Source organism: Protopterus annectens, chromosome 14.part0 (assembly GCF_019279795.1).
Source record: "Protopterus annectens isolate FY-2018-M chromosome 14.part0, PAN1.0, whole genome shotgun sequence".
In the NCBI taxonomy this organism is placed as follows: domain Eukaryota; kingdom Metazoa; phylum Chordata; order Ceratodontiformes; family Protopteridae; genus Protopterus; species Protopterus annectens.
The window spans coordinates 756,293,510-756,437,688 of NC_056748.1; positions in this window are offsets into that span (position 1 = coordinate 756,293,510).

Genomic DNA, 144,179 nt, shown 5'->3' on the forward strand with positions numbered 1-144,179 from the left:
CAATATAGAAGGATTTTCTTACAACAGTAAACACTTTACTCAAAGGTTTAGTCAAAAGTTAGATCACTGTCATAGGTTCATAGGTTCATAGGTTGGTACTAGGCTATCAGCCCTAGGGCCTATACAAGCCTAGACATAACAAATGTATTGCCATGGTGGACTAAAATGTGATCCTTGAAGGCGAACAGCCGAGGTACCAGATCATTGGAGTAATAAAGGAATTACTGGTGAAGTACTGGCTGTTTGGTGTGTATTTCATAGCCATAACAATTCCCTGGCTATTTCTTCCCACATTATTTACTTTCCTGGACCCCTGTCTAGCAGGGCAACTGATGTGATCCCTGAGGTGAGTTTCCTTTCTCCCATCCAATTGTCAAGGTTCCTCTTGAAGAGGTCCAAAGAGGCACTCTGCTTGACATGTATGGGCAATCTATTCCAGAGTCTGGGGAGTCTCTGGGTCAGGAACCTATCCCTCCAGCATGTTTTGTTTATTGTGATGACAAGGTTTAGATCCCTGGAGCGTGTAGCTCTGAGGGATTGAGATTTCTTTAAGTGTAGCATGTCCAACAGCTCTGGGTTTGACATGGCCTTGTATGTTAAGCAGAGATCGCCTCTGAGTAGACGATATGCGACAGAGTATAGCTGGAGTTTTTTAAGGTGGTCAGCATAGGGCAACTGCTTTAGGCCTGTGATTCTTTTAGTGAGGTATTTCTGAGGCCTTTCCAGTTGTTGCAGATGTCTTGAGAGGTACATACCAAATGGGGCATTGCATTCTATAATGGGTCTAATGAGGGATGAGTACAGTGGGACAATGACCTCCTTTTTTCTGGATGAAAAGCCCTTCGTGATGAGGTGTGTCACATAGAAGGATTTCCTGACTGTTGTGGCAATGTGGTTATCGAAGGTGAGACCACTGTCCACCTGTGTCCCTAAGTCTCTTATTACACTTTCTGTGTTTAGTGTACTGCCACCTATATGGTAATTCATGGATACATGTTTTTTCCCAAAGGGGATAACAATACATTTCTTGGCATTGAGCTTGAGCCCATGGCTCTGGCACCAAGCATCTGTTTCTGTAAGGCCCTTTTGTAGAGTATACACATCATTTGGGGATTCAATAATGGCTCCCAGTTTGCAGTCATCTGCAAACTTTGTTAGTCAGAGTCCCTTAGTGTTGACCTGTACTTCAGAGAAGTAGATGCCAAACAAGAGCAGCCCCAGGACTGAACCCTGAGGTACTCCACTTGTCACTTGTCTGGAGCTGGATATAAGTTCCCAAATCTGGGTCAGCTGTTGGGGAGTATTGTCAGTGTGATTGTTTCCTGGGGTAGATGATTTCCCAAAGGATACAATAATGCATTTTTTGGCATTTAGTTTCAGACCATGATTTTGACACCAGTTATTTATTTGAGAGAACCATTCCTGCAGGATGACTAAGTTATTTGAGGATTCAATGACTGCTCCTAGCTTACAGTTATCTGCAAACCTAGTCAGCCACAGCCCTCTGGTATTGACTTTTACTTCAGAAAAGTAGATGCCAAACAGGAGAGGTCCCAGTACAGAACTCTGGGGGATTCTACTGGTGACTGGTCTCTTTATGGCAGTAATTTCCCCTGTTTTGATTATCTATGTCCTATTTGTGAGACAGTAAGCAATCAAGCAGGTAACATAGCAGTTTATTCAAAGTTTATTTAGCTTTTTTATTATACCTAAGTGGAGAATTGTGTCATAAGCTTTGGACAGGTTGAGGTATGTGGTGTGTATGGTTTTGCCTTCATCCACTGCTTTGGTGACATTTTCAAAAAATTCCACCAGGTTGAGTAACCATGACCTGCCCTTGATGAATCCAAACTGAGGCATATCCAGTGCTTGGAGGTTCCCTATGTTCTGACTGATTAATTCCATGAAAAGTCTTTCCATGGCTTTGCATATGAGGCTAGTCAGACTTATTGGTCTGTGGAAGGTCCTCTTTTATGTAAGAGAATGACTGTAGCTGTTCTCCATTCACTTGATATAAAACCTGTATGGAAGCTGAGAATAAACAGTGTTGTTAGGATCGTGGCTAAATTATGCTTCAAACTATTTAAGATGCAACCAGGGATATTGTTAGGACCCATCAGTACAGTAGTTTTAGCTTTTGATAGCACTTTTAGGACTTGGTCTTGTGTGATAGTTGGAGGTGTGCCAGTTATAGGTAGATCTTGAGGGACAGATGGAGGAGACATGGGTAAAGTTGGAGCTAAATTTACTGGTCAGTAGGTTTGCTATATCTTCAGACTTAGTGTAGGTAACACTGTTCACAATTAGCTCAGGCACATTTCTGCCTTGTGCTTTTGAGATTAAGAACATAACTAAAAATTTCTTGTGATTGTCTTTGGCTCAGGTAGCTATTTTAGCATCAAACTTGGCTTTGTTGGATTTTATTAACCTTTTGAGTTGTTTGCTTATTTCAGTGACAAGGGCACTAATATCTGGGAACTATTCTTACTTTTCATTAAAATTCTTTTCCTTTTTTATAAACCTTGTTGTTATTATGGTCCCACCATGTGGATTTGTTTCTTGGGTTTGTTACTGCATGGTACAGCTGCATCTATACAGATGTTTACATGCTGGCATTGCGTGTCTATATACATTTCTGCTTATTCAGTGGAGTTAACTAGGTATGGTGGGGATTTGAAGCTTGTTAATGTATTACTTAGGGGTAGGTCATTTATCTTTAAAGAAATTTCTAAAGGTACCTTGAGTGTAAGAGATCTCTGGTTTCAATTGTATTTCAAAGGAGACTGCTTCATGATTATACCTAACAATTGATGAAATGCAAGAGATGGTGCAAGATGCTCCCGTATTACCAAGGACTGGATCCAAAACATTATTCCCCTAATGGGTACTCTAATTGTTCCAGGGCATTTGTATTGACAAAGTTCAGGAATTTCTGTGCTTGTGCACCAGTAGGGGTAGTGGTGTAGTTTTCCCAGTCTACAGATGAATGGTTTAGTCATCTAGGAGAATCATATTGGGTTTCATACTGGCTGATTCTAGTTCCTGCAGAAAGGCTTTCTGACTTTTTTTTGTCATAGAGAGTTCTATGGCTAGCTAATATATCATATCGGACCTTTATGTTGGTTATGTGGACATGAAGAAGCTCTAGTGCATCATGTTGCTTTACCAGCCCTGATTGCATCTATTCTGGTTGTAGACTGATACACCTACACCTTTTTTCCACTCCTGTGCAGTAGCTGGGCTAAGCATGTAGAAGATGTTACAGGTGGATTGATCTCTGCTATTTTAAACCATGTCTCCGTCACTACACAGATGTCAGTATCTTCCAGGTGTGGAGGGCTTATAGGGAGAGGAGTTTCTTGCTCAGGCTCCTAGCATTGATAAGTAACTTCTTCAGATTTCTCTTTGCTTGTTTTGTTATGTCGGTAGGGTTATCAGGTTGATTTTGCTTAAAAAATAGCACTTTGGGGATGGACAAAGTCGTTGCTAATAACTGAAGCAGTAGAGGGGACAGATGCAGGCCATCCCTAGTGAAGCAGTGTGGTCAGTCAAGCATAACCTCTCAGGCTGACAAACACTGGACCCACTTTGAATGACACCAAAAACTAAACCTATCATTAAAGCCAATCATTCCTTCTTATAAACTGTAGCAAAGTTGATGCAATTTATACCATGTATAATCCTTCTTATAAACTGTAACAAAATGCTTCCCACAAGTATAGCAAACAGTTGTTACAATTGATACCCTGCCTACATACAATGCCGGTTTAAGTAAAAAAAAAATAAAATTTAATCTGTAGCAAGCAGCTTGTTTGTAGTTGCTACAGTTTAGACCACACACAGAGCACCACAGTGCTCAGGATTGACAGCAAATGCAATACCAGCTTTTAAAAGCAGGTATTGATCGGATGATTGCACCCCCAATACTTTGTGCCCGGGCAGTTGACCCTCTCACCCCATTCTAGCTGCACTACTGCACAGTGTTATGCTACTTGAGTAACAGATAATCATCAGACATTATGAGACATTTCTTAATCTGTCTCAAGATACCCATCTCAATTAGACTGGCTAGAGAAGTTGCATGGAAGTGCAGTTCCATGACACTGATAGGAATGACTCTAGGTGGCAGGGGAAACTATAACTGCTTAGTGTTCAGTTTTAGAACGATGTTTAGGTGGACTTGCTACTGACTATTTCAATTTTCACTACAAAGCAACTAGCCTGGAAACTTTCTACTGCCACCAGCAAGAACCATTAAACTAATTATAGTAGAAAAACTCACTAATAGTAAATCAGTGCAAGTCGTATCAGAGTATTTTAAGAGGGGAGACACTGCAAAATGATACTAATGTGCTTATTGTCAAAAGCCAACAAATGGATAGAGGGAGGGAGTCATATTGTCAAATTATCATAAAGAGCAGGCAACAACATATACTACGGGTTTAAGAAAACAAATACAAAAGGGTGGGTGAGAGAGAAGCACAAATAGACACTTTGCTTTGAGCTGACTAGCCTAGAACTCCCCCAGTGCAAAGAAAAGTCTAGTACTAGCCTGATATACACTCGAGAATGAAGTCAGGCTGTAATAACTGTTAGACTACTTAAAACAGGAAAAATGCAGTGTAGCTATGTACTGGAATCACTAATATAGGCTTAAAGACCATAGCCAAGCAGATACTAGCTGTTAAAATGAATTTAAAATCTGATAAACAAAAACACTTCTCTGTCTTTCTCTGTGTAGCAGAATTATTACAAGTGTGGTAAATTAGCTGTGTGGAACAAAAGTAAATGGACTTATAGAAAGGCTGCACTTAGAGCTGAAATTGATTATTATGTATTGTTGGAAGGCTTGGAGGGGGTATCAGATGGTGATACACATGTGACAGACTTTTCAGACCATTTTGCAATATGGGTGGAGGTGATTGAAAAAGTGTGCATATACATGAGAAATTATGGAATGAAACTGGAGAGTGTGAAGTATTGCAGTTATGGAAGGACCAGATAACTGTGAAGAACTTATATTAAAACTGATATGAATGATAGATTCAGTTTAAAAAGAAATATGAAAAGTGTTTATTTCAATGGCAGGATAATGTAAGAAAGGAAGACAACCTGAAGTATGGGAAATTTATAGAAATATATTACAGAATTTAGAGAATAATACAAGACAGTAATATGGAAAAAGAATTAATATAAAAGAAATAGCAAACAAAAAAAAAAGAAAGCATTGCTGATTAGGCAGAGCTATTATTTACAAGTTATAAGGGAGGAGGTATCTGGATATTTGGATAAAATAGTAAAGGAGGATATTTGTATAATGAGGGATATAAAAATGTCAAAGGAGAGGTAAAGAGAACACAAGAGCAAACTATGAGTATTGTAGTACAGCAAAGATAATTAATATTAGAGTAAAAAGAAGGAGAATAAGTGAGAGACAATAGAAAGTAAAAAAAAATCCAGAACCAGTTAAGGAGAATTTGAAAATAAATGATTATTAGTGACTTGTATGAAGCACTTAGGAAAGTAAATGTAGATGCAGTATCAGGCCTAGATAATATAAGGTACAGAAAGTACAATAAATTAATGGACTGGCAAAGGGAACCTTTTGAATGGTTGAAGGAAGGGTGTGTTTATGAAGAGTTATGGAGTGCGATATTAAAATGTGTATGCAAGAAAGAGGAGAAGAATGAAATAAAAAGGGGGACCCATCACAATAAATAACACAGATTATAATTTTTTATGAGAATAACATTGAGAAAAATGGAAGGAAGAATGAGAGATATTATGGAAGAAAGTATATACAGCATAAAAGGAAGGGAGATCAAGAATTGTTAATAGTTGTGAGAGAAAGTGTGGATGATGTTATAAGTAGAAGGAAGGATGTGTAACCTACAGTATGGTGGCAAGGATTTTGATACAGTAGGGCATGATGTTTTGTGGTATGTTACAGAGAAGTGTGGAATAGATAATAGAATTAAGAGAGTGTGTATGTCAGAATATCAAAATAATAGAGTTAGGTATTAGTGAATGGGTGGCTGAGTAGAGAAATATGCAAGAAATGTGGGGTAAGACAAGGATGCCCCATGAGTGAAATATTGTTTTTATTGGTAAAGAATATGATAGTGAGTGAAATAGCTTATCAAATGAATGATGCTAGATATGTAATGCAAAGCAGGTGGGTATTTAAGCAATAGCCCATGCCTCGGTGTGGGTAATGCTGGATTTACCCACGGTTGGTGTGGTTTGGTCATGAGGGTGAAGCCCAAGTGGCCAAACAAAGACAACTGTGGGTAAATCCAGCATTACCCACACTCAGACGTAGGTTATTGCTATTATACAATGACATTATTTAAGAAAAAAACACTTACTTTTCTTAAATAAATGCATTTTATAATGCCTCCGTGCTGCCTTTCCGCAACTGTCTGGCATTATGCGGCAGTTCTGATGTACTGCGCATGCGTACGCTTACGCAGTACATCAGAGCTGTGTGTGGAAGCAACGTTGAAAGCAAGATCTCCGTTGCTTTCTAAAAGGTGTCTCGCTATGAAGTTTAACATAGTGAGATAGCTTTAAAAAAAGCAATGGAGAAAGATCTCTGTTGCTTTTTTTTAAGCTATCTCACTATGTTAAACACGTTTAACATAGTGAGATTACAGCAATGAAGCTCTTCCGTTCTCCGATGCTGTAACAAGAAAAAAGACTTATACTAATGGAAAAAGTCCAGGCGACCGGACCTTTTTCCATTAGTATAAGTCTGATTTACAATGGGAATGCTGACCAATCAGCATGCATGTTTTGGAATATTAATGGGGGGGGGGGGTCATTGCATAATTTACCAGTTTTGACATACACAGATGATATAGCTGTAATTGCTAGGAACAAAATACAGATGAGGGAGGTGTTGGTGCGTTTGAATGGATATTTAAAGGAAATGGGAAAGACTTTGACTAAAGATAAAAGTAAAGGTTTGGGTGATGTGGTAAAAATGGGGGGGTGTATTTTTCAATGAATGAATAAAATATGGGAAAATGATGTAGTTAGGATTCAATGGGAGGGTTTGCAAAGAAACAAAAGATAGATGTCTCATGGCTAAGAATGTACAGATTAGCATTCAATAGAAAGATTTATCTGTTGAATTCTGTATTAATGTGAAAAATAGCATATATGTCAAATATGTATATGATCCCAGAAAATATGAAAAGGAAATTGTTCAACTGGTGTTTTCATGTGAGGCGGTCAAGATTAAACCCAATGAAAAGAGGTTTGTTGTATATGAGTTAAGGTAAAGGTGAAAGGAGATTGGGGTTGCCAAATCCAGCTGTTTATTCTGCTTCATTAAACTTGTATAGAGTACTGAAGTGAGTAAAGGTAGAGCAACTTCATTGGGAAAATGTTTAAATACAAGTACATAACATTTCTGGCAGATGATAAGAATAAGAAAAACAGAAAATGAATATGCAAATGAAGAAATTAATAATTGGGCACACCCTGTGCGAACAGTTATGCCAATTTCATTTTGGCCAGTTGGGAAGCTGATGTAGTATTTTCAGATCCTGTTTTTAGATATCATCTAATCTATTATAAGCATTTTGCCAATGATGTTTTTATTCTTTGGGATGGATCTCCTGAATTTCTGCATGAATTTGTTTTACATTTAGACAGTAATAGCCCGTTTTAGGTTTACTGTACAGCACTCTTTTTAAGAGCATTGACTTTCTTGACACAACTTTAACTATTGAAGAGAATGGCTTTTTTGAGTCATCTTTATTTATGAAGGCATGCAGGAAAAATAGTCTGTTGCATAGGACTAGCATGCATCATACTATGTTTACAATGATGTTGTGAAAAGACAGTTCCTGAGGATGTCAAGACTCCATACTCCATACTAATAAGAATGAATATTTATTGGCCTCTGAGAGATTAACTCATGATTTCATCAAGAGGGGATACCAGTAGATGTTAGGAGTATATCATTAGAGGCATGAGCTTTAAGGTCTTTCTGCTGGGAAGCCTTACCTCAGGAGAGGCATAGGGGCTGCTTTTAGACAGAGAGCATATAATCTTGGCTGTAGTGTGTCTTTAACTTACAGTAATAATATTAATATTGTCTGTGATGTTATAGGGATAAACTGGCCTATTCTTTTATCAGATGATAAAGTAAGAGCAGTAGTAGGTGGTAAGCCTTCTTTTACTTTCAGAAACAACCTGTCTCTGAAGAGACAGTTGTGTTATAGACCATTTAAGAAAAAGCTGCATATGTCTGATAGAATAGGTATGTTTCCCTGTAAATGATGCAAAGCTTATAGTTTGATGTCTTGTAATAATATTTTTGTACATCCTAAGACATTTAAAGAGTTTTACTTTTAATTTTTATTCAGACTGTAAATCCTGTAATCTTGTTTATTTGGCTACTTGTAAGGCTCGTCAGGCATTTTATGTGGGTAAAACCAATAAGCACTTGAAAGATCATGTGTTACAGCAAGTCAGTGATATCAGAAGGAAAAATCCAATCAATGCTTTATAAAAGAACATTAGTCAGAATGAGGGGCACTTTTTCACCTTTATGGTTTTAGAGATTGTGAAACATTAGACCAGGTAAGTAAATGCTCAGCCATCCTGTTGAACTTTGCCCCTTATCCCCATGGTAGTGCTATCTCAGAGTTGGTATATTTAGTTAGGGGGCTATGGGAGGTGCATCCCCTACATAGGGGGATGTGGAGGGCAAAGCCCCACACATGGGTGGGGTTGGTTTTCTTCTGTTTAGGTGTTTGTTTCTGAAGGCCAAGCAGTTACTTACTTGGAGTGAATAGTCGGTGTTCTGGGACATTGGTGTTGTGGTGCTGTCAGTCTTCTTGTCTGGGTGAAATGGGTTTCTGGTAAGTGGCATCCCATTCATCTAAAGTAGACAAATATATACATATATATATATATATATATATATATATATATATATAAATATATATATATATATATATATATATATATATCTATATATATATATATATATATATATATATATATATATATATATATATATAGAACCTATCAGAAGTGTGAAAATCAAAAAAAAACAAGAAACCAAAGCCTGAAAAAAAACCTCTGTGTGTGTGTGTGTGTGTGTGTGTGTGTGTGTGTGTGTGTGTGTGTGTATCTGTGTGTGTGTGTGTGTGTGTGTGTGTGTGTGTGTGTGTGTGTGTGTGTGTGTGTGTGTGTGCGTGTGTATAAATTTCATCTGTTGGACACTGTTCTCCTTCCAGTCTCACTATTGTCTAACCCTTCATCCCTATAGTATACTTTCCTAGAAGATAATATTTAATAAGACGTAAAACAATGTGGTCTTATATAATTTAGGACATTGATGGGATGAAGCCATATTTCTGGAAAACACAAACAAAAGCATAATTTTATGTAAAGATAAAGGCCCTATGCCTCCATACTCCTTACTGATTACTATTATGAGCTCTGAGATGACAGTCTCTCAAGAGAAACCATCATATCATCTGACATCACTGTAAGCTGAACTGAAGACCTGCCATTTTTAGCAGGATTTGATATGTTGCCTTTGGCCAGAGAGTGGACCAGATACTAGATGAACAGGATGCTCAGAAAGTATGTGGAAGAGATAAAAAAACTGGAAGGTAAGGATAGGGGTGGAGGATTGGTGGAGATGAGCTGTAGAGCTGAAGTCAGAGATGAGAAAAATGTTCTTCCTAGAGAGGATGACAAATAATGAGATGGCTGTATAAAGTAGGCAGCACAGTGGGGATAAAAGGGTAACAGAAAGACAATGGCTGCATGTCTAGAAACATGCTAATTAACATTTCTCAGATTATGTGTGTCTCGGAAAGTTTACAAACAACAAGTAAAATGATTTAACTATGTATGATCCTGACAACTTCAGTGCAGATTTAAAATCTAGTAGGCTAAACATTATGATTACATTCTTTGGAAGGCACTTTTACAGTCATTATAACAGAAATGTGTGTTTACCCAGTAGCAATTTACTGATAAATGTCATGGATCAGCAGTTTGCCTTGTCACAGCTGTTAAGATGTTTGTGAGTTCTATCCCACTCGCAGGCACTCAGTTTCACATTCTGATACAAGTAATGCAGTACAGCATCAGATGGGGTTATGAACACTGATTAAGAACCCTGAATTTATATCTAGTGAGATACAAACTAATTAGTATCAACATAATTGCTGTTTAAAGAGCTTTCTGGGATTTATTTTCAGAAATGTGCATTTGCTATAAAACAGTAAAGTATACCTTGAGGACTTCTCTAAATCTTATTTATTCTCAGTATAAGACCAGAAGAAAGAACCTGTACCATTTCTTTGAATGTTTGGTCAAATTATGGAAAACAACCACATTATGGATTCATGTGCCACAGTACTTACTGTTGTGAGTTATATTTGTATAATTACATGTCAGATGCTATATTTATATAATTACAATTGCAGTGGCCAGGCTAAGTAAGCATTAAACTCTAGTCTATACTTATTGCTGTCATTACGTACAGTTTGAGAGAGGAAAATATGTATTTTTGTACCATATTGTGTGGTTAGACAGAGCTCTAAAATGCCTTTTCCTTAAGAACTGAATGTGTTTTCATGCTCAGTTACAGAAAATAAGTCAGAAAGCATATGAAGTTGTAAAGAAATTAGTATTTACGCAAACATTCCCAAACCACATGCAGCTTAGCTCAGCTCTGTAAACAGCTTGTTTAATTAATTCATAAGAAAGAAAAAAGGATAGCACAGTACTGAACTAAATAAAGATAACTAAACAATTTGCATGTTTAGAAAACAAATAGTGTGAGTGGAATAAATTCTAAAGCATGGAGTGATACTGGTACAAATGACTGGCTAATGTGCCGCAGAATGCTCACATCTCTTTCCCTCCTGCCCAGTTTGATGAACATTCTGATCAGGTATTATTTTTTTAATTTATCACCACCTAGTGGTGACATGGAGCTACTTCAGGATCCATTATGTAGAAAATCAGGTCTATTTACAACTGATGAAAGAAGCAGATGTTAGGCTATAATGATAGCATAATACTGCAGTATGTTTTACAACCATTTATCACATAAGGGTTTGCTATTGTAATTCAAAACTAAGATGGAAAAAATTATAAAAAACACTGCAGCATAAAGCAGTGGGAAAGCAGCTTAAAACTTTATGGAAGAGAGTGTTTGTTCTGCTAGATGCACATAGTAGTACCTGAGTATAGTTGTAAACTGTTGTGAGTTATTAATGTATATATAAGAGAAGAGATCACCGAGGAACTAGCCCGACTTCCCTACTGCTCAGTCTGGTTTAGTGACTTGAGAAGGGTCACACTGTAGGCATTAGAGTCCGAGGGAGTAAAACCCTGGACTAAAAGAAAAATTCTTCAAAAAGCTGAAACCCGTAATACTCTACACTAGCTTCCAGACATATTATGCTTTAGATCATAACCCAGAAAATTAAAATACATCAGGTACCATGCCAGCTATGCAGAAACCAGTCATAACCAGCCCAACAGTAAGCAGAGCTGTGCTGGTAGTGAAATAACTTTACACCTACATACTAGAGTCATACAGAAACAGGTAAAGTATCCGTACATTGTTATATACAAGGCTATAACAAGGATATTGGCAGCTTCCAGACACTTGATCCCATATAGTTTTGTTTTGTCAAGGGGAGGTCATGCCTGTTAAATTTGGTCAACTTCTCTGAGACAGTCACTAAGGCCATAGACGAGGGGAAGATGGTGCGCACTGCCTACCTTGACCTGGCCAAAGCCTTCGATACTATTTTCCACTCAGGTATAGTAGATAAACTGTCTCAACTAAGCATCAATCCATATGTTACCAAATGGGTAGCAAACTGGCTAACTGATAGAACCCACCTAGTCAAAATAGGGGAAGCCACCTCAAGTAGTAGACCCATAACAAGTGGTGTAACCCAGGGATCGGTCTTGGGGCCCCAGCTGTTTGGGATATACTTCTCGGTGGTGCAGGCCAAATCTAGTGGGTGATGGCTGACCAAGTTTGCAGATGACTGCAAGCTGGGTGGTATCATGAATTCCCTAGTAATCTGGACATCCTGTTTATTAGCAGCAAAACCCCCCCAAAAAACATGAGTTATAGTAGACCAGCGGACCTATCTAGTGCGTGCTTTTGAAGCAAATTTGGATCTGTTTCGGAAGGTATTTAATGAAAAGGTAAGCATAGTACAGAGTGTGCAGACAGGCTGACTGCTATTCCAGCAAGAGATTAAAGAAATGAACTATTCTGGGGATGGGAGATGATAGGATACAAAGGACTATCTTCAAACAATTCATAATTAGGTTTATCATGGACTGAGATAATTACTTGGATGGGACTTGATGACTACATCTCCTGGAATAATGGATGGAGAGCATTACAGTCAATGGCAGCTATCTATGTATACTAGTCTTTTTGTTACATTTTCCAATAATTATAAAATTAGTAGCCACTTTGAAGATGTTTCGCGGTGATAAATAATTTGTTGGATTGTGTTCTTACATGTTATCATTTTGATTAGTGGTAGTACTTGGAAATGTCTGATTTTTTTCCTTAATAACAGCCAGGAGAAGGAATGTTAGACTTTGTTGAAATGTTTTATTTATTCCCCAGTGTCCTACTTTAAAATAACTTCACCTTGTTTCAACTTATGACATATTTTTTGTTTGGCTCTTGTTAAGCAGTTTTATTTTCAGGATAAGTATGACCATATATTTGTTTTGATTTTTTTTTTTGCATTTGTCAAATATGTTTTAACTGAAAATTAAAGAAGTTGTTGCCTGTGTTACGCATGACTCAATATTCAAACAATGGAGTAAAACTAGAAAAATTAGTAAATTAGTATCTGGGATTCATGCATGCCTCATCTATCATTGTGGTCAAGCCAGCACTGTTTATATTGCATGTGAGATGAGACTCAAGGATTACTTACATATACATGCTACTAGGCCAGCTGCAGCACAGACCCACAACTGAATCAGAGTAAACCACCTTATGACCAAATTGAATTATAAGCAGCTGAGGTAAACACTGACAGTGCATGAGTACCCCAAGTATGTGCACACAGGTGTATAATGTTGATGTACTCAACAAGACCAAATATTTACAGAAAGGGAAATGTACAATGGAAGGGAAAGTACCATCAATGGCTTGGGGTGGAGTAGAGGTTATAGTATAGCAACATAATCACTAGAGATAATGACCATAAAGTGCAAAGAGAGCTGTAGAATACAACACTTGTCTAACAAGCAGGTTGAAGAAGGTGCTATGACAATAGATTAATGTTGATGAATGTGAACTTTACATAGCAGAGGTGGGACACAATAAAGTAACATGATGCACCAACCTGCTCCAGTCCTGACAATATTAGATTGTTAGCACTGAACCTGTAGTATAGTGTGAATGTCATTAAAAAGTCAATATGCATTATCCAAAGAGGAGTCAATCCATCAATACAGTTAACACATGCCAGTATATACACAGTGTACTGGCAAGGTGAGCCACTGCACCAGTCAGAATAAAATGGGGTAGAAAACACATATATCAGGGAATTGTAGCAAATCTGCAAATGGATGGCAAAAAAAAAGAAAGAAAGACAGGCCTCAAGGAAACAGTGCATGAATTTCATACTGAATGTTTCCACAGCAGTGCATTGGCAATGGGAGCCATTGCAGCAGTCAGAGAAGAAGGGGTTAAAAACACATATAGCAGGGAAATGGCACACATCTGCAGACTGTAAATAAGTTCAGATCACATGCAGGACTGATTACTGTGTGCCAAGGATTTTTAATCATTATTGCCATAGGAAAAGGAATGCCATTTCTCTGTGGTCATATATGGCCATTTGTGTTGCTTTTAGCCAACTGTTGGCAATGTATTACCAAAGAAAAATGATTTTGAATTACATGACCATTCTCAGCATGTGTTTGGTATGTCTATTTTTTGACCATATCATGGATTGGAAATGGGAGTATAATACAGACAGGAAAAGGGAAAGCAAGCATTGAGTACAACATAAAGTGAGCAAATAAGGAATGAGTACGATGGAGGTGGGATAGGAGCTCATATCTCTCAACTTCCTACCTCAATAATGGCAGCTGAATCCAGAAATAAATTAGGTTAGAAAATGTCAAGCTCTCCTGCATAATGTATACATTGATGACAGGAATATTTACTTTAAGAGGAACTGAACACAGGATTAAAAAAAAAAGGGAAACATACATGTGGAAGTGAATCCCTGCCCTGCCTATGTCACTGATATTCTCAAGACTGGGGTATTACTAAGGCATGCTAGAGAAGCACTCGTTGAAAAGGTTACTGAGAAACAAACTTCAGAGGAATGGAACACCTGCTGGTAAGATAACAGCAACACAACTAAAAGAGTTTGAACCTCTGCCTATGCTACTGAAATTCTCTACACCGGTGTAGTAGCAAGATCAGACAAAGTCAAACTTATCTCAAAGGGTTCTGAAAATACACTTTACAAGAAAATATTAGAACAGTGCTGAAGACTGAAAACATTGGGAAACAACATGCCAACAATAAGACGATTAAAAGCCTTCTGCCACTGTAGACTGTGCCATGGGAGTTGTCACATACAAGTATTATATTCCAACCAAAAATAGCAAGGCAAGGCAAAACCAAGCTCTGTTCATAAAATCAAACTGCTTTTATTTAAAAACCAACCATAAACCCTTTTGCAGTAATAATAACTGTTTCTTCAGATGTGCAAAATCAATACCAATCAACTTATTTATATATAAAAAAAACACAAGTCACATGCTCCAAGTAATAATTACATTTAAAGAGACAGAAATCAATGTAACTGACTAAAAAATACCACAAAATAACATATAAAAAATATATGTAAAAAACATCCATACATTTTAAATGCACATGTAAAAATACCTTATGAATAAATACAGTAAACAATCACCTTATCTTAAAAGTGGATGTGCTTTTAACATGGGTTTAATTGGGACTGTATCCTTTAGATCTGATCCAGAATCAGCTCTAAGTCTAATTATCCATTTGATCTCTAAGCATTCAGTAGTATTGCGTACATCACCCCCTCTCAAACTAACCTCTACTTTACCTATAACTAAAAATTTAAATCTATGTATAGCAGAGGTTTCTATCATGTTTGGAAAGAGCATTATTCATAGAGCCAATTCTAATACTACATAAATGTTCACATATACGATCCTTTAAAAACCTACCCATTTTACCTACATAACATTTTTTGCATATGATACAATGTGCTAAATATACTATATGTGCACCATTACAAGTGGAGTAGCTGTAATATTAAAATGATATCTTCTATCCTGATCTGGATGCAAAAACTTTCCTGAACTATCAATATACTCACAATAATTAAAATTATAACATGGTCTAGTAACATATCACTATCTTTATTTTTATGACTAACAGATTTGGCTCCTGTAAGATTCTTGGGGTAACATAACATTTGTTTCAAGGATTTCTTCTTCTTATATACAAAATTAGGAACCTCCTCCACTATTTTCTTTAATTGTAAATTTGTGGTGACAATAGACCAATGATTTCTGATAATATAAAAAATACCTTCAGAGTTTTTAGAAAATGCCACTGGTACTCTACATTTAACATTATTCATCTGTTTACCTCTAAGTAAAGGAGGATTAGATAAAAATATGGTCTACCTTCATCTTTCCTACTTTTAACTATATGATCCAATGAATTATGTACTTTATATTTCCTATATCCCCTTGATACAAATCTTCCCTCCAAATTGTCTATTTCCTTCAAAAAGTTATTGTCACTGGCATTTATTCTAGGTACCTTTTAACCTTGGCGCTCTACTACATGTTTAAATATATAATTTGAATACATACTACTACAATGCAAAATTATTTATATATCAGGATTTCCTATATAACAAAGCATCAATATTGCCATCTTGTTCCACCTTAATCAGCATATCAAAAAAGCTAATTTCTTTATCAGAATAATTTGCACTAAACTTCAAAAATGTAGTACTATTATTTAAATAATTAATAAAACTTACTAGCTCTTCTTTAGCCCCATCTCAAATCATAAATAGGTCATCCACAAACCTCCTGTAAAATAAAACATGCGCACTAAAAGGACTTTTAAATAACTAATCTAATTCCCATGTGCCCATGGCTATGTCATCTTTTTGTAAATAATAATTCCTATTAAACAAAAAAAATATTATGAAATATTAATTCACCTAAAACACATATTAAATTTACTTTTTTCCATGCTAAAATGACTTGTATTACACAAAACATGCCTTGTTATTTTTGATTGGAATATATTATTTGTGGTGTTTGGTGAGGAGTGTCAAGGACTTTGGCTGATAAAATTGTTAATTGTTCTTTCAAAGAGAGGTTATGGTCATTGCTTCAGAAGAATGAGAATCCGCTGTTGGTTATGTCCTATGAACAAAATACAATAGAGTGACACAGATGTGCTAATTCTTAGAACTAGTATGTCTAAGGTTGAAAATACACTATACAAACTGAAAAGAATCCAGAATCAACGATATCACTTGGAAGTATGCGTAGAGCTAGGCATTGTACCGAGGGGTCTTCGTGTTTTAAAAATGCCTGCTCCTGGGATTGCATATTTAGCTTTGCAGAGTCAGTGGCAAAAGATGAACTTAGAACTTAGCTTTAACTACATGAAATTATTGATTGAGTTCACATTAAAGAAAGAGAAAGATCTCATTGTGTTAATTGAGCAGAGTGTAGCGGAACTATATCAGCAGTTTTCAAATGATATGATGTATAAGTTATTTCATTTGTTTTTTGGATGAACTAAGTCTATATGAACAAAAACTGGCCCATCTTAAGGTTAAAAAATTAATTAGAGATAATAATGATGTTTGCCTGGCTGAGAACTAACTTTTCTGCCAATGAGAGTGAAGTTGCAGAGGCAACATCTATGCTTGCTAAATGAACAGACATTGCTAAGATATCAGCAAGTAATGAGGAAGTGTCTGTACCTCCTAATGACATCATCAGAGAACCAGATGCATCAGCGAATGCCAAAGAACTTGGGAGAGGAGAAAAACAGTCACTGTTGTAGTGGAGGTACATACTTCTAATAATAATGTGAATGCTAGAAATTTGGGACTACAAAGAAAGAGGCTTTAAATTTTCTGTTACCAATAAAACGACATGTGAATCCAAGAAGGATGAGATGTACAAGCAGAACCAGGAACAAAAAGAAATTACAGCAGGACTTATTGAATGCTCTGAGCATCAAAAAGTTTTGGAAAATTACTTAATTTATAATTTATCTAATAGGAAGGTTTGTAGTGATGAAGTAGCGCTTTTACAAAAAGGACTCTTTTCTACCAACTCAGACAGATGACATCACAGAGGTAATTTTGAATTTAAAAACTTTTACCAGGAATGTAATGCTTAATCACATATATAGTGATACTGTTGATTTAACATGTAATAATGACATACAGAAGGCCTAGTTCATTTGTACTAACTATGCATCCATTAGTTGAAGCATTTGAGAAATTGTGTATTGATGATATTTATAGGCATTGTTATGATAATATGAATAAGAAAGGTTATAATAATGTGTCATTCGAGTAAAGAGAGGCCCTTTTTAATTTGATGCATGATGAAATGGTTGTAATTCACCCTGCTGATAAAAGCAAACCAGTTGTCATAATGGACTCAAATTGGTATGTATGTAGGATAGAAAGTATGTTGGCTGATGAACAATATTACAAACAAGTTAGGTTTTTTTGATGTTTTGAAGTCTGTAATATGATTGATGTAGTCAAGAACAGAATTAAACATCTGTTTTCAGCCAAACTGATAGATAAATATTTGTATGATTTTTTTTTGTATGTGGATAGGCTGACAATACCAGTTATACAGGGCTTACCCAAGATATATAAAGACCCTGTATACCCTCCCTTAAGACCAATAGTATCAGGGCAAAACTAGTGTACTGAAGCTCTGTCGTTTTTTGTTGAGTATAATTTAAGGCCTCTTATTAAACTTAGTAGTCACATTTTACATGATTATTGACAGTTTTTATAGGATCTTTATGATTTTACTCATGCTGGTTTTATTGTGAATGAGTGATATTTTGTTACCTTGGATGTACAGTCACTTTTTACAGTCATTCCAAATAGCAGTTTAGAATGGATGAAAAACTTTGTGTGCAATACAAGTCATTTTAGCATGGAAAAAGTAAATGTATTATGTGTTTTAGTTGAATTAATATTGTATAATAATGTTTTTTGTTTAATAGGAATTATTATTTACAAAAAGAAGGGGCACATCATGTGCCAGTAGCTACACCAATCTTATTATGTTAATTTGGGAATTAGATTATGTGTTTAAAAGTCTTTTTAGTGCACATGTTTTTTTAAGGAGGTTTTTGGATGACCTATGTATGATTTGGGATGGGACTAAAGAAAAGCTAGTAAGTTTTTTATTAATTATTTAAATAATAGTGTTACATTTTTTAAGTTTAGTGCAAATTATTCTGATAAAGAAATTAGCTTTCTTTATATATTGATTAAGGTTGAACAAGATGGTAATATTGATATTTTGTTATATAGGAAATCCTGATATAGAAATAATTTTTACATCGTAGTAGTGTGCATCCACATTATATATTTAAGAATGTAGTAGAGAGTCAAGGTTTAAACTGTGAGCTTTGGCCAGCTAAGACCTGCATGCAATCAACTGAATGCATAAGTGAAGTTAAGTAAAATTTTATCTGCACTTTTTTCAAATAATACACAATTTAAATTAATTTGTTTGTGTTGCATTGAGCAATATCTAGCTGGAAGTTGTGACTCTGTTTTTTCAGTTAAGGCTTGTTAAAAAACCTGCATAGCCAGTGATAAGTGGGGGTAGTTTACTTCATTGTTATTCAGTTTCTATCTTATACAAGTGGTACAGTGAATTATTTTCTGATTAAACTGTGAGTTTTGGCCAGCTAAGACCTGCATGCAATCAACTGAACGCATAAGTGAAGTTAAGTAAATTTTTATCTGCACTTTTTTCAAATAATACACAATTTAAATTAATTTGTTTGTGTTGCATTGAGCAATATCTAGCTGGAACTTGTGACTGTTTTTTCAGTAGGTCCCCACTCACCCTCCCTGTTTTTGTTTTGGTGTTAATCTTGGTAGCTTTGAAACTGCCCGCCCCTCTTGTAAATTTGCACTTGGATACTCCTCCTGTGCCCATCTCATTTGCTCACTCAAAAAAAAAAAAAATTCTATCTGCTTTTACTGTATTTGTGTTTCTTCCTACATTATTTTGCTTTTGCATTATCTTAAAAGTACTCAATTGTATTTATTACTGCTTGGTATAACTCATTCTAAGCCTATTAGTTGAAGCACTTGGGCTTCAGACCAGTTGTTTTACATTAAGAAGGTTTGTGGTCTGCACTGTAGTGGCAGAACAGGTAGCTTACATCCTTCTAAGTTGGGAACTGCTGATTGAGGGCTCAGTGTCTGTTATTCTAAAATTGTATTAATTCTGGTTTAAGCACTTGGGCTTCAGGCCAGTTATTTTACATTAAGAAGGTTTGTGGTCTGCACTCTTGTGGGAGGAGAAGCTGAACTCTGCCCTTCTGAGCTGGGAATTTCTGGTTAAAGGCTTATAGTGCCTGCATATTTGAACTGCTTCTTACTGAAATTGGAATACCTTGTTTGTTGTAGCATAGACTAGATCCAGGCCTACTGAATCTAGCTTTGTTCATATAACTTGAGCACTAATCCAGGCATTCTTTAAAGTATTCAATTGTATTTATTACTGCTTGGTAGTAACTTGATTAAAGTGTAGCTATCATTCTAAGTCTTTTGGATTAAGCACTTGGGCTTCAGACCAGTTGTTTTACATTAGGAAGGTCTGTGGCCTGCACTGTGGTGGCAGGACAGGTAGCTTACATCCTTCTAAGTTGGGAACTGCTGATTGAGGGCTCAGTGTCTGTTATTCTAAAAGTGTATTAGTTCTGGTTTAAGCACTTGGGCTTCAGGCCAGTTATTTTACATTAAGAAGGTTCGTGGTCTGCACTCTTGTGGGAGGAGAGGCTGGACTCTGCCCTTCTGAGCTGGGAATTTCTGGCTAAAGGCTTACAGTGCCTGCATATTTGAACTGTTTCTTATTGAAATTGGTACACCTTGTTTGCTGCAGCATAGACTAGATCCAGGCCTGCTGAATCTAGCTTTGTTTGTATGCTTGTTGTTTGTTTGCTTGTTATTTCCCTGAAACACTAATTCCACCTAAAACACAGCTTTTCAGTGCATCTGTAGATCCCTAGTGATATCTGCATTGCTTACTGTACTTATTTCCTTGTTTCACTTGAAAGAAGGTTACTGTTTGTCGTTTTTGCATTTAAGTTACCTGTAACACATTGCATTTAAGTTACCTGGCACTTGCTCACTAAAGCAATTATATAAGTCAGCACTAAAAAATTAAAAGAACTACACCCTCACAAATTCCCCTTGAGTACCTTGTTCCCCATTGGCCCTTTTTTTCAATTATAAAGGAATTCCCAATACTATTCTAGCATGTCCAAAGGTCAGTTGTCAATCTCCTCTCCGGTCCAGCTGGTGAATCTGGGAATCTTGAGGCAATGTTACAACTGCCTCATGTACACAGACAACCCTCTCCTCCTCCCAACAAATTCCAACGCATGTGAGAGATGCAACCATATAGCCAAACTGGAGGCTATGCTCTCTCAACTCATTAATGGCATAACCAGTCAGGAGGAGAAGGAAACCACACTCACTACAATTCCAGTCTCACATAGACCTACCACGACAGCAAACCAAACACATAAACACACAAAAACATACTCGGAGGCTCTAAATAAAAATCTGCCTAAGCAGCAGAGACCTCCAAAGCAGACACCCAAGCAACCGCTACCCCAAAACAAAACACATGCAACACATAGCTCACAAAGCCAGTGTGCCGAACAGTCACAGCCCTTAAGGCTAAACAACACACCTGATACATTTGTAATAGGTGACTCTATCATCAGGCACACTGATGTCCCACTCACTAGGCTGAACAAGGAGAAGGTCACGGTGAGCTGCCTGTTGGGTGCTAGGATCTGCCACATAACACAAGCACTCAGGTCACTCCAAGGCAAGTACAGATATGACTCAGACATTGTCCATGCTGGTGTGAATGACCTGAGACGAACCTCCCTGGACTACATGAAAAGAGACATAGAAGAGCTCTCTGAGCATGTAGCCCAGGCCGGTATGACCCTGACCTTGAGTAGCATCTTACCTTCACCAAGAATGATGCCACAATATGAAGATAAGATGATCAATTTCAACAATTGGCTTAAGTATTGGTGTCATTCAAAGGGGATCCAATGCCAGTCAGCCTGGGATGACATGCTCGACAAGCCACGATGCTTCGCTAGGGACGGCTTGCACCTGTCACCCCTGGGCTTTCGGATATTGGCAAAGGCTCTTGCCACCTCCATAGTGCCTTTTTAGGCAAGGCTCAAAAGACAAACCCACCTCCATAGGTATCACAAGGGATAAGAAACTAAGAGTAATGCTACTCAATGCCAGAAGTCTAAACCTCAAGATCCACGCACTCGAAACTCTCCTTAGCATGGAGAACATCGATATCTGTGCAGTAACAGAAACCTGGTTCAAGGGTCCTGAGAGCACCCCAGCACTACCAGGTTATACCTCATACCATGCTTTTCGGCCCCAAAACTTGGACCGATCCACAAAAGATGGGGGAGTATCAATATTCGTCAAAGATACCCACACCTCCAGGTTGGTGGCACAGCACGAAGCATCAGAGACTATCCATGTGCAACTAACAGTGAGTAAAACTGCCTTCCAGTTTATAGCCTGCTACAGACCACCCTCCCAAACCCAGGAACCCCACTCGGCCTTCCTGAGAACACTGGAAAATATGAAGGTCTCTCCAAACACCATTATATTGGGTGACTTCAACTACCCAAACATAGACTGGGAGTATTACTCTAGCTCCAGCACCCTAGCCCAAAGGTTCCTAGAATTTATAAACTCAAATGTTATGGAACAACTTGTTACCACTCCCACAAGAGGGGAAAACATACTGGACCTGATCATCACCAACATGGGGACTCTATGCTCCAGACCAGAAGTGTATCCCTCACTGGTAAGATCAGACCATAAACTAATCTCACTGGATATTCACATCCCGACCCCACCCCCTGCCCAGAAAACCACAGTGAAAAACTTCTCTAAAGGAAATTTTACACACCTCAAAACCGAGGTGAAATCCTTCAAAGCCCCCGGGCCTGTGGAAAATATGGCCCAGACCGCAGAATCCTTTATAAAAGCATTCTATGAACACCTTCAGGAATGCATGGATCATGCAATCCCAAATAAAACCAAGACCCAATCCTCCAAAGGCAGGCGTCCTGTCTGGTGGACCCCAGCCATAAACAAACTATACAATAGAAGGAGGAAGCTACTACATGATAGAGCAAAATCCCAAAAAGGGAAGGCATGTCTGATAAGTATTAGCAAAAAACTACGGGCACTCATAAAATCTCTAAGGCCAGCTTTGAGAGAAAAATTGCACAGGACACTAAGGATAATCACAAGGCTTTCTTTAGTTATGTTAGGAACCTGGGTGGGAATTCCCAGATATGCTCAGAATTAGTCCAAAATTACAAAATTAACACCAAACCCACAGACATTGCCAACATCCTAGCTGACAGGTTCAGCGCAAACCCCCCCCCTCCCCACCAAAAGGGAAAATATCTATCCCAGCAGAGTGCTGCCCCCCTGGCATCTCAGATGCTCAGGTAAGCGCCACCCTCTCCAAAGCAAAAAACACAGCATCAATGGGACCAGACGGTGTCTCGGGCTGCGTCCTACATGAACTCCAAGAAGAGCTAAACCCAAACATAAAACTACTGTTCAATCTCAGCCTTACTACAGGATATGTACCAAAAGAGTGGCGTACAGCAACAGTGGTCCCTCTCCACAAAGGCGGTGCCTCAACGGATCCTGGAAACTATCAAACCATAAGCCTGACTAGCTCGGTCTGCAAAGCTATGGAAAGGATCATCATGGACCTCATAAATAAAGATATTGGGGACCTACAGACACTGGATCCAACCCAGTTCGGCTTTGTTAAGGGCAGATCCTGCCTATTAAACCTGGTCAATTTCTTTGAAACAGTCACCAAGGCCATTGACGAGGGGAAGGTGGTCCACACAGCCTACCTGGACCTCGCAAAAGCCTTCGATACAATACCCCACTCTGGCATTATAGATAAGATCACCAGCTTAAATATAACCCCTATGTCACTAAATGGGTTGCAAACTGGCTCAAGGACAGAACCCACATGGTTAGAATTGCTGGAGCCATGTCAGACTCCAAACCAGTTACAAGTGGCATCCCACAAGGCTCAGTCCTGGGACCTCTCTTGTTCGGTATATATTTCTCGGAGGTACAGGCCAACATGGAAGGACTGTGGCTGACCAAGTTCACAGATGACTGCAAACTGGGTGCCATAATTCACTCTCCAGCCGACATAAGCATCCTCCAAAAGGGCCTCATAGAAACAGACAACTGGTGCAGAGCCATGGCCTCAAGCTAAACGCCAAAAGGTGTATAGTCATCCCCTTTGGCAAAAACAAAGTGCCCACAAATTACCACATAAGTGGTAATCCATTAATCTGAAGAACTAATTAGGGACCTGGGGACCCAAGTTGATAGCAATCTCTCATTTGACAACCATGTGGCCAAAGTGGTTAGAAAAACATTTTATATAGCCCATCTAATCATGAAGGGATTCACATCTAGATCAGGGGAGGTCATCGTGCCTCTTTACACATCCCTCATCAGGCCCATAATTGAGTACAATGCCCCTTTTGGGATGTACCTTACCAGACACCTGCAGCAACTGGAAAGACCCCAAAAGTACCTCTCCAAGAGGATCAAAAGGCTCAAACAGATGCCATATGCTGCCCGGTTAAAGAAACTCCAGCTCTACTCGGTGGCATACCACCTGCTCAGAGGCGATCTGTGCCTGACGTATAAAGCCATGTCCAACCTGGAATTAATGGACATGCTGCACCTCAGAAAATCCAAATCCCATCGAGCTACGTGCTCAAGAGACTTGAACCTCCGCACTGAAATAAATAGGACATGCTGGAGGGACAGATTCATAACCCAGAGGCTCCCTTCACTCTGGAATAAAATCCCAGTCCAGGTTAGGCAAAGTCCCTCATTGACTCTCTTCAAGAGGAATCTTGATGAGTGGATGGGAGATCGTAGGTTTACCCCGGGTATCACTTCTGTGTCACTGTTAGACAGAGGCACAGTATACTAACCTCAGAAAAGGGCATAGCAAAATTAATTTAAAATGAGTGGCGAAAGCCAAACACACTCTGGCTAGGCTTATAAATGCCCTAGGGCAGATAGCCTAGTATTTACCTATGAACCTATGAACCTATCTAGAATAAATGCCAGTGATGATAACTTTTTGAAGTAAATAGAAGATTTGGAGGGAAGATTTGTAGCATGGGGGATATAGGAAATCTAATGTACATAATTCATTGGATCGTATAGTTAAATGTAGGAAAAGATGAAGGTAGACTGTATTTTATATCTAATCCTTCTATGCTTAGAGGTAAACAGATTAATGATATTACATGTAGAGTACCAGTGACATTTTCTTAAAACTCTGAATGTATTGTTAATATTATCAGAAAACATTGGTCTATTATGACCACAAATTTAGAATTAAAGAAAATAGTGGTGGGGGTTTCTAATTTTGTATATAAGAAGAAGAAATTCTTGAAACAAATGTTATGTTACCCCAAGAATCTTACAGGAGCCAAATCTGTTAGTCATAAGAAGAAAGATAGTAGATCTGTTACGAGACCATGTTATAATTGTAATTATTATGAGTATATTGATAGTTCAGGAGAGCTTTTACATCCAGATCAGGATAGAATATATAATTTTAATATTACAGCTACTGTAATAGTGCACATATATTACATATAGTAGCGTTTATATCACGTTATCGAAAGATGAAAATAGCGAACGCTATTTCATCGGCTCCAAAACATCTAAACATGAAAATATCGAACATTCAGAACAGCAAATTTTTTCCCATGGAAAAAATTTGCTCCTCCGAAACACATACACACCACACAAGCACATCAAACAAGCAGCAACCACACACATACACTTAAATTCCTACATCTAACGCTACACTAAACTAAACATACACTACTATCTACCCACTTACCTTAACCCAAACCCTAAGGTCTATCACTATCACACATTCACCTAACCCGCGCCCTTACCCTAACTCACTTAAACCGCCCCTAACCCTAAAGTCTGTCACTATCGCATACACGCCTAACCGCGCCCTAACCCTAACTCAATTAACCCGCCCTTATGCATTCTTACAAACATACAAACAATCACACACTTACCTGAACCCAACCCGTAACTTTCCACCACAGTGCTAAGAATAGCGAAGCCACAGAAATATCCAACTGAATTCTTTCTCGAGGAAAGTGTTCGCTGTTTTGCAGCTTTGCTATTCGTAGCGTTCGCTGAATAGTGTTTGATATCAGAACATTCGAAGTTTTAATACTTCGATGTTCTGATATAGACCCCATATAGTATATTTAGCACATTGTATTATATGCAACAAATTTTATGTAGGTAAAATGGATAGGTTTTTAAAGGATCATATACGTAAACATTTATATAGTTTTATAAATAGCTCTATGAATAATGCTCTTTCCAAACATGACTGAAACCTCTGCTACACATAGATTTACATTTTTACTTATAGGTAAAGTAGAAGTTAGTTTGAGAGGGGGTGATGTACGTAATACTACTGAATGCTTAGAGAGCAAATGGATAATTAGGCTTACAGCTGATTCTGGCTCAGGTCTAAATGATAAAGTCGCAATTAAACCCATGTTAATAGCGCATCCACTTTTAAGATAAGGTAGTTTTTTATTTATTCATAAAGTATTTTTACATGTGCATTTAAGCTGTATGGATGTTTTTTTACATATATTTTTTATATGTTATTTTGTGGGGGGTTTTAGTCAGTTACATAGATTTATGTCTCTTTAAATGTAATTCTTAATTGAAGCATGTGACTTGTGTTTTATATATAAATGAGTTGATTAGTATTGATTTTACACATCTGAAGAAGCAGTTATTATTACTGCAAAAGCACTTATGGTTGGTTTTTACAATAAAAGCAGTTTGATTTCATGAACAGAGCCTGGTTTCACCTTGCCTTGCTATTTTTGGTTGGAATAGAGTATTTGTGGTGTTTGATGAGGCATTTATCCAGCATATAAAGGTCTTTTTGTTATTTTGTACAACATACAAGTACTATGTTTACCTTACTTCATATAAATACCGTATTTGCCCAGTTTTGCACGCCGGGTAGCCAGGGTATAACTATTCCCGGCTCCACAATGTCTCCTATTCAATTTTTCCCTTGGAACTAGACAAACTTTCAACTTAAGCACTGAAGCCATTCATTTCTCAGCCTAGCACTTGCTCAAAACTCAAAGCAAGCACTTATAAACCCTAGCACAAGACCCTCCTGTACTGCACAGAAGCACAAGGCTCTCTATTCGACCTTACCAGTCATTCAGTAAAACAGTTCACTGTACCTATCCAGGCATGTCCAAAGGGCAGTTTCAGGTGTACTCCCCATTCCAACTGGTGAATCTGGGCATTTTGAGGCAATGTTACAACTGCCTCATGTACACAGACAAGCCTCTCCTCCTTCCACCAAGCACTAATACATGCAAGAGATGCAATTATACAGCCAAACTGGAGGCTAAGCTATCTCAACCCAAGACTGGATCAGACAGTCAAGAGGAGAAGGGAAATACTAGCATCACACTACCAGTCTCACAAAGACCCATTAAACCAGCTCCAGCAAAAAACACACATAAATACATGAAAACATACTCGGAGGCTCTAAATAAAAATCTGCAAAAGCAACAGAGACCTCCAAAGCAAACATCCAAGCAGTTTCCACCCCCCAACACAAACCATGAAACACATACTTCACAAAACCAGTGTGCCATGCAATCACAGCCCTTAAGGCAAAATAACATACCCAACATACTAGTAATAGGTGACTCTAGAGTCAGGCACACTGACGTCCCACTCACTAGGATGAATAAGGAGAAAGTTACTGTTAGCTGCCTGTCAGGTGCCAGGATGCGCCACATAACACAAGCACTCAGGTCACTCCAGAATAAATACAAATATGACTCGGTCATTGTCCATGTTGGTGTGAATGACCTGAGCCATACCTCCCTGGACTACATGAAAAGAGACATGGAAGAGCTCTCTGATCACATAGCCCAGGCTGGTATGACTCTGACCCTGAGTAGCATCCTGCCCTCACTAAGAATGATACCATGGTATAAAGAAAAAATTCTCAATTTCAACAATTAGCTAAGTTTCTGGTGTCATTCAAAGGGGATCCAGTGTTTGTCCGCCTGGGATGACATGCTTGACAAGCCATGCTGCTTCGCTAGAGACGGCTTGCACATGTCACCCTTAGGCTTTTGAATACTGGTCAAGGCTCTTGCCACCCCCATAGTGCCTTTTTTTAGGCAAGGCTCAAAAGACAGACCCACCACCATAAATAGCACAAGTAACAAAAAACTGAGGGTAATGCTACTCAATGCCAGAAGTCTAAACCTCAAAATGCACACACTCAAGGCACTCCTCAGTATGGAGAAAAACGGTATATGTGCAGTAACAGAAACCTGGTTTAAGGCTCCAGAGAGCACCCCAGCACTACCAGGCTACAACTCATACCATACATTTCAGCCACAGAACCCGGACCGAAATACAAAAGGCAGGGGGCATATCCATATTCATCAAGGATACCCACACCACCAGGTTAGTGGCACAGCACAATGCTTCAGAGATCATCCACATGCAACTAACAATGGGCAAAACCGCTATTCAAATTGTAGCTTGCTACAGATCACCCACCATGTCCCAGGACACCGATTCCGCATTTCTGGAAACATTGGGAAACATGAAGGTACTACCAAGCACCCTGATATTGGGTGATTTCAATTACCCAAACATTAACTGGGAGAACTACTCAAGTACTAACTCCCTTGCCCAACATTTCCTAGAATTTATAAACTCAAACACCCTGGATCAATTGGTCAACACTCCCACAAGAGGTGACAACATTTTGGACCTGGTCATCACCAACATGGGCGACTGGTGTTCCACACCGGAGGTCAACCCCTTGCTGGTTAGATCTGACCATAAACAAATCACTTTGGATATCCACATTCTGCCCCCACCTCAGGATAAGGAAACCACTGTGAAAAACTTTTCAAAAGCAAACTTCATGTTACTTAAGACAGGGGGTGAAAAGTTTCAAAGCCCCCATGCTAAAAGATAATGCTGTCCAAACTGAAAAATCCTTTACTAATGCATTCTACGGGCACCTAAAAGAATGCATGAATCGTGCTATCCCAAGCAAAACCAAGTCTCATTCCTCCAAGAAAAGGAAACCAGTCTGGACTCCTGCCATAAACAAGCTATACAGTGGAAGGAGGAAACTGGTACAGAAAAGAGTAAAATCCCAAGAAGGGAAGAGATCCCTAATCAGTATCAGCAAGAAACTTCGATCCCTCATAAAATCATCTAAGGCGAGCTTCGAAAGAAAAATTGCCAAGGATTCCAAAGATAACTACAAGGCATTCTTTAGCTATGTCAAGAATCTAAGTGGCAATGTTCAGATCTGTTCAGAGTTAGCGCAGAATGGCACAAAATACACTGAACCGACCGATATCGCCAACATCCTGGCAGACAGGTTCAGTGCCAACTTCACCTCCCTCTCACCCACAAATGGGTCCATAACCATACCAGAAGAATGTAGAGCCCCTGAAATCACAGACACTCAGGTTAAAACATCCCCCTCCAAAGCCAAAAACACAGCATCAATGGGACCAGTCTGCATCCTACATAAGCTCAAAGATGAACTAACCCCTCACCTAAACACGCTGTTCAAACTCAGCCTCTCCACAGACTACATACCCATAGAGTGGCACACAGCAATGGTTATTCCACTCCACAAAGGTGGAGCCACAACAGACCCTGGGAACTATCACCTTATAAGCATGACTAGCTTGGTCTGCAAGGCTATGGAGTGCATCATCATGGAACTCATTAACAGAGACACTGGGAACCTCCAAACACTGGACCATACCCAGTTCAGCTTTGTTAAGGGCAGATCATGCCTCCTAAACCTGGTGGACTTCTTTGAGACAGTTACCAAGGCTATAGACGAGGGAAAGGTGGTACATGCAGCCTACCTAGACCTAGCAAAGGCCTTTGACACCATTCTCCATTCTGGTATTATAGACAAGCTCACCAGCCTGAACATAAACCCCTATGTCACAAGATGGGTTGCCAACTGGCTCACAGCAGAACTCACCTGGTGAGACTTGCAGGAGCTAGCTCCTACTCTAAACTGGTTACAAGTGGCATTCCCAAGGGCTCAGTCCTAGGACCCCCCCCCTGTTCGGCAAATACTTCTCATAGGTACAGGCAAGCACAGGAGGACTATGGCTGACCGAGTTTGCTGAAGACTGCAAACTAGGGGCTATAAATGACTCTCTAGCTGACACAGACATCCTCCAAAAGGGTCTCACTCAGAAGGATACCTGGTGTCAAAATCATGGCCTCAAGCTAAATGCCAAAAAGTTCATAGTCATCCCCTTTAGAAAAAAGAAAGTACCCACAAACTACCACATAGGTGGTAGTCCCCTAAATATGGAAGATGTAATAAGGGATCTGGGGACCTGAGTAGATAGTAATCTCTCCTTTGATAATCACATTGCCAAAGTGGTTAAAAAATCCTTCTATGTGGCCCACCTAATCACAAAAGGGTTTGCATCCAGCTCAAAAGAGGTCATTGTGCCCCTCTACTTATCACTCATCAGACCCATCATAGAGTACAACACCCCATTTGGGATGTACCTTACAAGACACCTGCAACAGAGGAAAGACCACAGAAGTACCTCACCAAGAGGATCACTGGCCTCAAACAGATGCCCTATGCAGCTCGACTGAAGAAACTCCAGCTGTACTTGGTTGCATACTGCCTACTCAGAGGTGATCTCTGCCTAATATACAAGGCCATGTCCAACCCAGAATTGATGGACATGCTCCACCTCGAGCCACATGCTCTGGGGATCTAAATCTCACCACAACAATAAAGAGGACGTGCTGGTGGAATAGATTCCTGTCCCAGAGACTTCCCATGCTTTGGAACAAGATTCCAATCTACATTAGGCAGAGCTCCTCGCTAACACTCTTCAAGAGAAACCTTGACGAGTGGATGGGAAACAGAAATATTACCCTGGGGATCACTTCAGTGGCTGTGCTGGACAGAGGCACAGGGAACTAATCTAAGGGGGTGGTGAAAGCCAACACATTCTGGCTAGGCTTATAAATGCCTTCGAGCAGATAGCCTAGTACCTACCTATGAATCTATGAACCTATATGCATGATTAGGTATTAGTGCATTATACAGATTGCTTGCCAAACTGATGAAAGGTAGACCTCCACTGATTTGAATATCTGCCTGCATAACTGATATCCTTCAGTGCAGTGCATTTTCAAGTGAAGCCACAGAAAAAAAATTCAAGAGAATGTTATAACAGTGTGAAATATTGAAAAAAGAACATTGCTAAAAAGCATACAAAGGTCAGGAGATTAATATTGTCCCTCTGGTGTATTGATACTATGCACATCATTGCCAAACTGCTACATATATGTACTGTGTTTAGCTTTATTTCACACATGCATTATAAATGATTTTTGCATGGTACAAGTTGTATGTCAGATTACTACAAAATAAAACCTCCACAGACTTGAACCTCTGCCTGCTTAACTGATATTCTCTAGGCCAGTACAATATCAAGTGAAGTCAATGAAGACACTAAAATGAAGGGGGTCAGGAAAACATGTTTCAAGTAAATGTTAGAACAGTGTTGAAGATTGAAAAATGAACATTTATAAACAGCATACAAAGATCAGGAATCAAAAGTCTCCTCCCCGAGTGTACTGACAATGAATGCTTCACTGCCAAACTCTTACATATATGCACTATAGATCCATAGGTACTTATTAGGCTATCAATCTGTGAGGATCATTTGAAGCCTAACCATGCATTCCCAAAATGTTTATAGCCCTTGTATTATAAGTATGAGTAACCCAGAGTATTTTAAGAATGAATAGCCATTATCCAAGAAATTTGCATCTTACCCTATCCATAAGTTACAAAATTGCTAAGCCATCTATACATCCAGATTATGCTTCACTAGACTAAGAGACATAAAATGATTTATGTGGAGAAAAATATTCCAGAGAAATGGTATTCTCAATGATATACAGCTATCCCTCCAACATGTTCTATTTATATTGCAGAAGAAATTAAGATCACTTGAACAGGTGTTTGTGTACCACTGTACTTCTATAATGATAGGGTCAGTTGAGGTTCTGAAAGCAAGGTAGATATCACCCCTCAGTAGCCTGCAAAATAGAGAAGAGGGTCAGAGGTCTGTGACAGTCAGTGTAGCTTTTATTACTTATTTTCTTGGTGAAAGAGCATTGTGGTCATTCAAGTTATGCAGGTGTTTGGACCACTACGTACCAATCTGGGAGTTATTCTCAACAATCATCATAACAAGCCCAAAATACAGTGGAATGATAACACCCCAAGACCTGGATGGATACCCTTATTAAAAAAGTGCTTAATAAAGAGGACTTTCTTACAATAGTGAATACTTGGCAATAGAGGGACAGTTCACTGTCTACATAGATTCTCATGCATGCACTAACTAGTGTATCAGTGTTCAGGCAGGTGAGTTGTCAAAGTGATAATTAAAGGAGTTATCATGCTTTCTGATGGACACTATTATATGCATTTTTTTATTTAGTTTTAGGCCACTGTTTGACAGCAGCTATTTGTTTGGTAAAGCCTCTTGAAGGTTCATGGTGTCTTCTGAAGAGCCTATGATGGCACCAAGTTTACAGTCATCTGCATACTTGGTCATTCATAAACCTATAACATTAATAACATTAATTTGACCTCTTAGTAGTAAATGCCAAAGTAGATTGGCTCAAGAACTGAACCATGGGGTACACTGCTATTGACAGGTCTTTTGGAGTAGATTAAGCTGATCACCCTAATTTCTTGGTTTCTGTTAGTGATTCAGTTTGCTATCCAATGAGTCATAAAGAGACTTACATTTAGCTGGGCAGGTTTATCAACAATATTCAAGTGTAGGATGGTGCTGAATGCTGTTGTGAGGTCTAAATATGCAATGTGTACCAATTTTACTCATCCACTGCTTCATAAACCTTTTCAAAGAAGTCAACAAGGTTAAGCAGGTAGGACCTGGCCTTGACAAAACTGAACGGACTAGGGTCAAGAGTTGGTAGGTTGTCTTTATTCTTATTTTTAATTCCATAATGATCTTTTCCATAGCTTTATGGATGGGGCCAGTCAGATGTATGGGTCTATAATTACCTGTGTCCATTGATGTCCCACCTTTGTGCAGTGGGATCACTGTTGCTATCCTCAATTTGTCTTGCACAAAGCCTCTTTGGAGGCTGATATTGAATAGCCTCTGTATGGGGTTTGAGACGGCCTGTCTCAGGATGGCTTGTAAGCATTCTGGTATGTAGAAGCATTGTTCCTGGCCTTGAAGAGTATTTGAGGACTTCTTTTTGTGCGATGGGGGGAGTGTGGATGGAGGTATGTGATCTGAGAAAGAGGGGAAGAGGAAGTTAAGTTAGAACTAAATCTGTCCACTAGTGGTTTCCCAGTGTCCTCTCAGTCCAAGTATGAGATACTATTTACTGTTAGCTCTGTGCAGTACTCAGCATGGTTTATGGGGGGTCTTACATACTTAAAGAAGGCTTTGTGGTTGTTTTTACCCTGGGTGCTACTTTTACCTCATGTCTAGCTTTGGTTGAGTTCCTTGTTAAATTTAGCAAGAGCATTTTTTGGTAATTAGAGAGGAACATTTAATTTTATGTGCAATGAGATTTTTTTTCTTTTACTCTAGACCCTGGTTATATTTAGGTTTCACCATATGGAGTTTATTTTTAAATTTGTCATCACATTTACTTTTGGGAGGATGAGCATATGCATCTATCCAGAAATGTATACATGCATGGAATTTGGCAGTAGACGATTCTGCACACACACACACGGGCTCATTAGGTAGGAAGAGGATGTTGAATTTATCCAGGTCATCACTAATTTTTAGTAGATTAGATTTAGGATAATCTCTCAATACCAATTTATTGGAGGAGGCTTCTGACCTCAGTCCCATGATGAATATGACAGAGATATGATCCTATTTGACTAGGAAGAAGTTACTATTTGTAGAAAAATGTCTATATGCCAAATTTGTGATAACCAAGTCAAGGATATTGTCACCCTTAGTTGGAGTGCAGATGAACTAGCCCAGTAAGTTTGCATTTATGAAGCCCAGAAATCTCTGGGCATACATTTTCAGAGAAATATAAGTTTCCCAGTTGACGAAGGTAGCGTTTGAATCAATTCATAGGGAATCCATACTAGTCATGTAGAAAGTATGGGTCACAGTAGTCATAGAGGTGGTCCTATAGTTAGCTAGGATATGATAAAGAGTTTTGTTGATGGTAAGTTGGATGGAAGATTTTCAGGTCATTATCCTGTCTAATGAGTCCTGAAGGTGAACCTTTGCTTTACAAAAATAGGGACACTGCCACCTTAAGTGTCTTCATCTAATGCAGTGGACCAGATGTGTGGTAGGCATTAAAACCTTGCACTGATGGAGTGGTCTCAATGGTCTTGAACTAGGGCTCTGTGACTCTATTTAGCCTTATTTCATATATGCATTGTAAGTGATTAGTGCATGAGTGTATTGTTTGTCAAACTGCTGCAAGACTCAACTTCATGAATTTGAATCCCTGTCTGCCTATCTGATATCCTCTAAACCAGTGCATTATCAAATGAAGTCATGGAAAAACTTATAGTGAAGGGAATAAGAAAGGAAATGTTGAGGGAATGTTAGTACAGTGCAGAAGACTGAAAAATAAACATTAGTAAACAACATACAACAATCAGGGGATCAAATCCCTTCTACTAGTGTACTGACAATGTACACAGCACTGTGTGACTACAGTGAGCCATGGAAGCTGTTAAATTGAAACTATTAACTTCACCTTATTTTATTATTGGTTGATGTCATGCATTGACAGCCAGCTCATTTGTGCGATGGATACCAAGGCTGTAGCATGTTCAATGGATTTTTCTCTATGTTTGCCATAGGACGAGAATTGTCATTTCTCTGTGCATACATATGCTCAGCAAAATTGCTCTCTGCTAACTGTCACTCAATGTATGACCACAGACAGATTGCTTTTGTTTTCTAAGCCATTTTTTGGCATGTGTGGGGTTTGTTAGTGTGTGTTTGATAAGATTAAGGGTTGTGAAGGGCATCAGACAGAGGCAAAAAAGGGCAATAAGTAGACAGGATGACAGAAGTGAGGAGATAAGGCTAGAGCAGGATGGATGTGAGAAAATAAAATAGACAAGCCTCAACGGATTTAAACCTATGCCTTTTATATTAATAAAAAACATCAGCACATTAGCAAGGGCAGCCACTAAAGCTGGATAACTATAAGGAGTAATTACAAAGACACATGTTTTTTGATATGAGGCCCTTCTGCAGAGTGGATATAGGACAGTGTACAACAGTATACATACCTCATGGGAGTCAAACATACCACCCAGTACATTAACACAATAAAAATCATTTCATGAGTATAGTGAGCCATCAGAATAGACAGAATAAAGCCATTCATTTAACTGTACTGTGTATATGTGTGTATTGTGTTTATTTCTGAAGCAGGTGGGAGGTTGGGAATGGGAATATAGAAACAAGCTTAAAAGGGGAAGCACAGAGAGGGTAGCACACAATCTGATCTATGAATGAATGAACTGGATTGAAGTGGGTTGAAAGCATATCTCACAACTTTTACCTCAGCAATGCAAGACATATCCTTACTTAACATTTTGTTAGTGCCAAATTCCATGACAGAATGTACACACTGATATTAATGTTTAATTTCAGTGAAAGGAACACAAGCTTATCAAGATAAGATGATTACACATGCATGATTTTGAAATCATCTCTGCATCACTGACATTCTCCACAGCTGAGCATTACCCCAGCATGCTGCAGAATCATACACAGGAAAGGTGTTGATAAAGAGAACATCATGGTAATGGAGCTCAGAATAGTAATATAAGAGAAATACAGCAGAATATATTTTAAACCATGTCTGTGTGATTCATATCTTCTGAAACAGAGCATTAGCCAGGTATGCCACTGAAGCACTCAAAGAAAAGATGTAAAAAAACACACACATGGGGGGGTGGCATATAGGGGTCTATATCACATCAGCAAACGCTATAAATAGCGAACACGGATATATTGAACTTCAAAGTCCAAAAGCTGAAAACATTGAAGGAATGGATCAGCAAATTTTTTCCCAGGGAAAAAATTTGCTAGGCCGTTCTCCGGGCTTTGCTGTTTTCTCCACTGTGGTGTGATCTCGGAGTTGGTATATTTAAGTTAGGGGGTGTGGGGGCAAAGCCCCCCATTTAATTTTGACTGTATACTCTTTCATTTTTCAGCTTTCGGACTTTCAAGTTCGATATATCATCATTCGCTATTTTTAGCATTTGCTGATGTGATATACACCTGGCATATAGTTGTATGATGAAAACACAATAGTGTAAAACAACATCCCACAATTAGGGGATTAGAACCCAGCATCAAGTGCACTGAAAATGCATTGAGTTCCAGAGGCCTTCACATGAAAAGTATTAGCTTTAATATTTCAGTATTGCTTGCTAATGCTTATGCATACTTTGCTTCATGAATGATGGAAACACTTTAGTGTAATTGCAATCTTTCTCTTAATTTTTGCCATATGATTGGAACTGTCATTATCCTGTGGCTATAGATGACCAACAGCATTTCTCTGTGCTAACTATCATGCAACAAATTATTACAGAAAGATGATTCCAATATATAAGAATATACAAGCTCTTTTTTGGACAAGTGTGTTTATCTGTTTTTGGACCAGACCAAAGGCTGGTGATGGGAGTCTAGGACAAAGATGAAAAGGGAATTCAAGAACAGGATAGAGAACAAGGCAAGCAACTAAGGAATGATCAGAATAGAGATATGATAGGGGCATACCTACCGACTTCTTAGTGCACTAATCCTGATGAATTACAACAATATTTTTAATTATTTATTGACTAAAATCTTCAATGATTTGTCAGATCGATAAACTTTTTATGATGAAATATCGGCACCAATTGTGTACATTAACTAAAGGTCTGTGAAGTTGCAAGGAATGGGTGGGAATATTTTATTTTTTCATTTATTCATTTTGTGGGACAGGATCACTTTTTATTTATTTATTTCAGAATGAAAGTCAGGTAAGGAAGTCAGGGAAGAAAGAGTTGAATAAGAGGGAAGTTTACAAGGAAAGGCAAACATGACTGATAAGATGTGGGGATAATATAATGAGGAAGGGTGAACACAATGGTGAAGGAAACATCAAACAATCTTAAGACAAGACCATAGTAAAGGAAAGATTTTCTAACATACAGGTATGGTTATACATACAAAAGGTAAGGGGAACACTGAGTTTAGGGATAGGATTGGGTGTTCAACAGCTTCAACACACTGGGAGATTATCTCATCCAGGGAGCTATCCCCACTGGATTCTGCCTCAGAAGATGTGGTCATGACTGGGCAGGGGCATAAATCAACAAGTAGCTGGATCATGGTCCCCAAACAGTCAGTGGGAGCATTGAACCTCCTGTCTATTACTTCCTCCATAAGGTCTTCTGGCTCCTGAGAGGTGACATAAGTGCACCTCCACTTGCTTGCTACTGAGGAGGGGGGAAGGGTACCAGTGTACAAGCTTCTGGTATAGGACTATTTGACACAGGTGGCACAGATAGGGCAAAAGGTGTGGAGGCAACTTTGGCAGGCTGAGATGTAGATGTGCTCGGTGCGCCTTGTGATGGTGGAGGTGGCACTGCTGCTGCCACATGTAGGGGATGACAGGCCTTGCCTGTGTGGTTGGCCCAGGTCACTGTGCTGTAATAGAAATGGAGAGACAGAAAAAAAAAACAAATAAAAGAGAAAGGATAGAAACAAAGAGGGTGAGGGAAGAACCATACAAAAACAATGTAATCACATTCTTAACAATTTTGAAACTCATAAGTACAAGGAAGGAAAATGCAGTTTTAATAGCAGAACCTTAACAGTAATATCTTCAAAATGATTGCTTGTGTAATTATATTTTGGGCTGTGGAGGCCTATGCCAAAAGTCATCATCACATGCACTCTGACATAAGAGTATGAGAACTGCAAGAGTGATTTATCAGGACAGCATATCTAAGCTTGTGTCCAGTGATGCTGTATTAGTTTTGATAATTATATGCCTCTACATGTATATGAGACACATGCTGATCACACAATATAGGGGTCAAACACAGAATATACATATTGGACAGTGACGTACAGTGAGTAAGATACTATGCATCTTGTAGTAGATCAATTATATTACTGGGGTCTCATGTAATAAGCTTACATCATGGTAACAGCACATTTTTGGGGCATGGGTATGAACCCACAGCCATACTAAAATTCTCAGTGTACATATACTGAACTTGATGAGCCACTATATGTGTATGTATGTATGTGTGTGTGTGTGTGTGTGGGGGGGGGTGGGGTGGCATGCAGACACAAAAGTCTACTGTTGCTCTGTCATACTAATTCCAATAAGGTATGGCAGTACTGAATGATGTTGGTCTGCTGTATAAATGCTATTTAAGCAATAACTGATGATGTGATGTGGTATATTGAAGATTTGCCCATGGTTGGTGTGGTTTAATCACAAGGGCAAAGCCAACCGTGGGTAAATCTTCATTATACCACAACCACAGAGTCAGTTATTGCTATTATACAATGACATCATTTAAGAAAAAAAATACTTACTTTTCTTAAATAATGTCTTTGTATAATGGCACATTACTGTTCTTCCACCTGTGGTGGTAAACTGCTTCCTTGTGTTGATGTACTGCGCATGCGTATGGGACTTGCATTCCAATGCATACCCAGTACATCAATACTTTGAAACGGAAGCAATGGAGAAAGGAAAGTCTCTGTTGCTCTGTTTTTTTTAATTAAAAAAAAAAGTTTTGGACACCTTATATCAATGAAAAAAAGTTTGGGCGACCGGACCGTTTTCCATTGGTATATTGTGGGACTTACAATGGGCACGCTGGCCAATCAGTATGCACATTTTGGAATATTAATGGAGGATCACTGTATAATTAATATTATTTAACATTATTATTAATTGCTATAACTGTCACTATGCAAACAGACACATCTTTTAAAACAGGAGGTTTACCTATCTCTGCACATTCTTACTTGCTCTAGTCTGTCCCTATGCATTTCCCTGTTTCTTTCAAAGTCTGCAGATGCTGGAGATAAAGATTCAAAGATTTTCAAAGATTCAAAGAAAAGTTATTGTCATTTAGGAAAACAAGTGCTACCTAAATGAAATTTTGTGTCAGCTCTTTTACAGGAGAAACAAACACAAAAAGACAGGCATGAAAGCTATTAGAGAATAAACAACTATAGTACAAAACTAAATATCTAAGGAGCTGTTGCACATGCTTGCACACTATGTATTACATTGGACAACACTGACTACTAGGTAATTAACACATAAAAAACTGCCCTATACATAGAGGTGAGATTGGGTGATATTGCACGTAAGGAAATGACTGGAATTGCACTGAAATGAGAATATATTAATTTTAGTATGTAATAAATAAACAGAATTACTGTATTAAAAAAAAGAAAAAAAATGAGAGAGTAACAATCTATTATAGTTTTGATACATCAAGATTTATGTCTGCATTAATGAGTCTTATTGCAGATGGAAGGAGAGTAAGGATAACATGAACTGCGGAGTTAAATGATCATTGATTTACAATACCGAAGTCCTCATGCCTTAATTTCATCTTCTCACTGATCACAGAGTTTAGGCTTGCAGACCCTCAATTCACTGTAGCAGTAATGGTACTGTTCCCCCATGAGTGGTATGCCAGTAGCATGTTTGACAGTCTTGATCAAACTATTCTAAGCATCAGTCTACACTGTGAATCAATATAGCTCTTCGAAGGATCCTGTGACTTAATGCTTGTGGTGGATGCCCAGAAAAGTCTTGGACTCCTCAGCACCGCTGTGTTCTAAAAGGACCACTGCACTCACATTCTCCAGTCATAATAGTCTCACCATCAAAGATCCCATGAAAAATGTCAGGGAACTAGTGCCCAAACAACTTCTTGCATGTTTCAGCTTCCATGCACTGACATCCACCAGTCAGCATCTCATTTGCATGACAGATGGCAAAATAATAAAATACAGTCACTGTATTTCTATAGTTTCAATGACACTTTAAGGTGTGAAATGTGGCAGTTATCCACCCTTCTGTTTGCTACTGAGAATAACTGCTCAACAGCAACTCCATCTTCAAATAGTTAATTATGGGTGATAGTTCTCTGCAACCTGACATAACTGGCTCCTCGTGCATTCACAGAGCTCACTGCAGATTTGTTTGTTTGTTTGTGTCTTTCAGCTTTTCCCAGTTAGAGGTCGCCACAGCGGAACTCCAGTCTGCTAATGATTGGCAGTAGAGTTATACGTGCTGGCTTGCCGGGCCTAACACACAACCTTCAATGAAGGAATGCCTGTTCACGCTTGTCGCCACACAGAAGACGCTCTAACTGAGAATCGAACAGGCAACGTCTAACTCACAGAGCTCACTGCAGGTGCTCAGCTCAAAACAGTGTTTCTGAACAGGAACAGTTTGGGTGATGATCAAACCTGATAAACAATCAGATGGGACCTACTTATTATACTCATTGTTTTTAGAGGGGGTAATCTCTACAATAATAGTAAGAAGGAATCTACAGATTCTCATTGTGCTATGGAAGATAAACTTATGCTCAAATCCAGAGTCTTCTTACCTCAAAGGGTTGTTGCTACATAAGATTGTTTGCTCATATAAGGTATATGGTACTTTTTCAGCTACTTCTTTGTGGAAGGGTCGATTTTTGGGTGCTATTTACTGTAAGGCATAGAAGTGCTGTTAGTTTTTCAATGTATTTTCATGTATTGACCACAGCTCTCTAAAAGGGTAGATTGTAAGGGTACCAGCCATGGTAGCATGCAGGCAGATTACAGCAGGTTGTAGCAATGTAAGAGTACCATACACCAGTCTAATGTAGTGAACTGTAAACATATTTGATCTCAAAAATTGTGGCTAATGAGAACATTATTGTTAAGTTGTATGCTTATTATCTTACAATCATGTCCTGCTATTTTGGGGGTTGGTGGAATTAGCTTAGGATACATTAATGGCTGACATTGCACAGGCAGCTATGAGCCCATCTTGCAGGTACAAGTTTACAATAGAAGCATTACCCCCTAACATTGTTCACTATCTTACACTGTCTAAACACAAACATTTGGCCATGTACATATCTAAGACACAGACAACATTGATGCAAAATGTTTCTGAATTAATCTGTCATGTTTTTTGCCTCATTGTTATATGCATCACATAATCATGTGGTCAGCATATAACACAGTTGTCCATGTTATTTGGCTGGCCACTTTTCTGCAGCTGAGTTTTTTGAACTGCACACACCCTGCCCTTTCCCACTCACCATACAATTTTACTTAATGTGATGTGGCAAAGCTTTATGAATAAATCTTGTACCGATGTTGGAACTGAGGGCACCCAATTTGCAAAAGTATGCCAGATGTCATAACTAAATGAAGAGCACCACATTTATTTCACATATATATTCTTATTAATAACATAGAAAATTACTCTCATACTGAAATCAGGAATAAATATGGCAAGTCACTTACACAGAAAAGTTCATTATAATTAAACAAGTGTATCTCCCCGAAGTACAATATTTTTTCTTAGTCAGTTCAATGTAAAATACAAAGATTCAGCATTAACAAAAATTCCTTTAGAATACATTTCGTGTGCACTTACGAAGAAGGGAAATACATTTCTTATGTGCCACTTTTTTGCCACTGTCATCCCTGAAATGACTCAAGTAGAATCAAGTTCTTACATTTCCCCTGAAATAAAGGAAAATAATTACATACTATTTTGATCCAGTTTGCTGGATTCCATCAACCTGCATTTCCCCACACTCACTCCCCCTAAAAATAGGTAGCCATCAGAAGAATAATGTTACATTTGCACTGTAAAAGTCAGTGTTGAAGTTGTATACTCAGTAATGAGAATGCAGCACAAAGTAGTAGGTCTGTGTAATTAAAAGAAAAAAAAAACATTTCAATAGTGTTTCTACACTAGAACAGTTAATTCCAAGTACCCCAGCGAAGCAAGAATGAAATATATTTCACTGCACATATCAAGATGAAATTAATAACCATCAACCAGCTGATCTTGAAGGATGAATTTTGCCACACTTTATGAACTTTGAACAATCATACAGGGCATGCCAATCTGCGCTAATATCATCCCTCACCTGAGTGCATGTATGCACTCATAATGAAATCCATTTCATGTGAGGCTTGTACTTTTCCACTGTATGTTTTGGCTTAATTATTGCTCATGTATTGCAGCATAATCTCTTGGAGTATAAAAGAAACCAGAAATAATTCTATGTACTTTGACACCAATGTAAGAAAGCAAAAAAAATAATTTCAGATTAACATAGCCATTCCATCTCTCCCCATTTCCACTGTTCACTCTGGCAAACAGTCTATGTCCTTCATAGACCAGCACTCTATTTCTTCCTAGATCCCAAAAAAGTAGATTTTATTATATGTCAGAAATATGTCAGTTATCTTACTCTATTGTTGGTAAGATCAGATCATAAACTAATCACAATGGACATCCATATCCCGACCCCACCCCCAGCAAAGGAAATCAGTGTGAAAAATTTCTCAAAAGCAAACTTCACACTTCTCAAGACTGAGGTGGAAAATTTCAAAGCCCCCGAGCATACTACCCAAATCACAAAATCCTATACAATTGCACTCTATGAGCACCTTCAGGAATGCATGGATCATGCCATCCCAAGTAAAACCAAGACTCATTCCTATAAAAACAGGAGACCAGTCTGGTGGACCCCTACCATAAATAAGCTATACAACAGAAGGAGGAAACTATTGCATGTAAGGGCAAAATCCCAAAAAGGGAGGTCATCCCTGATCAGTACTAGTAAAAAACTTCGATCCCCTCATAAAATCATCAAAGGCTAGCTTTGAAAGAAAAATCGCCAAAGACTCTAAAGGCAATCACAAGGTGTTTTTAGCTACGTCAAGAATCTGGGTGGCAACTCTCAGATATGCTCTGAGCTGGTGCAAAATGGCACAAAATACACTGAACCCACTGACATAGCCAACATCCTTCCCCACCAAAAGAGCCAATGTCTATCCCAGATTAATGCAATCCACTGGACATCACAGACACACAGGTGAAAGCAGCTCTCTCCAAAGTAAAAAATACAGCATCAATGGGGCCGGATGGTATCCCGGGCTGTGTCTTACATGAGCTCCAAAATGAACTAAACCCTCACATAAATTCACTTTTCCAACTCAGCCTTACCTCAGGTTATGTACCCAAAGAATGGTGTACAGCAACAGTGATCCCGCTCCACAAAGGTGGTGCCACAATGGATTCAGGGAACTATCGCCCTATAAGCCTAACTAGCCTGGTCTGCAAGGCTATGGAGCGCATCATCATGGATCTCATAAACAAAGACATTGGAAACCTCCAAACACTGGACCCTACCCAATTCGGCTTTGTTAAAGGCAGATCTTGTCTCTTAAATCTATTTGACTTCTTCGAAATAGTAACCAAAGCCATAGATGAGAGAAAGGTAGTCCACACAGCCTACCTGGACCTCGCAAAGGCCTTCAACACAATACCCCACTCTGGCATCATAAACAAGCTTACCAGCTTAAATATTAAGGTAACATAGACAAGACTGGTTGCAAACTGGCTCAGGGATAGAACTCACATGGTCAGAGTCATGGGTGCCATGTCCGACTCTAAACCAGTTACAAGTGGCGTCCCACAGGGCTCAGTCCTGGGACCCCTCTTGTTCGGTATATACTTCTCTGAGGTACAGGAAAACACGGGAGGACTATGGCTTACCAAGTTCGCAGATGATTGCAAACTGGGAGCCATAATCAACTCACCGGCTGACATAATCATTCTCCAGAAGGGCCTTACGGAGACGGATACCTGGTGTCAGAACCATGGCCTCAAGCTAAATGCCAAAAAGTGCATAGTCATCCCCTCTGGGAAAAACAAAGTGCCCACAAACTACCACATAGGAGGTAATCCACTAAATACGGAAGAAGTAATTAGAGATCTGGGGACCCAAGTAGATAGCAACCTCACCTTTGACAATCACATTGCCAAAGTGGTTAGAAAAACCTTCTATATAGCTCACCTAATCACAAAAGGATTCACATCTAGATCAAGAGAGGTTATTGTGCCCCTCTGCTCATCATTCATCAGGCCCATAATTGAGTACAATGCCCCATTTGGGATGTACCTTACCCGACACCTGCAACAGCTGAAGAGACCTCAAAAATACCTCACCAAGAGGATCGTGGGCCTCAAACAGATGCCCTATGCAGCTTGACTAAAGAAATTCCAGCTCTACTGAGTTGCCTACCACCTACTCAGAGGCGATCTCTGCCTGACATACAAAGCCATGTCTAACCCAGAATTGTTGGACATGCTCCACCTCAAGAAAACCAAATCCATCAGAGCTACATGCTCCAGGGATCTAAACCTTAGCACAACAATAAACAGGACATGCTGGAGGGATAGATTCATATCCCATTGGCTTCCCTCGCTCTGGAATAGAATCCCAGTCCATGTTAGGCAGAGCTCCTCGCTGACCCTCTTCAAGAGAAATCTTGATGAGTGGATAGGAAATCATAAATTTACTCCCAGGATCACTTCTATGGCCCTGCTGGACAGAAGCTCAGGAATCTAGACTATAAGAGAGGCGAAAGCCAACACATTCTGGCTAGGCTTATAAATGCCCTGGGGCAAATAGCCTAGTACCTACCTATAAACCTATGAACCTATGAGACACAACACTTTTATTTGATTTTTTTATACTCTACATCACTGTCTGTGTTGGGGGGAGGGGCCTTCATATTAGCTTGACTCAGCCACTTTCCACACTAGATCTTAAATACGATCATATTGTGTGTGTGTGTGTGTGTGTGTGTGTGTGTGTGTGTGTGTGTGTGTGTGTGAAGAAATACAAATAGCTTCAACTGTTTTCTTTACTTTTATTTTACTCCATTTTATAAGGCTTGTGGAAGAATACCTTTACTTTGGTTTTCCTCCTCTGAGCGATGTCTTTTCTTGGAGCCTATGATTATTGGAGTGCACATATGCTGTAAGCAAAAGATGAGAATCTGAAGTAGGAAATAAAGACTAAGAGTTACTTGAAATGTGCACCTTAGTAGGAACAGAAGAATACTGGAAAAGGTAGATGTGTAACAATTTATGAAACCTTAATACAAAGAAAAGCAATTTATGTTAAATATGATTAGTGTGAAGATTAGTGTAACAATTACAGACTGAGGAAGAGTATGGGATAGATATTACATGCAAAAATGAACCTATACAGCGGATATAAAAAATGTACATACCCCTGTTAAAATGCCAGGTTTTTGTGATATATAAAAAATGAGACCACAATAAATCATTTCAAAACGTTTCCCACTTTTAATGTGACCTATAACCTGTACAATAAAAGTGAAAAAAAAACAAAACAAATCTTTTAGGGAAAAAATATAAAAAAAAATGTGTACAATAAGCTGGTTGCATAAGTGTGCATACCCTTAAACTAGTACTTTTTGATTTAATTACAACATTCAGTCTTCTTCGATAGGAGTCTATCAGCATGGCACATCTTGTCTTGGCAATATTTGCCCACTCTTCCTTGTAAAAATGCTCCAAATCTGTCAGATTGCGAGGGCATCTCTTCTTCAAGTCACCCCACAGCTTTTCTATTGGATTTATGTCTGGGCTCTGGCTGGGCCATTCTAAAACTTTAATTTTCTTCTGGTGAAGCTATTCTTTTGTTGATTTGGATGTATGCTTGGGGTCATTGTCATGTTGAAAGGTGAAATTCCTCTTCATCTTCAGCTTTCTAGCAGACACCTGAAGGATTTGGGCCAAAAGTGACTGGTATTTGGAACTGTTCATAATTCCCTCCACCTTGAGTAAAGCCTCAGTTCCAGCTGAAGAAAAGCAGCCCCAAAGCATGATACTGCCACCACCATGGTTCACCATGGGGATGGTGTTTTTTTGGTGATGCAAAGTGTTGCTTTTGTGCCAAATGTACTTTTTGGAATTGTGGCCAGAAAGTTCAACCATGGTTACATCATGAGACAACCATTCCCACATGCTTTTGGGAGACTTGATGTATTGTTTTGCAAAATTTAGCTGGGCCTGGATATTTTTCTGTGTAAGAAAAGGCTTCCATTTTGCAACCCTACCCTACAGCACAGACATATGGAGAATATGGGAGATTATTGTCACATGTAGAGCACAACCAGTACTTGCCAGAAATTCCTGAAGCTCCTTCAGTGTTCCTGTAGGTCTCTTGGCAGCCTCGCTAACCAGTTTTTGTCTTTTCTTTTCATCAATTTTGGAGGGAAATCTAGTTCTTTGTAATGTCACTGTTGCCCCATATTTTCTCCACTTTTTGTTGACTGTCTTCACTGTGTTCCATGGCATATCCAATACTGTGCAATTTTTTTTGTACCCTTCTCCTGACTGATACCTTTCAACAATGAGATCCCTTTGATGCTTTGTAAACTCTCTGCGAACCATGGCTTTTGCTGTAGCAGGCAACTGAGTAAATGTCAGGAAATTCCTACTAGGATAGCTAAACTTTATTTTGGGTTAATCAGAGTTTCTTTAATTGATGACAGGTGTGTACCCAAGAAGACTGAATGCTGTAATTAAATCAAAATCTGCTTCAAGAAAGTATTAGTTTAAGGGTGTGCACACTTATGCAACCAGCTTATTTCATTTATTTTTTATATTTTCCCTTAACAGGTTTGTTTGTTTTTCAATTGAATTGTACAGGTTATAGGTCACATTAAAAGTGAGAAAAGTTTTGAAATTATTTATTGTGGTGTCATTTTTTATATCACAAAAACCTGACATTTTCACAGGGGTGTGTACACTTTTTATATCTACTGTATTTGGCATTAACTGACAAAACTATCACATATGTGTTTTCTAACCTTAATAAGAATGTTTAAGGAGTAGGAGTGTAAAATATTGCTGATGTGGTTCTCATATAGCAAAGAATGTATACCAGTCATTTGATTGCATTAATACAGATTATATTTTGCTGGAAGTATTTGGCAAACATGGGCATGATGTTTTATTTATTTATTGAAATTTGATTTCTGGGAAAGTCCTACCGTATAAGGGTGCATTTTCAGCAGAGACATGGGGAGAAAAGCCCCAGACTAGTACAAAACATTTTAAGAACAATAATTTTACAATCTTCAAAAATAATACAAGAACATTTACAGTTTAAATAATTATACCAAAGTAGACATTATATGAAAACATTGGTTAAGGATAGATACAGGTTAATATTTAGAGAAATTTTAGCCAGTTTATAGAGAAATTATTAAGTTATTATAATACAAACAGGAATTGCAATATGAAGTGAGAGGAAAAGCAGGCTTATGGTATAGTTAGAGAGAAAGCCATGAGGAGAGAAATTGTAAGGAAGTGAGTGAAGAAGAGAGAGTAAAGCAGTGTAAGGTATGAATATGTACTTGTTCAGATTCAAGGAAATAGTTTATCCTGATTTTGAGCAAGAACATAATGAGATTTTGGATAGAAAGTCTTTCAGAATTGTTTTGGAGGATGGGAGGGAGGGTACTGACCTGATGGACACATTTAAACAATTCCAGGCCTTAACAACATGGTACAAGTACAGACAATGCCCAGCAGATTTGATATATTTGTGGACAAACAGGAGTTTTTGGTCATTGGATCATAATGAACAAATGAGACCATAGTTGTTTAAAACGATATTTTGTGGTGGACAAGCAGATGGATGTTGGATAATTCTATAGGTGGTATATGTTAGTTGATGGGGTGCATTTTTAGTGGTATACAGTGATGGGTTCTCAAAGGGGTATTTGCTGCATATTAAGCAGCTTTGTTATAGCATTGTTCAAGTTTTGAATTTTGTGATGCCTGGAGGTTACTAAGGATTGGAGCTCCATAAAAAAGTGTGGGGAGGAGATAAGTAGTGGCATGTGTATTTTAGTTGCTTTGGTGAGAAGGTTTTTAGTTCTGAAAAGCATTCCTAGTTTTGATGAGTTTTTCTTATGCAATTTTGTATGTGCAGGTCAAATTTAAGATCATCATCCACTATAATCCCTAATAATTTACTATGAGTAGTGACTTCAGTGGATGTATTATCAAGACAGTACTTTAAATTTTGAATTTTGTTTTTTCACAAGAGGGATTTGGGAGGAAAAAAGTAGAAGCTTTTTTTGGGGGGGGGGGTTGAGCATAAGTTCTGAGTCACAAATTCATGTTCAAGTGGCTGCTAATACTTTCTGAGTAATTTTTGGGAGGTGTGCTTTGATCTCAGATGTGCAAATAAGTACAAAGTCATCTGCATCCCTCTGCATATAGGGAGGTCTACTGCGTGGATGTGTGGAGAGTGATGGTGAGAATGCTAAAGAGGAGGGATCAACGAGAGTCCTGTGGTACACCTGTGGTGACTGGGTGGTATAGAGAAAGGGTGGAATGCCATTTTACTGACTGATACCTATTGGATAGGTAGTTTTTGAACCATAGATGGGTAGGGTGAGGGAGACCTAGTAAGGACATTTGAAGTACAGGTTTGCTGTAACAAACTGTGTCAAAGGAATTAGAAAACTCTAAAAATAAGGAAGAAACAAATGTGTTGTTATCTCTAGCTTTATTTACAGTAGGTTAGAAGTGCAGTGTTAGTACTATGGGAAGGATGGAAGCCATGTTGTTTGGGGATAGGAATTTTATCTGTAGGAGATAGTTTAGCAATTGTTTTTTTGAATACATTTTTCAAGTATTTTGGAAAGGAGTGATAAGATTGCTATAGGCTTGAAGTTACTAATGTCTGCTGAATTTCCTCCTCTTTGCAGAAGGATAGTGTGTGACTTTTTCCAGTGAGAGGAGAATGTGGAATTCCTGAACTGACCTATTTAGAAGGATTGAGACAGGATAGGCAATGCTATTGGCTGTTAATTTTAGGTAATCGCTTGGAACATTATCAGCTGAAGTAGAATATGGTTTGTGTTTGTTTAAGAGTAGTTGTAGATAGGATGTCGGCACAGGTTTAAGATGAAAGTGCATGTTGTGACATGTGGCTGCTGGACAGGGTGGGGATTAGATGTTGAAGAATCCTTTGTTACAGATTCTACACTGTATATGAAATAAGAGTTGAACTGTATTGTGGTTTCAAGTGCAGAGTACAGAGGAGAAGGGTTAGGACTGCATTTTTGGCCAAGATGCAAGATTTCTTTAATGGCTATCCAGAAGTTTTTTAGGGTTGTATTTAATATTATTCTGAAAGTTGTTACAGTTTTTTTATTTATTTATTTGCTTTTTAGTATAATTGCAAAGCATTCTGAAGTTTTCAAGATATTGTGGTGTCTTATACTTTTGCTGTTCTTTCCATGCTTTTTCTCTATCCTGCATTACCAATCTACTCGTTTTGGATAGCCAAATTGCATTATTTGTTTTTAGTCTCTTCCTTCTAGGACATGCAAAGCTATTTAGAATATTTAGAAAAGTTGTACTGAATTCATTTACAGCATCATATAAGGGGACGATTTTTAGGAAGTTCCAGTTAATATATGATAGTGTAGTAATGAATATGTCTGGGTTGAACCTAGGTTGCATGTTATTTTATAAATATGCTGTTTAACTGGATGCATAAGATATCTGGTCATATAGACTGGGAAATGATCATTGAGAGAGTCTAACATTGTACCTGTGGTGGTGTATTTGCTGGGGTCTGACATTAGGATCCAGTCTAATAGGGAATTTGATGTTTTGCTGTAATGTGTGGGGCTATCAATTAGTTATGTGAAACAATACAAGTTCATGCTAGATGCAGGGGAGGTAGAGTTTATGTCTAACAAGTTGACATTCACATCACCTAGTAGTATTAGTTCTTGTGGAATTGTGGAAATCCAAAGTAGGATAGCTTCCAGTATAGCTGTATTGTCACCAGGAGGGATGTAAACAACAGTAATACAAATTTGTATAATTGTTTAATTTCAGGAAAGTAATAAAAAGCTCTGTTAAACTGAACTTTTGTATTGGTTTGTTGTAAGGGAAAATGTGGTAGTTGTTCGGAAATATTAAAGCAATACCACCACCTTTCCTATTTATGTGGTCATTGCAGATGATATTATAGCCGGGAGATGTAATTTTGAAATAGTTTATTCTGGGTTTAAGCCAAGATTCAATCACTCACTTGAGGCACTCCTTAAAATGGAGAACATCGACATCTGTGCAGTGACAGAGACCTGGTTCAAAGCTCCAGAGAGCACCCCTGCATTACCAGGCTATAATTCATACCACACCTTTCGGCCACCTAACCTGGAATGAAGCAGTAAAGGTGGAGGCATGTCCATATTCATTAAGGATATCCATACCTCCAGGCTAGTTGCACAGCATAATGCATCCGAGAATATCCAAGTGCAACTAACTCTGGGCAAGACCGCAATCCGAATTGTAGCTTGCTACAGACCCCCCGGCCCCCACCATGCCCCAGGATTCCCACTCCTCATTTGTTGATACACTGGAAAATATTAGGGTACAACCCAACACCCTAATAATGGGTGATTTCAACTACCCCACCATTAACTGGGAAAACTACTCATGTATCAACTCTTTTGCTCAACGTTTTCTGGAATTCATAAATTCCAACGCCTTGGATCAACTTATTCACACCCCCACCAGGGGCAGCAATATCCTAGACCTGGTAATTACCAACATGGGTGACCGGTGTTCCACACCAGTGGTCACTTCCTTGTTGGTCAGATCCGACCACAAGCTAATCACCCTAGACATCCACATCCCGCCCCCACCCCCCCATTAGGGAAACCACTGTAAACAACTTCTCCAAAGCCAACTTCACACTTTTAAGACAGAAGTGGCAAACTTCATGACACCCATGCAGATGGACAATAGAGGTACAACTGCTGAATCCTACACAAATGCACTTTATAAGCACTTACACGAGTGCATGGATCATGCTATCCCTAACAGAACCAAGATGCTATCCTCCAAAAAAGGAAGCCAATCTGGTGGTCCTCTGCCATAAACAAATTCTACAGCAGAAGAAAGAATCTGTTGCAAAAAAAGAGTAAAATCCCATGACTGGAGGAGCTCCCTGGTCAGCCTCAGTAAGAAGCCGAGATCCCTCATAATATCCTCCAAAGCTAATTATGAAAACAAAATTGCCACTGACAATAAAGATAACCACAAAGCATTCTACAGCTATGTCAAGAATCTCAATGGCAACACTCAGATCTGCTCTAAATTGCAGCACAATGGCACTAAGTATACAGAACCAACTGATATTGCCAACATCCTGGCAGATAGATTCAGTGCTAACTTTATCCCCCTCTCACCCCCAATACTGGAAGAATGCAAAGTTCCTGTAATCACGGCTGCACAGGTAAAAAAAGACTCTCCAAAGCCAAGAACACAGCATCCATGGGACCTGACAATATCCCAGGCTGCGTTCTACATGAACTACAGAACGAACTGGCAACCTACCTAAGTACGATGTTCAATCATAGCCTCATCTCAGGCTTTGTGCCCACTGAATGGCACACCGCGACCATTATCCCAGTCCACAAAGGGTGAGCCATGACAGACCCCGGGAACTACTGCCCCATTAGCCTGACAAGCCTGGTCTGCAAGGCCATGGAACGTATCATCATGGAACTCATAAACAAAGACATTGGCAATCTCCAAACTCTGGACCCCACCCAGTTCGGGTTTGTGAAAGGCAGATCATGTCTCCTAAACCTGATAGACTTCTTTGAAGCAGTCACCAAAGCCATAGATGAGGGTAAGGTGGTTCACACAGCCTATCTAGATCTCGCCAAGGCTTTCAATACCATCCCCCACTCTGGAATTATAGATAAACTCACTAAACTAGGTATAAATCCCTATGTCACAAGATGGGTTGCCAACTGGCTCATTGACAGAACATACACTGTGAAAGTAGCAGACTCCAAATCCGACTTCAGACCAGTGACAAGTAGAGTACCACAGGGTTCAGTCCTGGGTCCTCTCCTGTTTGGTATATACTTCTCTGAAGTAAAGGCTAACACAAAAGGTCTTTGGCTAATGAAGTTTGCAGATGACTGCAAACTGGGAGCCATAATCAAAACTCCTAATGATGTGGATATCCTACAAAAGGGCCTCACTGAGACAGATGCCTGGTGTCAAAGCCATGGCCTGAAGCTCAATGCCAAAAATTGCATTGTCATCCCCTTTGGTAAAAACTCTGTACCCATGAACTATCACATAGGTGGTCATCTACTTAACATCGAAAGTGTGATAAGAGACCTTGGGACACAGGTGGACAGTAGTCACTCCTTTGATAATCACATTGCCACAGTAGTCAGAAAATCTTTCTATGTGGCACACCTCATCACAAAAGGTTTCTCATCCAGAAAAAAAGAGGTAATTGTTCCCCTCTACTTATCAGTCATTAGACCCATTATAGAGTACAGTGCCCCTTTTAGTATGTACCTCACAAGACATCTACAACAACTGGAGAGGCCACAGAAATACCTCACAAAGAGGATTACTGGCCTCAAACAGATACCCTATGCAGACCGTCTCAAAAAACTCCAGCTTTACTCTGTCGCATATCGCCTACCCAGAGGCGATCTCTGCCTAACATACAAAGCTATGCCAAACCCAGAGCTGTTGGACATGCTCCACTTAAATAAATCCCAATCCCTCCAAACTACATGCAGTAGGGACCTAAACCTTGTCAGCACAATAAACAGAACATGCTAGAGGGATAGATTCCTGTCCCAGAGACTTCCCATACTCTGGAACAGACTACCTATCTATGTGAAACAGAGCTCCTCATTAGCACTCTTCAAGAAAAATCTTGATGACTGGATGAGAAATAGGAAATTCACCTCAGGGATCACTTCTGTGGCTCTGCTCGACAGGGCCACAGGAAAATAATTTTCTTGGGTGGCGAAAGCCAGGGTACCTTTTTGGCTAGGCTTATATAGGCCCTAGGGCCAATAGCCTAGTACCTACCTATGAACAGTGAGAATATCAGGCTTATGTTGGGTAAACCAGGTCATTTAGCAGTTTTATTTCTAATTTATTTATTTATTTGACATTTGTTAACAAGGATATTTCGACTGAGATAGTGCCCTTTTTCAGCAGAGGCCTGGGGAGAAAAGCTCCACATTACAAAATTAAAAAAACAAATTATACAACAAATAACAAAATTAATAACAATAAGATTATGCAATGGCTATTACAAATAAAAGTAGGGAATAACAGTTATGTAGACATTTGCAAAACAAGTAAAGATGCTTTAGCAATTGACACCATGTAACAGCAAATATCAGGCAGTAAGATTTTTGTACTGTCATCGGTGGACAACTGAGCCAATTAAAGGCAGTTAGAATTATGGTTACCAGAGCTGTAGAATTTTATTTTGAGAGGCAGGTTTATAAAGAGGAAGCAGGTGATAGGTTACAAGTACAGAGTTGTGTAAGAAGATATCTAGAAGTAGGAGAGTATGATGTAATAAGATGGCTTAACTGTAATGAAGAAGAGTAAGTTGGGAGGGGTGAGGTGGAGCTAAGAGATGTAAAGAAAGTAAGGTAAGGGGGGAGGTGGGGGACATGGAAGGGGAGTCAGGTAGGATGATTACAGTGACAGATCCAGGTGCTGAAAAGGTAGTTTTTGAGAGCTTTCATAAACTCGTGGACCAGGGTGATGTTTCTGAGGGTCACAGGAAGCTTGTTTCATGACAGAGTGGGGAAGTTGCTCTACAGATTCTGGCCAATATATTTTTTTAGGTTTATGTATCTGTAGGAGACATTGGTCAGGGCTTCATAGAAATCAAGGTGGGATATAAAGGCAGACCAGTGAGTAGATGCTTCTAACATTTATGGCAGTAAAGGTTAGAGTGCCGGGGTTGGGGGTTAACTGTTCTGGGGTTAGAGTAGTGTGTGGAAGAGAATTGTCTTGATGTTCATTGTCATATGTGAGGCCAGGATTAGGGTGAATGTCTCCTCCTAGAAGGATTTTAGTATATTGGGGCATTACTCATACTTTTTTTTTATTTTCTCACTTACTTTTGTTTTGGTTTGAACTTAAATGGAGTTAATCAGTTTATATTTGACGTAAAAGTGAGGGGACATCATTAAATAAGTTTGGTGTGATGTGTGGAGAATGAAAGTAGGAAATCTAGATAGGTGTATGGAACAGAGATGGAGAGATGATGACAACTACTATGGAGTCATGGTAGAATGAGAGATGACCCAGTAAGAGGAGAAAAATAAAGGATAAGCTGAGGAGTAGCATGATTAAGTAAAGGGATCTGTATTATATTGATGGTAGGTAGTAGGGAAGTAGGAATCAAGAAAGAAACAAGTTGTATGGTAGTAGGATATTTAGTGATGGTGAAGTCTGAAAGCAGGAACAGGGTACCTAGGAAATAAGTACTTTCTATGAAGGAAGAGAGTTAGGTTGTCCTAGTATCTTCTCTGGAATGTAATTAATAAAGGGATTTAAGATGATAAGAGTATAAGGATGTAGTTAAAATAGGAAGAATAGAGGGTTTATTTGGGAAAAGTAGAAGGTACAATATAGAATAGATAGGTACTGTTAGGGAGGTGTATGAGAATGAATTGACATAGTATAAAGCAGTATGGGAGGGAGAAGATGGGAGTGGTGCTAAAATAGTAAAGGGAAGTTAGAAATTAGGTTAAAAATAGGAGTGTTTGCATGATAGTAGTAAGATTGTTTGGGGAGGGTTAGAGAATAAGAGTCACAAGTGAAATGCGTATGTATAGCAGAGTAAGAAAATGTTGGTAGGAATTGGAGGTAAGGGAGCATAGTGGGTTTCCCATCCTTATGTTAAATTATAACAGAGAGTAATCAGTTTTTATAACCAGTATGAAGCAATTAACAGAGAAGCAAAAATAAAATACAGAAATTTCATGGGATTTTTATCCATGGTATTGGAGGTGATGAATAGCACTGACATAATAGTCAGGAAGTAAACAGGTCGTTTTATTCATGTGAGGTTAAATCCTGAATAAAGAAACAGTGGAAAACAAACGATAGTACACACAAAGTAATTTTCAGTACTGATTTAAAAGTAATGAAAAGAATCATGAAATCAAACAAGATGAGTAAACATAAGCAAAAGCTTTAACCAAACTGGCAGCAAACTTAAAATTACTGCAGTCTTAATCTAATATGGACAAGACAACACTGGGTCTTACCATGTAAATCTTATAAATACCATGGGCATTATTTTTAAATTAATTCTATAAATGCTTGTTCTTGAAATGTATTTGAATAGACATCAGTAACTGTTAAAATGTATTACTTGATATAGTCTGGTAAATGCCAATAACTACTATTTTAAATAATATAAGTGTCTTTCTAAATGTATAGTTTCTGTCACTTGTACTCTGGCCCTCTCTCTTGTTTGTTAGAGGTACTTAGTAATGCCACAGCTACTGTACTAGATAAAGTAACTACTAAGCTTACTGCCATGTGAACAATGGTGGTACAAACAGGATAGCACCTGAGTTCCTATAAGAGAGCAAAGGGGTTCACATGTATTGATTCATTGGGAATGGTGTACATTTATTCTTGATAATGGAAAGGGAATCAGACACCAACTGGATATTATACAACTTGTGGATTATAAAGGTTATGAACCACTAGTTAACAACTCTGCAGTTAACTTGTTTAATATCTTATTGGTGGGTGAGAGACAAAATGTTGAAATTTATTGTCTGCATAATACTTCTATTTACTGATTTTTCTCATTTTTGTTTGATAGCGCACTGAATATTATGTTATCGGTCCTGTCGTAAGGTCTATGTGTGTTCTCTGATGTGTAAAAGAAAATAGTTGTGACTGAGATTATCAAACTGATGCAAATAATCGCTGAACATAGTAGTGAGCTATGACAGAGTTTCCCCTAGCTAGCTTTTTATTGAGAATGTTAAAGTTACCTATTAAAACATGTCTGGGAAATAGGCCTTGTTTTATCATGGTTTTACTTAATGCTCTATGTTTGTATGAGACTGTTGGTAAAAGGCAGCTGTAACAATACCACGCAGGCTACCTATACATTAATATAACTGCCGCAACTATGTCTAGGAAATATTTTCTGCTTGCTATGCTTTTTTAACTGTTACAAAACAGTGCATGCTCATTGTCCTGATATTTGCTACATAATTTGTAACCTAAATTGTGGTTGTGATACTGCTTGAATGTACCTTTCCCTGTACTATTCTACCATTAATTACCCTCATTCTATATCTTCATAGCCTTTTCTATCCACTGCTTAAATCGGCCACTGAAGCTGCCTTTCTGGAAGTGTTATACCTCCCGAGCCTCTATTCTCCCGCGCATACCTGGAACAAAGCCTCACCAACTTACCCTAATAATAAAAAGGAAAGAATTAAACAATGTGCAGTTGATGCTACTCTTTAATACATTACTTCTATTGCTTTTGGTTAGAGTCTGCTCCCAAACAGTGTCACCAGCCGCCAAACCTCAAATCCCTACTCTTTGCCCTCACTCTATACCTGTCCCTTCACTGGCCCTGTTCCTAGTCACAAGGTCCTTACGACTGTTCCTTTCCCTGTCTCTGGGAACCTTCCATAATATTCCTTTCTCCTTCTACCCCAACATCTCAGCTTTCTCTCTACTTTTTGTCCTGGAGTGTAGTGAATCTCTTTCTCCTTTCTCTTTGCTACCTCTGACTTTTTTGGTAACCTGTAGCTACTAGTCTTTCTCCTTATTTCTTTTAACTTTCAGTAAGCTATCCTCCTAGCCTGATCCCCTCCTCCCTCTCCTGTTCTTTCTTCACTAATGACTGATTGACTACTTTGCCATTGTAGCTCAAGGCTTGGGACAAGCCTTGCCTTGTTTACCCTCGCCTCGCTCAGGCTCACTTTGCTCCCCTACCCATCCCTCATATCATTTCCTTTATACTTATCCCTAGACACACCCCTTCCTGTTCTGTCAGCAAATCACTGTACTCCCCTCCTTAATCTCACCACTTTCACCTGTATCAATTATAGATCCCAGTTCTCTTTATACTCTCTTCAACTCTCCCTACTGGCTAACCTAAACCCTACACTGTAATCTTCATTATATACTACTACCTAACCCAACTGCTACTGACTTCTCTTAACTCCCAAAATGACTATCTCACATTTTATTATTTTCTATCTGCCTCCTATATTTTTCTTCTCAAGTTTGACTGCCTTACATCCTTATTTAACACCAGTCTTCAATAGCCCTACAAATTCTCAGGGTTATGCCTTCTCTTCTCTGCAACAACCCATAGATATTACCTCATCTATACTCCCCTTAGATACTCCACTTCCAAGGATCAAAATATCTCCTTCCAGCATTATACATTCTAAATACAAAGTCAAATACATCTGTAGCTATCAAAACAAACTAAAGTCTCCCTTTCTTCCTATTTCCCTCCTCCTATCAGGAGATATTTATCCCAACCTTGGTCCTCTCACACACTCCCACCCCAAAACATCTATCCCTCCAAACCAACATGTTTCCATCACACCCAAAAAACACATATCATTTTTCTCAATGAATATCAGAAGTATACTCAATAAAGCAAGTGATTTCCATGCCTGGGTTGCTAACCATACAAATGATGTCATTGCCCTGCCCGAAATCTGGCTGAAACCTTCTATCCCAGATAGAGATATTCTTCCACAAGGGTATAATATACTTCGCCTTGATCGTCCAAAAGGGGGGAGGTGTTACTCTTATCTACTCCCACCTCAAAAAAGGGGGGTGTTGCTCTTATCTACTCTAGCCACCTAACCTTCACTCATCTTAATGAATCCATCCCATCTTTCTCTCCTGCAAAAATCATGGCAGCTAACTTTAAACTAAGCAACTATATTACTATCACTGTAGTAGCCACCTATATCCATCCAGGGGAGAATACTCCTCTACTAGAAAACTTACTCTGTTATCTTACAGAACACTACTCAAATGAAATTATCCTTCTTGGTGATGTAAATATAAATTGGCTAGCCCTAAATGATCCTAACTCTAACTCTCACATTAACTTACATGGCTTTACACAACTTGTATCAGAACCTACACACTTTAACAACTCTCACATTCCTAGTACTCTAATTGACTGGGTACTAGTCTCGAACCCTACCATATATCACAACCCTGAAACCTTTTCCAACTCCCTTAGTGATCACTCTCCTATAAAAGTTACTGTATTCACTCCTCACTTCACCAGACCTCATAGACAAATTATCTGTTGAAAACTATCCAACATTACCTGTTGAAAACTATCCAACTTCTCCCCTGAAACTTTTAACACCTTTCTCTCCAGAATTAAATGGAGCCACCATAAAGAACTTACTCTACAAGAAGCAGTCCAATCTTTTAACACTATCTTTCTTGATATATAAAACCCCCTTGCACCTCTTCGTACTGTTAGAATAAAATCGAAAATATCTCCATGGCTCTCTAAGACAACCCGCTCCCTAATGTGAAATAGGGACAGACTGTGGAAAACCTGGATAAAGTATAAACTCCCTTCTGACTGGCAAAAGTACAGAGAACTTAGAAACTGCACAAAAAAAAAAACAAATTACTAAGGATAAAAAGGAATTTTACTTCAACCCTCCTACAGCTCTAAGATCTAATCCCAAAAAAATCTGGAATTCAATCAACCAAATATTGCACCCCGGTAACCCTTCCTCCCCTAATTCCTACCAAATAACATACCTGAAGACACTGCCACTATCTTTAATATCTTCTTTATAGAAACTGTTACTAAGATGATCAAAACAGATCCCATCTTAGCTAAAGACTCCAATCATTCTGTCCTACCTTCAAGTCCTAACTTCTTTAAACCCTTTTCCTTCCAAACTGTATCTACTACGTATATTAAACCCTTACTCTTCAAATTAAAACCATGCTCCACTTCTGATTATAATATTCCTTCCTTCTTTCACCAGCTATCCACTGATACTCTTGCCTTTCCTGTATCTATCCTCATGAACCGCTCTATTACTCAGTCTAAAGTTCCATCTATCTGGAAAGAATGCTACTCATTACCTATTCACAAAGGAGGAAATTCCCATGAAATCTCTAACTTTAGACCCATAACCATCCTGTCTCCCCTCTCAAAAATACTTGAAAAATGCATACACAAGCAGACACTTCAATATTTACTACAAGAAAATCTACTTACTCCTACTCTGCATGGATTCCACCCAAAACACAGTACAACCACTGCACTGATCTCCTTTACTAACACTATATCCCTTGGATGGTAGCAACAAATTTGTCTCCTGCCTATTCTTAGACCTTTCTAAAGCCTTCAATACTGTTTCACACTCTCTACTTCTGACTAAACTAGCTAATCTTAATTTCTCATCCGATACTGTCACCTGTTTTTCTAGCTATCTCACTGACCAATCACAATCAGTCAAGTGGCTCTCAGCACTATCCCCTTCTCTCCCTATAACAATGGGTGTACCCCAAGGCTCCATCCTTGGTCCACTGCTATTTAATATTTTTACAAATCTACTCTATACATCTTGTCCCCAGTCATCTCTTGTACAATATGCACATGACTCCACAGTAATTACTATCCCTGACTCTCCCTCTGATCTCATCTCTCAGACTCAAGCTGCTTTCACATCAGTGGAATCCTGGCTTACCACCAACCAACTTATCTTAAACCCTAAAAAAACATAAACCCTTACCCATCTCAAATCTACTTTTACTATAATGTCCCTCAGTAAAACTCCAATAGTAGCTGAAACCAGTACCGAAGTCTTAGGTGCCACTATAGATGATCAGTTTAAATTTGACTTGCACATTAATAACTGCATCAGGAAGACATTAGGCCTTCTTTACAGAAATAGAAAGTTTCTCACCAACAAATTCAAAGTAACCCCATCTTATACCTATCTATTACTCAGTCTTCTCTATGGTTCTCAAATACTCACAAACCTCAGCACCACACTCCTAGCAAAACTAAATTCAACTTATAACAAGATAGCTAGAGTCTCTGTCTAAGATACTTATAAAACTCATCATTGTGTCTCACTTAAACACTTAAACTAGCTGGGAGTACCCAATCTGCTTCTTCTCTCTCATATTATATCAACCTTTCTACTGTCTTAGCCTATCCTCCTGTATATCTCACTATACCCCTACTTGATCAGTTTGCAGCTCTGACCAAGACTTACTATTTATCCACAAATCTATGGCCAAAATGGGTAGTAACCTTTATAGCTATCACCCTACCATTGCCTTGAACAAGCTTCCACTCCAAATCAGACAAATAACTCAACCCAAAAAAATTCAAATCAGCTGCAAAGGAATACTTAAAAACACTCTGGTCCTGCCTCTGCACACATCCCCCATAACCTGTCCTTCCTCATATAATATGCCCCTTAGTTGACCACTATCCCTTACTTTGTTTTTCACTCTGCTCAGCTTTAATCACTTATTTCCTTATCTTGCCTATCACTTTTTACCTAACATACCTTTTCCTGTCCTTTAGCTTAACTCCTACAAACCTCCCCTCAATCAGCTCTAGTACGTAACTAATGTTTTTATTGAACTAACACTCTATTTACTGTAAGAATATAATTATATCTCACATTACCTGCATTAGAAACGATTACCTTTAAATATTTTAACTTGTACAGTGTTGTTAATAACAGCAAATATTGTAATTATCTCTGTAATTGTTTTTTTGTGTTGTACCTTTCTGTGGAGCTTTTCTACCTGGGCCTCTGCTTAAAAGGGGCTATTTTGCAGCTCAGTCAGACTACTCCTGGTCAACAAATGTAAAATAAAAATAAATAAATAAATACAATTTTCACATACTTAAATGTATCCTTCAGCACACTGGAAAAAAACTGCAAGTATAGTGACAGTCCATCTGGTGGTGAAGTCATTGCAGACTCTGATCAGTTACATCTATATAGGGAAATGGTCAAACGTACATCAAATACATAGTCATAGTTACCAGCCTAATAAAAAATTTGCAGTTCTTCCCTTAAACAGATTTTGATGCAAAATTGTTGCAAGGATGATGTGCCTAATATATGTGTACAACCATCCACAGTCTCTTTTTTCTCATTTTTGCACATGGGGTAGGGGTGTCACTTCAGCAGTGACAATCATCTAGAAACAAGGTTCATACCACTGGATATAAACATATAGTTTACTTTCACATCATAGAATGACACCCTAATGAAATCATCACCAGAGTTGAATCATTTAAATGAAAATATACCGACTTCCATAATCCCGAACTGCCATTACAGGAATGACTGCTAACATTCAATCACCTGATTGCGTTATTTTGCAGTAGGCATTACAAATGACTGATAATCGGCTGACATGAAAGCATATCACCAATAACACTGGAACGTGCTTCATTACAGGACTGCATGTGGGATCACGTAAAAAGAAACCAAACATACTTGCTAATATACACCATATTCTCAAGAGTTTGCAGTGTTAATAGTACATAGCATGGTAGAATAACAAAATCTTGGTCTAAGCAACTATAACATTGTAAGTTTTTTTTCCACATTAGCATACTATGGCCATAGAATCTCTAGCATTTGTACTTAGTGTTATTGGGAGGGTGTGTATCAGATTGTCACTTCACAGAAAGGTAAACATTTACTCAGTGTTCTTGGCTATTTATACCATCTTGAAAAAGCCAATGGAATTTAGAAAGTGCTGGTGCTGTATTAGGAAACGGAGAGATAAATGTAAGGCAGATAGATGCATGACCATATCTGTTTTAGAAGGTGAGTAGTAAGAAAAGTGTTCACCTCATTTTGATGCTCCGAATCCCCCGGAAGCGGATGTGTGCCAAGCAGGAGCAATTATAAAAACATGTGTTGCAAACTTAAACAAAGACCGCTGTAAGATTATTATCTGAGGTTTTAGCCACCACTTTCATTTGTGCAGTGGATCAGTTGCCAACAGTTCTACACCAAAGCAGGCAGTAAATATGATATGACAGAAGAAGAAAAAGAAAATGTTTAGTGACCTCCATAGCTTGAGGGATCTTAAAGCTGACATGCTATCTATTAAAATGAAATATTTCTAATTAGACATAGTACAAAAAATGCATCCTATATGAATGTTGTCATAATAACAACCAAAATAGTTTATACTCATAGATGGTACATTGGTACATTTCCAGTTATACTCATAGATGGTACATTGGTACATTTCCAGTTATACTCATAGATGGTACATTGGTACATTTCCAATTAGTACTAAGGAATGTAAACAGGCATACACAATATATTGTTCATTACAAAATGATGAATGCAACAAAATTGTTCCTGATGTATTTGGTATATTGTCTTCAAAGACTGAGGAACGTTACGGCATGTTTTGGAATAATTTAAGATATGTGCAGATTTTGAAAGGGGGTGGTTAATAGTATAAGAAAGAATCGACCTGGTGCAAAGGCAAAATGATATTGATTTCACCTGTGCCAGATCGTTTTGGAGACAAATTTAGAAGCTGCATCTTGTAACATTCCAGAGGGTAGTTACAGAGTTTGAGTAAAATGAGGCTTGTAATGTATTTTGGGCTTTAGTGACTGAGAGAAGGAGTATGTCTTTAGAGAGAAGTGCTTTGGTAGGGTGGTAACAGTCAGGTACTTCAATGAAATGCAGTTACTACCCCACTGATTGTTTTCCACAGATTGTTTTCAGCCAAAAACAAATCAATTAGGTAAAATATTTATCAATACAAAGACACTTGAGGTGAGTCGCAGCATTTAATTTTGTTGTTATGGGCTTTATTTTCTTTCTGCGGAGAGATTTTGCTCTGCTAAAGTAAAATATACTAATGTGTTAATTTAACTTCAGCTTCACCCACCAGCAGATTCATGCTACAGAAAAGAACACAGTTGATGCAGACGTGGAAAAACAAGATATTTCAGCAGTTTAATTTGATTATTAAAAACTGGCTTGCACTGTTTTTAACTGAAAGTATTTCTCCTTTTGTGCTTTTACAGCTTGAGTGAAATTCTGCTGCAGCAGTTCCCTTGGCAATGACTTTGTTTTACTTTTGCAGCAGGAATTATCAGAAATACTATGTGCTTATTACACTGGGAGAAATACAGCTTAAAATAATTAGGATTGTCTGGTGGTTAAACTGGATAGATAAAGTATTATTTGTCAGTGCTCAACTGCATTAAGTAGTGTTTGACAAACATAAATAATGTACTATCACAGTTGTGCATTTGTACTTTATACTTTTTAAACTAGAAATAAAGCAGCTAACAGGAGATATGTCCTGGAATACAAGTTTCAGATTACTAAAATGGAAGTTTCCAGATTTTAGAAGTACAGTTTGTCTTTTTCCCGGTAAGGGGTCACCACAGCGGAACTCCAGTCTGCTAATGATTGGCAGTAGATTTTTACGAAACGCCGAGGTGCAAGCTCGATGCCCAACCTTCAACGAAGGCACGTCCATTTACGCGCGCATGTCTTTTGAATGCTACCCAACCGCGGGGAGGACATGCAGACTCCATACAGAAGGCACTCCCAAGCCACGCTGAGAATTGAACAGAAGAACCTCTTGCTGTGAGGTAACAACACTACCGCCGTACCACCATAGCTACATTTATTTTAGTGAACTCCCACTATCTACTCTGCAACATGCAGTGTGCACTTTAGAAAAAGCAGCTTGAATTTTAACAGCTATGGAAACAGTAGGCAATGACCCAACTCTTTTCCCAAATCAGAACTGTCTCAGATTACTAACAATTAACTAGACTAGACAATAACTGTGCTGTTTGTAAAACATGCAGTCAGATACTGCAACTGAACTCTACAGCATAAGCAAGTAGAAACATGTTAATATATATGCTAGAAATAAGTAGCAGATGAAAAACACTCGACCAGATAGCAACACACTACTTGCTGTAACTGTGCTGTTCATAAACCAAAAAGTCAAGTACTATCACTAAATCCTACAGCAAAAGCCAGTAGAAACTTGCAAATGTATTTGCTAACAGCAGAAAGACAGCAGCACTTGTCTAGATTGTAACACAGTAGAAGCTTTTGAGTAATTGTTTCTAGTACAAGGTAGAACTTGAATGAACGAATAGGTTCAGCTAAGAAACTCAACTTACTGTGAAGTGAAGCACCTGGAGGCAGTTGTTTTCATTTGGGTAATGGAGAAGAAAAATTATTTTAATTTTGAGCCACAACAGCTATAGTAGCTGGGGAGCAACTGTGATTAAGGGAGGACCAATCAGGTATTTCAATGGAATGAAGTGCCCCCCCCCCCCCCCACACACAGATAGTTTTCCATTAAAAACTGTCAATGTGGTAGAATGTTTATCAGTACAAATACAAGGTTTTCTAACTACTTGAGGTGAGTCACATCATTTCATTTTATTGTTATGGGCTTTATTTGCTTTCTCCAGGGAAATTTTGCCTGCTAAAGTAAAATATATGTAAGTGTAATTTAACTTCAACTTTAGCAGTATAAGGCATGGGGGTGGGGAGCCCTTCCAGCAGATTCTCACTGTAGTACAGAACATGCTGATGCAGAAGTGAGGGAAAATAAAGTATTTCAGCAGTTTAATTTAATTATTGGGAGCTGCTTTATATTGGTTTTAATAATGCAGGTATTTCTCCTTTTGTGCTTTTACAACTGGAGTGAAATTCTGCTATTAAGTTTCCTTGTCAGTGAGACTGCCTCACTTTTGCAGCAGGAAACATCAGGGGTACTGTGTGGTCAGTATTACTGTTGTGGATTTGTATTCATTTCAGGGCTCTTGAAAAGAATGGCCAAGCACTCATTTAATAATGGATGTATAAAAGATATTGTGCATATTAGTTTATGTGCCTTTTTCACATGCTGTTGCAACATATGGTAACATGTATGGTTTTATATGAAACAATGGAAGGATACTTACACTTGTTCCACATTATAGCAAAGCAATGCTCAAGGTCCTATTAGCTAGACTGAAGTGATACATGGACAGAGACTTGTCAGATGTGCAAGCGGGCTTTAGAAGTTGTTAGCACAAGACATCAAATTGCCAATATCCACCAGATAACCAAGAAAGCAAAAAAGTTCCAGAAAAAAAGCCTATTCTGCTTTAATTACTGCTCTAAAATATTTTACAATGTCAAATATAAACTCTGGTAAGTTTTTCAGAGAAATATGAATACCAGGTCACATTATTTGCCTCCTGAGGAATGGAGCAACTGATTGGCTCAGCACTGGAAAAGGAGCATGGGAAGGCTATATGTTCTTGTCCTATTTATTCAATCTATGTACTAAATATATCATGCAAAATGCTGGGTTAGACGAGTCAGTTGCTGAAATCAAAATTGCTGGAAAAAATATTAACAGCCTTGGGTATGCAGGTGACACTACTCTAATGATTGAAGTGCGACTGAAGTGAGAAGGAGTTGAAGAAACTGCTGATGAAGATGAAAGGAGGAAAAGCTGGTTTGCTGCTCAACATCAAGAAAAGCAAACACGTTATCTCCTCCTATCAGTTTTTTTTTTTTAAATAGACAAGGCAGAAGTGCAGGCAGAGATAGATTTCATTTTCCTGGGATCAAAGTTGTTTGCAGATGGTGACTTCAGTCATGATGTTAAAGGGTGCATGCTTTTTGTAAGGAATGCTATATAAAATCTACATTATATTTTAAAGAGTAAAAATATCTTATCATTAACAATGATCCATATATTCAGTGCTATGGCTTTCCAGTATTAAAATATGGCTGTGAGTGACAGACTATAAGTAAGGCTATGGGCCAGAAAATTAATGGTTTTGAACTGTGGTGCTGGAGAAAACTTTTGAGACTTCTGGGGACTGCAAGAATACAAATCAGTCAGTTCATCAAGAAATAAACCCAGACTGTTTTAACTGGAAAGCATGATAATAAAACTAAAACTCAAACACTTTGGTCACATAACTTGAGAACAGGGTGAATAAAGTGATGCAGGAAAAGAGTGAAGGCCAGAGAAGAAGTAAATCCTGAGCAGTGCAGTACAGAAGACAGAAATATAAAATTCAAGATGAGAGAACACACAAGTGGTGAGAGGTAAAACAGGAATAGGGTGGTACTGAACAGCAGTGGCTTAGGGAGGAAGATAACTCAGTTGGAATCTACTACCAGTACAGAATGAAGGCAACATGATTGTGATCATGTGAACATCGTCAAAAAACATGGTGGTAACAAGGTACAGAGTGAAAGCAGCCTACAGATAGTATGCAAAGATGGTGGAGAGATGGCAAAATACAAAATGATAGATTGAAGGGGGAACTGATATAGCTGGAGAAGACAGGGTAAGGAGAAACCAGAAAAAAAAACAGACAATTGCAAAAGGGAAAAGAAGAGAAGGTGAAATCTAATCTTCTTAACATTAAAAATGGTATGAAATGAACAATCTCGTAAATCAGTAACCACCATTGACAGTATATTGCAGCTTAGAGAAATGTCAAGTTAATAAGGGATACAGTCAATGAATGCCCAGAAAAGGTGGGAGACAGAATTAATGGATGCTCAGAAAAGGTGATGGAAATTGACACATCAAACTTACAGGGAAGACTTTCATATTTTGTGATCCAATAAGATCCACTGACTGAAGTATTCAGCATGGAATAATTCAAGCAAAAAGATTGGATGCAACCAGGGAACAACGACTCCTCAGTTCTACATGATGCACAGGTGAAGAATCTAAAGCTAGGCCCCACTGGTTAATAGAAAAGTTGTAAAAGTAGTGCTCACAATTGCCACTGAGAAGGAATGAAGAAGGGCCGAAAAGAAAAGTGTTTCACATTATAGAGATTCTGATTACAACATAAGAGTGGGCCATAAGCAGCCAATTCATTATGTAACAGGAGAGCAAAAGAATATAGGAGTTTTTGAAAACATGAGACAAGTTATCTTGGTAGGAAAATAAAGAGTTAAAGAGTTTAGAATGAAGTTAAGGTAAAATATGAAAGTGGTTTAGTTTTTGGAATGCAACAATTGCCATAAAATAACAAGAAAGAAAATCCGACACTGCATAGACAAAATGAAAGATCAATGTATGAGGTATATGAAGGCAAAACTGAGAGAATGAGGTTACCCAGAAAGGCAAGAGTGCAAATGGAAGAAAAGATAACAGCACATAGAAAGGAGAGGAGCTCTATCAAATACACAGCAAAAAGAATATCAGTTAGGAAAAAGCAATGAACTGACATAGGAAAGCTGAACAATAACAAGGCAAAAAAATAGGTAAACATTCTAAACCGACACTTGGCATCAGTATTCAGTGATGAATAAAAAGGGAAGGTAAAGGTTTAAGAAGTAGAATGGGGGCAAAACAAAGATAGCAAAGTATGGAGATAACTGAGGAAGTGGAAAGAGCACTGCAAAATCTGAAAAAAAAAGGAAAGGCACATAGATGAAATGAAATCTCAAGAAACATCCTAAAAAGTATTACTGGGATTATGGCAAATCTTCTGACTGTTCTGTTCACCAGGTTACTGGGAAAGAGTTGGTCCTGAGAGACTGGAACATGCAGATGTGCTATAGCTTTCCAAAGCTACCATAAGAATTAAACCTGGAAAGTACTGGCCATTCAGTGTAGCTTAGAGAGACAGAAATATAAGTTAAGCTTTACAAGGATTATTTGGAAAGTGGGATTCTAAATGAACTCTGGCATGAATTCAGAACAGAAAGATCCCACTAAACTGGCCTGATCCTATTCTAAGACTAGATCACTAGGGTCACTAGCTTGTTAGACAGAGATGCTCCTGTGGATATAGTTTTGATTTCAGCAAAGCCAGGAATCTTTGCAAAGTTGTGTGGAGTAGGTGTGGGTAGAAAGCTTTATGGAGAAGTAGTTATATAATAGGAAGCAATGGATAATAGGAGGAGCTCTTGGAGACTAGGAAGGTAACAGTATCCTATAGGATTTAGTTATTGTCCCAGCTATATTTACAGTGCTCACTTCTTACATCATGTAGACCACCAAAAAAAAGTAAAAATCAGCCTCTTTGTTCACAACATGAAGACTGGCTCAGTGGTGGTACATGGAGAGAATAAGCCTGTAAAGGAGCCTGGGAATATCAAACACATGCTCTAAAAGATGATAGTTTCATCTCAACTTATCCATCTGAATGGTACTGCCACTGGAGTGTAACAACCAAGTGGTGGAATAAGCAGCTAGAGGAATAAGGTAAAAAGTCCAGAACAGGAAAAAAAAAATGGAAGTTAATAAAATGGAAACATGAATGTGTGGCAACAGATGTCAGAGGATGTTATAAGAACAGAAAGAGTAGTGGTAGTGCCCCTTTATCATGCAAGGTTTAGGCCACAACCGTATGCTGTTCTGAAGTACGTGTAAGGGATGGAGCATAATAGTGCTTGATGCTGTACACAGGAAGGAAACTAGGGTGGTGACTGGACTGGAAAAAATGACAAATGTGGAGAGGCTTAGGGAGTTCAATGTTTTCACCAAAAAAGGAACGAAAGGGAAGGTTTTGTATTAGTAAACAGGGCTATGTGTATAAAAATGAGATCATGTTATCCAGCAAAAAAAAGGGGAAGAAAGGGCTGTAGAAGGACATAGTGGGCCATACACTACCTGTAAAATCACTTTACCAAGGAGGCAGTAATCTTGTTGCATTTCCAGCGCTTTTATTGTATGCTTTTACTGTGGGCTCACAAAGTTTGCAATATACAGAAAAACTATTTATTTTATTTTAACTGAGGTCTTGTATGGAGCTCTAGGAGGATCTCTGTCATAGTGAATAAAATGAATTTGCAAGAAAAAGTAAAGAAGGACAAAGTGATAAATGAATAGATACACAAGGAAGCAGATGATGCTAAATTAAAAAGACAGAGGGTGACAGAGAGGCAGAAAGAGAAAAAGGAAGAAAGAAAGGCTAACTACACAAATAGGGGTAAGGGCCTTACTCTCTAAATCAAAGAGCTTTGGGTTATTGGGAGATCTGCAGGAACAGCAGGATACTGTAAAAGTTAGAAGGGCATGACAAACTATGCAGAGAGAATAGGGTGTAATGGCCTCTTTAAACAAAGTACTGAGAATGGGCAAAGACAGGAAAAGGGACAGAAAGTGGCAGTGTTTGAAATGAAGGAAATGACTGTGCAGTAAATGAAGCAAGGGTGACAGGGAAAGGCTTTGAGGAGACACAAATGATGCAAACAATTGTTATGGAACTGAAATCAGAGCAGAACTGCTGAATGTAAACAATATAAAGAGCACAGTGGAGGGTATGAAAAAGATAACTTTATGAGATGGCAATAGCACAAGCGAAACGAAAAACAGTATAAGACAGTAATAGCATAAGCAAGAAGAAAAGCAATAACAGTAATGGAAATCATGCATTTTCAGCATGTAAACTGCAAAGTGATGAGTAAAGCAAACAGATAGGCTACTGCTGGAGCTTCCAGAGGTAGTATTCAGTGATAAGGTAAGTGAACCATGGCAAGGGGGAGGATATAAGACACTTTACTGACACAGGACAATCACACAGGCAATCTGCAGCTTAATGAATTTTTGGCAGACAATGTCAGTATATCTGTGTGATTTAGGATTCAGGCAGGTAGCAAATGAGAGCCAAAGGTCAAAGGTCCAAAACTTCAAGGGTGTGTTCAGTGAATGGCAAAATGAGTGGCAGCAGCTCATGTTAGAATTCAGCATGACACCCTGACTACGCTCAGCAGTGCGAGCAGGTATGACACAAATGAGCAGAACCACACTGTGCATCCTGCAGTCACATGAGCTACAGACTCCTGGTAATGCACACTTTACTATAGTTTACTGAGTGTACAGATTTGTCATAAGTGGTACAGACTCCTGGTGATGCACGGTTACACTATAGTTTACTGAGTGTACAGCTTTGACATAAGTGGTACAGATTCCTGGTGATGCATGCTTACACTATAGTTTACTGAGTGTATAGCTTTGACATAAGCAGTGCAGACTCCTGGTGATGCATGCTTACACTATAGTTTACTGAGTGTATAGCTTTGACATAAGTGGTACAGACTCCTGGTGATGCATGCTTACACTATAGTTTACTGAGTGTATAGCTTTGACATAAGCGGTACAGGCTCCTGGTGATGTATGCTTACACTATAGTTTTCTGAGTGTACAGCTTTGTGTTCTGTGCAGCAGGAGAGAAACAGCAGTAGGTGTCCATAATGAGGGGTTACTATATTTAGAGGACATGTTTCACTGCTGCCGGTATGTCCATAATATTAACAGTGTAGGAGCAGTGTAGGAAGGGTGGTTACTCTATTTAGATATTGCAGGATGGACACCTGTGCAGCAGATAGAGTGGAAGGTGTAGAGTGAGACAAAAACCTCAAAATGCTAGTCTTACTTTTCAACAATCTGTCATGAAGTTTGCTTCCAACCTTAAAAACAAGTTTGATATAGAAATATAAATATACATATAAATATAAGATCTGCAGTTTATGTGTTATACTATCATCAGATATAACATCACAGAAGATACATCGCTTCCTTATTTTGTTGATTTTGACTACAGTCAGTCACTCTCACTTGACTATTGGCAGATACTTTATGTGTGGATTGTAGGAGTTGGAGAAGAGGGGAAATATCAGTTTTATGTGTGTTTCACACCTGTTCTCTTTTTCCCAACTTTGCACAACTGCAAAGTTGGTATATATACAGACTGGAAGTGTAGAAAGAATGCATTGCAAAAATATTTGATTAGGAGTGTTGGTCAATCATAATATTATTAGTACTTATTTTGATGTGGGTGTGTGTGGAGATATTTAAACATTTAGGCTTGCTTATTCTTCCTTGATTAAACGAGATGTGATTATTCATAGTCAATACTATAAATATGGAATGGACAAAGACTGGGTCACTGAGCATAAACAAGTTGCGATGTAATTATGACATGGGTGTCAAAAAAATTAACTTTAACAGTAGAGTCAAGAGAAGCTGAAGAGGTGAATCTTGACATCCATGTCAAGAACACATAACAAATGTGATATGATCTGAGATATCAAATTGTAATTCATTCTAGTACATGGAGCCTCAGCTGCTATGATGCATCACTAGTTACAGTGGAAAGAAAGTGTAGGCATGCAAAGTCTTTCACAGCCTTGAAACTGTAAAACATTTAGTGCTACTCACATAGCAGCCAGAAGTGAATCATCTCTGAAAGATAGTTTTAAAACCTGTTAGCAATTTTGGCTCATACAATTACATGTATGAGTTACAGCTGTTCTGTGAAGGCTTCTCTGGCCACTGTTATGCTATAGTATGAGAACAGAGCCTTACAGTGATGAAAGGTGCTTAACAAAACTTTATACGCACCTTTCTTTCATCAGAAAGGTACTTAACAATGTTCTCTTTTTCACAAATTTGGAGCATAATTGTGACACTCCATGTACTACAAAAGATACTTCTAATCATTAATTTTATTTAAGTTATTAGCATTTGTTTACTGGGATTGTCCATATGGGAACAACTTGCACTTTCTGAAAGTGGCCCAGTGAGAAAAACTCCCAAGTATAACTGTAAGTACAAAAGGTATGAAAAGCAGACACATTGATTAAAGTCATTGCAATTTTTCTTAACAAAATGAATATAAATAGAGCACATAGTAAAAATGCAAATGTAGTTTTACAAAAGACAACAGAACAAATCTATAGGTAACAAAATTCTTATAAGCCACGAATAACATTTAATATATATGTGTGCAACAATGGATCAAAACAAAGAAAGTAGAATGAAAGTAAAGAGAAGTGAAGTTTGGAACAGACGGATGTGTCACGGGATGACCTTGGTATGAATAGAGTGGGGCGAGCTGGATGTAGGAAGATAGGTAGGTTAGGGAGTGAGGGTAGGGAGTAGGTAGAAAAGAGCTAATTTGTTGGGATCTGGGAGAGGAAGTGAGGTAAGGCGTAGGGGTGGGTCATAGAGGGTTTTGCAGGGGAAACTGGTATGAGTAAGCACATTTTGGTGTGGTCTAGTTGAAGCAGGATCACGTCCTGGTGACCTAAGGTGCTAGTATGTAGTGCTAGTCAGTGAAGTGAGTACAGTATGGGTTATTTGTGTAGATATATATATATATATATATATATATATATATATATATATATATATATATATATATTCACTTCAGAAGCTCGAAATACTGAAATCGTGAATTTCAGTATCTCGAGCCTAAGAAGTCGAATCCACAAAACAATGAAAAGTAAAAACTGTGAAATTCAAAACCTCAAATACCGGAAGTTTTAAATTTCACGGTTTTACTACACACACACACACACACACACACACACACACACACACACACACACACACACACCATCCACCACACAAACACACACAATCACTATACTACATGAAAAAGCCTCCAGTATTTGAGGTTTTGAATTTCGTGCTTCTAAACTTTCGCTATTATGTGGATTCGGCTTCTTGGGCTTGAAATACTGAAATTCGACATTTTAGTATTTCGAGCTTCTGAAGAGAACCCATATATATATATATATATATATATATATATATATATATATATGTATACATATATATATATATATATATATATATATATATATATATATATATATATATGTATATATGTATACATATACATATATATATATATATATATATATATATATATCTATATATATATATATATTTTTTTTTTTTTGTGGATTATGGTGGGTGATGTAAAGGCATATGGCAGAATTGTGTAGATATGTATTGTGGACATGCATGTAGTATAGACATATTTATATACTGGTGTCCATGGTAGTTTAGTGGTTATTTCTCTCATTGCTTGATCGGAGTTGCCTTCTTCTACGTTTCTTCATCTTATTGGGTTCCCTGGTGTTTTAGTGGCTTATTCCTCAGGTTTTCTTTTTGTTGTTTTAAGTTGTTTCATGGTGGTCTAGTGTTTTTTTTGCTTGGTTGTGGCAGTTTTTAATGGCTAGTTGTGTTCCTGGTGGCATAGTGGTTATTCACGAGCCTGTACTATCAGTTGCGTCTGGGCGCGCATGTGCAGTAGCGCTATTGTGGTTTGTTATGAGGGAAAAAAGAACAAAAAATGCCTTCTTGAGTGCAGCAGGTAAGTGCTGATGGTGGGGGTTGGGCATGGTAATGGTTGATTTCTGTCCCTGGTGGCTGCAGTGTCTGTGTGGGGTTTGTCTGGATGGTTTTCATTGGTGGTTAGTGTTGGCTTTGTAGGGTTTGAATGGATGGTTTTTGTCCCCTGGCGGCTGGTGATGGAGTTGTGGAGTTTGTGTGAATGGTTTTGTTTCTCTGGGGTCTAGTGACAGCTTTGCAAGGTTTGTGTGGATGGTTTTGGTTCCCTGGTATTTAGTGACGGCTTTGTGAGGTGTGTATGCATAGTTCAGTTTTCTGGTGTCTAATGGTGGCTTTGTGGGTTTGTGTGGATGGTTTTGGTTCCCTGGTGGTTAGTGGTGTCTTTGAGAGTTTTTTGGATAGTTCCATTTGTTTTTCTTTCCCTGGTGGCTAGTCGCAGCTTAGGGAGGTTTGCGTGATCGCTTGTGTTCCCTGGTTGCTAGTGGTATGTCCCTGGGTCTTGGGGGAGTATTCTGGTCTCTTTTGGATGCTTTATCCCTGGTGGTTAATGGTTTCTGGGCTGTAGGTAAGCTGTCCAGATTTCCGCATTTGAGCAGATAGTACGCGTATGCACAGTAGCATTGGCAATCATGGATTGCCTTCTTTATTATAAAATAAAAAATAAGGAAAAGCAGCAGAAGAGTATACATGTGAAATAGTTAGTCTGTATGAGCAGGCAGGGGGATCAAGCTAGGTTCTTTAGGTAAGTAGGGTCTGGGGTGTATTATAGCTAGCATTTAGTGTATATATAAAAAATATATATATATATATATATATATATATATATATATATATATATATATATATATAAAATCATATATATATATATAAAATCATATATGTATAATGAATAAATAGCAGATTATAGATGGCATAGTCTGGGGTGACGGGCATTAGGTGGTAGAAGTAACTAGCTGTTAGATGCACAGGATTGCAGTTTGACATGCAGAGGTGCAAGCTTCAAGTCCCAAGACAGTCAATTTTTTATTTCTCCTGGGCTGACTTACAGAAGGTAGGTAGGGGGTTTAAGCAGTTGCGGGTAAGGGTTTAGGAGAGATGATAGGCATAAGGATTTTAGGAATTATGTGTTCTGTTTGTCTGCAGGTACTGGTTGGTGCTAGCATGCATTTCTTTAAGGTTGTTTTAACAACAATTTTTTTTTTGTTTCTTTAGGTTATCATGGCTGAAAGGCTGAGACAGAGGTGGACCAGTATTGTGGTGCAGGCTGAGGACCTCTTTAAGGACATTTCTACTGAAGTTCCATCAACTAGTGCTCAGGATACAAAATCTCAGTGGAACAGGCAGACAGTGGCTACCACCCGGGGGTCGAGGGCAAAGAAAGCCAGACAGTCCGCTTCGGAGGATGTGGCAATGGCAGTTGGGATGCCGCTGGTGGCTCCTTCATCTTCTGCAGGTAATTCTTTATCAGGTCTGACTAGAAGTGAGGATATAGTGGCAGCTATGGGAGGGGCATCAGGGTGCAGTGAGGGGGTCCAAGGTGAGCTAGCAGATAGGGGTTTAGAGGCGTTTGATGATTGTGAAGAGGTTTTTGATAATACTCTATAATTGCTTGATCTGGATTTGGGGTCTGACTTGGATGTTGTGGGGTCTGATTTTGGGTCACGGCCGGGGAACTGGTTGGTGACACAGGCCTTACAGCAGGAAGGGACCCCCATTGTTTTGACTCCCCACATATCTTTGGTGGTGAAGGAGAAGATTTGGAAAGGGGAATTCATTGATATTTTTGAATTGCTTGATGCCAATGGGGTGCACCAGTTGACAGAGACAGAGTCGGCTAATGGGAAGGGCCTTTTGGCAGCATTGGCAGCCATAGGTCGCAGAAGGGCAGCTAGGTTTCGGCCCAATTCGTGGGATAACTGGGTCCTTGGTTTTATATACTACATTGAGGTTTGGTTGGATTGGGATACTTTGCTGGCTCTTCCTCTTCTGGCCTATTTTGTGACTATCAGGGAAGCACAGAGGCTGCAGCCAGGCTATGAATGGTTTTGGTATGATCAGAAGTTTTGTAAGCGGAAAGCGGTGGATAAATCCATGTGGTGGGATATTAGACACCTGGACATTTGGCTTTCTACCATGATGGACACGGGTGTAGGGAGTAGTGGATTGGCTCAGACATCGGAGGAGTGTGCTGGGATATGTTGGGCATTTAATGCAGGAAAGTGTTCTTGCGTAGGTTGTAAATTTTCCCATATTTCCTCTAGGTGTATGGGAGCTCATGCTGTTACATTATGTGCGGGGGTGGGGGCCTTGCTGGGGGGCAGATGTCTTATTCTGTGAGACCTAGAGGTTGGGTTGGTTCTCGCTTGGCATTGGTAGGTGGGCAAGGCCGGGGTACCTTTTGGGGCAAAGGGGGGTCCTTTTGTGGAGTTAGGGGGGTGACCAAGGGACTCATTCCCTTATTAAGTTCCAGATTTTGGAGTTGTTTCTGACCCATTATCCGCAGCCAAGTGTTGCAGGGCAATTGATTGAGGGTTTTTCAAGGGTTTTTCAATTAAGTCCATGTTGGTGGGAAAAAACTTGAAGTCTGTACAGGGGTGGGAGGAAGGGAGTTTTGCAGAAGTTGATTGACAAGGAGTGTCAGGCAGGGAGATTGTTGGGTCCATTTAGTTGTCCTCCGTTTCCTAACTTTAAAGTGTCACCGTTAGGTTTGGTTCCTAAGAAAAAGCAAGGTGAATTTTGTTTGATTCATCATTTGCAATACCCTGGGGGTAAGTCTGTGAATGACTTCATACCCAGTGCAGAGGTTGAGGTCACGTATTCATCACTGGATGATGCGGTCTGAATTATCAGGAGTTTTGAGGATCCTTGGTTTGTTATAGTAGATATTGAGTCGGCTTTTCATTTATTGTCAGTGTGGGAGGAGGATTGGCCTTTGTTGAACATGGTGGTTTGGGAAAAAATTTATTTTGACACTGCCATGCCTATGGGATGTGCAGTGGTATGTTCCATGTTTGAAAAGTTTAGCTCAGCACTCCATTGGATTTGGCAGCAGAGGGTGAAGGATCAGCAAGCAGTTCACTATTTAGATGATTTGTTGTTGGTGGGTGATGGCTAGGATAAGGTTCAGGCAGCTTTGGGTGAGTTTGTGGGGATATGTGAGTCCCTCAGAGTTCCTTTGGCTAAGCACAAGTTAGAGGGCCCTGCAAAAGTGTTAGATTTTTAGGGCTTGTTAGCAGATGCAGGACAAGGTCTGTTTTGTTTACCGCAGGACAAGTTGGTTAGCTTTGAGGAGGATGTATCCGTCTTTGGTTTTGAAATGGTCTGAGATTATTCCCCGGTTGGTGTGGAGAGAGGTGAGGAATTTTGTGCCAGTGGAGAGGGGTAGGAGATATGTTAATTTTACGTTGGCAAAATGTTTGAAGGACATTGGGGTGCATACAATATGGCATGTGGAGTTTGAAAGCAGGGACCCTGTATGGTATAGGTCGGATGGAGTTCATCTCAATGATTTTGGGCTTGATTTATTTCATCTTAACCTGGGCATGAAGGTGGAGGATCTATTGAAAAGTGGAATAGTCTGAGGGGGAACAGCCCTTTGGGCTAGTGGATGGAGAAGAGGGTTAGGCTTGACCCTCTTCTGTCCCCCTCAGTAGGATATTTGGAATTGATGGTGGATAACTTGGAATGGAATTATGGAATTTATGACATTAAGGTGAGCGGGGATGCTGCCTTCATGATTACTTTGATAAGTGAGCAAGTGGGGGATGCTGCTTATCCAAGAGTGAGCGGATGCACTGCCCTTATGTTTACCATCCTATTTGTTGCAATGTTGAATTTGTGTGGTTCAATAAAATTTGATGTTTGTTATTCATTTTCATTATAATAAAGGTCGGCAAATGTCTTTGGTTGTTTGTGTTGACTTATTAGGACCGTGACAAGTGAAGTTTGGAACAGACGAATTTGTCATGGGACAACCTTGGTATGAATAGAGTGTGGGGGGGGGAGCTGGATGTAGGAAGATAGATAGGTTAGGTAGTGAGGGTAGGGAGTGGGTAGGAAAGAGTTAATTTGTTGGGAGCTGGGAGAAGAAGTGAGGTATGGCACAGAGGTGGATCTTAGGGGGTTTTGTAGGGGAACTGGTATGAGTAAGCACATTTTGGTGTGGTCTTTTTGCCCTCCCAGCCCGCCCTTTTGGTGTGGCTTGAGGGGTGGAGAAGAGGGTCAGGCTTGACCCTCTTCTGTCACCCTCAGTAGGATATTTGAAGTGATGGTGGATGACTTGGAATGGAATTATGGAATTGATGATATTAAGGTGAGCAGGGACGCTGCCTTCATGATTACTTTGATAAGTGAGCAAGTGGGGGACGCTGCTTATCCAAGGGTGAGCGGGTGTGCTGCCCTTATGTTTACTATCCTATTTGCTGCAGTTGAATTTGTGTGGTTCAATAAAATTTTATGTTTGTTATTTATTTTCATTACAATAAAGGTCATCAACTGCTTTTGGTTGTCTGTGTTGATTTATTAGGACCGTGACAAAGTAATTTGTGAGAACAAGCTTTTAAAAAGCAAGGTTTTAGAAAAAACATATTTAAGTAACATGTAAATGAAAGTAGTAGTTATACAGCAGTGTACAGTAGGAGGAGGTAAATAGACATGTCTGAGAGGCAACATTAGGGAAATAGAGCTGCCAGCAAATAAAGTAATTGGATCATGGTAGAGGTTGAAAAAGATGAATAGTAGATAAGCTGAATGAGAAAAGGTTTGGGGAAGGTTGATTAAGAGGATGCAGGATTAGTGTCATGAATAGAGGCTGTAAGGTGCCATTGTAAGGAATGTGACTGGGTAGATGAAGATACAGAAAAGAAGTGATATAAATGGGGATGAAAGAAGAGGAGAGAGAAAAATTAAGGTAGTGAGCCAGGAGATGTTGAAGGGAATTAGCTGGCTGTATTAAAAACAAGTATAAGCTGTTGGGAGAAGATTAGGAAGTAATTAGAAAAGGGGAAAGGAAAGTAGGTAGTTTAGGGAGAAAGAATGATTGAGACACTGGCAAACATGTAACATATCAGTATAGTGTCTGTAGATAAAGTGAGGGATAGCATAGTTTAGAATAGATACAATTATTTTGTCTAGCCAGGATTTGAGCAGGAACACAACCTTTTGTTCTTCTGGTATTGTTTTAATTGACAAATCCAAAATGCCTGCAGAAGAGATTGGAGTCCACTCTGTTGGTGCCAAAATAAAACACAAGTTTAATAATACTTTTGGTTTATTACCAAAATACTTTTTTTTGGTAAAAATTACCAAAAGTATTATTAAACTTGTGTTTTATTTTGGCACCAACGGAGTGGATTCCAATCTCTTCTGCAGGCATTTTGGATTTGTTCGTTATTCTACTTTTTCCTGGTTACTTGTTTTAATTGAGACTTGAAAGATTTCACCTGAGGTTATTTGTTTAAGGGCAAGGAAAATGGAGTTCCATATTTTAGAGATGTAGAATAGAGTAAGTCACCAGAAGAGTTGCTTCATTTAACAATTAGGAATAGGATTTTATCTTCTGAGTGAAGATGCATTTTTTGATGTGTAGTGTTGATGGATGTGAGTTAGGCTAGGGCATTTTTAGGTTTGTGAGTAAGGTTGTATGTGGAAAGCAGATGAGATATAGTCAGCGAATGAGGCATTTCTGGTCAGTATGGCTCTTTTACTGCTACACAGTGGTGATATTTGTATGTCAAATTAGCAGCATATTTGACTACTTTGTTGTAACATAGGAAGTTAGTTTGGGTTGCCTTAAGATTAGAGAGTATAGGGGTAGAGAGAAGAAAAGTTGAAGCAATCTATTTTCTAGCAATGATGTGTTAGATAAGGTTTTATCCAGTAGAGAGTGCTGATTTGTTCTGCTTTTTGCTACATCTTTTAGATGGCAGTCAGATTTCAAGTTGTCATCAGTTATTACACCTAGTAGCTTTGTGTGGGTCAGTTCCATAAGCTGACAAATGCTTGGCATCCTCGCTAATGATTCTAGAGTGTTGGTTTGCATCTAGTGCCATCCTAGCAAAAGCTACATACTTTAAATTGAATTTTTATATGTGTCTAAGTTATTCAAGTGTATTGATGCTGTATTTTAAAATTATTTATTGTATTTTTTCTGCATTTTACCATTGCAAAGTGCCATTGATTTTTCACTGTCATTGCTGCATTGTAATCTTTTTAGAAGTGAGTTTCTAGCTAGTGGTTTGAATTGTTATGTCAACATTCACTTTGAAGCTACTGTAGTGTGGTTTTACATTAAGAAGAATTGGGACTGCTTTTCTAGTGGTAGTGGAAGATAGCACTCTTATACCTCGCAATCTATAGCTGCAAGAAATCTGGACAAAACCAAAAATAATGAGGGAACAGAGGCCCCAAAATAGGGGCAAACTTTAAATATTGCTCTTATAAACTTAGAAAGTTAATGTACTAAAATGTTTTGTTTAGCATTTATTTTCTAAAATATATGAAGTCTAAAACTCAAATGTATGTTATTATTTAGTGGCGTCAGTCCTCAATGATTTGCCAGACAACACACACATTTTATGATAGACTGACCAAAAATAAGAGGCAAAAATCTGTCCATTCTGCAAATATCTGGGCATTTGATAGGTATGCATAGTCTGTCTGAGCTGGGAATCCCACAGGGAGGCATTAAGTGCAAATGTTTCATTGGTCAGATGGCTAAGTAGTCTGTTTAGTCATAATTTCTGTTTCTATAAATTTGACTTGTTTGCATGGCTCTTGGCTCAGTTTCACAGAGCTCACAAATGCTTGGTGTTCTCTTCGGTAATTCTAGAATGTTTGTGTGCATCTAGTGTCATCCAAGTAAAGCTAAGTAATTTAAAATAAAATGTTTGTGCTTTCTAAGTTATTCGAGTATATTGCTGCTATATTTTCAAATTATTTGTTGCATTTTCTCCACTTCAGCTTTGTAAAGTGCCATTGATTTTTCACTCTGTGTGCTGCTGTTCTCTGAATTGCAATTATTTTATGTGTGTTTTTAGCTAGTTGTTTGAATTCTGTTAGCATTCACTTTAAAGCTAACTGTAGTGTGTGGTTTTACATTAAGGAGAGTTAAGATTGCTTTTCTAGTGGTAGTAGAAGGCTGCATCATCTGTTTGAACTGGGAATCACACAAAGATTGTTTCATTGGTCAGAGGGCTAAGTAATATGTTCAGTATTTTTTTCCTGCTTCTATAAATTTGCTGCCTTTGTATGACATGGTTGTAGAAAAATGGCAAAACAATAAAATTCAAGTCAACTTTAATAAAATCTAGTAACATCTAGTAAGTGCTTTCATCTTATATCCAAGAATTCACCAGATTGAATGAACAAAACACAAGCAAACATTTAAATACCCACTTTGGTCACATGATACAATTAAATAGCTAATGCTTAATCCTCTTACTTTAAAAAAATAAATAAATAAATAAAATTCTTCTTGTCATTAAGGCCAGGTGGATAATACACATCTGACTTCATTTGCCATAAATACTCTTTCCAGTCAAGCTCATCCTCGGCATCAAATCTGTTTTCAAAATTTAAAACTTGATCCATCACAATAAATATGAGGGCAAATTTACATGCAGCATTATTATAGTGCTTGCTTAAAGCATTTTTACTATCACCTATTGTTACTGAATAATTATGTTCATAGATTCTATGATAAAGTTCCCTTGTTGTGCGTCCTACATAAAAAGCAGTGCAGGATATACATAAAATTAAATATGCAGCAAACTTAGACTTATAGGTAAAATGTCCAACAATATTAATTTTCACATTGTTAACAGTAACATCTGTAATTCCAGTTAATAAATACTGATAGAAACCACGGTTAAAACATTTGAACATACCCCTTTTAATGCACTTTTTTTTAAGAATAAAACTTTGACCTAGATCGGAAAACGTCTTTTAAGATTTTTCCCTCTGAGAAACAAATAGTGGTTCTTCACCTACTATTTTTACACATCAGGGAAACTACTTAAAATATTCCAATTGTTTCTAGCAATATTTTTAATTTCTATTTGATCTAAACTATCCTTCACAATCATAGAAGTCTTATAACTACTGCCAATAGACTTTTGTTCACAGTAGTATTAATGACATTAATGCCACCTTTTCTTTTCTCTAAAACATCCATAACACTTTATTCTACTACCTTAATAGGATAACCTCTATTTATAAACATAAAGACATACCTTCATTTATAAAAGCCTGATCATTTGGAGTAAGTTTGTTCATCCTCATTAATTTACCTTTAACAAGATTAATTTTAGTTCTATTCAAATGCATACTATTACTCAAATAGGCATTATTTTGAGTATATTTTTTCAATATTTTGATTGTTATATTATTCTGCTTAAGCATGATCACATACATTTGCCTTATTTAGATGTAAATTTCAAGTACTTGCTAACATTAATTAAATATTCTAAAAAAAAGTTTCAAAAATGTCAGTATCACCTCTCCAAATTAAAAAAAAACATTATCAATAAAGCTTACATTAAAAATGATATGAGTAAAGAAGACTACTAAAAATACCTCTCTCTACAAGGCATTCATAAATATGTTGGCATAACTTGTGGCCATCGCAGCCCCAATTCCAACACGTTAATTTGTTGTTACAATTTTGAATTTAATTTCAATATATAACTTAAAATAGTATTCAGCATTTCCATAATAAGATGGATATTATTATGCCTAATTCTAGCCTAACTTAATCCATTCCAGTCTCATTCAGAATGTCTGTATAAAGAGACTCCTCCGGATTTATGAAACTTTTATATTATGCAGGATTAGTCTAAGAGCTAATTTCAGCAATATGGCCGATGTGCGAACCAGGAACGAGCACCCGGGACATGCACGTGAGCTCTTAGACTAATCCTGCATGGACCGAGCTCCTGTATGCAAACTACCTTCATTTGCAGGTGAAAACCATGCAAATGAGGGCAATATGCGATCCAGGAAGCTGGCAGAAGCCCGTGCAGGACAAGTGTAGTCTACAGAAATGTACTTGGTTATTAACCAAGTACATTTCTGCAAACTACAAAACAGAGCTATGACAGCACCAAATAAAGGCTGCATATCATTGAGGAAGCATGCCAATGGCCAACTAGAAGGCCATTGAAACTGCAAACTGTTTAAAAAATTAAAAAAAAACTTTTTTTTTCCGCCAATCTTAGCTGTTTAAGCATAGGGCAGCAGCGTGCAAACATCCTAACTAAAAGCAGTATCTGCCATGCAAGTCAATGGTAGGCAGAAGACAACCTGGCCAGTGAGCAATGGTTGCTAAGGGGGGAGGCTCATTGTGGGACATGTAACTATGCATTAGCAGGCAATCCTATGCAAATGAAGGGAAGGATAGTGAATCCCAGTTTTCCCCAGGGTGTGAGGCAGGTCCCAAGAGTGTAAGAGTATAAACAACTGAGTGCAAGACTAGGATATAGGTGACCTCATGGGGGGGTGTCAGGCATACTTTAAGTGGATTGGAGCCCCATGGCTTGGGATTGCTGTGCTAAGCTAGGGGTGTGCCTAAACCTGCCTAGCACTCTTTACAAAGTGTAAGCAGGTGTGCGCACCGCACACCAGGTCTTACAGGAAGAAAAAAGAAGTTAAATGAAGAAATAGCAGCTCTGTGCACATTTGAGCACTCTGTTTGCGCAGCTCGCACACGGGCTTAAACAGGGAGGCAATGGGAAGGGAAAACAGCAGTAGGAAGGTAATCAAGAAGAACTAGCTTAGCTGAAGGGTGAAATGTATCAGAATCAGCCAATTACACAGGCAGCAGACCAGCCCAGCAAACCACTATAAACTATGCAAACACTCTTCCCCCTTGTTTTTCCCAAAAACTCTGCACCACCGGTGTATATGAATGGGGAAATTTTACAAAACAAAAGCAAGAGAAAGAATGTTAGGGGCTGCTTTTGCTATCATACACCAGCATGTGCAAGAGGCTGAGGGTGGTGAGGATGTGAATGCTGCTGAGCAACCTACAGTGAGGAGACAGAGAAGAGTGTACAGACCTAAGGTAACCTACCAAGGGCTACTTGAGGTGGAAATAGTGGAGTGCTATAGGATGGACAGGGACCTCCTACAGCAAATTGTTGAGCTGTGCCGGCCACGCCTCACACACAGAACTAACAAAGGAGAACACATCTCAGTCGATACCAAGGTATGTGCAGGCCTAAGAATACTAGCTACAGGTACCTTCCAAAGGCCAACTGGCAATATGATGGGGATTTCACAGGCTTCAGCATCTAGGGTACTCCACCAGTTCCTAGATGCCATGCCAGCTCATGTCGGTTAGCACGTATATTTCCCCATCACCCATGCCAGCATTATGCGTCTCTTCCACCAAATAGCAGAATACCCTGAGGCAGTGAGTGCAACAGACTGCATGCACATATGCGTCAAAGCACCACCTGGTGAGCGGGGTAGGGTCTACATCAACTGCAAGGGCTTCCCCTCCATCAACTGCAAGGTTGTGTGCGAAGCCCAGGGTATAATAATGAATGTGTGTGCTGGCTGCCCTGGAAGCTACCACAGTTCCCACATCTGGCATCTGACACAGCTGTACCAGACATTTGCCAATGGGGACATCCCACATGGTCTCCTAGTGGGGGATGCTGGATACGCACTAGAGCCATGGCTGACGACACCCATCAGAAATGCACACACACCTGAACAAGAACTCCATAATGAGGCACACGCACAAACATGAATCATAATAGAGCATGTGTTTGGGATGCTCAAGTCACGGTTCCAGTGTCTGGACACATCTGATGGAGCTTTGCAGTACTCACCAACTACATGTACCCAAATTGTCCTTGTATGTGCCATGCTACACAATATGATCTTGCGGAAACAGCTGCATCAGGAACAGCATGGGGCATGGCCACACAGCCCCCCACCATTGCAAAAGGCCTGCACAGGCATAGAGTGACTCGGAGGAGGAACAACCTGAGCCTGCCCCAGTAGGCAGAAGGAGGCATGCCCAGTATGCCCTGGCCTTGGCAAAGAGACAACGCATAGCACATGCACTGACACAGTAGGGACCCAGGGAATGACACCTCTCTCTGACTCGCACATACAGTAAAAGGGATGCCAAACATGACACTACCTGTGCTCAACCATGTATAGGGAGTGTACTATGTGCATCTGACATAGGCAGCTCTGCAGCACCACCCTCAATACTGGGACACCCACAAGGTAAGTGACTCACACATGTCAGTTGGGGGGGTTCATATACCCAACAACAGTTACAGCCAGCAGGATAGGTGTAGACAAACACAAACAAATGCTGTATTATGGCCTCTGAATGAGCCCTATGGGTAACCCCACCCCCAGGCCTACACAGACCGACTACAGCAGGCCAGGCAGTTGGATGTAAGTTGTGAAGGCTAGGAAGTCAGAAACTAATATGTAGGTAATTAAAGCTAAGATCTGTAGTACATTAGTATGCCTCTAGCCAGCACAATAGGTAAGACAACAGACTGAAATGGAGTACCTGACATACCAGTACAGTCCTAGCAAATGTGTACAAGTGTCAGGTGTGCCCCCCCCCCCCATCCTACGTACACATCTGGTGCATGTGCCAGCTGTGCAACATGACTGTACAAGGAAGTAGTCATCTAGTAGCAGTATACACATACCTGTGACATATGACCCCCGTGTGTGCCCACATGTAGCATATCAACCCCTACATGAATGGGTTAAGGCCCATGCATACACTGCCCTCTCCATAGCAGTATTATGACAAGCCTGCTGAGGTCATCCAATGTGAAATACAGCTTTGTGAGAGCTGTAGCTCAGTAATCTCCATGGCACGTCCCATAACTGCGTACTGCTGTAGTGATAAACTAGTTAGGTAGTAGTTCTACCCCAGAATTGACAACTGTGTGAGTGTGTGTTTGTGTGCATTCCTGTCTGTCTCTGACTGTGTAGAGAGAAATATTTTTTAGGCTACTCACACTCCATACAATTCATATATTCAACTTTGGTAAGGCTGCTGATGTCAGTCACCTAGAAATACACCTCTGGGAAAGTCATAGCCCAGTAATCTCCGTAGCGCTTCCTGTAACTGGGTACTGCTGTAGTGTGATAAAGTCGTTAGGTAGGTGTTCTAAGCCCAGACCTGGCAACTGTGTTTGTGTGCAAATCTGTGTGTGTGTCTAACTGAGTAGAGAGCAATGCTTTTTGGGCTACACACACTCCATACAAATCATACACTCAACTTTGGCAAGGCTGCTGATGTCACCCACCTAGAAATACACCTCCTGGAAAGTCATAACCCAGTAATCTCTGTAGCATGTCCTGTAATTGCGTACTGCTGTAGTGTGATAACGTAGTTGGGTAGGTGTTCTAACCACAGACGTGGCAACTGTGTGTGTGTGTTTATGTCTGACTGAATAAAGAGCAATGCTTTTTAGGCTGCTTACACTCTGTACAAATCATATACTTAACTTTGGCAAGGCTGCTGATGCCACTCACCTAGAAATACACCTCTGGGAAAGTCATAACCCAGTAATCTCCATAGCACATCCTGTAACTGCATACAACTATAGTGTGATAATGTAGTTAGGTAGATGTTCCAACCTCAGACTTGGCAAGTGTGTGTGTGTGTGTGTGTGTGTGTGTGTGTCTGTCTGTCTGTCTGTCTCTGACTGAGTAGAGAACAATGCTTTTTTGGGTACTCACATTCCTTAGAATTCATATACTCAACTATAGCAAGCCTGTTAATGTTACCCACCTAGAAATACACCTCTGGGAAGGTTGTAGCTGAGTAATCTCTGTAGCGAGTCCTGTACCTGCGTACTGCTGTAGTGTGATTTCGAACTTTGGTAGAGTTCCATCTCCACCCATGGCAGTTCTGGATGTTTTGTGTGTGTTTCAATGTCTGTGTATGGAGCAAAGCATTATAGGCTACTCAATCACAGAACATTTCAAATGCCCTACTTTGGCAATCCTGCTGATGTCATTCATTGTGAAATACGTATTTGGGGAAAGGATTTCTCTAGTAATCCCTGTGGTGCATCCTATAACAGCTCCATGCTGTAATGTGAAGTGTGATATAGACCTCGGTCAGGGGTTCCATACCCACACATGTCAGTTGTGGATGTTTTGTGTGTGCTTCACTGTCTGTGTTAGGGAGCAATGCAGTTTAGGCTAGTCACTCACAGTATAGTTGAAATGCCTTTCTTTGGTAATCCTGCTGATGTAATTCATTGTGAAATACACCTTTGGGGAAGGATTTTGCTAGTAATTCCTGTGTTGCATCCTATAACAGCTCCAGGCAGTAGTGTGATATGGACCTCAGTCAGGGGTTCTATACCCACACATGCCAGTTGTGGATGTTTTGTGTGTGTCTCACTGTCTGTGTAGGGAGCAATGCATTTTAGGCTAGTCACTCACAGTACAGTTGAAATGCCCTAGTTTGGTAATCCTGCTGATGTCATTCATTGTGAAATACACCTTTGGGGAAGAAGTACTCCAGTAATGTCAGTGGCGTGTACTATAACTACGTAGTGCTGTAGTGTAATAAACTAGTTAAGTAGGGGTTCTACTTCCAGACATGACAGGTGTGTGTGTTTGTGTGTGTGTGTGTGTGTGTGTGTTTGTAACTCGTATCCTGTGTAGAAGTGGTTGTGAGTGTGTGACACCTGTGGGCAATGTGGAGAGGGGGGGTTTGCTTATTTCTTTTATGGTGGCTCTACTATATATCACAATATCAACCATACAAGGATATCAGATGTAAATTAGCTGACAGGCTGGGGTGCAAAGCCATATCCATACATGTGACATCAAGGCCAACCAATCTCAGTTAGCAACCCCACTATTACCCAGAGCACAAACTCAACCCATGTGTCATACACACACACATGCCTAGACAATAGCCAGTATGTGGGTAGTACACTGCATATTGGCCACTGATAGTAACTATGCAGTGATAGCAGTGGGCTACACCCTGCCCATCTGTCCAATATGCAAGTACATGGAGACAGTGCACCCCCATGTTTCCCAATGGACACCTGCACCACCTGTGGTGTCTTCACATGTGACTCACAATGGATATACCATGCCTGACAACATGCCCTGTATGGACAGATGACACTGACATCAGGGAATACTGTTAGTAAATCTGCTGCCCATTACCAGGTCCTGCCACAGGTGGCCAAGACTGGCACATCTGATGATAATCTGTGTTCACAACATGGGCCAGACACCCCAGGTACAGTTCCACATGGCACTGTACATGCATGTAGGAGGTGTGCACATCCCAGACACCATCCATGACTAAGGAAGACATACATGGCAAGTGATGCACAGCATTCACCACACACAATAGTCACCCAGGTGACTGGATGGTTGATGCAATACCCACCTGTGCAGGCAAATGCAGACACTACAGACCTGAGCCACAATGCAGACCATTGTCATGTGGCCTGATGCCAAGGTATACCCATCGCCTACCCCTGTACAGCCTGCTGGCACAGTTTACCACCACACATCCGTGCAGACATGCACCCATGCATGTCAGAACTGGCACCCTGTGTGTTCATGTGTGTACTGTATGGTGCATATGTCCACATCCAAACTCAATACAACACCCCAGGGTATACTGAAGCATGCTGTCTGATGTCTGACACCTCCTCATACTCTGTGCCCATAAGACCTCCGTATGACCCATGTGGTGCATGTGATAACTGCACATTGATGTGTTGTGGCAATACCGCTAGTGATGAGTTGCACTCCTGGCCTTGCCAAGTGTGTCAATGTGTGTGCATCCCTGTGGGAGTGTGCCTGTGTTGATGCTGGCACTTGTTCATGCAGACAGGCATGTATACGTCACCTACCATATATCTACCATATCCCTGTTGCAGATGTCACTCACCATCACATATATGTTCTGAGTGCTCCACAGCAGGTAACCCATGTGGCACATCCAAGAACTGCATCAAACAGTGGTTGCACGACATAGTCATCGAGGGTTTGATACCCTTTACTGGTAGGTGTGTGACACAAACATGCTTCAGTTTTACTCTCCCACTCCTCCCTGACATGTATTTGCCTCTGTCTGCCTCCCCCACTCTCTCTCTGGTGGATGTGGAGACCCACACCTGCTTTGCTTAGGCAGCAGCATGTGTATCTTAAGTTATGCTCATGATCAGCTGATGGCCTCTGCACAAATTGCAGCCCTCCCCTAGCTGATTGCATGTGGAACAGCTGTGGTAACATTCCCATAGCCAATTGCATGGAAACACACTCCAATACCTAGGAACATCATGGTGGTGTTGGCCCTTTTCAGTCACTGTGAGCAGGAACTAGATCTGTTGCTTGGCAAACAGCATCTCAGAGGGAGTGGGGATTTACCTCTAACAACATACACTGTAGAAAGACGCCAACAAACAGGAGGGGGATGTGCCTAACCTGACTACAGACTGTAAGTGCTGCTATACTGTATTTGGAGTATTGTTGGTTTAACAGTCTTTGTCTGGATATGCCTGTCGTACATGTCGCAATACCTGCCATATCAGTTCCATGTATATGAGGAATCCCCATTTGCAGGGTCATCTGCAGACTAGGCAGTGTTGTGCCCTTGGTTTCATGTGTTTGCCACAATGCATCTATCTGTGGAATGCAGAAGGTAGTGTGAGGATTGCAGTCTGTAGATGGTGAAGGCTGTGACATTTACTGACTTCATATCCCTCATAGGACATATGTTACAACAAACCCTGTTACAATGGTAAATTTATGAGGTTATCACAGCAACATGTCTATACTGGCCCTGTGTATGTGCTGTCAGCCACACCTCTGTCAACTTTTGTACATATATCATGCATGAAGTGGCGCATATGTGCTATGCACCATAAATAGTGTCATCATATCTGATAACAAGCCACTGATATATCAACACGTGTCATGTACATTAGGGGTTATATTTCATGGCATAACCTGAACATTCTGTGGATGTTTGTACAGTACTGAGGTCTATGTAGTGATGGTGAATGTTGGCAGTGTGTGTATTGTTAATATGTACTTTAGCCTGTGTACTGACTGTGGTAGATGTCATTGTTCTTGCTCCCCTTCTATCTGATGTTACATGCTGCCCCACTGTATGGTACCATTTTGCCATACATGTTTGTAGGGCCATCCACACACATGTCCCATACCACAGACAGCCATCAGACAAAACTGTGTAGCAGCCCAGTATATGTAGGGTCATTCTGGGAGTGGCACATATGAGGATGGTGTAGAACAGACAGTAATATTATGCTAGCTTTTACCATATGTGGCTGTGGGTGTGTTCACAATGGTTGTGGTTATGCACTTTCACACAGGTGTATCTTACCCTGTGCTGTGACATGGCTGTTGAGCCTGTTATATATGCAGGTACATGTGCATTCCCCCATAGGAGATGTAGGCCAGTGTTCAGCCAGTCTGCCTGTAGCCTGTACAGAGCATTGTTACATGCCTAGCAGCTTAGTGTACTTACCCAGTGAGATGTAATGTGCAGATACTTGCCAGATGTACTGCTGCCGGGCCTCCCTTAAAAGTCATGTATGTCAGTCAGAGCAGTGGGATGCTGTACAGATGTATGTCAATATCTAGTGGGTAGCATGTGTCCATGGCACCCCTGTACCAGCAGTCATTATGTGTCAGGCCAGACAGGAGTGTGTGAATCCAAAACCTATGGTGGCATATGTATACCAGTCATTATGTGTTATGCCCATCTACATGTCTCTCTACATCCTTATTGTCAGGCCTGGTACATATATGCACTAAGGGATTGTGTGTATACCTCTGGACTGTACATTGTGTGTCCAACGTTCCACATACATTGGCCAATATCTCTGCTGCACTCCACAGGGGCATTGCATGCTAGCAGCGGTACTTTACAATGATTTCCTTAGGATGTCTGTCAGTAGCCAATGGCACACATGTCATAAGCAGATGTGACCTTCCACACACACACCATGTCTGTGAAGACAATCCAATGAGAGTAGCAGCAGTCTTGTAACATACCTGCTATACATACCTGATATCCCCTTGCACTATGACTTTGGGACTATAGGCGCTGGGATAGGGCTGCACTCCATGTCCAGGACATATGATGGAAATATATGTACATATACATATCCAGATATATATATATATATATATATATATATATATATATATATATATATATATATATATATTTATATGATTACACATGTGTAGTACTTCCAATTACCACTGTCATAGCAACCACCCACTATGAATCCCTACATCATGTGGGCTTGGTCCCTTTACATTTCCTGTATGATGGACATCCTTCCTGTGTGTGGGAATCAGTGTTACAGACAGCAGGTAGCAATACCTCTTACAGGAGAACCTGCACACTCAGGACAGCCACATATTTGTAGAAGGATCATGAACTACAGACACTGTGAGTAGAGTTGTGATATGTGTTGTATAGTACTGGTGTTACAGTGTGTGTGTGTGTGTGTGTGTGTGTGTGTGTGTGTGTGTGTGTGTGTGTGTGTGTGTGTGTGTGTGTGTGTGTGTGTGTGTGTGTGTGTGTGTGTGTGTGTGTGTGTGTACATACTAGTTTACCTTGGAATGCAGTTTGTCTGCATAGCTCACTACTGTGGGCCTATACTCTTGCTGGACAGAGGTATGCCTGTCATGTGTTGTCTTTCCACCACACAGGTCCTGTGTCAAATATTACACTGGAAGTGTGTGTGCTGCATGCTAACAGTACACGGATACATCCATTTCTGTTTCTAACCTCAATTCCCTGACTAAGGGTATGTTGCAGACTATTCTGTAACACCAGCACCTTGCTTAGTGTATGGCAATACTGTTCCACATATGTGCCTGTGTTCTAGCCTTTGTCCTCCATCTACATACCAAGCTTTGCACATATGTCATGCTGCTGGGGGTTGTTCTGTAGTGGGCTGTGAGTATATCACACTGCCATTGCTGCCATTAGTCCACTGCTGTTGTATCCTCCACACATACAGTGGGGCTGGGGCCATGTGTGTGTGGGCATCACCTACATAATACATGTGTGCCCTTATGAACTCCAGAGGACAGTGTATGTAACAGAGGTATATGGGCCTGTATTATTGAGTCTAGGTGGGGAGCACCATAAATGACCTAGGCTGTTACAAAATGTGGGGGTATCAGGGATGAGTTGCAGCAAGGTATTTGGATGTACAGTACCGTATACTTCACCTATATTTACATTACTTAAATGAATTGGGGTACTGCAAGCCTACTGCTTCCTGCCATACAGACTTTTCTGTTTGTTGGTGTGCTCGTGATGGTGTCAGTTATGCCTTGTGATGTGCCAGTTAAAGCCCATTTGAACACATAATGTCTTTACCACCTACTGAGTTTGTACAGAGTGTAGATTGAGGCTGCTGAACTACACTCCTGCAGTACATACTGTTGATTCTTTGGTATCCTGTGGCCCAGTCTGTCTTCACTAATGTACAGTTTTTAGGGCATGGCCTGGACAGCAACAGTTGTGAACCTTTCCAGACTACTATATTAGTGTAATTGTTTCACAGTTGCAGTACTCTGTTTATATGGTTGTCAGTGTCTGAACAGCTATATGACATGGCATATAGAACTGTAATAGTACACAATTAAAGGTTTCCCATTTCTGCAAACCTGTGTGTGTCATCTTTCCTATGACCTTTCTATGGGTATATGTTGCAGGCAATGATTGACATTTGTATGGGTGGCCCATACAGTGTCCAGTTGTTTAGGTGTTAACTGTAGGCATAGTGGCTGTTCCATATTGTGTGCACCTTCTACATATGTATCATACTCTACATATATCTGCGTGTGTATGTGCAGTCACACACACACACACACACATATATATATATATATATATATATATATATATATATATATATGTATATCTGTATCTGCACCTCTGTGTCTGTGTATCTGTATCCTGGGTATGTTAATGGCTTCCTCATATCACATGTCCTATGGGAGGCAGACTGTACTTGGTAGTGTATTGCAGGGTGCACGTATTTGGCTGTGGGGGGGATGCCTATACATATGAGATATATAGTGTGTGGGGCCTCTCAACTCCATTAACAGTGCATGTGGACATATGTGTATTTGTTAAAATGCCATTGCTATCTACAGATGTATGGCCATATATACCAATATAGATGCATATATCTGCTAACATATATATAACTATCTCCGTATATACTTACATAGATATGTATCTGCATACACATATGTAACGTGCTGTGTATATGTCAACATATAGGTGTAGACACATATATGTGTCGATTTAGGCATATACATGTATATATGTGCATATATATTGATAGATATGTATATAGTGTTATATATATATATATATATATATATATATATATATATATATATATATATGTTGTATCTGTTTAGATATTAATGTAGTTACACACACAAACATCTAGGTGTTGGTATACATTCTCTGTACTGTTTCATGACAGGACTGGATGATATGTTTCTGAAAACATTGATTTTCTTTGTATCTTTCATGACTTAGTGGTAAATCACTTTGTGTATGGAGTGCAGGGTCCTAGGTTCGAGCCTTGCAGAGGCAGTTTATTTTGTTGCTGGACAGAACAGGGGCTGTTGGATACAGAGCAATTAAGGCACTTTAAAGCAGTTGTACGTGGGTTTGCACAGGTTTGCGCAGAGGTAAGCACTGCTAACCACCGGTTACAGTTTCTCATGCTCTGTTAGCTTTTAAATTGCTTTACCTGTGTAGGCATAGCTTACCTCTGCAAAAACAAGCTTAAACCCACTTACCGCTGCTTAAAAGTGCCTAGTCCCACTTACCCCCATGCTAATTTCTTTAAAAGAAAAGAAAAAAGGGTAGACAGGAAAGTGGTGAAAAAGGGGCACAAAGAGGGTAAGACAATAGGGGAAATAGCTAGGCATGTGCAGGAAGGGTGTAGGAAATGTCCATCGCTGCCCATTTCTTCTACAGCAATAGCTGTGCGTATACACTGAATTTGGAGGTAGATTTGGTCCCTCAAACCCCTGGGAGAGGGGTGAGGACAACATAAATTTGTTGTGATTCCAATTAGATCAGGTTGCATGTGTCCAGTGGATACATGTGTGAAATTGACAGTTATGTATGGGGCGAGCTTCTTTTGTGGGAACAGGTTGCCCTTTTTTTTTCAGGTGAGAGTGGGATGTTGGGGAGGGGTAGTAGGTATGTTTGGGGAGGACAAGACAAACAAGATGCATACAGCAGTGGTATATGACATGTTGGGGGTAAACACCTTGCACGGGGAGGGGTGTTTGGAAGTAGCAAGCCCATCAGCCCCCAAATGGAAACAGTGGGACTGAGGTCCCCACCCGTGGGCTGTCACCACTGCACCTTCACAGCCCCAAATGTGGCTGTGCTGGGGGCTGTGTAGGAGGGGCAGGATCACCCTGTAATTGCACCACTCGGCCCTCAAGCTGGTGTAGCCAGTCTCAAAATTCCAGCTCGAGCTCCCTATGCACCACGGCCCGAACATGTTGACGGGTGACAACATTCAGGATTAGTTATAACAGCATGCATAGGTATTTCCATTAACCCAAAACACTGGATTTAACAAAGTTGCAGAGCAAGCAGAACACATGCATATATGGACAACCGTGGCCATTCAAGAGCATGCAGGTATCATTGATGGCAACAGGCCACTAATATGGGTGTATGTGTACATGGCATATGCATAGAAACAAATGTGAATATGTATAAACCAGAAGGACATATGTCCCAACAAAAGTTTGGAGTGTACACATACCAGTTGAGGAGTGTCATTGGGTTATTTTGCACATATAGTAGGGGTGAGAGATATATCTCTATATCCTTGTAGTTTTCACAACATTCTTAGTCACTGCAGTGACCTTTCCCTTACATGTATTATTACACTACCCAATGTCCTTATATTGTACACTGGTATGTTTATAGATTATTATATACACGACCTGTGTCTTACATACAGGCGTGACAAGATGCAGGTGTTAATGCAACATATGTTGAGAATTGCTGTCATACACTGTGGGTGAGGTGCTAGAGTAACAGGTTTGTTTTCATATACATTCTATGACTATGTACATGTTTGACTATCAGTGATATGTCATTAACAGCTGCCTACATTTTTTGGATCACCACACTGATTTTTTCAGGGGAACAGGGTACCAAGCTTGTGATATGGGCCACTTATCTGGACATGCTGGACAGATTGGAAGAGTTGTGGGATATGAATATGCATACAACTTTCAATTTGAACATTGTAGCAAATTCTCTACAGTTGTTGGGTGTAATTATGCATACAGCTTTCTATCTGAACATTGTAACAAAATCTGTACAGTTGTGAGGTATATTTATGCATACAACTTAGTAGCACTCCCAGGATTCAAACCCCTGCTGTGTGTGACATAAAATTATAGCTAACATCACAGTACACTGTGCTATCAGGGAACTGATGTAAACCTTTTGACTGTTTTCTATCTAAGTCTCCCTCACTTGTACAATATTTATTTATTTATTTATTTATTTATTTATTTATTTATTTATTTATTGACATTTGTTAACCGGGTTAGTCCAACTGGGCTTGTGGCCCATTTTCAGTGGAGACCCGATGAGAAAAGCTCCAATGATACATTTCTAATACAAAGTATAATATTACACAAAAGTATTGAGGTGAAAAGCAATTTTACATTTTAACAAATACATTTCTATTACAAAGTATAATACTACGCAAAAATATTGATGTGAGAGGCAATAATACAGAGCTAGAGTCTTACATTTGGTGAGTACATACAAACAAGTTAAAGTTCCAAGTACGGAGAAGGAGAAAAAATGAAAAATATGAAACAAAGTTTTATTGTGAGATAATGCAATAGGCTGAGAGTAAAACAAAGTATCTATATATTACTGCTATATGTGTGGAGTTATTCACATACCTTATGTGAGGTGTATAGGGGACTAAGTAGTTATGCAAATACCTTATGTGAGGTGTATAGGGGGACTAAGTAAGAATCTCAATAAGGGCAAGTTGGGGAGACTAAGTGGGGTCATTGCAAGGGCAGGTCCTGGAATTGAGAAAATATGTTTTTAGTTCATTTTTAAAGTGGGAGATATGTGAAATTCAACGTAAGTCAAGGGGAAGTCTATTCCAGGCATAGGTGACTGAGTGTTTATAGAGTAGTTTGCCAACAGACTTTGTAGGCTGGTAAATGTTAAGTAGTTTTTGATTAGAAGTGCGGAGGGTTTGGAATGGAGTGTAGATAGAGACTAAGGAGGAGAGAGATGGACAGAAGGAGGGTTTATAAAGGATAGAGTGAAGCATGTGAAATTGATAAAGTAGCAGTAGTTGGGGAAGTTCAAGCCATTGGAGAAAGTTTAAAGCAATGCAGTGGTGTGAGTTGTATGGGGAGTTAGTAATGAATCTGGCTATTTTATGGTATGTTTCTTGAAGTTTGTTAAGAGTGGTGGCCTGAATGTTGGTAAGTACTGGGGCGGCATATAGAAGGGTAGGGAGGAGGAGAGCTTGTGCCAGGGTAAGTCTAGCATCAGGAGTCAGGAATTTTTTGTTATGATAAAGTAGGCCTAATTTCTGGTGTGTTCATTTTATACATTGGTGTATGTGTAGGTTAAACTTTAGTTCATGATCGATGATGACCCCTAGAAGTTTTGTGTGCTTATCAGGTTGTATAGTTGTATTATTAGAAGATGTAATAACAAATGAGTTTTTATGGTGAGAATGAGAACGGGGAAGGAAAAGTAGGAGTTTAGTCTTTTTGGGCTTTAGGATCAGTAGGTTGTGAAAAAGCCATTGTTCAGTGGATAGTAGGGCTTGTTGGGTTAGGGTGTGTAATTTGGAAATGTTATCAGAGATGGAGATAAGTGTGGAGTCGTCAGCATATTGAATGAGTGACGATTCTTTACAAGAGGTGAAAAGATCATTGGTGAAGATGTTAAACAAAAGGGGCCCTAAGATAGAGCCTTGAGGAACACCAGCAGAGATGGGAAAATAGGGGGAGGAGGCTGAGAGCCATTTGACAGACTGTTCTCTGGCAGATAGGTAACTATTGAGCCAAGCAAGTGAGGAGGGGGATAGTTGTAGGCAAGCAAGTTTGGATAATAGTAGAGGATGAGAGACAGTATCGAAAGCTTTAGAGAGATCTAGGAAGAGACAGGAAATGAGTTTATTGTTGTCTAAGGCCTCAGCAATGGTGTGTGTGAAGGAGAGGAGAGCAGCAGTGGTGCTATGGTGGGGACGAAATCCGTGCTGGGTAGGGGTAAGCAAGTGGTGGCTAAGGAGGGGATTGAGAAGCTGAGAGTGGATACATTTTTCTATATCTTAGAGATGGGGGACAGAATGGCAATGGGTCGGTAGTTTGAAGGTTCTGTGGAGTTTCCACTTTTATGAAGAGGGATAGTAAAGAAAGATTTCCAGAGAGTAGGGACAGTTGATTCAAGAATAGATCGGTTTATTAGCATAGATATAGGATAGGCAATAGAGTCAGCAGCAAGTTTTAGGAATGTAGGAGTTAATTTGTCAGTGGAAGGAGAGCGTGGTTTTAGTTTGAGCAGTAGAGATTTGATATAAGTAGTGGGAACAGGCTGAAAGGAAAACAAAGCTGAGTTAGTTAGACCAGGAGGGGTAGGTATAGAAGTACAGTTAGAACTGGTGCTTATGAGATTTTGGATGTTTAAGAGGGTGGCAGTTTCTTGAGGGGAAGAGTTTGGGTATGGGGAGGGATTAGAGGGACTTCCAGGATAGAGAATGTTGTTGAGAGTTGACCAAAATTTCCAGGGATTGGATTTGTTATTAAGCTGGGCGGAACTGTAGTATGACTTTTTGTCATTAGTGATAAGTTTTTTTACAAGGTTCCTCAGTTGTCTATATTTGAGAAGAATTGGTGGTTATTTAGATTTAATCCAGGCTTTCCATGTGCTGTCTCTTTGTTTCATGAGGGACTTAGTCTCTCTGGAGAGCCAGGGAGCATGATTTGACTTTACTCTGATCTTTCTAGATGGAGCTAGGGAGTCTAGAGTACTCAAGAAAATGCTATTGAAAGTGATGACAGCGTCATTTAGGGGGAGCTGTTTAAGTATGGACCAATCTGTGTTGTAAAGAATAGAGTTGAAGTGGGAAGAATTGAAAGTGGATAATTTACTACAGTCCTTGATAAGGTGGGGTTTGGGAGTATGGTAATAGTGTCTAAGGATGGAGGTAGGCAGCTGGTCACTAAGGGAATCAGGTAAGGTGGTGGGATTTTAGTAGTGGTGGGGGGTATTGGTAAGGATCCAGTCTATTATGGAGCTGGAAGTAGAATTTTTATTGAAGCGAGTGGGTGATGATATAAGTTGGTGGAATCCATGAAGGAAGATGCTGAGTTGGGGGAGAGTCAGTAGTGAGTTTGGACCAGTTTATGTTGACATCGCCAAGTATAAGTGTCTCTTTTGGTATATTGTGGGAGAACCAGGAAAGGATGTTTTCTAGAATGAGCAGATTGTTGCCAGGAGGTAGATAGATGGAAGCTATAGCAAGTTTTTTGTGTGGATTCAGATGGCAGATAAGGATGATGAGTTCAGCTGGGAGGAAGTCAGGAATAGAGGAGGCGAGATGTTAAGGTTGTTAGAGTAGAGGATGGCTGCACCACCCTCTTTTCTACAGGTCTGTCAGATCTGAAGATGTTATAGCCAGGTGGGAGTATTTCACTGTCTGAAATGTGTGGCTTAAGCCAGGTTTCTAATAGGGAAAGAATGTTTGGGGTATTGAGAGCAATCCATGAGTGCAGCTCAGTAACCTTATTTCTTAGGCTTTGGATATTTATTTATTTTTATTTATTTATTTTATTCATTTTATATTTGTTGACCGGGCTTGTCTAGCTGGATACACATCCATTTTCAGTAGAGGCCCGGGGAGAAAAGCTCCAAGCATGAGTAAATTATAACATTCAAAACATCAAAAAAAAAATGACTAGTTTCAATTACATAGCAAGACATGATAAGAAAAGTTATTAATTTGTGGACAAAGTATGGTTTCATTAGAGTAGGTGTACAAAATAATCAAGTCTTGATTCTTTAGTGGGTTTCATGTACAATCAAGCAAGAGTTAATAAAGTATTTGAGCATTAACATTCCTTTGAAAAAAAGAATCATTAAGTTAGAAAAAAGAAGAGAATAGGAAGGAAAAAATTGAAGGTAAAAAGAGTGAGTAAGTAATAAATTATTCAAGAATTGTAGGGGGGTATTTGTCCTGAAAGCAGGAGAAAAAAGGGGGAGGAGAATAAAAAAGAAAAGTATGATTCAATCAGGCTTTGAGCAGGGGCAAAGCCAATGTATTTTTAGGTGATCTCTGAGGTGTTTCTTAAAGATTGGTGTAGAAAGGTAGGAAGGAAAAAATTGAAGGTAAAAAGAGTGATTAAGTAATAAATTATTCAAGAATTGTAGGGGGGTATTTGTCCAGGAAGCAGGAGAAAAAAGGGGGAGGAGAATAAAAAAGAAAAGTATGATTCAATCAGGCTTTGAGCAGGGGCAAAGCCAATGTATTTTTAGGTGATCTCTGAGGTGTTTCTTAAAGATTGGTGTAGATGAGAGAGAAGTGAGTGTACTAGGAAGCTTGATCCAGATTCTACCCACAACATTGGAAAAGAGTGACTCTTCCACTTTGTTATTAGATAAACTGTTGGCAATAAGTAATTTATTAGCTGAGCGTAGTGTTGTAAGATTTTTATATGGGGAGATCAAATTAGAGAGGATAGGAGTATTAGTAGGATGGTGCAGGATTTTTTGTGCAATCACCAGTTGATTGTATTGTAGTTGGTTTTGTAGTTCTAACCATATGAGTTGTTGAAGGTTGAGACAGTGGTGGGTTCTATAAGGGGAGCCAGTGGCAAATCTGGTTATATTATTGTAGCTAGTTTCAAGTTTGGTAAGATTATGTTTTGATAGGTTGGTATAAATGGCAGATGCATAGAATAGGGTAGAAGTAAGATGAGTCTGGCCAATGGATTTCCTAGCTAGTGGGGTAAGGAAGGGTTTTATTCTATACAGGGAGCCTAATTTTCTATTGACAGTTTTTATAGTATTGTTAACATGGGCATCGAAGTTGAGGTTATGGTCAATGGTTATGCCAAGGAGATGAGCAGTAGAATCAGGGGAAATGCAGGTTCCATTGTCAGAGGTAATAGCGAAGTGGATTTGTGGAGATTTTTTGGTGGGAGTAAAAAGTAATAGTTTAGTTTTTTTTGGGGTTAAGGCGGAGGCGACTTTGGGTGAGCCACTTTTCAACTGTCTTAAATACAGTTTGTGTAAGGGTCTGGAGAGAGGAAGACGACTTGGCAGTACAGATAAGAGTAGAGTCATCAGCATATTGTATACAGGTGGATTGTGGAAAAACAGTATGGAAATCATTAATAAAAATGGAAAAAAGAAGAAGGCCTAGGATAGAGCCTTGATGTACTCCAGTGTTCACTGGGAGGCATGTGGACAGATTATTGTTCAAGAGTACTGCTTGGTGTCTGTTTTCAAGATAAGATTTAAACCAAAGGATTGCTTGTAGGTCAAGAGTTTGGGCTGTTAGCACATTGATAAGTAGGTTGTGATTGACCATGTCAAAGGCTTTAGATAGGTCAATAAATAGAGCAGATGAGAGAGAGAGAAATTGTTTCGATTCCTGTTTATACAATCAATAAAAGTTAGCAGGGCAGAAGTAGTGCTATGAAAGGGCCTAAAACTGTGTTGGCAATTTGCAAGCAAGTTATTGAGGAGAAGGTGCTGAAGTAGTTGATGGTGAATACATTTTTCCATAATTTTGGCTAATGGGGAGAGTAGAGCAATTGGTCGGTAGTTGGAGATATCAGTAGATTTACCTCTGTTGTGCGAGAGGATTATATGAGAGACTTTCCATATGGAGGGGATGTAGCCTTCTGAGATAGTTCTGTTTATAAGGATGGAAACAGGGTATGCTATGGCTTTAGCTGCAATTTGAAGGTATTCTGCTGGGAGGCAATCAGCAGAGGGAGTGCAGGGTTTGAGTTTTTGAAGGAGTTTGCAGATAAAGGATGTTGGTACAGGTTGCAAATGTAGGGAGGGAAGTGGACTGTTAGTATGTAGTGTAGGAGTGGGGGTAATGGGAGCTAGTGTTTGAGTTAGAGTTTGAATAGCTTCAATGAAGTAATTGTTAAAAGCATTAGCTATTTGCAGAGGGTTATTACTGGGAATAGAGCAGGGAGAAGGAGTTCTAGCATGTCCTGGTTTGAGAAGTTTATTAATGCCAGACCAAACCTTTTGAGGATTTTTAGAGTGTGATTGTTGCTGGTGGAAGTAGTAGTTTTTTTGTCTGAGATTATATCCTTTTTGACAGCATTTCTTAGCTGTTTAAAGTATAGATGGTCTGCAGAGCTTTTAGAGGTTCTCCATTTTGCCCATATTTTGTTTCGTAGAAACATTTTTTCTTTAGTTTGTTTTGTGAGCCAAGGGGCTATGTTGGTCCTAACTCTGGAGGAGCGGATGGGAGCATGGCTGTTTAGAATTTGAAGGAATGTGGAATTAAAATAGGAGATTGCTTCATCTAAATTAAGTAGCTTTAGAGATGACCAGTTGCAGGCTTTTTGCTCATTTATAAAGTTCTCTGCTTGAAGTGTTTTTTAGAATGATAGGTAACAAAATTGCTATTTTTAGGGCTGTATTTCTTTTGTTTTGTAATGTAGGTTAGAATGTGATCACTGATGTCATCTGGGAGAGTTCCTGTCTTGTACTTTTCTGGGTGGCTATTTATAAGGATCCAGTCAAGAGTAGTTTCTTTATTACTTGGTTTGTGGATTCTAGTGGGGGAGTTTATTATTTGATTGAAACCAAATAGATTTATGTGGGTGTTAGGGTTGAGGGAATTACATGAGGTCCAGTCTATATTAAAATCACCTAATACAATCGTTTCCTGAGGTAAGTGGGTGGAAAGGCTACTAAGAATGTTTTCTAGAGTGTTAATATTATTTCCTGGAGGGATGTAAGAGCAGATTATATAGATTGATTTAGAGCTATTATTTTATTTTATTTTATTTTACATTTGTTGATCGGGCTAGTCTAACTGGATATATGTCCATTTTCAGTAGAGGCCCGGGGAGAAAAGCTCCAGGACAATAACAAATAAAAATGTAAAATAGTGTAGAATAAAATAAAGTTTACATAGAGCAAAAAATATTGATATACATTTAGGTACACACTGGTTAGTAATTCTTTACAAAAATATCAAACACACTGGTAAGTAACTAATTACAATACATCAAAGACAATGGTTTAAAAAAAAGAAAAAGAGTACTATTTACAAAATTATAGGATACAACATTTATAAAGAGTCAATCATAGTAGCTTACAAGTAAACAGTTCTATTTACAAATGAAATAAGAACAACAGTGTCAAGAGGGATAAGTAGAGGGAAAATTGGTAGAGTTAATCAGCTAGTCAGGGTTGTTGCAAGGGCATAGCCATTTTGTTCTGAGGAATATTTTCAGTTTTTGTTTGAAGAGGGGTAGAGAAGGAAGAGAAGTTAGGACAGTAGGTAGAAGATTCCAGTTTTTCCCAGTAGTGTTTGAGAACAGAGAGTCACCTGCCAAGTTGTTTGACTTACTAATGTTAACTAACAATTTATTTGATGAACGTAAATTAGTAAGATTTTTATAGGGGTTAATGATGTTTGAAAGTATTGGAGTATTATTTGGGTGGTAGAGGATCTTATGTGCAATGATAAGTTGACTATATTGAAGCTGATTTTGTAGCTCAAGCCATCCTAGTTGTTTTAGATTCTGACAGTGATGGGTTCTATAGGGATTACCAGTGGCAAATCTTGCAATATTGTTGTAGGATGTAGCTAGTTTGGAACAATTATGTTTTGACAGATTAGTATAGATTGGTGAGGCATAAAGTAGTGTTGAGATTAGATGGGAGTGGGCAATAGTAGATCTTGCTATAGGAGTGAGGAAGGATTTGACTCTATATAGGGAGCCCATTTTTCTGTTGACTGTTTTTATAGTGTTATTAATATGGGAGTCGAAGTTGAGGTTGTTGTCTATAGCAATTCCTAGGAGCTTGGTGGTAGCATCAGGGGTTATGACGGTACCATTGTTAGAAGTAACAGAGAAATCTAAAGGTATATGCGGTAAAAAGTAGGAGCTTAGTTTTTTTTTGGATTCAGGAGGAGGCATCGTTTTAAGAACCATGATTCTACTGTGTTAAATATTTCCTGAGTTAAGGACTGTAGTTCTGATGAAGATTTGGCTGTGCAGATTATTGTTGAATCATCTGCATATTGTATATAGGTTGCATGAGGAGTAGCTTTACAGAGATCATTAATAAAAACGGAGAATAATAGAGGACCAAGAATAGAGCCCTGGGGAACACCTAGTTTAACTGGCAGGTGGGATGATAGATTATTTTCCCACATCACAGCTTGCTGTCGGTTGCTTAGGTAGGAGCTGAACCATTGTACAGCTAGAGTATCGAGTGATAGTGATTTAAGAATGTTTATAAGCAATGTGTGGTTAACCATATCAAAAGCTTTTGATAGATCAATAAATAGAGCTGAAGAGAGAACATTGTTATTGCGATTTCTGTTAATGGTGTCAGTGAAGGATAAGAGGGCTGTAGTGGTACTATGGTATGGTCTGAAGCCATGTTGGCTTTGTACTAGTAAGTTGTGTTGTAGTAGGTGGTCCAGAAGCTGATGATGAATACATTTTTCCATTATTTTTTGCTAAAGGGGATAGTAGGGCTATAGGTCAATAGTTGGAATATTCATTGGAGTTGCCACCTTTATGTAGGGGGATAATGTGTGAGATTTTCCAGATGACTGGGATGGTTCCCTCATTAATGGTTCTGTTTATTAGGATTGATATTGGATAAGCTACTGCTTTAGCTGCTTTTTGCAGATATTGTGCTGGAATCTGGTCAGCAGAAGGTGTACAAGGCTTAAGTTTTAGAATTAGTTTGTAGATAAAATGAGTAGAGATGGGTTGAAATATGAAGGTAAGAAGAGCGCTAGAAATGGGGTTAGGGAGGCTAGAGCTGTCAGGGTTTAGCTGGCTGGAGTTTGATAGTAAGGATCTCAGCATTGGTATTTGAGGGTAGTGATACATCATAGGGTGAAACAAGAAGTTCAGGTTTGAACAAGATTGCTACACCCCCACCCTTTTTTGATGTACGGTCACATCTTAGGATATTATATCCAGGTGGGGTTATTTCTAGGTCATGAGTAGAAGCTTTTAGCCAAGTTTCTGTAAGGCAAAGAATATCAAATGCATGAGCGTGAAGGAGAGTGTGCAGTTGACTAATTTTGTTGTTAATGCTACGAATATTAAGTTGTGCTATTCTGAGGGAGTTATCAGATATTATAGAGGAGGTAACATTATTGAATGATTGTTGTTGTAGATTAACATTTAGTGGGGATGGGCCAGGATTAGGATGAATATCTCCACCTGTTAGAATGTTTGTGGATTGTATCGATGAAATTTTTAAGCTTTTATAGTGCTTGGGTGGGGTTAACTTGTTGGGGAGGTAAGTAACATGAGTACATCTATGGAACCTAGGAAGCAGATAAGCTGAAGTAGAGGTGATGTTGCTATGAGAGAAGCAGATGGGATGTGTAGTAGGGAGAGTATGCAGATAGGACACTTTGTGATTCAGAATGCAATGTTCATAAGCAGTGAGGGTGTAAGTTAAAGTTAGAAATATAAATAAGGAAGAAAAGACAAGAGAGTTTTTGAGGATAGGTTTATGTGAGTAGGCCATTTAAAGTAGTAGGATAAAAAGGTTATGTAAAGTTGATAGGTAGCTTAAAATATAGTTGAAGGGTAGGGTGAGATAAATGTAGTGGTAGGGAAGGATAGTCAGAGGAGGTAGAGGGGAGTGGGTGATAAACTAATAGATGTAAGAGGAGTGGTTATAATTACTGAGAATGAGTAGAAATGATCAAGGAGTGAGCTAAGGGGAGAAGTCAGGAGGAGTGGTTATAGATATTGAGGTAGAGTAGAGATGATGAGGGAGTAAGATAAAGGGAGGAGTTTATAAGTATATGTAGAAGGTGATTGGATGGATAGTAAAGTGGGTGTGACTTGATAGGTATAGGTGTAACAGCACTGGGGGTGGGTGGGAATAGGGGGTAGGGTAGTGGGATAGAGCAAGTAGTGAAGGAGACAATCCGTGAGAAGAACAGCCCAGTTAGAAAAGGTAAGCAGGTGAGTAGCATCAAGTGGAGCAGGTATAACTCAAGGCAAGGTAGAGAAGAGGAAAAAATATATTGCTTACTAGTCTGCTAAGGGTAGAAGGTGATAGGAGTGCAGGTTAGGGGCAGAGAGTGAGAATCTAGGGAATAGCTGGGCAACAGGGCAAGGGAGGAGAAAAATAGGAAAGAATAATGTAAAGAGCTAAGCTAGTATGAGTGGAAAGAGGGTAAGGATTAAGGCCTGGTTAGACTGCCACCTAGTGTTCAGAGGTGGTATTACAACAGGTGACTAAGGGCAGAAAAATAACTAGTTGGGAAGGATAAGGTAGGCGGTATGGGAAAGAAAATATTAGAAAATACTGGTCTTAGAGAGGAGTCTGGCTGCTAGCATTCCTGACACATAGGCCAAAAAATTTAGTACAATTATAAAACAGAGCTGAGAATAGCTATCAACAGGGTCAAGTGATAAGACGTACTTTGTAAAATGCTGCTCAAGCAGTAGTAAAGTATTGGGACAGCACAAAAAGTAGATCCAAATTGGCAAGGCTTGAAGTAGATGAGGGTATCCTTAATAGCCAGGAAGTTCCTTAGTTCAGAGTAGTGGATAGAGAGTTTGTAAAATGCTGCTCAAGCAGTAGTAAAGTATTGGGACAGCACAAAAAGTAGATCCAAATTGGCAAGGCTTGAAGTAGATGAAGGTATCCTTAATAGCCAGGCGGTTCCATAGTTCAGAGTAGTGGATAGAGAGTTTGTATAATGCTGCTCAAGCAGTTGTAAAGTATTGGGATAGCACAAAAAGTAGATCCAAATTGGCAAGGCTTGAAGTAGATGAGGGTATCCTTAATAGCCAGGAAGTTCCTTAGTTCAGAGTAGTGGATAGAGAGTTTGTAAAATGCTGCTCAAGCAGTAGTAAAGTATTGGGACAGCACAAAAAGTAGATCCAAATGGCAAGGCTTGAAGTAGATGAGGGTATCCTTAAGAGCCAGGAAGTTCCTTAGTTCAGAGTAGTGGATAGAAAGTTTGTAAAATGCTGCTCAAGCAGTAGTAAAGTATTGGGACAGCACAAAAAGTAGATCCAAATTGGCAAGGCTTGAAGTAGATGAGGGTATCCTTAATAGCCAGGAAGTTCCTTAGTTCAGAGTAGTGGATAGAGAGTTTGTAAAATGCTGCTCAAGCAGTAGTAAAGTATTGGGACAGCACAAAAAGTAGATCCAAATTGGCAAGGCTTGAAGTAGATGAAGGTATCCTTAATAGCCAGGAAGTTTCTTAGTTCAGAGTAGTGAATAGAGAGTTTGTAAAATGCTGCTCAAGCAGCAGTAAAGTATTGGGACAGCACAAAAAGTAGATCCAAATTGGCAAGGCTTGAAGTAGATGAGGGTATCCTTAATAGCAAGAAAGTTCCTTAGTTCAGAGTAGTGGATAGAGAGAATTCAGATGGTGGGTCTGGATCAGGAGCACACAGCAGCCAAATAGAATATTCAGAGAGTAAATGGTTAAGTCTTTAGCTGGGAATGATTGTTGTGACTGAGACTGATGATTGTATGAGGTGTAAGATGAGGGCAGTGTAGGGGTCATTGTGAAGGTGGCTGCAGGGAGAGTACGGGTGGGGTGAGTTGAATTGGGGCTGGGGTTGGGATGAACATCACCAGAGCAGAGTAGTTGTTTAGAGAGAGGAGCAAGTGTAATAAATGATAGAGTTTGTGTAGCTTTGATTTAGCTTTAGGGGAACGTTTAATAACCTGTAAAAAGGGTGGTTTGAATAGACTTGACGTAGAGGTAGTGAAGAGATCTGGTGAGATAGTAAAAGAAGACATAATTGGAGGTATGTTGGATGAGTGAGACGTTGGGGTGAATTGGAGTTGGTCATACAGGTTGGAGTGATAAGATGTGATGATAGAGAGAAAAAGAAGCAGTGTAGAAGATAAGAGTAGATGTAGCATGTTGGAGTAGAAAATGGTGTGGTTGGGAGAATAGGTGGTGTGTATGAAGTGATGTTAATAAGACTGACAGATTGGTGAGATGGAAGTGATATTAATAGGATTGACAGATTGTTAAGGTGGGAGTGGTGATTAGCAGGAAGTGGAGCTGTAAGGGATAGTAGGACAGGAAGGGGAGGGATAGTTAGGTATAAAGGTAATTGTAATGGGGTGGGTGGGAATGGGAGTAGGGTAGGGGCAGGAAGTGAGCCCTAGCGGGGCTACACCCACAAGGAAGGACTCAGAAAACAATCAGAGAAGCTGGTGAAAAGGACAGAGATGTGAGCAGAAAAGGCAGGGAGTTCTAGGAAGAACAGAAGTGGCTGGGCTGTGTTTAGGTCAGTAGGACTCTAGAAGTTGAGGCAGAAGTACTGACAACAGCAAAGGAGAATAGCTAGGAGGGGTGTACAGGACTGACAAAACTGTTAACCTAGATAGAGGGTAGCAGACAGGGAAAGAGGGTTTGGTAGGGGGTAGGAACAGTTCAGAATAGGAGGTATAAGTTAGAGAGGAGTAGAATAGATTGGATTGAGCCTGGAAGAAAAAGGGGTAGCTAGACAAGTGTAAGAGAGGAAATAGCTACAGGGTGTGGTCTGCAGATGAGAAGAAGCCACCGCGGGAGTACTCAAGGATTAATGGTAGCAGGTATCTTTTACAGATGAGGTGTACATACTTAGATGGTATTCACTTGGGAGGGATGCATGCTGGAGGTATTTGACTGTAGGTGAAAATCCAGCTAGAGTGGGCCAGAGGGTGTCAAGGCTGCTCAGGTAGCCTTATGTGCCTGAAAAAAAGAATATAAAGTGAGTTATAAGGGGTAGAGGGGAGATGTAAAGAGGGTTTGAGTTAGTATAGTGTGAGGAGTAAAGGGGAAGTGAAGTGTGTGAGTGTTTAGGGATCAAAAAATGGGGTTTGAGTCAGTATAGTGAGAGGAGTAGAGGGGAGGTGAAGTGTTTGAGTGTTTAGGGATAAAACAAACAGAAAAAAGGGAGGAGTTCAATTATTTGAGAAATGGGGGGTGAGTGTGGGTTTAAACTGAGTGCATGATAAATAGGGTGATTGAGATATGAGTGGGTGGGTAAAGTAGTAGTAGTAAAAGATACAGCAGTGTAGATAAAAAGTATCACAATACAGTGGAATAATTCAATATCACAATATAATGGCAAACAGGAGATGATAAAGACAGAGATGCAACATATGTAATGAACAGAATCAGCAGTTCAATTTTAAACAGAGTGCCAATCATACTAAAACAGGCTTACAGACATTAGCTATAATAAACAATTCAAATGAGCATTCAGTGCAGGTCACTTAAGCAGGGCCATAATCAACAGCTGAAGTCAGCAACAAAGCAAAGTAGGCATTCATTTAGAGTAGAATGTATAAAACAGAATATCAATAAATATATAGAGAAACCTCTAAAAACAGTGGTCGCTATCTGTGGTCTAGTTAAGGTAGTTGACAGCAGAGGCAGGATGGCAGGATGGAACCAAGAACAGGAAGAGCATAATATTTAAAAAAAACAGTGGTTCTAGCTGAGGTAGCAAACATAATTTAAACAGTGATTGCTAGCTGAGGTCTGGTTACAGTAGTCGCCAGCAGAGGTAGGGTAGCAGGATTAGAAACAGAACAAGGAATACTGTCTAAAGCAGAGGCCGCAAGCTACAGAAAGGTGGGCTATTGGCTGAGGAGTACTGGGATTAATGTTAAGGATAACATTGTTATGCAGGACTTCATACATATTTTATCTGCATACCACAGTGTGGGTGACACTGCTTAATATACAACAGTACTATTTATAGTATGCAACAGTTCACCAACATATAAGAGTAAACAGAAGCACTCCAGCGGTTATACCTTTTTTCACAGGCTATTACACATTTATTTCTATTGGTACAACACTTTCTAAGGCTCTTATATTTATTTGTTATGACAGTACATGCAGACTAATTACTAACCTGCCTCATGACGCAGCCTTTGCAACCTAGCATTATGGGCTTGCTGGTTTGCAGCCCACTCATCTGCAGCTGTCAGAGAAATACAGTGATATTTAGCCATACCTATCCATAGTATACACAAGCTAGGCAATTATTTACTACTTAGTAGAATGAGTACTTACTCAGTACTGGGGCATTGGGCATCTGCCGAGACTCCTGGATCCACTGTTCCAGTACATCCCCTCTCTGCCACTTCAGGTCAGCATGGTGGTGCCTGACCTGCTCACCAGTCCGGGGGATACCTGTAGCACTGGTGAGGTCACGGACGAGACTGTCCCAGGCCTTCACTTTATACTGCAAGCCCTGGTACTGGCCCTGCAGTAGTTTCTGCTCATGGTGTTTTACCAGGAGCCATACCATGAATTTTGATTCCTGGATGCCCCAGCACTCTAAATCAAGTGCCTCCACCCACACCAGCCATTCTGCCTGCATTAGGAAGCTACAACCAGTTATGAGAAGTATTCCCACCTGTAGGGTTTAAATACGGCCAATTTCCTGCACTTTCCCATGATTGGACGGTTTTGAAAGGGCTAAGCTATGGGCACACCTGCTTACATAAAGTTGGCACTGCTTAAAGAGGTATACCACTAGGCAGATTGAATTGGCTCCCCTACACATTGCTTACACTTACTAACTTAAGCTGTGCTGCGGTTTGCATTGCTTACTAGTTAATTAGCACTATATTTGCCATTTGGCAGTGATTTATTCTTCATTACAGGTTATATATGTGTCTGGTATCCGTGATTCATGTGTACATACACTGTATGGGGACCTGGGGACTTCTACACTTTATTACAATAACACTTCATATCTATGTTTACTGCAGTACTCCAGTTCACATATTTTTGTTCTGTGGCAGGTTATACAACATCACGCTGTACATAGATTCAGTTCACGTGTTTGGTTTGATTTTCCTGTGGTGAGGATTAGTTTGCTGATACCTCATTTGTATGCATTGCTATGATGGCTTAGTGGTTAACTACTGTGACTGTGGTGTACAGGGTCCTGAGTTCGAGCCATGCAGTAGCTGTTTATTTTGTTGCTGGGCAGAACATGGGCTGTTGGGTACAGAGTGATTAAGGCATTTTAAAGCAGTTATAAGTGGGTCTGCATGATGGTAAGCACTGCTAACCTTCGGGTACAGTTTCTTACACTCAGTTAGCTACTACTTTGCTTAATCTGTGTAGGCAGTGCTTACCCCAGTGCAAACACACTTAAATATGCTTACTAGTACTTATATATGCTTACTACAGCTTATTTGTGCTTAAACCTGCTTACTAGTGCCTTATTCATTATGACACTGACACTTCACATGTGCATTTAATGCAGTGCTCCGGTTCACATTTAAATGTTATTTAGTAGGTTATACTGCAAAAGAATGTCAAAAAATGTTCATATACATATTTCACATAGAAAATGGAATGTGCTGCAGTGGGGCTCGAACCGGGAATGCCTGCTTGTTAGGTGGATGCTCTGACCACTACACTATTGCTTTGCTGCTTCATTTGCATATATCTTCCTTGTTATCCTCTTCAGCCTTTTAAACTGCTTTAACCATAGCTAAGTGATGGGCAAACCCACGCACCTATGGTTAGCTGTACTCGGGGTTTTAAAAATAAATAAAAGAGTTTCTTTGTTTTATTTATATGTACTGTTTCTGTTGTACACATGGGGACTGTTTGCGGGGATATGCGGACACCTATGAGCGGTCTCGATCATTTATTTACAGTTTCTGCTGTTTTACTTTGCAAGGGCATGTTTATTCTGAGAGCTCTGCTCTCAGACACGCTCTGTGTAGGATTAGGAGGTCAGGCAGCGTGCCTTCATTAATATGCATGGTGTGCTGCCATCCTCCTCCTAAACTGCCACTTCCATGCAGGACTAGATTAGTCCTGCATAGAGGATTAGTAAATCCGGGGGACTGTATATCTAGAGTTACTAAAAAAATCCAAATCCAAGACAGTCACTTGTTCTTTTTATTGCATAAAACCAAAAGTGTCCTTAATATAAGAAACACTCTTCTGTACTACTGGCTGTAAACATTTACCTACATAAATTGTTATAGCTTAAGTTTTTCCACCTTCATTGACTACTGTGGGTCTAAGGGATGGATAATCTAAGGCTTTATGGATTTTAGACATGCCAAAAATTCATCTAATTTTAGGATTAGTTGTATTCAAAAAAACAAGCAGTTTCATTGCTAATACACCAATCACAAATCTATTAAAGAATATGCCCTTTTAATAGCATGAAACAAAACCAGTTTATAAAATGTATTGTCAGATAACATTTTTCACATTTTATCACAATAAAATTGTATATCTAGCACAATTGCACTTCCTATATCAGCTTTGGAAACCATGATATCATTATTATTTAACAGTTTATAAATGCTACTCCTACATTATTGGTAAAATTATAAAACTTAAACTTAGGTTTACATTTTAACAGCTCTTTAAACTGCATCTCTTTTGTGTTGAGAAAAGCTTCTAATTTGGGATGCAGTGACAGATTGAACAAACTTGGTTTCCACAATCTGCTCTCAGTGTTAAAACCATTACCAAACAAAAAATTCAGGTTAACCATTCTTACATATTCTCTTAGTGAGATTGTCACATTTGTCAACCCTGCATGCAGGAATGAAAGTCCATCTTTTTCTAAGAACATATACTGAGTCATTATCAAGTGTATGAAAGGATAAATTAACAATTTTAAAACCAAATCCCAAAACAACTCTCATTTCCTGGAATAGGTGCCCCTTGGACCTTTCCATCTCATATTCCAGTTCATTGAATTCTTTTGTATTGCATTTGTCCCCTTTGAAATAGTTGATGGTATTGTGACTTGCGCCCATGCACAATTCCCTGTTCTAGTATTTTGATATACTTCTATTTGCTGAAAAAACATGGGCTGCACCATTGTTTCTTTCACAATGTTTTTTTTCACTCTGTTGGAAAGTGAATTTGTTATAGGCTTTATTATTTCCTTTCATTTGAGCTAATCTCTCTGACCATCTCATAACTGTCTCATCTTCATTATGAAGAGCAAAATGCTGTCCCAACTCTTCAGTAGCATTTGCTTCAATGAGTTCGCTCTCACAAGAATCAAACTTTCCATATGCCACAACCCCTTCATACACAGTGTCATCCCTTTCAAATTTCTTAAGCATTCTTTTATTTAAAACTCAATTTTCATTAATCAATTTATCCTGCAAAATGCAGAATTTTTTTGTCAAAATTATCAATAGTTGTGTTATCCTTAAGCAGAAAATAACTAGCAAAAATCTCTTCATTGAGTTCCTCAATTTTTTGCTTGTTGAGCCCTATTAACATATCCAGACACAGTAGCCTATTTTTTGGTTTAACTCAATCCATTTTTCAATTAATTCTGTAAGCAAATCATCACCTACAGAAGTCTTAGTGACTCAAAGACCCTTGGGAACTCTTTTCACCAACACACAATTCTCAAAATACAGACAATCCCACTTTAAGCAGTTAAGTTTAATCAAGTCTTTTTCTAACTTACAGAAAGGCTCTGCTAAATTCATTCCTGAGTCATCAGTGTTCAAGCCTCCTGTAACTCCAAATTGATTTGCATAATGTGGCTTTTCACACAGAGGATTTTAGTAGTGCCCTGTATAGATGCAGGCTCCTAGAAATGAAATCTTCTCTATATAACTACCCTTGAAATTTCCACAATACCTAGTTGTGCTTAGAGCAGCTAGTTTGTGCTCTGCAAAGCACCCACTCCTTTAGCTTATCATAGGCAGTTAGTTAGGAAATTAAAACAACCAACCTAGTCAGCTGAAAGCCCCTCCAACACCATTCCTTCATTGAATAAGAAATAAGGATCCATAACCATTGATATGCACGTCTCTGTTTTCTCCGTAACTGACTTGGTGGATATTGGCATCCTGAGGCAGTGCAGCAATTTATACTATCAAACACCTAATTCTCTGACAAAAAGAGATGGTATATGAAAGATGTAGTTATGCTATGTTGTTGGAGGCAAGAGTCTCACATATAAAGAACTTTTAATAACAAACATATTGTCAGGAACACACACTATACCCACCTCACATAGTATGGACCAGACACATAGATTCACATATGCTGAGGCTCTTAAGTGTAATCTTCCTAAATCATAATAAGTCCTTGACACTGCACTCAAAAAACATGCCATCAACAACCTCTACAGCACTCAACAAAGACAACACGCAAAAAAACATATACTACCACATCCCATGGTGTCTCTGCTCTAAGCCTATAAGATATAGCTCAGCACTCCCTAATATTTTGTTCATCGGAGACTCCATTGTGAGACTCACAGGTGTCCCATTCACCAGACTAAATAAGTCTCAGTCAACTGCCTGTCATGGGCCAGGATCCACCAAATCACGCATGCACTCAGGCCATTGGATTGCAAGTACCAGTATGACTTTGTCTTTATCCATGTGGGTGTAAATGACATAACTTCCTGGACTACATAAAGAGAGACATGATGGACCACTCAGATTGTGTGTCCCAGACTTGTATGAGCCTAGCACTAAGCAGCATTCTACCTTATCCAAAGATGATGCCACAATATGAACAAAAGATTATTGACTTTAATGATTGGCTCAGTTTTTTGTGTCATTCCAATGATGTACAACATATGTTTTAGCATGGGAGAATATGGGCAACTGACCCTAGTGCTTTGCAACTGATGGTCTGCATTTGTCCCCTCTAAGCTTTTGAATATTGCCTAAAATATTTGTCTACCCCCATAGTGCCTTCTCTAGATATTGCCAAGCTGACCTATGGATCTACTATGGTTGATCAGACTTTCAGAACTCTGAAGACCATATGGCCAAGACCATATGTTTGAAGTTCTGAACCTTTGATAAGCATTGCATTGAGATCTCTGTACAGCATGGAACTCAGGATTTGCCATTTTCATCACTGTTGTGCGATCTCAGAGTTGGTATATTTATGTAGTAGGGGGTGTGGGGGTGCAGTCCCCCAAATGGGTAGTACAATGGGGGGGGGCTTGACTTTTGAAAAAAGGTAAGTAAAAAGTGTTTTATTCCTTTTTTGTTTTTTATTTTTCTTTCAAAGTTTCAGAACTTTGAACATATGGTCTCAGCCACATGGTCTGCGGAGTTCTGAAAGTTCAGTCAATCATAGTAGATCCACACACACACACAAACACACACACACACACACACACACACACACACACACACACACACACACACACACACACACACACACACACACACACACACACACACACACACAAGTATATGTGTGTGTGTGTGTGTGTGTGTGTGTGTGTGTGTGTGTGTGTGTGTGTGTGTGTGTGTGTCTGTGTGCGTGTGTGAGATGAAAGGATTCCTTCTTTCACAAGTTTTGTACTTAAAATGGGAATAAAATAAAGTTTCTGTTGTATTTCCTATTTGTTTGTTTTAATTATAGACCTATTTGTAGATTTCATTAGAAATAATGACAAAATTTGAAGGCTTTAAAATATCTTTAGAATACCAATCTAAAATACAACTCTTTGCAGACAATATGTATTTGATCATAGGGGATATAAATAAATCAACTCAACCAACAGACAGTTTCAGTAAATACTTGAAAAAATAGTCAGTTAAACTTAATGAGGAAAATAGAGATAATTTTCATGCATCTAAAAATGATTGAATCTGTAGATAAAGTTTAAATTTAAATGGAATAAAGAATAAATGCCTACAGATAAACACACTTCTGTGAATATAAATAATATTATGCAGAATACTTTTGATAGTATTCTATAACAAGTCCAGTAAGTCAAGAGATGGAATAGACTAATTTTAACATTTGAATAGAAATAAATGTTAATAAAAATGATAATACTAACTTAAGTATGTATTTAAAAAAAAACAACATCCTTACTTCTAGATAAAAAATGTGTGAAAAAATTAACATGATATTATTATTATTTTTAGGCATCCCTCAAAACCTAAAATAGCACACAATAATCATATTGTAACATGGGAAGAAAATGGAATCAGATTTCTGGACAATGACTCATGTTCAATTACATCAAAATTCAAAACATTAATTTAGTGGGATTATAAATCACATAAAGTGTAATGGAAGTCAAAACAAGAATATATAAGTGATACTGTACAAAACAAAGAATCCATTGGGTAAAGGTCACAAAAATCCACAGGCAGCAAAACAGTAAAATTAGGTGAAGTTTACCAACATGGTTATATAAAACAAGTATTTATCAAATTAAGTGGTAAGTGCTTTCATGACATAAGTCACTTCTTCAGACCTTATAAAGCTTCAGCAAAATACAAACTATTAAAAAAAAAATCAAATAAAAAATTGAATTAAATTAAACATTTCCAAACATGACACAACTTTCAAACCATACAAATTCACAGTAAAAGACACACCTCACATATAAGTGATACTACCAAAACAGATTTTGAGTAATTCATTAGAAATTATAAATAATAAAATAAGGAAAATGTATTAAAGACAAAGTCCAATTATATTATAACAAAAATGAACGAATAGGAATTTTAAAGATCATCTTCTCTCAAGAGGAGGAGATGTGTGGTATTTCCAATAGTTATAGTTTGTAAGCCATGAATATAATAAAATGATGACATTAAAATTTAATTGGGTAGACTTTTGGTTAGACTGTTTTGAAAGACATTTGTATGGATTGTGGATGAACTAATGGAGACATTTAATTCAAACAATACTGAATGGATATTGGTACAAAATATGAAAAAAAAAATAACCCGATAAAATATTACCTATGACAACAGAAAAAAAGAAAATAACTACAAGAAATATTAATTTACCTATTATTCTTAATAAAAGGTAAAGTTACAACTAAAAAAGTCAGATTAAGTTATTTAAATATGCTAGTAAGAACATATGACAGGTTTATTCCAAATTGTTTAGGTATGTACAACTTAGATAACACAATAAATAGCATAACAAAAATGTAATACAAATATTATTTAGATTAAGAACTAAAGCAATTACAAGGAAATATATTCATATAGTCTTTATCACACTTTATAAAGTAAGTAAGGTTTACAGAACAAATCCAAGACTAGAGATAAAATAGAGATCTACAAGCTGAGTGACAGCATATATTTTGGTTGTGAAAAAATTACAAACATTTTGATTAGAAAAAGGCAGTTTCATTAAGGTGTGAGGAGTCAGTTTTATATTAATAAGATTAATGGTGCAAAAAACATCAAATGTGTTATTTTGGAATTTATACGCATTTGCCAAAAAAAACTATTACTAAAAATGGAAATGCGATACATCTTTTATGCATGCATTCACATCTGTAGTGTAGTGGAGAAAGGCTTTCTAATTTAAGCTGTAATCAAAGTGAGGAAAATGACACCTTTACTGCATTGTAAATATTGGAAGAATGTTGCACCACAAGTATTAGTATTTCATTTGAGTATTCAAAACTTGCTAAACAACCAAAATGGTGAAAAGGCAGCTTCAATAACAGGCTTTTACCATGTTGTATCCGCAATATATGAAATATAGAGCTTTGCTGTTGTAAAAGTCAAGTGGCGTTGTAATTCCACAGCTTTAAAACATGTGGATGTCATAAAAACAGAAAAAAATGAACATAAAAGTGAAGAACCCTTCTGATGTAAACAATGGACAAGTGCTTTCAGCTTTTTCAAGCCTTCTTCAGATCCAAGTAGGTAAGCTGGGTTCAGTGTATAAAAGTTGGTATCATCCAATGAAACAACCTCAGTGAATGATGAATATTGACCAATCAAGTTAGTCCATTGGTACACACCTCCATAGCCTGAAGTTAAAACTCTTTATTTAAAACTCTTTGTTTAAAACATGACAGTTTGACATTTCTAAGACAGACTCAGACATATTTTCAGAAGGAATATTAGTAAAATCTTTTCAGTAGGTTCTAGTTAAAAGAACAAGTGCTACATAAAAGCCAAGATTTGAGAGGAAAAGGTGAAAAATAAAAATAAAAATAAAGATGGTCATTTAGAGCGCTTCTTTTTATTTAATTTCAACAGTTTCTTTGGGACATCAGAACCTAAGTCAGTATATCTAAGGTTTCTGGCAATGAAAACAGGTCATAAGTGAACATAGCTCATTGCTCATCTATTTTTTAAGAAAAGGTTTTAAGGGAATACAGCCATTAAGGCCAGGGGGGTTATCTGCCCTCAGCCGCATTATCCATTTGGCTTCTTCTCTCTCAGTCAGATTGGTCAGGTCTCCTTCTCTGGAAGTAAAATGTATCTTTGAAATGACCATGAAAACAAAGCTATGTTCCTCATGCTCACGTAAATGAAGGAAAAGAGAATTTGTTTCCTTTCTGTTACATATATCAGATTGATGTTTGATAATTCTTTCCTTTAGCTTCATATTAGTTTTTCCAACATAAAATGCTGTGCATGAAGTGCAGGTAGCTATGTAAACAATATTGCTGGTTAGGCAAATAGCTAATCCATGAAAAACAAATGTCTGTTTAGTAACCGGATGCTTAAATGTGTTGCTACAATTGATTACATTGCAGACCTTGCAGAAGCCACATTTCTTTGTTTCTGATGAATTATTATGTACGTAGTTGTTACATATCCCATCATTTGAGCATAAAATCCTTTTGAGATTCTTTTTATTTTTGAAAAGGAAACTTGGGTTATCTTCAACAATCTCTTTTAACTTTTTATCCGAAGTTAGAATCGTCCAGAACTTTCTGATCACCTGGCATACGTTATCATGGTCCATAGTGTAAGTCAAATTGACCCTTAAGTTAGATGTTCTTTTAGGTATAGCTAGGGATGGTGTACTTTCGCCTTCTCTGACCTTAGAGGAATAAAAAGGTTTGCCTTTTCCTTTACATATGTCATTAATTCTGGTCTTGTTTAGTTCTAAACTTCTCTTTCCATAGCCTCGTTGGCTGAAATTATTAATAAGCCTCTCTTCTTCCTGGAGAAAGGTTGCTTCCTCTGTACATAGCTCTGAAATCCTTGCAATTTGATTTTCAACAATGTTAGAGAAAATATGCCTGGGATGTATACTGGAAAAATGGAGCATGTGGTTTTGCCACATATCTTTCCTATAGAGGCAAGTGTCTATTCCCTTCCCCGGATCAAGAGATAATCTCACATCCAGAAAATCAATTATCTCTCTAGATGTTTTTACATCAAATTTCAGAAAAGTAGTGGTCTGTGACAGGAAGTTAACAAAGCTTCTTAAATCTTCTTTGCCCTTCCATACAATGAAGGTGTCATCCACAAACCAATTGTACAGAATTATCTGGTTGTCATAGGAAAAATAAACTTTAAAAATGATCAATACATGGTAGGTTCAGGTTAAGGCATTTTAATCTTGCAGCAAGGAGACAAAAACGTGCTAATATAGAGTTTGTCTAACTAGAATCAGGAAGTGCAGATATTTTTATACATTTTCTAATAAGACATTGCCTACCAAGCTGACATAACAGATCACAAGTTTTAACATCATCATCATTACATAGCAACTGTTTGTCCATGATTTTCTGCTTGCACTATCAATTTTATGAAAAACTTCCTAAGAAAAACAACGTGGCCTTGGTGACCACCGGTTAGGTACAGCTTCCCACTATGTTATGTTACCATTCAAGGTACTATAGCTAATTCGAGCACAAAGCAAGTACAGATTCTTCAAGCAGTCTTTTGTTTTGTGTATCTCTTCTTTTCTGCAGCTGTGCATGTTCTCATAACACAAACAGAGCTGATTGTTCATATTCAATCATATTATAGAAAACAGTATTGTTCTATTCATACACTATTCATACATTTTCCTGACCTAGCAGATAATCACCTGCTTCTCAGTACATTTCCAAAAGGCATAAACATGAATTTTGCTGTGCTAGCAAATACTAGGTCAGGGTGCATCTTGCAGTTTTAGAAAGCATACTGTGGTTTGAAAAATCATCTTATAATTTCATACAGAATTAAGTTTGTACATAAAATAGAATGAAAATGTGTTAACCCTTTTAGCTTCTAATAAGCATTAGACATATATAAAAATGAATATTTTTCTGACATTTCCCCCCTGTTAATACTTTTTATTCTATTTTCAAAAGCTTAAACAGTTTACTTCTTCTCCTAACCTCTTCCATTCCGGATTTGCAGTTAAGAGAGTCATTTAGTTTAGACTTATGAAAGCATTTCAGTTTTCAACAACTCTTCAATTTCAGTACTTTGATACAAAGTCTCAGAAACTGATATGTCTATAAAATCTTTGATTAACTTTTTCATGCAGGGAATACCACAACAAATGCATGCTCCTAATAGGAGTAATCCCACACAAATGGCAATCAGGATGTTCATTAGGATGGAACCCCCCCCCCCAAACAAATTCTGGAAAAAGTCCGTCAGAGGGTTTGGGTCTGGTTTGGTCATGGTCGACACTTGCTGGATCACCTTGAGATGATTGTTTATCTCATGCTGGTTGTCAGGAATATACAAACAGAATTCTTCTTTGATTAAAGCACATGTACCACCTCTCGCTGCTAGGGTGACGTCAAGAGCCATGCGGTTTTGAAGCACCACAATTCTCATAGCATTTAGTTCATCAGTCACTAATTCAAGAGCAGAAAAAGTTGCATTGCTCATAACTTCGAGAAATTTGGACAGTTTTCTCAGCTCCCAAATTGATTTCACTGCACCATATGCAGGGGCTATGCCTGCCCATGATATAATAGTGCCACCCAAGTCCATATGTGTCAGTTTATCTTTGTTTTTCACGGAGTTATGGTTTCACCACCCTGCTTCAATTCATCCCACTGGATTCTTGGGTCTCTTGATTGGACTTCTTTGTTTACTGCTGACCTCTCTGACATTTCAAGTTTTCCCCTGAGGCAAAGCTGCAGTGTGTCGTATGGCCGGAACCAGGTAACCCAAAAAACAACTGCCGGACCAATTCTCAGGTAGCCATTTGTATGCCTTTTTCCCACAAACAAAATAACAATTCTCTACTTTAGTATTGATATATGCTCACCCTGCATGAAACATTTTCTTGTTAATAATAGAAAGTTGCTTAAAAAGAACAGGATTATGTTGTATTTCACTAACAGTCTTTTCATTCTCTCAAGATATGAGTCATAGTTTGCATCACAGATAGTTTCTGCCTTATTGGCCTTAATATAACATTTATAAGAAACAGTCACATTGCAACTGCTCCAACCCACCTGAATAGTGTCATTTTTATAAAAACATACAATTCCTTTTTGTGTAACAGGTAGGTACAATGCTATTTTGTCTTGTGATTTCACAGGTGTAGTATCAAAAATCAAGTTTTCCCAGGTTTCATTGACCCCTAGGGGGACAGCAGTCATTAATAATCCCCCGTATGCTGTTGGTATAGCTGTGCAAATCCAGCAGTTCGAAACATTAAAAGTCTCAGCATACACATATTTAATTGCTTGCTAAGTGTTAAAGTTTGGATGCCAGTCTATGAGTAATGCATCACGTTTGTTCAGTTTAACTTGTGAGGCTGGAAAAAGGAAAGGCCACAACAAAAAGATCATTGTTATCAGTATAGCTAACAGGATGATCATGCAATTTTTCTGAGGTTGTTCTGCATCCCTATTTACTCTATACCTGGTCATTTTGTTCTCATTGTACAACAGTAACAATGTTTTTGTCCAGTTCAAAGTTCTTAACCAATTTACAGTGTGTCAGATGAATCCAGGATGCTCGCTCTGCGATCTTGACTGCAGTGGGTGTTGACAGTAGCACTTGGTACGATCCTTCCCACTTTGGAGAACTCCAATTCCTTTTCTTCACGACCTTCACCCAGACCCAAGTGCCTGGGACTACTACTGCTTCCGATGGTCTGGCTTGTTCTTTATCTGAAACAGAATTTAACTGCAGAAGTTTGTTATTCAAAAATAGCCTCATATACTCTGCAAGTGAACTGTCAGCCTCCTGGTCTGCAGGCATGAGAGGTTTCCACTGAGGTATATAATATGCCCTCCCAAACAGTATTTCAAAAAGAGTTAACCCTTTTACATTTGGAACAGTTCTCATACTCAACAGTGCCAGAGGCAGACAGTGCACCCTGTTCTTTTGTGTCTCACTAATCAATTTCCTAAGCTTATTTTTCAGAACTCCATTATGCCTCTCTACTAATACTGCAGATTGGGGGTGGTATGCACAATGGTTTTTCAGAAAAATCCCGAAATAACGGCTCAATTGTTGTATAGTTTGATTTACAAAGTGTGTGCCATTGTCACTATAAATCTTTTCCGGTATGCCAAATCTAGGAATAATTTCTTTAACGAGGACTTTTGCAACAGTAGCTGCATCTGGATTTTTTCTCGGAAAAGCTTCCACCCATTTGGAAAACATATCTATAATGACAAGATAGTACTTTTTATTTTCACATTTGTTTAGTTCTATAAAATCCATACAGATAGTATGGAACGGATACGGTGGTATAGGGAAACTCCCTTGCTTAGGCTTCAGTGCCCCCTGTGCATGATGCTTGTTACAAACATGGCATGCTGCACAACAATTTTTTGTGTAGTTTGTAAATCCATACGTTGTAAACACTCGATTTACTAACTGTACTATCCCCCCTGTTGAGACATGGCACTGCCCATGGCTCAACAAAGCTGCATATCTAAACAAGTTAGATGGGAAAATTAGTTTTCTTTCTTTGAAGATGTACAGCCCTTTCTCAAGAATTGCTCCTTGTTTTATCCATTTTTGTTTTTCTACATTTGTAGTAAGTGTCTGCATTGTTTTTAACATTTCTAAATCTAAAATCTTAGATGGTTGCAATTCATCACTCAAAAGAAATACTTCTGAAGCTGAAGCTGCTTGCTTTGTAGCTGTATCAACTCTCGCATTACCTTTTGAAATCCTATCCTGTTGTTTGGTATGAGCTACGCATTTACAAATAGCTACTTTCTGAGGTAACTGAATAGATTCTAACAAATCTAAAATAAATTGCGCATGATTAATTGGTTTACAGGTAGATGTTATCATTCCTCTATTTTTCCACTGCTGCGCAGAAACATGTACAGTAGAAAATGCGTACTGGCTGTCAGTAAAAATGTTTACATATTCATCCTTTGCCAAGGTACATGCCCTTGTTAAAGCAATCAATTCTGCTGCTTGTGCAGATAAGTTGTGTGGTAAAGACTTTGCTTCTAAAATCTCAGTATCAGAAACTACTGCATACCCCACTAGATTCTGTCCTGTAGGACCCCTCCTACCTGAGCCGTCCACATAGTATGTCACCTCGGCATCATCCAAGGGAACATCCGTGAGATCTTTTCTAGGCAGTGTCTTTTGCTCAATCTCCTGCAGGCAGCAGTGTGGTTTGCCATCTGCAGGGGTTGGGAGCAAGGTTGATGGATTCAAAGTTGTGCGTCGTTCAATTGTCATATGAGGTTGGCTCAACAGTATAGTCATACAGGAAAGATGTCTAACAGGAAAAAGATATGCTACTTTTTCTTGCAGTAAAATAATTGCGACTGCATGAGGCACTCTCAATGTGAGAGGGTGGAATAACACTACTGAGGCTGAAGCCTACACTGCCATTGCAGCTGTGACTACTGCTTGTACACAGTGGGGCAAGGATCGCATCACTGGGTCTAGCTGTGATGAATAGTAAGCTATGGGGTGTTGTTTGTCCCCAAGTTGCTGTGTTAACACTGATGTGATATAACCCTGCTTACAATCTACAGTTTGGAAAAATTGTTGGTAATCGTAAAACTAATGAGGAGGCTATCAGTTGTTTCAATTTACAGAAAGCTGATTCTGCTTCTGGTGTCCATTGTAATAAATCGTGTGCTGCCATAGGCTTCTTGAATATCAAGTTGGTCAGTGGAGCAGATTCCAAGGCATAGTTTGGAATCCAACTCCGACAAAAGTTATTCGTACCTAGGAAGGACATAATTTCCTTCTTGGTAGTTGGTTTGGGTGCTTGTAACATTGCTGTTTTTCTGTCTTCATCCAATATTCTGCCTTCTTTGGATATTACATATCCCAGGTATTTCACCTGCATTTTCCAAAGTTGCAGTTTGTTTTTGTTTACTTTGTGTCCTTGAGTAGCTAGAAATTGTAGTAATGCTATGGTATCTTCTCTGCATTCTTGCTGGGTGGGGGCTGCCAGCAGAATTTCATCTACATAAAGTAAAATCTGGCTGCCTTTCGGTGGGATAAATCCCGCCAGGTTACTTGCCATTTCCTGTGCAAATATTGTCGGACTCTCACAATATCCCTGTGGTAGTCACGTGTATGTATACCTTTTTCCCTGAAATGTAAATGCAAACCAATGTTAGCTGTCAGGGTGTATCAGTATTGAGAAAAACGCATTGCTAATATCTACCACAGAAAAATACTTCTGTTGAGGTTTCAAATCATTTAATAAAGTGTGTGAATCTGGCACTGTAGGTGCTCTAGGTATAACTGCATCATTTACAGCTTGGAAATCTTGGACCATACGCCATTCTCCATTTGCTTTCCTAACAGGAAATAAGGGTGTATTACATGGTGAATCGGGAGATTCTATCAATACTCCTTCCTTAAGTAAGGCTGCTATTATAGGTTTGATTCCTACTTCTGCATCCTTTATTAAGGGATACTGTCTCTTTTGAGTTCTAAATGCTGACTTTGGTGTGATAGTGACTGGTCCTGCTGTGCGAATAAGTCCTACATCTGATTTCCCTGTTGACCAGAGAGTCTCTGGTATGTCTTGTAAGGATTTTTCCTCTTCCTCTAGTAAGAGTGCTACTCAGCTGTCCTCACTTGCCTGTAAGTGCACAGCTGGGTGTGTCTGTGTTATCCAATTCAACTTCTGCTTTTGTACTCCCTGTTCTGAAAGTTCTAATTCTGTCGGTTTTTCCCACCTTGTGACTTTTTCTCCTAGGTCTGCCCACTTCACATTCTAATTGATTAGATTTGTAAAGGGCTAGGAATTCCTGGGGCAATGAACAGCTAACTACACTGTTTCCTTCTGTGTCCCAGTACAGATTACATAATACTTATCTGTTAGCATGGTTTCTAAACAGTTCTTGCTCATATTCTTTATCAGGTCCTGGTTTGCTACAGTAATATAGAGTGCAATACAACAAATGCTGTTTATCAGTGTCAAGGGAGGGGGATTTACTGATGGCTACATTCATCAGTTCTTCAGTTACTGCCCCTGGACCAGTCGTAACCAAGTCCTGGCTGTACCAATAAAATGTTTCACCCTCCGGTTGCACCACAAAAGTATCCATTTGTCACTGTGCTTCCATACCCTGCATAGTTGGAACTACTGCTATGCCAAATATCTGCATAAGGTCTCTGCCCAAAAGATTTACTGGGCATTTTGCAGAAACAACAATTTTGCTTTTCTGGGTTATCCCTGAAACAGGGTCAGTTATTGCTATGTCATGGGAGAGTGACTCCCGATACAGCTGTCCATTAGCTGCTTTCACTAATATGTAATCAAGTGATTCTGAATTTTCTGGTAGTTTGGAAGGATGTATCAGGGTCCGTGAAGCCCCTGAGTCACACAGGAATTTAACTTCCCTCCCCTCTAACAGAAGCATAACTTCCAGTTTTGTGTCTGCTAAGTAGAGCTCTAGGCTCAATAATGCTAAATCCAAGATTTCATTTTCTTCATTATCTGTGATTTCATGCACATCCTCTATTTCTTCTATCACATTCTCTACTCCTTCTATCACATTTGCATTTGTCTTTTCTTGATTATTCCCTTCTAGTGATTCTTGACTATCATATAGTCAGTCCTCACCCTCCTTGTCTTCCGTGGTTACCTTTTTATTTTGCCTGCAATCCCTTGCTAAATGTCCCTTTTTTCCACATTTAAAACATTCACCCCTTTTCTTTCTCTCTTCAAACTCCTCTGATCCCTTATCAGATTGTTTGTTTCCCTGGGCATTTTTCTTACCCTTCTTCCCGGTCTGTACTACAAGACTTCTGATCCGTCTACTGCAAATACTTGAGTTTTCTTTTCTTTTTGCTATTAAAATGCATTTCGGCATGTCTTGCATATTCAAGTAATGACTGTAATCTACTCGTACGATGATCTACCATGTGCTTTGTAATAAAGCTGCTAATGGGTGCAATACTGCCTTTCAAAAATGCATTCTTTAATTGCTGCTCATATGGGGAATCATGTGTTTGGTCTTCAGGTACCTGCATTCCACAATGGTTATTAAAACACTCTAATAATCTGGCATAATATCTATCAACAGTTTCACCTTCTTGTTGTATGCATTGATTAATGCAAGTCCAGTCAGCCCTAGGCTTCCATTTCTCAGAGATTTGGTCTGTCAGACCTTTTACTCTGTTATCCAGTTCTGCGTTACTATGTGGAAGTGGCCTATGTTCTGCATCACGGGGATTCCAGTTGCCACTGATCATGTGCCAATCTGGACCTACGATTTGTCTGACTACTTTCTCTCCTTCTTCTCCATTTAAATGGTAACTTAACCTCATGCCCTGTAAGTCTTCTAAGAATTTTCTAAAGTTAACTTAGGTTCATAGGTTCATAGGTTCATACTAAGCTATCTGCCCTAGGGCATTTATAAGCCTAGCCAGAGTGTGTGTGGCTTTTACCACCCCTTAGGATGAGAATACTATACCCATTAGTTTGCTGTGCCTCTGTCCAGCAGTGACACAGAGATGATTCCCAGGGTAAACCTACGATCTCCCATCCACTCGTCAAGATTTCTCTTGAACAGAGTCAGTGAGGGGCTCTGCCTCACATGGACTGGGATTCTGTTCCATAGTGTAGGGAGTCTCTGGGTGATGAATCTGTCCCTCCAGCACGTCCTATTTATGTCTGTGTTGAGGTTTAAGTCTCTTGCTCTCGTGGCTCTGGTGGATTTGGATTTTTTGAGGTGGAGCATGTCCATTAATTCCGGGTTGGACATGGCCTTGTATGTCAGGCACAGATCACCTCTGAGCAGACGGTATGCGACTGAATAGAGCTGCAATTTCTTCAGTCAGGCAGCGTATGACATATGTTTGAGCCCCTTTATCCTTTTGGTGAGGAACTTTTGGGGTCTTTCCAACTGCTGCAGGTGTCGGGTAAGGTACATTCCGAATGGGGCGTTGTACTCAATCATTGGTCTGATAAGTGAAGAGTACAGGGGTACAATGACCTCTCCTGATCTGGATGTGAATCCCTTCATGATCAGGTGGGCAATGTAGAAGGTCTTCCTAACCACTTTGGCAATGTGAGTGTCAAAAGAGAGGTTACTGTCAACTTGGGTCCCCAGGTCCCTGATAACGTCTTCCGTGTTTAATGGATTACCACCTATGTGGTAATTAGGGGTTACCTTGTTTTTCCCAAAGGGTATGACTATACATTTTTTGGCATTTAGCTTAAGGCCATGACTCTGGAACCAGTTATCCATTTCTATGAGACCTCTCTGGAGGATGTCTGTGTCTGATGGAGTGTCAATTATGGTGCCCAGTTTGCAGTCATCTGCAAATTTTGTCAGCCACAATCCCCGTATGTTTGCCTGCACTTCAGAAAAATAAATGCCGAACAAAAGGGGGCCCAGGACTGAGCCCTGTGGGACACCGCTCGTGACCGGCTTAGAGTCTGACATGGCACCAGCAACTCTAACCCTGTGGGTTCTGTCCTTGAGCCAGTTTGCAACCCATCTTGTGACATATGGGTTTACATCTAAGCTGGTGAGCTTTTCTATGATGCCCGAGTGGGGTATTGTGTCGAACGCTTTTGCTAGGTCAAGGTAGGCTGTGTGAACTGCCTTACCCTCATCAATTGCCTTAGTGACTGTTTCGAAAAAGTCGACCAAGTTCAAGAGGCAGGATCTGCCCTTGACAAAGCCAAATTGGGTAGGATCCAGTGTCTGTAGGTCCCCAATGTCTTTATTTATGAGTTCCATTATGATCCTCTCCATAGCTTTGCAGACAAGGCTCGTCAAGCTTATGGGGCGGTAATTTCAGGATCCGTGAGAAGCACGCCTTTGTGGAGTGGGACCACAGTTGCCGTCACGCCATTCTTTGGAGTGCGTATCCTGTAGTAAGGCTAAGATTAAACAGCAGCCTTATGTGTGGGTTTAGTTCCTCATTGAGTTCGTGTAGCACACAGCCGGGGACACCGTCCGGTCCCATTGATGCTGTGTTTTTTGCTTTAGAGAGAGCAGCTCTCACCTGGGCATCTGAGATGTTTAGGAGGCTAGACTCTGGTGGGATAGATATTTCTCCTTTTGGGTTTCGGATGGGGAATTCCCTCTGTGGCTTTCCGGATGTCTTCCGGTGTCCACTGTCTGTATACTAGAAGAGTTGGGTCCTGTCCTGCCTGTCCTGCCTGTGGATTTGGTACTTCTGTGAGTGGACATATCTCTTCTTCACTCATAGCTCGTGAATTTTTATTTATTTCATACAATTCAATATCCCCTCTTAAGTTGTGTGTTCGAGACCTAGTCTCGACAGGATCTCTGACAAACAGTTTTGATTTTGCAGGGACAACTGGATATAGCGGAGGTGGATCAGCTTGTCCACTTGCTTCATATTCTGGTAGGGGAAGCAGAGGGGGCAGAGGGGCCGATGCTATTACCAAGTTATTGTCTTCTTTATCTAGAAACATTGCTTTTGAATTTTTATTCTTTTGTTCCCTGCGGTTTGCTTCCTCAAGCCACCTGTGTGCTTGAGGAACTTCCAATTGATGTTTCTTTTTTACCTGACCTTTTGCATCTGTTTTAAGTTGTTTGACAAATTTGATAAGTGAAGGTTTATCTAATTTGCCATCAAATTTGTATTTATTAACCCATTTTGTATAGTACCTAACGTTGTTGGCACGCTGTAATTGCATATATTTTGCGTCTTCGGTTAAAGGCGGATCTCGGGAACTTTTTGTGCACTTATTTCCCATGTTGTCTTAACTTAGTTAGAAATTGTTACGTAACCCTTTTTATCACGTGGTACCACGATTTTCTCTTTTTCACAGTTTATCTAGAATAACTGCCTACCTATCCTGTTTCCCTGATCTATGACAAGACAGCAATCTTTTTTGTCCCTGATTTATATAAAATCTCCCTGACAAAAACAAATACTGTAACAAGTCCCTGATCTGAAACAAAGAAAAGGTAAATTCCTCCTTACTTGAGCCTCCGTGATTGATCATCTCATCGGAACTGTTGACTCGTCCTCCAATCGCAGATCAGAAACAGTGGCTGGCCTCTTTTGCACGACAATTCAGTCAGAGGTCTTTCAGAGCAGAAGAACCGATGTGGCCTCTTCCCTGTACAGTTTCATGCCACCGGGCCCATCTGACCTGAGCTAGAGCAAGAGTTTTCCGGTCCGAAGGACCAATCTGTCATAGGAAAAATAAACTTTAAAAATGATCAATACACGGTAGGTTCAGGTTAAGGCACTTTAATCTTGCAGCAACGAGACAAAAACGTGCTAATACAGAGTTTGTCTAACTAGAATCAGGAAGTGCAGATATTTTTATACATTTTCTAATAAGACATTGCCTACCAAGTTGACGTAACAGATCACAAGTTTTAACATCATCATTACATAGCAGCTGTTTGTCCATGATTTTCTGCTTGCACTATCAATTTTATGAAAAACTTCCTAAGAAAAACAACGTGGTCTTGGTGACCACCGGTTAGGTACAGCTTCCCACTATGTTATGTTACCATTCAAGGTACTATAGCTAATTCGAGCACAAAGCAAGTACAGATTCTTCAAGCAGACTTTTGTTTCATGTATCTCTTCTTTTCTGCAGCTGTGCATGTTCTCATAACACGAACGGAGCTGATTGTTCATATTCAATCATATTATAGAAAACAGTATTGTTCTATTTATACACTATTCATACATTTTCCTGACCTAGCAGATAATCACCTGCTTCTCAGTACATTTCCAAAAGGCATAAACATGAATTTTTCTGTGCTAGCAAATACTAGATCAGGGTGCATCTTGCAGTTTCAGAAAGCATACTGTGATTTGAAAAATCATCTTATAATTTCATACAGAATTAAGCTTGTACATAAAATAGAATGAAAATGTGTTAACCCTTTTAGCTTCTAATAAGCATTAGACATATATATTTTTCTGACACTGGTCATTCCAAATGTTATTAGCGTCCTTGGACCAAGCTCTCTCCCAGTTGGCTAAAACCAAGTTTTCATAACTATTGGCACAGGGCGTGCCCATGGCAACCCCTCATCTCTGCCAATAGTAGCTGTTGTCATAGGTAAACACATTGTACTCCAACACGATTTCCAAAAGATCACATATCAAACGTGATTCTACCTTCTCTTCAGTTAGAAATTCTCTTACTGCTTCAATGCCATAATTATTTGGTATGGAAGTGAATAAATTATTCACATCTAGGGTTACCAATAGCAGACTCTCAAGATCATCACGGTGTTCTACAGCTATATACAGATGTTGTAGAAACTCAGCTGTATCTTTAATCACAGTAGAGGCCCTAGGTAGCATCTTTTTTAGTTCTTGTTCAATAAACATAGACATAGATTCTGTCAACCATCCTCTACCAGCCACAATTGGTCTTAAAGGTGGGTGTTTAAGATCTTTATGAATTTTTGGTAATCCACTGATAGTTGGTACGGTGGGGTGCTCAGTGATGAAAAGATCATGCAAATACTCATTAATCTCTCTTTGTAATAGCATGTCATAAAGAACCTGCTGGATCTTCCATTTCATAATATTTAGTTCATTCTTACTAATGAAGGAATAGGTCTTTCGATCACTTAATAATTCTTTCATCTATTGGACATACATCATTGCATCCATTACCACTATGGCTCCTCCTTTGTCAGCAGGTTTAACCACAATATCATTCCTTTCTTTAAGCTCTTTAAGTGCCTAATTTTCTTCTTTGGTTAGATTGAAAAACTGTTTCCCTTTTTGAGACATTTTTGTTCTCATTAACTCCTCTTCATGGGCATGAATAAAAGAATCCACGGCTGGGTGATTGAGAGGAACAAATGTGCTCTATTTCTTGAGCATAATATTACTTTTAATGGGACATTTATCATTTCCATCCCCAAAAATATACTTCAAAGTAAGACTCCTTCCAAACATTCTAAGGTCCAGTGCAAATTCATCATGTGTAGATTTGGTTGCAGGAATAAAGCTAAGACCTTTCTCTAATAGATCTATCTGAGAGTGAGTGAGCTGAATGTTCGAAATATTAACCCCTAAAGAGTTTATTGTGTTACTTTCCTTTCCTTTCTCTCTCTGCTTACAGATCTCCCTGTTCAAGAGACTTTGTTCATCATTAAAAAAGGGAGCTGCTCTGTGATGGTAATATGTTGTGCTCCTCTCTTAGTATTGTTCCTAGTGGATGACCATTGATACCAGTACTATTAGAAGGACTGGTATTATTGACATTAATAATTGCATCGGAGTCATGTTCTTGTTCGATAACACAAGCATTTTCATTGGTGACAATACTCCCATTCGGGACTTTTCTGACTATAGGCTCTTGTTTGTCCATGTGATGGACTTGTGCACTAACCAAAAGATCTCTTGATCTATGGTTATTATTATTGGTGTGCAGAGTTGTACCTCTCTGCTCAGGATTTCTATCTTCTTTCCGTGGATGCTCATTGAAGTTTCTGACTTTAGGCCATTCAAATAAATGGCCTTTCTGTATATCATTAAAGTCTCTCATTAATTTTTGACTTTTAATGCCTTTTAGCTTAACTTCATATGCTGTTAACTTATCCTGTAAATTCTCCAATTTCATGAAGTTATTATCAGACAAATTCATACTTTCAAGTTCTTTTTGTTTCTCCTCTATCAAGGTGCTCATTTCTTCTTCTTGGGGCTTGAAGAAGTCAACCAGCAGTTTCATATAACTGAAACTTGTCTGTATATTAATTGCTTGCCATTTGCCCAAAAGCTCAGGGTAGGTGTTTCCATAACTGGGCATACACCTAACCCTGAGACCTCTAGGAATAACCTGATGATGTAGGCAGGCTTCCATATGGAAATGTTGCCATTTTAATCTCTTTATCTTAAAGGCTGCATTTTCAACTGTTTTAAAAATAGACTCAAAGTTTAGGTCAACCTTTTCAGTTTCCACAACTGAAAACTCAGTTGTTGCAAGATTCAAACTTTATCATTTGCAATTAACAAAGACATGATCATAAGTAATAGTAATCTAATGATGTTGTTGCAGCATTTTATTTGAGCAAAGTGTGTTACCTTCTAGTGCACCTTGGGCATTATATTTTGAATGACTACCTGAACAGAAAATAATACCATTTTAGCTGATCACAATGCCATGACAATTTTCTATCAATGTTAGCAAAGAATTTGTATAGCCCACACCTATTGTGTACCTTCAAGCTGGCCATCCTCTGCTTTCTGCTCATATAGTTCTTAACTTTAGTTTGTCAAATACAACTCTCGTAGCTGGAACCTCCTTGTTTATAAGGAGGTTGATAAGGGGATTATGCAGCATGAAGAAGCACCTCTAGTAGCATCATATATGCTGTCTTGTGTACAGGAACATTTTTGGTATGATCTGAATGATGGAGCTGCTGACATCAGACACATCATTGCATGTAACATCATTCACCTCAAGCACTGCCCTCTAATGCTAAATGTGTAATGACAATATATCATGTGATTGCGGTATACCCCCATAATCAAGATTGTGTCATATCACAGACAGAAATCTCATCCTTCCAACCTCCTCCAGTGACAAAGCTGCTAATCAATCCTGGTTCATTTGAGTCTCTGTCATGGTTCTATCCCCTTATGTCATTAGCTTACAACTGTTCCAAAAGGTAAAACAAATACCTCTCTTTCTCAAACAATAATATAGATACCATTCACCCTTCAGCAAAAAAAAAAAAGTTTTAAGAAACTCTGCAGATCAGAATAAAATGTCAAGTCTTGCTTTCAGAAACATGAATAAAAAAGATATTGATATCATCTGAGTCACCAAATGCTTATTAATCATCATATTTACATAAAACAAAAGCAAACTTTACACAAGGAAAACATGTTGCTGTGAAATCACCGGTCTATGGAGTCTAACACAAAGCTCATAGGCCAGGCCCACACTGAAGTGAATTAAAGCTCACATACCACAATGTGAGTTCCCAAAAGAGCTATGATATACTCTCAAGATACACTTGTCATGTAGTGCCTTTCCATTTCCTGAATGAAAGTAAAAGAGCTATAGAGTCTTCAGACCAGTTTCTCTCTTTGGCAGTGCCATTTTTTTATTTTACTCTTTTGCCACCTCTGCCATTGCTGTTCACCTCTTCATTTTCACATACTCCCTACTCCATTGAAAACCAACAGCCACTGTGCCATTCTGTTCTTCCAGGCCTGCCATGCAATCACTCATAGAAGATACAACAAAAGTGATCATCAAATCCTCTGACATTCCACCTGAGTAGTGATCTCATCCATTCTTTCAGCTTGATAACTAGATTCCTTTCATCACAGAAGTTTCTCAAAGATGCATAGATAAACTACCCTCTCTCATTATAGCTACTCCAGGCAGTAGGATGACACCAAGTCCCTCTTCCCCCCCAAACCAGCCCTGTTTTGCCATATAGAGAAGTGTAGGAGTATTGCAGTATCATATATCTTTTCAATATCTATCTTAGCTATATATATATATATATATATATATATATATATATATATATATATATATATATATATATTCTTTTGGTAAAAAATTATACAATTATCATGCTAGTGTCATAATTATGTCTTAACTTTACACTTTGTCTAGTATGCTTGTTTCAATGTTAAATTAAAACAAATGTAAATCTACAGTTTCTTTTGTTTATGCACTGTTTAACAAAAGCTTTCTAATCACTAATTATGTGATCATATGTAGTCACTAGGCTTGCAAAGGGGTCCATTATTGAGCCTTATCCACATTTCCAGTTACCCCCAGGCACTGTCCAGCTAACTGACTTGCTCTAGGTCACACAGTGTGCATATGAGGTGCTGAGGGATACCCTGTACCACAGGAACTGCAGTGTAAAGCATTAACCTTGTGTGCCAGCTACCAGAGAAAGGACAATTATTATTTTTTTCTTTATTTAGCAATAATTTACTGGGAGATTCCGACTGGGAAGAAGCCCATTTTCAGTGGAGGCCCAGGGAGAAAAGCTCCAAAGGTAAACTACACACAATTACAGACATATTAGAAGGTAGCAAACATACAAGAAAGACAGATTACATTTTCACATAGACATACAGCAGTGTAACAACAAACTTCTGGTTTACGAGAGCAGCGCTCAAAACCCTGAGCTACAAAGATACACTCTATGCATGTAAATGCTGTAAACAATATAACAGATAATAAAATAAATCAACAAAACATCAAATTATTTTTCCTCTGTTTTGTCTCCTATGGAAGATAAATTTGCTTCCTGACATTTTTTGATGTTCATGTTATTACATAAAATGGCTGTATTGCTTTATTGTTTATGCTACATTATACTGTTCATTCAATTAATTTTAAAACTTATTGCCTTTCATACTGTAAACATAAAATAAGATTACCTCCAAATTCATACTTTCAATATAAATAAATGTTTTACCAAAGTTTCATAGGTTTATAGGTAAATACTAGGCTAGCTGCCCTTACGGGCCATTTCAGGCATAGCCAGTTCCCCTTTTTATGCTCAAAATAACCTATCCTATTTGGTTATAGACTGGCCTTACCCATCCTATGGTTGATAATTATATATTACCTCCAATGAGAAGAACTGGGATCATACCATAGATAATTTGAGAGGACCCATACATGGGGTAAAGCATTTAGGAATTGCTTCTGTCCACTGTAGTACAGGGGGCAGTCCTGGGGTAAATTTAATGTGAAACTATGTCCAGATATAGGGCGCTTAAAAATGTTAGTGCATGACATAAGTGAACAAGCCTTGCAGTTCCTGCAGGGAAATGTGCCCATCCTAATAGCTCTAGTCAGTTTTTTCATATTAGATGCATAACATAACTGTCTTTTATGCAAATAATTTGTTCTAAAAGTAAACTGGGGTTGAGTGCTTAAAATCCCTTTCAACCTATCATCACATAACAGAATGGGCCATTTTTTATTAAGAATACCACAAACTCTATGGATGTTACTGCTATAAATCAAAGGTATCCTACACAGGTTCATATGCTCAGATCTATTATTGAGCCTCGACCCTCTGTAACCTGGACATGAGCAAAAACTGGCCTTTGGATATATTTTTAAAGACATGTATGGGATGCATGCTGGTACGATGTAAGAATCCATTTCTTCTACAATCTTTTCTATACAAAGAACTATCTATAAAGCTATCATGCAAACTCAACTTCACATCCAGAAAATCTATACAAAAATTAGAGCATTTAAGTGAAAACCTGAAGCAACTGCTATGCTGTTCCATCTAGGTAACAAAACTCCTCAATGAATCTTCAGTTCCCCTCCATAAAATAAAAACATTGTCCACAAATCTCTTATATAATAATAGGTGTGGACTATAAGTATGGTTACCATAGATAACATTACTTTCCCAGTTCACCAACATAATGTTGGCATAACTATTTGCGCATGGTGTACCCATTGCCACCCCAAGTTTCTGCTTATAAAAAACATGCTCAAATGTAAAGATATTATTATCAAGTACTAACTATAACAGGGTGCCTAGCAATTCTATGTGTGAGGGCACTGACATTTTGTTCATTCACAAAAATTCTTTCACAGACTCAGTGCCAGTCATTGGGTATTACTGTGAGCAAACTACAAATATTTAAAGTAGCAAGTAATATATCAGATCCCAGTGTACCATACATAGTAGTGAATTCACCCGAGGAACATAAAAAAATCTCTACTGTCTTTAATGACAGCAAGTGCTCGAGTCAAATATTCCTTCAGTTGAGTTTCAGTATAAATGGAGATAAACTCTGTAGCCCACCCACATCCTGAGACTATGGGATGCAAAGGTGGATTGACAAAACTGCTTGTGTATTTTAGGCAAGCTGTGTATCACAAAGATGCGAGGCTTGTCAACAAACATAAAGTCATATAACTCTATTGTTATTCTATTTGTCATTAAAAATTCATATAAATAGCTATGTACATTTTTGATAACATGATTTACCTCAACAAATGAAATAATTTTGTATGTCATAGAGTCACTTAACATCTCCTTCATATTTCAGTGTACTTAAAAGAATCTAAAAGGACTGTTGCATCGCCTTTATTGGCAGCCCTAATAAATAAACTAGAATCATCATGCAGCTGTTTTAATGCCAATTGTTCATCATAACTCATATTATAGAAACATTTTGCATTGCACAAACCTTTAAAAATATTTCAATTGTAGGATGTAACTGTGGGTTAAAAGTACTTGAACGTTTCAGGGATTGTTCACAGCTATCTTCCATGCATACATTCTCAAATCAATGATAACGTCACTAAGACGAGAAGGTCTAGCTGGTACAAAACTCAGCCCTTTATTAAGAAGCTTCTCTTGTCCATTAGTTAGATCCCTGCTAGAAAGATTCATAATTAACGATGTAGATTCATGTTTGATGGCCCTTCTAGAGCATCTTCTTCCTCCATAGACATCTTCCATCTCTTCTGGTTCTGGCTGCGGGACTGCCCTCTCTTCAGCGATTGGTTCACCCTGAAAGGGACAGGCAAAGCTGGATAAGCCTTCTCAAAAGTTGCATGGCTCAGAATAGTGTTTGGTCTAGCTCCATTACATAGTGAGTTAACAGTTGATGTCTGCAGAGATTTATTCACGACTGTGGAATCAGAAATTTCCACAGTTAAAGATATTGAATGCTGCTTAGCAATAGATGGAACATTAGAGTTGGAACTGACTACATCTTTCTCAAGAGTCTGTTCCCTACAAGGCCATACACAAATATGCCCTTTAGTAAAGTCATTAAAATCATGTTCAAGTTTTCTTTTTTTTTGTGTCTGCAGTCGATCATCATATGCAGCTAAATTGATAAGAACATTATCAATCTCTGTCATATATTGAGTCTTATTAAATCTGTCACATATTTCTTTTTGTAAAGTCTCTATCTTGTTGACCAGTTCATTCTCAGGAGGTAGAAAGAAGTCTATGAGCAACCTAATATAGTTAAAACTTAAGTCCATGTTCAGTGACTGCTACTTCTTTAGCAACTCTGGAAATGTGTCGCCATATGTAGCATGCATAAAATTCTAAGGCCCCACAGAATCATTTTATAATGAAGGCAAGTCTCTAGATGTAAACGTTGCCACTGCAGTCTCTTCAACTTAAATAGATTATTCTCAAATTATTTCAGGGTAATCATAAAAGCTGTCCAATCATTTGGTTCTTGAATAATTTCTTTACCTATCAAATTCAGGCACAATAAAGGATTATTATCAGGTCTCAATAGATTCTTAAGTCTGTCAGTCACAGAGCATTCTTCACCTGGCCAATAGCCAAGTTTGATATCACTGTCTTCAGCCATGTGCTGTTGTAAAGCCACAAAATATAAAATGCTATACATACATAAACAGTGAGCAACTAAAATCAAGTAGGTTCTCTTAACTGGCATCATCAGATTGCCATGAGGCAATTAAATCTAATTGTGGCTGTAGGTACCAAGGGAAGGATAACTACTAGTTCATAGGTTAATATGTAACTATTAGGCTAGATGCCCTTGCATGCAATTTTAAGCTAACTACAAGTTCATATGTTAATAGGTAAGTATCCACCCAGGTAAAAAACATCCCTATCCTTGAACATATACTCTCCGGGATAAACACCTCCATCCACTATGAAATCATCATTCTTAGAGATGTTACTATAGATTGGAACTACCTTATTGGTGACTCACCCCAACATTTCATAAACCTGTATGGATTCTCACAATTGATCACTACCCCTACCCACTACAATAAAAATGCTACTGGTTCCACAATTGACTGGATCTCGACCAACTCTCCTAACAACTACTGTAACCCTTCTACTTTCCCTGACTCGATTAGTGACCATTCTCCCATCTCTGTCTTAAGGCACTCTCTTCATCTCTCTAAGCCCCATCTCTACAGGGATTGTAGCAAACTGACTTTTTCCCCTGAAACCTTTAACTAGAGACTCTCTGCCATCAACTCATCTTTCCTAAAAACTCTCCCGTTCAATGATGCTGTTAGTAAATTCAACCACATTTTCCTTGATGTCCTAAACTCTCTTGCACCAACTCACAAAATCAAATGTAATTTTGCACCCTGGCTCTCCAAAGCTACTCATGCTTTGATGCATGAAAGAGATGCTCTGTGGAAAAAATGGCAAACCACTAAAACTCCCACATTTCTCCAAGGTTATAAGCAACTCAGAAATTATGTAAAAAACTTACTATTTTGGATAAATGCAAATATTTCACTAAATTTCAAAGCTCTCACCCAAATGACCCAAAAAAGTCTGGAGTACTATCAAATCCCTGCTCCACACTGGTTCTCCTACCATCCCTAACCCTTTTGCCTATCACTCTCCCTCTGAAACCGCAGACTTACTCAGCAAACACTTCATATGCAGCATCTCTAAACTCCCACCATGTGGTAACTCTTCTGTGTCACCCTCACCTCCCCCTAAACCTCTATGTTCCTCTGTCTCTCAGCCTTTTACCTTGTGACCTGTTTCTACTAAATATATCAAATCCCTGCTTCTTAAACTAAAATCATGCTCTCTATCCACCGATAAACTCCCCCACCCAACCCTCAGTTTCTGAAAATTGCTGCTGACTTTATTGCATACCCTGTATCTATCCTAATCAACTGCTCTATTCAGGAATCTACCTTAACCAGAAATATGGAAATCTTTCTGTACCACTGTTCTGCACAAAGGTGCTAACCCTGTTGAACCCTCTAACTATAGAGCAATTGCTATTCTCTCACTGCTCTCTAAGATCCTTTTAAAAATGTATACATACTCAACTACTGTCCTATTTCATTCACAAAAATTTCCTCACCCCCTCGTAACATTGCTTCCACCCTAAACACAGTACCTTGACTGCCTTACTATCCTTTACTCAAAAGGTTGCAGAAGCTAGGGACAACAACTTCCCTGTCTTCTGTCTATTCCTTTATCTCTCTAAAGCCTTCGACAGTGTGTCTCATCCCATCCTTCTTAACTAACTCTCAGACCTAAACCTCTCTCCTTCTATACTTGGCTGGTTCCAATCCTACATTACTGGCAGAAAACAAGCTGTTAGATGGCAGCAGGCTTTCTCACCCTTCCTTGCTGTTCAAACGAGTACCCCAAGGCTCCATACTTGGACAGCTCCTTTTCAACATTTTTACCAATAACCTACATTCATCCTGTAGTCTCTCATCTGTAATACAATATGCAGATGACTCCAATGTCTTATCTGTCTCTAATACTATCTCTGAACTAAATACACTAACACAAACTTCCTTTATCTCTGTTGAAAAATGGGTCAGAAACAATCAACTAATCATTAACCCTAAGAAAACTCAACTCATTCTCTTCCTGTTTCAGGCACTCTCTCACCTTAAATCCATTTTTTCTCTTTCCTCCCTAGATGGCACCATTATCTCCCCTGCCTCACACACCAAACTCCTTGGGGTAATAATTGATGGCCAACTAAAATTTGACTTGCACATACAACAGGCCATCAAAAAACCCACCAAAAACTTGGACTACTTTATAGGAACAAAAAATTCCTCACTACTGCCACTAAATAAATCCAGTTATAAATCCAATAACAAAGGAAAAACCAGCAGAGGCAACCACGGACTTCACAAGATGCCACTGTAATCTTTAAAACTGCAAATTTATTGTGCACTGATAAGAACGGTAAGCGCTTTCACTATAGCTTCATCAGACCTTTACAAACAGAGGAAAATGGTCTGCTTTTATATAAGAGCAATCAATCAATTAGACTCAATTAGCTTTAATTAAAGCAGCTTCTTGATGTTAAAACACTATTAAAGCATCTAAAAAATAGTAATAACATCATTTAAATGATGAATTGCAATTAAAATCCTGAAAGGGCACATACAAAAAGTAAGAATTGTATGTATCATACTTATAAAGATACATCTAAAAGTTGCATATGAAAAATACATATAAAGAATATACAAATAAAAGATACATGTAAAAAGTGGGGTGGGAGAGACATACTGCTGCTATCACCTGATCTTACTTCCCCTTGCTTTCAGTACTGATCTCAAAGAAGCTCTCTCATTGAGTCTCTTCCCACAATCAGCCTTTAGTCTCATAATCCATTCCATCTCCCTCTTTTCAGTCCCAGTTCTAATATCTCCTCCACGTATAAATGGCTTGATAACTTCCATAACCTTGAACTTAAACTGAAGTTCAGTGCCATTGATTTTGACATGTTTGGCTAAAGCATTAGTTGGTGAATCAATCCTAATGGCATATAAGTGCTCCCCAATCCTAGTTTTTAACTCCCTGTTGGTTTTCCCAACATAGAATGATCTACAGCAATCACACACAGCTAAATAGACTACATATGCAGTATTACAATTAGCTAAAACAGCAAACTTGTACATTAGCTTTGTCTCTAGATGTATAAAGCTGTCACTCATGTCAATATAGGAGCAAAAGTTGCATCAACCACATGGAAAGGAACCAAAGACATTCACTACCTCACTATCTTTACTGCATGTGAAATGACATATTCTTCAAATTAGATTTATTCTTATAAACATACTTTGGTTTGTCACCAACCAGTGCTCGAATCTCATCATTGGTAGTCAAAACCCCCCAATGCTTATTAATAATTTCCGATACAAATCTATTATCAGCAGAAAAAAACATTGGCAGTCTAATGTCAAACTGAGAGGCAACTATTCCACTCACCTCTCCACTAACCATGTTGGAGAAGCAGGGAGTAGCCCTATCTTGTCTTAATATAGCAATGTCACTAAGCCCTGTATTCACCTCTACTTCACTATACCCATGTTTATACAATCTCTCCTTTAATGAATGTAACTCATTCGTAAATCCTTCATCAGATGCATGAAGTCTAGAAGCTCGCATCCCTTGACCCCTTATGATGTTCTTAAAGATATATTGCGGATGCATGCTCTGTCTGTGAAGCAAAGTATTTCTATAACATTGTTTCCTAAAGACTCTAGTATTAACTAACCCAGCATCCAATCTTTCAACATATATATCAAGGTAAGAGATTTTGTTTTGTGAATGAGTCATAGTAAACTTCAAAAAGTCAGTCATACGATTCATCTTATGGATGAATCTTTCCAGAGTGTAATCACATTCTGTCCAAACGAAAAAAATATCATCAACAAAACATCGATAGAATGGTACAAACCATCTATACTCATCCAAAACAAATAAGCTATCTTCCTCCCAGTGAGCCAGAACCATATTGGCATAGCTATTGGCACACAAAGTGCCCATAGCTACGCCATCAAGTTGTAGATAAATGACATCATCAAACACAAAAATGCTGTTCTCCAAGACAACTTCCAAAAATAGACTTATCAAGTCTCTCTGTTTGCTATTAGAATCACTGTACCTCAACAGATATTGCTGTATGATTGTAACCCCTTTATCATTGGAAATAACCGTGAATAGGGACTGTACATACAAAGTTACAAAAATGGCTCTGGAATCCAGATCAACTCTATCAATAAAACTATATAGGTCCAATAGAAACTGCTTAGTGTCTTTCAACACTATCTCATTCTTGTCCAAAACAGATCGCAGCATTCCTTCCACATAGACAGAGAATGGCTAGGTACACCAACCTCTGCCTGAAACAACTGGTCTCATGGGAGGGTTATTCCCATTTTTATGAATTTTAGGGAGACCATTAATTGCTGGTATCATTGGACACTCAGCTAATAAATATTCAAATAACTCATTGGTAATGACATGACTTCGGATTAAGTCATCCAGTGTAGCTTGTATACACTGTATAAGTAAAGATACCTCTTGCATATCAATAATTCTATAATAACTATCATCACGCAACATCTCTCTCATGGTCCCCACATAGTCAACATGATCCATGATGACTACTGGGCCACCTTTATCCGCAGGTCTGATGATTATATTCTTCTCAGCCTGCAACCTACTTAAAGCTTTACATTCATTGTAGGTTAAGTTATAGCTGGTCATCTTATATCTATGAGAAAAAACATCCTCTTGATATTTCTTATACATATCATTCTCAACAAGTTTCTAGAATGTTCTACAAGGGGATGATTACGAAGCATATACAAACTTGATTTCCTAAAGCTATTAATTGCAATGTCATTGCTACCACCAAATTCAAGTTTTAAATTCAAATTCCTACTGAATAACTTAACATCTGTCAATACATCAACAATGTTATTGTGTTGAGTTGGAATAAAACTCAGTCCCTTATTCAAAAGTGATAGTTCATGCACATCCAGCTCACGATTGGAAATGTTCCAAACTAAGCTGTCACAGCTTGATTCCACATTTTCTTTATTGTCTGGGTCGAGTGTCTCTCGACTGAAGATTTGCATTTCTGCCTGTCACGACTGACTGACCATGTCCTAGCTGATACTTTCTCTGCTCTGATTGGTTAAGGGAATTGATGAAACCCCAAGTTCATATCTGAATCATTCCCTTTAGCAGAATTGCTAGTACCCATATGTACTGCTCTAGGCTGTACAGCCGGATGTACTATTTCATTGTTAGTCAATGATTCATTCACTGCTTGCAAGCTAATATTAAAGTTAACTTGTGGTTGAGAACATACATGACCAGTTCTCTCAGTGTCAACCACCAGAATTTCCTCTTGGGAGGTACTAGTGCCATCTGAAGAATGCACATAATTAATGTGTTCAATGCGGGTTGTGTCTTGCCTAACAGGCTCTGTCCTCAACCAATTATCTGAGTGCCTGTTAGAGTCATTCGCTCTCAGCCAAGCAAAGACATGGCCTTTGCAAAAATCTCGTACATTCCTTTCCATCTTGGTTCTTTTCTGCTGAACCAGTCTCCTTTCATAGATTAGTACACCATCCAACACTCCATTCAACATCGAGTTAACTACAGGGTATGGAAATTTATTGTACAATGCCTGCTGCTGCTCTAATATGGAGAGTCTCAGTGACTCTTCTTCTGGTTTGAAAAAATCAATAAGCAGAGAAATGTACTTCATACTCACCTCAAGGTTCAGTTGCTGCCATTAAGTCAGCAGCATTGGATATCGTGTACCATACGCTGGCATCTTGAGGACTCATAGCCCTCTAGGTATGATTTTCCTTTCTAAACACACCTCAAAGTGCTGCCTCTGTGAGGTTAAGCATTTCAACTTCAGAAAATCACCTTCCAAATGTTCAATAGCACTCATCAACAGTTCCAAAGTAACAGCATTCAGCGACACCTCCATATCACCGGAACTGACTTCAAAAGACTTGAGTGGATTCTCAACATTCCTCACACACACCTGAAATCGGTCCAGTAGGCATTTGCCCCTTGTATCACTAAACGCACTCTTGAGCAGGCATTTCTCTTACCTAGTCATCTATGTGCATCCCCCATCCTTACCAATATCCTGACTACCTCAATGCAGAAACTGGAACAAACATACAACAAATTTGCCAGATTTATTCTAAACCAACCACTCTCTTCACATCACTGCCTTTTACTAAACAAACTTCAGTGGCTGGAATTTCTGCACCTTCTCCTACAATCGCATCTCCACACTACCTTTTCCATACTCAACAACCCCTCTGCCTGCCCTGCTCTCACCTCCCATGTTACTTTCTCCTCTGCCCCCCAGCCTCTCCGGAGTGCTGATCAGCATCTTCTCTCAGTTTATAAACCCAAAAGGAATATTGGCAAACTACTTTACAAACACACTGTCTCACTAAATTGGAACAAACTCCCTCTCCATATTAGATCCAACTTTTCCTTTCCCTGTTTTAAAAAGGAGCTTAAATCCCACCTACTATACTTGAAATTATGCCGTTGCCTTAACCACACATAGTCTTAGTCTGACCTACTGTATAACCTGTTGCATTTCCTAACTTTCTTTCTCTGTTAGCAACTTCTGCTTAAACTAAATTCCTAAACCCTCAGCTCTACTACTATAGCCCCTTCCTTTCTCTCCCCCTCCCATTCTCCAGACTATTTATCCTCCCCCCACTTCCTATCAATCTCTATACATTGTCCTTCTTTTGAACAACAATTATCTTTTTGTTTTTACTCTAATATGTAGTACATTTTAGACGACTGCTATCAGTGCAACCCTTAATGTTCATAATTTTTTTTCTTTTGTTTTTCTTTTTATAATTCATTTCATTTTTGCATTGTTATTTTTAATAGGTTTTGTCCTGTATGTTTACCTTTGCTTATGTTTGCTGGGGCTCTTTCCCCTTGGGTCCCCACTGAAAATGGGTTGCTTACTATCAATGCAATGCAAATGGCTAATAACCTTTTCTTTTTACAATTATTTTGTATTATGATTGTTATTTAATATTTGTATATTATCACTTTATCTTTACTTATGTTTGCTGGGGCTTTCCCCTTGGGTCTCCATTAAAAATGGGTTTGTTTTCAAACTCACTTGGACTAAACCGGTTAACAAATGTGAAATAAATAAATAAATAAATATTAAGCTAGGTGTCCTTGCAGGCCATTTTAATCTAACTACAAGTTCATAGGTTAATAGGTAAGTATCAGGCTAGGTGCCCTTGCAGGCCATTTTACAGTACAGTTTCCCTTCTTGTCCTTGAATTAACCTGTCACATTTGTGTTACACTGGACTTACCCATCCCATGGTTGACAATTATATAGCATCCATAGTGAGAATAACTGGGATCAAACCATAGATAATTTGAGGGCACCTATGCATGGGATGAAGCATTTAGGAACTGCCTGTGTTTGTTAGTAGCACAGGAGGCAGTCCTGGGGTAAATTTTATGTTTCCCATCCGCAGATCCAAATTGCACTTGAATATGGACAGGGATGAGCTTTGTTTAACATGGGTAGGAAGTCCATCCCAGAGCAGCAATATCCTCTTCAAGATTAACCTGTCCCTCCAAACTGTTCTATTGATGTTGAAAAAGAAGTTTAGATCCCTAGACCAAATATTTCTGTTATTTTTTAATTTCTCCAAATCTTTTGGGTTTCTAATACCATGACAGGAATAGACCCCATTCCTAAGTGAAAGTATGATTTAAAGTTCATGAAATTAGTATGGTTTCAATCTTTGATGTCAGCCAGAAGTGTTCTTTGCAGCACTCACAATATTCCCAGTAATGGCTCCTGTTACCATTTGACTTAACTGATGTGCAGTCAGTCAATCAGTATTGGGTTGGAGGATGCCTTATATGCCAGACACAGGTCACCTCTTAGTAGTCTATAGGATACAGAATATAGTGACAGAGCTTTGTTATGGTCCATGTTGGACATATTGTTTAGGCCTTGTATCCTTTTAGCAAGGTATCTCTGTGGGTGTGATAGTTGTTGCATACACTACACTCAACAAAGTACACTAAACTCAAGTAAATACATAACACAGCACTTGAGTACACTATTGACAAAGGATGTGCTATAAAATACAAATGTCCTTATCTTAGCAGCAGACTGATTGCATGCAACTAGCCTATACAACTGTGTTGTGCACAGGGCACCTCTTCCCAATGTAGTGCAATGAACACATGATTTAATTATATGTGCTAAAAAGGCCCAGCTCATGAATTACAAGATCTTGCAATGGAACAGTGACCAGGTTAAGTAATAGCATCTATAACAGTCACAACACAAATGTGAAATAATGTTTCCCTTTCCACAGAGAGTGTTAAAATAGCATAGTTTTCCCTAAATATTCTTGGACAGAGCCATGCAAGACAGTAGTTCCTCTAGAGTAAGTGAACTTATGTGCATATGAACTCATGCATGGAGGTTATGGATATGCCACAGCTAATGACATAGCATAACAAAGAAGAAGAAGAATTTAGCTAATGCAGCATGCAGCAGGAATGCATGGCAGCATGAAAAGGGAAGATTCAGACATTATTCTGCACATCTGTGGAACATTCTGTAGTAATACGCAAAGACAAAATTATGTGGTGCATAAGGACTAAGTAGGAGAGATAAATTTACAGTACTATAGAATACTGGACAGTGACAGCCAGGGTCTGTGTGCTTTGGAGGGGAAACACTGTCCATTCATGAATATATCTGTACATCAAACAAGTATGTCATTCACAGCTG